Genomic DNA, 115,551 nt, shown 5'->3' with positions numbered 1-115,551 from the left:
GGGATGCTCTGTACAGCGCGTCAGTAAGGGGGATGCTCTGTACAGCGCGTCAGTAAGGGGATGCTCTGTACAGCGCGCCAGTAAGGGGGATGCTCTATACAGCACACGAGTAAGGGGGATGCTCGGCACAGCGTGTCAGTAAGGGGGATGCTCGGCACAGCGTGTCAGTAAGGGGGGATGCTCGGCACAGCGTGTCAGTAAGGGGGATGCTCGGCACAGCGTGTCAGTAAGGGGGATGCTCTGTACAGCGCGTCAGTAAGGGGGATGCTCGGCACAGCGTGTCAGTAAGGGGGATGCTCGGCACAGCGTGTCAGTAAGGGGGATGCTCGGCACAGCGTGTCAGTAAGGGGGATGCTCTGTACAGCGTGTCAGTAAGGGGGGATGCTCGGCACAGCGTGTCAGTAAGGGGGATGCTCGGCACAGCGTGTCAGTAAGGGGGATGCTCTGTACAGCACGTCAGTAAGGGGGATGCTCTGTACAGCGCGTCAGTAAGGAGGATGCTCTGTACAGCGCGTCAGTAAGGGGATGCTCTGTACAGCGCGTCAGTAAGGGGGATGCTCTGTACAGCGCGTCAGTAAGGGGGATGCTCGCTCTGTACAGCGCGTCAGTAAGGGGGATGCTCTGTACAACTAGTCAGTAAGGGGCGGTGCTCTGTACAACTAGTCAGTAAGGGGCGGTGCTCTGTACAGCGAGTCAGTAAGGGCCGTTGCTCTGTACAGCGCGCCAGTAAGGGGGATGCTCTGTACAGCGCGCCAGTAAGGGGGATGCTCTGAACAGTGAGTCAGTAAGGGGGATGCTCTGTACAGAACGCCAGTAAGGGGGATGCTCTGTACAGCGCGTCAGTAAAGTGGGATGCTCGGCACAGCGCTTCAGTAAGGGGGATGCTCGGCACAGCGCTTCAGTAAGGGGGATGCTCGGCACAGCGCTTCAGTAAGGGGGATGCTCTGTACAGCGCTTCAGTAAGGGGGATGCTCTGTACAGCGCGTCAGTAAGGGGGATGCTCTGTACAGTGCGTCAGTAAGGGAGATGCTCTGTATAGCGTGTCAGTAAGGGGGATGCTCTGTACAGCGAGTCAGTAAGGGGGATGCTCGGCACAGCGCGTCAGTAAGGGGGATGCTCGGCACAGCGCGTCAGTAAAGGGGGATGCTCGGCACAGCGCGTCAGTAAAGGGGGATGCTCGGCACAGCGCGTCAGTAAGGGGGATGCTCGGCACAGCGCGTCAGTAAGGGGGATGCTCGGCACAGCGCGTCAGAAAGGGGGAGGCACGGCACAGCGAGTCAGTAAGGGGGAGGCTCGGCACAGCGCGTCAGTAAGGGGGAGGCTCGGCACAGCGCGTCAGTAAGGGGGATGCTCGGCACAGCGCGTCAGTAAGGGGGATGCTCGGCACAGCGCGTCAGTAAGGGGGATGCTCGGCACAGCGCGTCAGTAAGGGGGATGCTCGGCACAGCGCGTCAGTAAGGGATGCTCGGCACCGCGTGTCAGTAAGGGGGATGCTCGGCACAGCGTGTCAGTAAGGGGGATGCTCGGCACAGCGCGTCAGTAAGGGGGATGCTCGGCACAGCTCGTCAGTAAGGGGGATGCTCAGCACAGTGCGTCAGTAAAGGGGGTGCTCAGCACAGTGCGTCAGTAAAGGGGGTGCTCAGCACAGTATCAGTAAGAGTTCACGGTCGTCCAGTGATACAGGTCAAGGTGTCAGTAAGAGGTCTGTTTCTGTCATTGATATAATACATGTCAGTAAGAGGTCACCGGCTGTTTGCGATACGGTATCATGTGTCAGTAAGAGGTCATCGACTGTCAGTGAATACAGTACAATGTGTCAGTAAGTTAGTGAATACAGTACAATGTGTCAGTAAGATGTCACAGATGGCCAGTGATATAGGACCTTGTGTCAGCAAGGGGTCATATGCGGTCTGTGATATGGAACAATGTGTCAGTAAGAGGTTACAGCTGTTTAATGATATAGGAAAATGTGTCAGTAAGGGCTCACCTGCTAGTGATACACAGGACAGTATGTCAGTAAGGGCTCACTTGCAGTCAGTGATATAGTACAATGTCCGTAAGGGCTCACCTGCTGCTAGTGATACACAGTACAATGTGTCAGTAAGAGGTCAGCTGCAGTCAGTGATACGGTACATGTCAGTAAGAATGTGTCAGTAACACGCACTGTAGTTGGACATGAAGCAGGATGAACGCATTACATAGGGGTACGGGAAGGGTTACTTTTCTACTGCCTCGTACAGTGGATTAACACACTTCAGCCCCATCCTCTCATTAGCTCAGGGCCACACTAATTACTCCTGACTGTAATACTGGGGATAAATGTAAAATAATCCCTCTATACATCACCTGGGAGATGGACGGGGGAGTGTTCTGAGTGGGAGCACTATAGACGTCTGTTACTAAAGACTGGACGGTGGGTGAGGTGTAAGGGAGACAGGACGGTGGGTGAGGTATAAGGGAGACAGGACAGTGGGTGAGGTATAAGAGAGACAGGACAGCGGGTGAGGTATAAGAGACATGACAGCGGGTGAGGTATATGGGAGACAGGACAGTGGGTGAGGTATAAGACAGGAACAGTGGGTGAGGTATAAGAGACAGGACAGTGGGTGAGGTATAAGGGAGACAGGACAGTGGGTGAGGTATATGGGAGACAGGACGGTGGGTGAGGTATAAGAGACAGGACAGTGGGTGAGGTATAAGAGAGACAGGACAGTGGGTGAGGTATAAGAGAGACAGGACAGTGGGTGAGGTATAAGAGAGAGGACAGTGGGTGAGGTATAAGGGATACAGGGACAGTGGGTGAGGTATAAGGGAGACAGGGACAGTGGGTGAGGTATAAGAGAGACAGGACGGTGGGTGAGGTGTAAGAGAGACAGGACGGTGGGTGAGGTATAAGAGACAGGACAGTGGGTGAGGTATAAGAGAGACAGGACAGTGGGTGAGGTATAAGAGAGACAGGACAGTTGGTGAGGTATAAGAGAGAGGACAGTGGGTGAGGTATAAGGGATACAGGGACAGTGGGTGAGGTATAAGGGAGACAGGGACAGTGGGTGAGGTATAAGAGAGACAGGACGGTGGGTGAGGTGTAAGAGAGACAGGACGGTGGGTGAGGTATAAGAGACAGGACAGTGAGTGAGGTATAAGAGACAGGACAGTAGGTGAGGTATAAGAGAGACAGGACAGTGGCTGAGGTATAAGAGAGACAGGACGATGGGTGAGGTATAAGAGAGACAGGACGGTGGCTGAGGTATAAGAGAGACAGGACGGTGGGTGAGGTATAAGAGAGACAGGACAGTAGGTGAGGTATAAGACAGACAGGACAGTGGGTGAGGTATATGGGAGACAGGACGGTGGGTGAGGTATAAGATACAGGACGGTGGGTGAGGTATAAGAGACAGGACAGTGGGTGAGGTATAAGGGAGACAGGACGGTGGGTGAGGTATAAGAGACAGGACGGTGGGTGAGGTATAAGAGAGACAGGATGGTGGGTGAGGTATAGGGGAGACAGGACGGTGGGTGAGGTATAAGACGAGATAGGACAGTGGGTCTCATTCAGACCCGCTCGCGAGCGCAGGACGTTCGCAAGCGGGTCGATGACACCCAAATGCGCATGCGCACGACGGTGGGTGAGGTACAAGAGAGAGGACAGTGGGTGAGTTATAAGAGACAGGACAGTGGGTGAGGTATAAGAGACAGGACAGTGGCTGAGGTATAAGAGACATGACAGTGGGTGAGGTATAAGGGAGACAGGACAGTGGGTGAGGTATAAGGGAGACAGGACAGTGGGTGAGGTATAAGAGAGACTGGACAGTGGGGGAGGTATAAGAGAGACAGGACGGTGGGTGAGGTATAAGAGAGACAGGACAGTGGGTGAGGTATAAGGGAGACAGGACGGTGGGTGAGGTATAAGGGAGACAGGACGGTGGGTGAGGTATAAGAGAGACAGGACGGTGGCTGAGGTATAAGAGAGACAGGACGGTGGGTGAGGTACAAGAGAAACGACAGTGGCTGAGGTATAAGACAGACAGGACAGTGGGTGAGGTATATGGGAGACAGGACGGTGGGTGAGGTATAAGATACAGGACAGTGGGTGAGGTATAAGAGACAGGACGGTGGGTGAGGTATAAGGGAGACAGGACGGTGGGTGAGGTATAAGAGACAGGACGGTGGGTGAGGTATAAGAGAGACAAGACAGTGGGTGAGGTATATGGGAGACAGGACGGTGGGTGAGGTATAAGAGAGACAAGACAGTGGGTGAGGTATATGGGAGACATGACAGTGGGTGAGGTATAAGAGAGACAAGACAGTGGGTGAGGTATATGGGAGACAGGACAGTGGGTGAGGTATAAGAGACAGTACAGTGGGTGAGGTATAAGGGAGACCGGACAGTGGGTGAAGTATGAGAGACAGGACAGTAGGTGAGGTATAAGAGACAGGACAGTGGGTGAGGTATAAGGGAGACAGGACAGTGGGTGAGGTATAAGAGAGACAGGACAGTGGGTGAGGTATAAGAGAGACAGGACAGTGGGTGAGGTATAAGAGAGACAGGACGGTGGGTGAGGTATAAGACAGGACAGTGGGTGAGGTATAAGAGACAGTACAGTGGTTGAGGTATAAGAGACAGTACAGTGGGTGAGGTATAAGAGACAGGACAGTGGCTGAGGTATAAGAGACAGGACAGTGGCTGAGGTATAAGGGAGACATGACAGTGGGTGGGGTATAAGGGAGACATGACAGTGGGTGGGGTATAAGAGAGACTGGACAGTGGGTGAGGTATAAGAGAGACTGGACAGTGGGTGAGGTATAAGGGAGACTGGACAGTGGGTGAGGTATAAGAGAGACAGGACAGTGGCTGAGGTATAAGAGAGACAGGACGGTGGGTGAGGTACAAGAGAAACGACAGTGGGTGAGTTATAAGACAGACAGGACAGTTTGTGAGGTATAAGGGAGACAGGACGGTGGGTGAGGTATAAGACAGTACCGTGGGTGAGGTATAAGGGAGACAGGACAGTGGGTGAGGTATAAGGGAGACAGGACAGTGGGTGAGGTATAAGAGAGACAGGACAGTGGGTGAGGTATAAGAGAGACAGGACAGTGGGTGAGGTATAAGGGAGACAGAACAGTGGGTGAGGTATAAGGGAGACAGGACAGTGGGTGAGGTATAAGAGAGACAGGACAGTGGGTGAGGTATAAGAGAGACAGGACAGTGGGTGAGGTATAAGAGAGACAGGACAGTGGTGAGGTACAAGAGAGACAGGACAGTGGGTGAGGTATAAGAGAGACAGGACAGTGGGTGAGGTATAAGAGAGAGGACAGTGGGTGAGGTATAAGAGAGGGGGACAGTGGGTGAGTATGGGGAAGAGGGGGACAGTGGGTAAGTATGGGGGAGAGGGGGACAGTGGGTAAGTAATGCTGGAGAGGGGGACAGTGGGTGAGTATGGGGGAGAGGGGGACAGTGGGTGAGTATGTGGAAGAGGGGGGGACAGTGGTTGAATATGGGGGAGAGGGGGACAGTGGGTGAGTATGGGGGAGAGGGGGACAGTGGTTGAATATGGGGGAGAGGGGGACAGTGGGTGAGTATGGGGGAGAGGGGGACAGTGGGTGAGTATGGGGAAGAGAGGGGGACAGTGGGTGAGTATGGGGAAGAGAGGGGGACAGTGGGTGAGTATGGGGAAGAGAGGGGAACTGGGTGAGTATGGGGGAGAGGGGGACAATGGGTGAGTATGGGGGAGAGGGGGACAGTGGGTGAGTATGGGGGAGAGGGTGACAGTGGGTGAGTATGTGGAAGAGGGGGACAGTGGGTGAGTATGTGGAAGAGGGGGACAGTGGTTGAGTATGGGGAAGAGAGGGGGAAAGTGGGTGAGTATGAGGGAGAGGGGGACAGTGGGTGAGTATGAGGGAGAGGGGGACAGTGGGTGAGTATGAGGGAGAGGGGGACAATGGGTGAGTATGGGGGAGAGGGGGACAGTGGTTGAGTATGGGGGAGAGGGGGGACAGTGGTTGAGTATGTGGAAGAGGGGGACAGTGGGTGAGTATGGGGAGAGGGGGACAGTGGGTGAGTATGGGGGACAGTGGGTGAGTATGTGGAAGAGGGGGACAGTGGGTGAGTATGTAGAAGAGGGGGACAGTGGGTGAGTATGTAGAAGAGGAGGACAGTGGGTGAGTATGTAGAAGAGGGGGACAGTGGGTGAGTATGTGGAAGAGGGGGACAGTGGGTGAGTATGGGGGAGAGGGGGACAGTGGGTGAGTATGGGGGAGAGGGGGACAGTGGGTGAGTATGGGGAGAGGGGGACAGTGGGTGAGTATGGGAGACAGTGGGTGAGTATTTGGAAGAGGGGGACAGTGGGTGAGTATGTAGAAGAGGGGGACAGTGGGTGAGTAAGTGGAAGAGGGGGACAGTGGGTGAGTATGGGGGAGAGGGGGACAGTGGGTGAGTATGTGGAAGAGAGGGGGACAGTGGGTGAGCATGGGGGAGAGGGGGACAGTGGGTGAGGGGCTTACACCTATGTTCCCGGCCATTGTATGCTGGCAGAGAGGGGGCTTACACCTATGTTCCCGGCCATTGTATGCTTGCAGAGAGGGGGCTTACACCTATGTCCCCGGCCATTGTATGCTGTCAGTCAGAGATAAGGTCCTCTACGCTATGTGTGATACCCACAAACATGCTGTATCTTGTAGCGTCATATAATAGACCCAAATACAGGATATCTGCGGTATATAGGTATATTTCCAACATATCCCCCCCCCAACCCATCCGCAGGACCAGGAATTTATCTCCATCCTCTCCAGTGCTGAAGAGGGGGACAGTGGGTGAGTATGAGGGAGAGGGGGACAGTGGGTGAGTATGTGGAAGAGGGGGACAGTGGGTGAGTATGGGGGAAAGGGGCAGTGGGTGAGTATGGGGAAGAGAGGGGGACAGTGGGTGAGTATGTGGAAGAGGACAGTGGGTGAGTATGGGGGAGGGGGGGGACAGTGGGTGAGTATGTGGAAGAGGGGACAGTGGGTGAGTATTTGGAAGAGGGTGAGTATGGGGGAGAGGGGGACAGTGGGTGAGTACGTGGAAGAGGGGGACAGTGGGTGAGTATGGGGAAGAGAGGGAGACAGTGGGTGAGTATGGGGAAGAGGGTGACAGTGGGTGAGTATGGGGGAGGGGGTGGACAGTGGGTGAGTATGGGGGAGAGGGGGACAGTGGGTGAGTATGTGGAAGAGGGGGACAGTGGGTGAGTATGTGGAAGAGGGGGACAGTGGGAGAGTATGGGGGAGAGGGGGACAGTGGGTGAGTATGGGGGAGAGGGGGACAGGGGGTGAGTATGTGGAAGAGGGGGACAGTGGGTGAGTATAAGCGATAGACTGACAATGAGTGAGACAGGACTGTGGGGGTTGACAATGGGTGATGCGGACATCGAGGGCAGCCAGAGAGGGGAAACTGAGGTGGGGGTCTTTATTTTTCACTGCCCTATTACTGTAAACTTTCCTAAAGGTATTGGGAGTTAAGCAGACAGCCCCCATTATTCGGCCCCCACGTCAGCGATGACGTTCACTGAGGAATGTGCTCTGAATGAAATGCAACCGGACAAAAGGGTCCCCATAAATCTCTGCCGCTTCTGCTGACGGCTAAAGAACAGTCTTTATGGTGACAATAGGGGGGAGTCTGGCCTAGTAACCATCCATTGTCCATCGGCTATATTTAACCATGTAAGGTGATGGATGACAGGACATAATGCAGCCCCCTACATCACAGGAAGGGGGATGAAAAGTGCAATTACTGCGGGGTGAGAACACAGGGCACTGGCGGAGAGGGGCTTACACCTATGTACCCGGCCATGGTATGCTGGCAGAGAGGGGCTTACACCTATGTTCCCGGCCATTGTATGCTGGCACAGAGGGGCTTACACCTATGTTCCCGGCCATTGTATGCTGGCAGAGAGGGACTTACACCTATGTTCCCGGCCATTGTATGCTTGCAGAGAGGGACTTACACCTATGTTCCCGGCCATTGTATGCTTGCAGAGAGGGGCTTACACCTATGTTCCCGGCCATTGTATGCTGGCAGAGAGGGGCTTACACCTATGTTCCCGGCCATTGTATGCTGGCAGAGAGGGGCTTACACCTATGTTCCCGGCCATTGTATGCTGGCAGAGAGGGGCTTACACCTATGTCCCCGGCCATTGTATGCTGGCAGAGAGGGGCTTACACCTATGTCCCCGGCCATTGTATGCTGGCAGAGAGGGGCTTACACCTATGTCCCCGGCCATTGTATGCTGGCAGAGAGGGGCTTACACCTATGTCCCCGGCCATTGTATGCTGGCAGAGAGGGGCTTACACCTACGTTCCCGGCCAGTGTATGCTGGCAGAGAGGGGCTTACACCTACGTTCCCGGCCATTGTATGCTGGCAGAGAGGGGCTTACACCTACGTTCCCCGGCCAGTGTATGCTGGCAGAGAGGGGCTTACACCTACGTCCCCGGCCATTGTATGCTGGCAGAGAGGGGCTTACACCTATGTTCCCGGCCATTGTATGCTGGCAGAGAGGGGCTTACACCTACGTTCCCGGCCATTGTATGCTGGCAGAGAGGGGCTTACACCTACGTTCCCGGCCATTGTATGCTGGCAGAGAGGGGCTTACACCTACGTTCCCGGCCATTGTATGCTGGCAGAGAGGGGCTTACACCTATGTTCCCGGCCATTGTATGCTGGCAGAGAGGGGGCTTACACCTATGTTCCCGGCCATTGTATGCTGGCAGAGAGGGGGCTTACACCTATGTCCCCGGCCATTGTATGCTGTCAGTCAGAGATAAGGTCCTCTACGCTATGTGTGATACCCACAAACATGCTGTATCTTGTAGCGCCATATAATAGACCCAAATACAGGATATCTGCGGTATATAGGTATATTTCCAACATATCCCCCCCCAACCCATCCGCAGGACCAGGAATTTATCTCCATCCTCTCCAGTGCTGAGGAAACCTATATATTGTCAGCATTACTGAATTTTGGGAGAATTGCAAATTTGTCTCCTTGGCTGTTGGGAACCCCCACCCCTGCTTCCAATCTCACAACAGCTGAAAGGCTTTCTCAACTAGGCTGAGCTGAGGCCCTCTACCACCCCCGGGTGTGCAGCATATTGTCAGACTAGTATTTGTTTGTGAACCCAGTGTCTGATATTCGTCTGTGTTGGTGTCTGGAGGCGTGTATAGAAAGCTGACAGGCCTAATGAGACCTCCTGGCATGTAGTGAAGAACACTTCCCTGACCGGGAAACGAACCCGGGTCTCGGCGGAGAGATGCCAGAACGTCCCCACTGGAGCAGGTACCAGGAACATCTACCATGTAGTGAGAATGGTATACACAAGCGAATTGTAGGTTCGGATAACTGAAACAGGTAGTTCTCTGTGCAGCTAGTGGGATAGCTGCTTCAGGCATAGACAGAACCGGATACTGACCGGGCACCGGAATGGATAGTGGATGCTGATACCAGGAGCGGCATCAATAGTGCAGGAACACTCACAATGCAATGAGAATGGTATACATAGGTGAGTTGCAGGTTTGGATAGCTGCAACAGGTAGAGATTTTCTGGGCAGCCAGTGGAATAGCTGCACCAGGTGTAGATCACTTGCAGGAGTCCATATAGCAGAAGGAAGCAAAACTGCACAAACTGGATACAAGTAAGCAACAGGCGCTCAGTATAGCTCACTCAGTAGGAACTGAGATTAGACATTGTACTGGCAATTATGTAGAGTCAGGAGCTGGGATATATACCCCTGGGTTACCTGGGATAGGCTGAGCAGAGTCAGGTGGTACGGTGAGGCTCAGGCTATCACTTGATTGGCTGTTGCAAACAGGTGATCGAGACTTGTCACTGCAGTACTCTGTAGCAGGCTTAGATCTTGCTTGAGGCCTAGCAGGCTGAGAAATACTGAAGCCTTTGCGTCTGGGATGTGATAGACTGTTGGCAGAATCGGTAAGTGATCCGGCGGCAGGGAAAACAGGTCCGGGTTGCGATCGTACCCCCTCCTTGAGGAGTGGCCTCTTTGGCTTCCCAGGAAGCTTGGCGTGAAAGCTGGAAACAAGACGAGGAGCATTAACATCTTCAGAACTCACCCAGGATCTCTCCACCTTTCCAATGGACCAGATATTGGAGTTTCCCATAACGACATTGAGCGTCGACAATGTTCTCAATCTCAAATTCAACCCCTTGCTGGGTCTTGACTGGAGGAAGTTGTGGTGGAGAAGATTGGAACCTGTTGAGAATAAGAGGTTTGAGGAGAGACACATGAAAGGAATTGGGGATCTTGAGTGATGGAGGAAGCTGTAAACGGTACGCCAGTGGATTGATGATCTTGATAATAGGGAATGGACCAATAAAACGAGGAGCAAACTTCATAGATGGAACTGGAAGTCTGAGGTTACATGTGGATAGCCAGACACGATCGCCCACTTTAAGATATAGATTGGCCCTTCTATTTCTGTCAGCAAAGATTTTGTAACGAGCTGAAGATTTTTACAAAAAGTGGCATGAACCTCCTTCCAGATGCTTGAGAAATATTGCAGAGATGCTTTGGCGGTACATCAAATGTCAGAAGAGACTGAAACTCAGGGATACGAGGATGTTGCACATAGACTGTTAGGGAGTGGTTCCAGATGAAGTGTGAGTTATTATGGGCGAATTCAGCCCATGGCATTAAACCATTCCAATCATCCTAAGAGGAAGTAATATACATACGGAGGAAGGTCTTGAGATCCTGGTTGACCTCAGTTTGCCCATTGGCCTGCGGGTGATACGCTGTGGAAAACTTTAATTGAATCTGTAAGGAAGAACAGAGAGCTCACCAGAAATGAGCAACGAACTGTGACCCTCTGTCCGAAACTATTTCTTTGGGTAAACCATGGAGACAAAATATTTTGGCACTGAAGAGCTGAGAGAGATGTGGAGCAGATGGTAATTCTGATAGAGGTATGAAGTGTGCCATCTTCGAAAACCTGTCAACTACAACCCATATGGTGGTAAATCCCTTGGAGACCGGAAGGTCGGTAACAAAATCCATGGATATATGGGTCCATCGTTGTAGTGGAATGGGCAGAGGCTGTAATGGTCCAACAGGCAGCTGGCAAGAAATCTTATGCTGGGCACACTGAGAGCATGAGGATACAATCTCTTGTACATCAGATCGCATAGAAGGCTACCAATTGGATCTTTTGATAAGTTTCAGAGTCTTTTTGACGCCTGTATGGCTGGAAAACTTGGAGGCATGAGCCCATAGTAGTAGCTGTTTACGAAGTTGAGGTGACACAAAAGTTTTCCCTAGAGGAGTTGTAACCACATCAGTAGCAGCAAACACAGTAGGGTTTAACATGGGATATTGTTCAGGAGCTTCTGCTTGGTCCTCTGGGTTCATGGACCAAGATAAGGCATCTGTCTTACAGTTGCAAGAGCCAGGACGGAAGGACATTTTTTTTCACAAATTCTTTATTTTCAAAGTTATTTTTGTATGTGTTTCAATAAACATATACGATAGCAGAACAGAGAAAAAGAAAGACTGAACAAACAATGTCATTCAATATAATAAACAAGATCCACAAAAAGACACCAGTGCGACATCCAATATGTATATATCCATAAAACTGAAAAAAAAAATAATAATACAATCAAAAACATATAAACATAATACAAGACAAACAGGGATACACAAGGGAAAAAGGAGGGAGGGACGGGGGGGCATAAAGAATGATCTAGAGCAGAACACATATCTAATATATAATAAGAATAAAAGTATGTGGCCATTCAAGATCTATTTGGCAAATATATAACCAAAGCTACATATTACAGCCCAGGAAAACAGTTACTTATACTTGATCTCGGGGTAACAAATCCTTATAGGAAGAAGAAGATTTGAAGTCCATCAATCCAAACCAGTGCGTCACATAATCAGAATGCTTTTCAGGGGTCGAATCAAAAAATTTCATCCATTGACATCTGATGCCAAGGCCATAATCTTTTTCCAAAACGGGACAATCAATGGGCAGTCCCACCATATATGGAATAACGAATCCCTGTCCTGATGACATCGCCAGCAGCGCGATGACAATCCTGGAGAAAATGTATATAATGTAAACGGGCATCGATACCACCTCGACAGTACTTTATATTGTGTTCCCACAACTTCCAGACTTGAAGAACAGGCACTAGCAGTCTGATACACCTTCTCCCAATTAAACTAGATACCCCTACAATTAATTTCCTGTTCCCAAACATCTTGGAATGCCGGACTATCAGGTAAATGGGATGTCAGAAATACAGTCCGGTCCATAAATATTGGGACATTGACAGAATTTTCAGATTTTGGCCTCTATTCACCACCACAATGGCTTTGAAATGAAATAAACAAGATGTGATTTACCTGCAGACTTTCAGATTTAATTTGAGGGTAATTACATCCAAATCGGGTGAACGGTGTAGGAACGCCCCCGTCAGGGAGGCACGCCCCCGGCACGCCCACCAAAGGGCGTGCTGTCAATCAACATCGACAGCACGCCTCCTTTGATCAGACACAATGAGCGAAGGACTTTCCTTCGCTCGTCGCGTCTGGCGCATGTGCACAACGGAGCTCCCTCCGTCGTGCGCATGCTCAGTGCAGAACATAGACCCACTTGCGAGCGGACAGCCGCTTGCGAGTGGGTCTGAATCAGGGCCATAGTCTCTAAAGGAGTCATGTCTCTATTGAATTTAGCAAGACCTCCCAGAGAAGAAGCAAAATTATGGATCTGTAGGTAGAACCAGTAGTCATGAGTGCATAAATTTGATTCAGCCGACAAATCTCTAAAAGACTTAAATGCACCACCCGAAATCAAGTGTCCCATTCTAGTAATACCTGCCTTTGACCAGGAGTAAAGAGGAGGTTATGTACAATGGGTGTAAGTGGATACACCACCAAGGAAATACCAGGTTTTGAGCGCAGCCTCCTCCACAGTGATAGCGTAGGACCCACTGTTGGGTGGTCCGAGTGAGACACCTTAGTACACCACGATAGAAATTATAAACGGAGATTTGTGGAATAAGACTCCAAGTCCACCCACTGCTTCTCCCCAGGACTCCTGGTCCAATCCAGAATCCTACTTAGCATTGTTGCTTGATGGTAAGCAGAGATCATAGGAAGCCGTCTACCACCCTGCGATTTCCGTCGAAAGAATCTGGTGTTTAAACCTAGGTCGTCTGCCACCCCATACAAACTCACAATATACATTATGTTCATTGGACAGAAAGCGAGGTGGGAGCTCTATAGGAATTGTTGTAAACCGATATAGGAGTCTAGGGAGCACATTAATTTTAATTATGTTCATCCGACCTAACCATGAAAATTTCTGAGGGATCGAATGGGTCAATTCCTTGCGAAACTTGCTAAGCATGGGAACATGATTTAAAACAAATAGCTGATTAAGTCTGTTTGGTATCTGTACACCTAAATACTGTATATGGGATGGGCACCATTTGAAAGGAAAAGAGGAGCTAAGAGCCGAAAGTCTCTGTAGAGGCTGTGACATTAAGAGCCATTGAATAAATCGATTAAATTCTTGCAGAAGATTTTGAAGGGATATAACCAGATTCATTAGAATAGCCAATAAAACATCAGCAAAAAGAGTAAGATGATATTTTCGCCTCCCTACACATAAACCAGAAATATTCGGCTTAGCCCTAATCGCCCTCGCCAAGGCCTCCATGCAGAGCCAAAGACCAATGGCGAGAGGGGGCACCCCCGTCGTGTACCATTTGCAATATGGATTGTGTTAGACAGAATTCCGTTAACCCGAACCTGCGCTGAGGGAGCCTGGTATAGAGAGAGTATCTTCTGGATAAACGCATCACTCAAACCCAACCGCACCAATACCGTCGCCATGAAGCCCCAACCTACCCGATCAAAAGCCTTTTCTGCATCTGTAGAGCGGAGAATCATCGGAGTGTTAGTTGCCTAAAATATCAATAACTTTTGTAGTATTGTCCCTGGCTTCTCTACCAGGGACAAAGCCCACTTGATCGGAGTAGATAACTCTCCCGGGATCAGCGGCTTGAGGCGATTGGCCACAAGCTTCGCGTACAATTTAACATCCAAATTCAAAAGGGAAATTGGCCTATAACTGGCGGGAAAACACGGATCTTTCCCCTCTTTTGGAATCACTGTTATATGTGCATTAAGGGATTGGTCAGAAAATGGAGTTTGCTGCGATACAGCGTTACAAGCTCGGAGGAGAAGGGGAACAAGTTTATCTTTAAAAGCCTTATAGTTAGAGATGGGGAAACCATCTGGTGCCGGGCTTTATCCATTTGGAGATGTCTTTAGGGCATCTAACAATTCCAGTTCTGTAAAGAGTAAATCTAATGCCTGAGTCACCGCCACGGGGAGAGTCGGGAAATCAATGTCTTCTAAATAATCCTTTATCGCCAATTGAGCAGAATGTGAGCGAGCCTGCGTTAAATTATATAAGTCAGAGTAATAGTCTTGAAGTATTTGTGCAATTTCTGTATCAGTGGCATGTATGGCCCCTGTGGGATCCTTAAGTTTTAGAATGTAAGTCAGAGACCGCTGTGCCCTAAGTGCCCTCGCCAGCATCTTACCAGGCTTATTGCCCCACTATCTATATTGGCAGCGCCAGAATGCTCTCTTATCCCCTTCATTAAGCAAAGCATTGAGGGACGTTCTAGCGGTTTGCAATTCTACTAGAGTGTCGGGAGAGGAGGTAGTCTTATGGGCCTGTACTAGCAGTTTTATTTGAGATAGCAATGCCTCCCTACATTCCGTTTTCTGTTTCTTGAGGAATGAACCCAACTGAATACAGAGACCTCGTAGAACACACTCGTGGGCCTCCCACACAGACACTGGTGTAACAGTCAGTCACATTGGAAGAGATATATTCATCTATAAACTCAGAAAGTTGGGCCCTACAATGGGAATCTGAGTAATTGCTTGTTAAACTTCCAATGCCAGTGGCGAGGTGGGAGGTGGCGAATGCACAAGGACAATGAAATAGGGGCATGATCTGATCCTGTAATCCGGCCTATGGTTGCATTTAACAATAGGTCAAGATGAGCATGACTGACACAAAAGTAGTCTATGCGGGAGTATGTGCCATGTGGAGGAGAATAAAAGGTATAGTCCCTCTCAGCTGGATGGAGCAGCCTCCAAGTATCAGCTAGCTGATGATCATGAAGAATTGACCAAAACCGTCGTGCATCCTTAAGGGAAACCGGAGAAGCCCCAGAAGAGGTGTCTAAAGGAGGTTCAAGTCCCCACACATTCCTTCTATATGATGTTCAATAGATTCTAAAGCTTCTCGAAGATACCATATCTGACCCTGATTGGGCAGGTAGAAATTCACAAAAGTATACCTTTGGTTGGCTATGGTAGACTTCACCAGCAAGCCCCTACCAATGGAAGCAAATTTTAAAATTGAATTGGGAGAACAACGCCCACTGGGCTTGTCTGGGCTTGAGGCATTGGGCAGTCTTTAGAAACAGCAGATTTTTGTGGTCGGTGAATACTGATATTGGGAAACGGGCACCTTCCAGCAGGTAATGCCATTCTTCAAAGGCCAATTTGATGGCTAAGAGTTCTTTCTCACCAATGGGGTAGTTTTTTTCGGCAGGCAAGACTTTTTGGGAGAAAAATCCACATGGGTGTAATTTTTTTTCAGATCTTTGTGATAACACTGCCCCTACTCCTTCAGAGGAGGCGTCCACCTCAAGGATAAAAGGTTGAGTGACGTCAGGTTGGCAGAATACCGGAGAAGAAATTAATGACTGCTTTAATAACTGGAAGGCTGACTTTGCTTCTGGAGACCATTGCGTTGGCTTGGCACCCTTACGAGTTAATTCAGAGATAGGAACTGCCAAGGTAGAAAATCCTTTAATGAATTTCCTGTAGTAGTTGGCGGAACCCAGGAATATTTGGATGGCTTTTAAGGAATTGGGTTCAGCCCAGGAAAGTACTGCTTGAACCTTTTTGGGATCCATCTTGAGGCCGGTACCTGAAATTATGTACCCTAGAAAAGGAATGTCCGGTACTTCAGACACACATTTCTCAATTTTACAATAAAGCTGGTTAGAACTTAGGGCCTGATTCAGACCCACTCGCGAGCGGCTGTCCGCTCGCAAGTGGGTCGATGTTATGGACTGAGCATGCGCACGACGGAGGGAGCTCCGTCGTGCGCATGCGCCAGACGCGACGAGCGAAGGAAAGTCCTTCGCTCGTTGTGTCCGATCAAAGGGGGCGTGCTGTCAATGTTGATTGACAGCACGCCCCCTTTGGTGGGCGTGCCTCCCTGACGGGGGCGTTCCCACGGGAACGCCTCCCGTCAGAAGCCGGCCCACTGACATCACTAGTGATGTCAGTGGGAGTGATTTTGGCTCTGATAGAGCCAAAATCACTCCGGAGCTTGCGGTTGAAAACCTCAACCGCAGGCTCCGACTCGCAATTTCGATGGTCGCGATGGTCTCGACCATCGCGGCCATCACAATGCACGCTCGTATAGCCTGTGGGTGGTGACCCACAGCTATACGAGCGTCCAGGAGGACGCTCCATGAAAATGGAGCCCGGCCCTCATTCAGAGCGTGCGCTCTGCTCAGAGCGTACGGCTCTGAAAGAGGGCCTTAGTCTTCAGAGGACTTTTTTCCCTTGGTCACGAGTAACAAGATCACTGGAAAATATAAGGATATCAGCCAGGTATACAACCATTGAGTAGTACAGGAGGTCATGAAAAATTTTGTTTACGATATGTTGAAATACGGCTGGGGCATGCTCAGACCAAAGGGCATGACGAGTATGGGCATGACAAGGTATTCATAGTGCCCATCTCTAGTGTTGAATGCCGTTTTCCATTCGTCACCCAAGCGAATACGGATTAAAAATTGTATGCACCCCTTAGATCCGATTTCGTGAAGACCGTAGACCTGTTCACCTTATCAAAGAGCTCTGTGATCAGTGGTAATGGGTAGTCATTTTTGATGGTAATGTCTTGGAGTCCCCTATAATCAATACAGGGGAGAAGTCTGCCATCTTTTTTCTTAACGAAGAAGAACCCTGCATCGGCAGGAGAAGATGAAGGTCGAATGAAACCTTTCGCAAGATTCTCTTGAATGTACTCGGTCATTGATTTTGTCTCTGGCAGGGATAACGGATTAGTCTAACCCGGGAGACGTTTTTCCAGGTATTAACTCTATTGGACAATCCCATTCCCTGGGGGGAGTCAAAATATCAGCCCCCTGTTTGCTGAAAATTTCCAGATAAGAATGGTATTGGGATGGTAGTTTCTCAGCCAGAGCAGTATCAGAGACCCGAATGGGAACCACTTTCTCCAGACATGCTTTAGCACAGTTCTTACCCCAAGACAGGATATGCATGGTAGACCAATCGACCTGCGGGTTGTGCTTCTGTAGCCAAGGAAGTCCCTGAGTACAATGGCATGGGTAGCCTTAGGAATGACAAGAAATTAAATTTCTTCAGAGTGCAATGCTCCTACCTGGAGTTTAACAGTTGACGTGCAGTCAGTGATGGAGCCATGAGGAATCAAGACTGCCATCCACAGCCGACAGTGATATTGGATGGGACAAAGTCACAGTGGGAATATGAAGCCATAATATGTCTCTAGAAGCTGATGTAGATCTTCCAGGCTTGTTAAATATCTTACGGAAAGTGGCACTAAAGTCAGTATAAACAGACAGTAGTGGGTCGGCTCGTTCCCATAATGGGGATACTCAATCCAGAGATGGACCCAAGAGCAGGGAGACAATGTAAGCAATCTTGGTTTTCTCTGATGGAAAAATGGCAGGTTGCAGGGTAAAGTACACATCACATTGGTTTAAGAACAAGCGACACAACTTGGGGTTCCCGTCAAATGTATTAGGAGTTGGTCGGTGAAGTCTGGGTGCAGGAGGAATAGTCAATGCGGTCCTGCCGTAGAATTTAGGATCATATCCTGACGAGTGGAGATTTCCTGAAGATTTCCAGACGTCACGCAATATTGCTGAGGAGGTCCGGTGTAAGACTAATTCTTTGGACCGGATCCATGTGGCCAGTACAAACTGTCAGACTATTATTTGTTTGGTGTCTGGAGGAGTGTACAGAAAGCTGGCAGGCCTAAGGAGACTTCCTGGCATGTAGTGAAGAACACTTCCCTGACTGGGAATCGAACCCAGGTCTCGGCGGAGAGATGCCGGATCGTACCCACTAGACCACCAGGGACGTCAGTGTTGAAGACAAGTTATGTGCAATCAGAGGAGAGTGTGGCAGTAGTGTGACCAGGCTGATACTGGATTAGTACTGTAGAAATATAATATAACACTGTTATTACTGTAACCGGAATGCTGGAGTGGTAGATCTTGGCAACGCACTCACTAGGCTGGAACTGGGTTGTCGCTGTAGGCCAGGATCCAGGAGAACTCAGATGATAGCAGGACCGGATGCAGACAAAACACCGGAATGGGTAGTAGGTGATGATACCAGGAACGGCATCAAAGGGAGCAGGAACCGGGAACACTCACCATGTAGTGACAATGGTATACACAGGCGAGTTGTAGGTTCGGATAACAGGATCAGGAAAGTATTCTCTGTGCAACTAGTGGGATAGCTGCCTCAGGCATAGAAAGGCATATACAGAATCGGATGCTGACCAGACACTGGAATGGATAGTGGATGATGACACCAGGGACGGCATCAATGGTGCAGGAATCAGGAACACTCACCATGCTATGAGAATGGTATACATAGGCGAGTTGTAGGTTCAGATAACAGGATCAGGTAGGTATTCACTGTGCAACTAGTGAGATAGCTGCCTCGGGCATAGAAAGGCATAGACAGAACCGGATTCAGACTGGACACCGGAATGGATAGTGGATGATATTACCTGGAACAGCATCAACGGTGCAGGAACCAGGAACACTCACCATGCTATGAGAATGGTATACATAGGCGAGTTGTAGGCTCGTATAACAGGAACAGGTAAGTATTCACTGTGCAACTAGTGAGATAGCTGCCTCGGGCATAGACAGAATCGGATGCTGACCGGACACTGGAATGGATAGTGGATGATGACACCAGGGACGGCATCAATGGTGCAGGAACACTCACCATGCTATGAGAATGGTATACATAGGTGAGTTGTAGGTTCGGATAACAGGATCAGGTAGGTATTCACTGTGCAACTAGTGGGATAGCTGCCTCGGGCATAGACAGAACCGGATTCAGACCGGACACCGGAATGGATAGTGGATGATGATACTAGGAACAGCATCAACGGTGCAGGAACCAGGAACACTCACCGTGCTATGAGAATGGTATACATAGGCGAATTGTAGGCTCGTATAAGAGGAATAGGTAGGTATTCACTGTGCAACTAGTGGGATAGCTGCCTCGGGCACAGACAGAACCGGATTCAGACCGGACACCGGAATGGATAGTGGATGATGATACTAGGAACAGCATCAACGGTGCAGGAACCAGGAACACTCATCATGCAAAGAGAATGTCGGATATCAGGAACAGGCTGAGATTCTCTGTGCAGCCAGTGGAATAGCTGCCCCAGGTGTAGATCACTTGCAGGAATCCGTGTAGCAGAAGGAAGCAAAACTGCACAAACACGATACAAGCAAGCAACAGGCGCTCAGTATAGCTCACTCATCTGGGATGTGATCGAGAACGCTGGCAGAATCGGTAAGTGACCCGGTGGCAGGGGAAACAGACCCGGGTTGTGACACAAATGAAACGGCACAAAATGGGCGGCTTGAAATAATCAGCGCACCTGGTCCCTGCAGCTTAAATGGTGACGCTCCACGCCTAATTCGCCAGAGGACCGCGCAAAATCGTTCCCATTCAGTGCTGGAACCTGTATCCTCACAATGGCGTCATACAATTACATACAAAACAAAGAAAAACAACTATAGCACAATAGGAACATTCAAAATAAACTTATGGAGCTGAGACAGTCCACCCTTCTGTGTAATAGATCTTGTGACGGAATGTTGAGTTTATCCGTCTCCAAGCAAAGAGGAAACGTAGATCCGCCACACGCCAACTGGTCTGTGCACCCTTACTTGGTGTAATAGGGACAAAGGTCTCAAGTGGTCTATTGCTGCCACGTGACAGTATAGCTACATGGCGACCGTGTGCCTACATGGCCCTCCCACAAAACACAACAGTTCCGTGTGATCGCATGGTTGCCGACCAGTTCCCGTTCGGAAAATGTTCATTTCACGTAAAGACTTCCGCTCAAGATCCTTCGGAGTCAGCTGGAGATTTCACTTCTGCGCATTCACTGTGTGATAAAAGCCGCCATTAGCGTCCGTGAAAAGGGTTGTGTCCGACTTCCAATATGTTCAAAAGTCTATGTGCCAAATATAACTGCCCGGATTCCGGCAAGTTAGCGGCAAATGTTTAGTAAGACAAAACCCTCCGACTGTGTTACTGCTGACTCACTGAGATCTCAGCCCTTCCACGGACCCTCACCCTGGGCCTGGGCCAGAGATGTGCGCTAATGTACACAGCGGCTGAGTGAAAATACGCAAAAGGACAAAAGCAAAATCCTGTCATGCGCAACGCTAACAAGGTCATGGCCAATGTCACCTTGGGAGGGGTCACCCAGGAGGATTGTGGGAGCCTGGCAGGGGCACCATTTGCTGCATCGCCAGTTCCAGATGAACCAGGCCCTACATCTGCCATGTTTCCAATGCTCCCCCTATCAATCAGCTCTGATCCTGTCTGTCTGCCCTCCTATAGCACTGCTTCCCTGCTGCTATCACAGTGACCAGCATGTTATATTCTACAGTGACCGGCACGTTATACTCAGCCTACAGTGACCAGCACATTATACTCACCTTACAGTGACCGGCACGTTATACTCAGCCTACAGTGACCAGCATGTTATATTCTACAGTGACCGGCACGTTATACTCATCTTACTGTGACCGGCACGTTATACTCAGCCTACAGTGACCAGCATGTTATATTCTACAGTGACCGGAACGTTATACTCACCTTACAGTGACCGGCACGTTATACTCACCTTACAGTGACCGACATGTTATACTCACCTTAGAGTGAGCGGCACTTTATACTCAGCCTACAGTGACCAGCATGTTATATTCTACAGTCACCGGCATGTTATACTCGCCTTACAGTGACCGGCATGTTATACTCACCTTACAGTGACCAGCATGTTATACTCAGCATACAGTGACCGGCACGTTATACTCAGCCTACAGTGACCAGCATGTTATATTCTACAGTGACCGGCACGTTATACTCAGCCTACAGTGACCGGCATGTTATATTCTACAGTGACCGGCATGTTATACTCACCTTACAGTGACCGGCATGTTATACTCAGCCAACAGTGACTGGAATGTTATATTCTACAGTCACCAGCATGTTCTACTCACCTTACAGTGACCGGCACGTTATATTCTACAGTGCCGGCATTTTATACTCGGCCTACAGTGACCTACCGTCACCGGCATGTTATACTCACCTTACAGTCACCGGCATGTTATACTCACCCTACAGTGACTGGCACGTTATACTCATTCTACAGTGAGCGGCACGTTATACTCACTCTACAGTGACCGGCACATTATACTCACCCTACAGTGATAAACTCACCCTACAGTGACCAGCACGTTATACTCACCCTAGAGTGACCGGCATGTTATACTCAGCCAACAGTGACCGGCATGTTATACTCACCTTACAGAGATCAGCACGTTATACTCAGCCTACAGTGACATACTCACCCTACAGTGACCAGCATGTTATATTCTACAGTGACCGGCACGTTATACTCACCCTAGAGTGACCAGCATGTTATATTCTGCAGTGACCGGCACATTATACTCACTCTACAGTGACTGGTACGTTATACTCACTCTACAGTGACTGGCATATTATACTCACTCTACAGTGACCGGCAGATTATACTCACTCTACAGTGACCGGCATGTTATATTCTACAGTCACCGGCATGTTATACTCAGCCAACAGTTACTGGCATGTTATATTCTACAGTCACCGGCATGTTATGCTCAGCCAACAGTGACCGGCATGTTATACTCACCTTACAGTGACCTAGCACGTTATACTCAGCCTACAGTGACCGGCATGTTCTACTCACCCTAGAGTGACCGGCACGTTATACTCACCCTAGAGTGACCGGCACATTATACTCACTCTACAGTGACTGGCACGTTATACTCACTCTACAGTGACCGGCATGTTATACTCACCTTAGAGTGACCAGCATGTTATATTCAACCGACAGTGACCGGCACGTTACATTCACTATACAGTGAGCGTCAAGTAATATTTTACAGTGACTGGCACGTTATACTCACCCTACAGTGACCGGTGTGTTATGCTCACTCTACAGTGACCGGCACGCTTACTCTACAGTGACCGGCATGTTATGCTCACTTTACAGTGACCGCCACTTTATACTCACCCTACAGTGACCGGCATATTATATTCTACAGTGACCGGCACATTATGCTCACTCTACAGTGACCGGCACGTTATGCTCACTTTACAGTGACCGGTGTGTTATACTCACTCTACAGTGACCGGCACGCTTACTCTACAGTGACCGGCACGTTATGCTCACTTTACAGTGACCGGTGTGTTATACTCACTCTACAGTGACCGGCATGTTATGCTTACTCTATAGTGACAGCACGTTATGCTCACTCTACAGTGACCGTCATTTTAAACTCACCGTGCAGTGACCGGCATGTTATTCTACAGTGTTGGCACGTTATACTCACACTACAGTGACCGGCACAATATACTCACTCTAAAGTGACCGGCACATTATACTCACTGTACAGTGACCGGCACGTTATGCTCACTCTACAGTGACCGGCACATTATACTCACCCTACAGTGAGCGGTACGTTATACTCACCCTACTGTGCCCGGCATATTGTACTCACTCTACAGTGACCGGCACATTATGCTCACTCTACAGTGACCGGCACATTATGCTCACTCTACAGTGACAGGCACGTTATGCTCACTCTACAGTGACAGGCACGTTATGCTCACTCTACAGTGACAGGCACGTTATGCTCACTCTACAGTGACCGTTATGTTATAGTTACTCTACAGTGACAGGTACGTTATACCCACTCTACAGTGACCAGTACGTTATACGCACTCTACAGTGACCGGCACGTTATACCCACTCTACAGTGACCGGCACATTTTGCTCACTCTACAGTGACCGGCACGTTATGTTCACTCTACAGTGACCGGCACATTATACTCACCCTACTGTGAGCGGTACGTTATACTCACCCTACAGTGACCAACATGTTATATTGTACAGTGACCGGTACGTTATACTCACCCTAGAGTGACCGGCATATTGTACTCACCCTATAGTGACCGGCATTTTATACTCACTCTACAGTGACCGGCACGTTATATTCTACAGTGACCGGCACGTTATGTTCACTCTGCAGTGACCGCCACGTTATGCTCACTCTGCAGTGACCGCCACGTTATGCTCACTCTACAGTGACCGGCACGTTATGCCCACTCTGCAGTGACCGGTACGTTATCCCCATTCTGCAGTGACCGGTACGTTATACCCATTCTACAGTGACCGGTACGTTATACTCACTCTATAGTGACCGGTACGTTATACTCACTCTATAGTGACCGGCACGTTATACCCACTCTACAGTGACCGGCACGTTATACCCACTCTACAGTGACCGGCATTTTATACTCACTCTGAGAGGGATAAGCAGTGACTTGCTAAGATGCAGTGATGCTCTGCAGGATATGAGTGGATATGAGCGATGATCTGCATTGAAAGGAGGATACCATACTCTGCAGAGCAGATGAACATTAGTGTGATGAGAAGTGATTTATCCCAGGTGGGTGGAGATGCTCTGCAGATCAGACTAGTAGGGAGTGATGTTCTGGAAGTAAGACTGATGGGAAGTAATGCTCTGCAGATCAGACTGGTGGGCAGTGATTCTCTACAAATCCAAGTGGAGAGGAGTGATACTTTGCAGATTTGGGGATCAGGAGTAATGTTCTTCTGGTGGTGAGGAGTGATAGTTGGCAGATTTGGGGATGAGGAGTAATGGTCTTCAGGTGGTGAGGAGTGAAGCGTTGCAGGACAGGAGATGTATTCTGTAAAGTGGTTCTCTGAGACAATGGAAGGTGAATATTAAAATGCTCTGCAGATCAGAGTATGTGGAAAGCAATACTCTGCAGTGTAGGAAGTGAGTGTGATGCGCTGCAGTGTAGGGGTAAGAGTGATGATAAGCTGGCAGAGGGAGAGTGATACTCTGCAGTTAGCTGGAGGTGTGATGCATTGCAGAGTAGAGGGAAGAGTTGCTCTGTAATAAAGGAGAGGAATGATGCTCTGCGTGGGAGGAGTGATGCTTTATAGCAGGGGTGAGGAACCTTTTTTCTGCCGAGGGTCATTTTGAGATGTATATAACATTATTCGCGGGCCCGGTGCAGGTCACGCCCCCTCCACGTGACATCACATGGGGGCAGGGCCACAATCGCCAGTGATTACTGCAATGCCTGGAGCATCCTGAGGATGCTCCGGGGAGCTGTAAGGACACTCCAGGCTGCACTGCTGCATAGATTCTGGCCGCCGGGTGCCATCCTAGGCAGATGAGGTAGCAGGAAAGGCTCAGAGGGCCAGACCAAATGATTCCGGGGGCCTTATACGGCGTCCGGGCCTGAGGTTCCCCATCCCTGCTTTATAGGAAGGTGGGGGTGTGATGATGCTCTGCAAATGGGGAAGTGATGCTCTGCAGTGTAGGGAAAGAGTGTTTTCTCTGCAGCGTAGGGAAAGGAGTGATGCTCTGCAGGCAGGGGGTGGACTAATGCTCTGCAGAGTGTGAGCTCTGCTGCCCTGCTGAGTATTTGGGTAGTATGACAGCTGATGCAGTGATTTGTGTATATCATATACCTGATGCGGCGCTGCGGAGCCCCTGTGGCGCCATTATCACTAAAGGATCATAAGGGTAATAAGGAAAAAGTTGGACTCTTCTCAGTGCCGGGGAAGAGAGATGCTCTGCAGTGTAGGGGAGAGTGATGCTCTGCAGTGCAGGGGAGGAGAGATGCTCTGCAGATTATGGTAGGAGAGATGCTCTGCAGGGTAGGGGAGGAGTGATGCTCTGCAGTGTAGGGGAGAGTGATACTCTGCAGAGTAGGGTAGGAGAGATGCTCTGCAGGGTAGGGGAGGTGATGCTCTGCAGAGTAGGGGAGGAAAGATGCTCTACAGAGTAGGAGAGGAGAGATGCTCTGTAGGGTAGGGGAGTAGTGATACTCTGTGGTGTAAGGGCAGGAGTGATATGCTCTGCAGGGAAGGGAAGGAGTAATGCTCTGCAGTGTAGGGTAGAGAGGCGTGATGCTCTGCAGTGATTTCTGTGGGCGTTCCTCATATTATTCAGACACTTTGGCCGCGTGACGTCGGAGGCGGAGATTGTAGCATAGCTCCGCCCCTGTGTCTTTGCAGCCAATCGCCGCACAAACACGCTGCTATTTTTGTAGCTTGCCCTTATAAGTTTCTGTTTCCATAACAACGGCACTCGCCCAATCAACGAGCAGGAATTCTATATCTCCGCCCATTTGAGCTGTTTCTCCACGCCTGTCAAGTTACTGCGCATGTGTTACGCTGTCCAATAGTCTGTGTCTATTGGATTCCGGCAGCCAATCGACAGCATGGATGTCACATGTGACACAGGGGACTATTGATTGGTGGACTATAACGTGCTAACAAATCGGCATCAGTCAGATCCTACTTGTAGCCAATCACGTGAGAGACTGACCCTACAGTGCACCAATCAGAGAACAGATACGGGTCTGTCCTCTCACATGAACACTAGAGCTGGCAGCAGCATGGACGGGATAGAGGTGGAAGTGCGGGGACCCAGCGGCGCCTTCTACACGGTGAGCCCCGGGTATACCACCCATGTCATCCCTATATACCACCCCCATCACTGTTACCCCCTTTATACCGCCCTCTGTTACTGTTACCCCTATATAACGCCTTCCCGTCACTGCCACCCCCTATATACCACCCCTCATCCCTGTCACCCCTATATACCGCCCCTCATCCCTGTCACCCCTATATACCGCCCCTCATCCCTGTCACCCCCTATATAACGCCCTCCCGTCACTGTCACCCTCTATATACCTACCCCATTACTGTTACCCCCTTTATACCGCCTTCTATTACTGTTACTCCTATATAACGCCCTCCCTTCACTGCCACCCCCTGTATACCACCCATGTCACCCCTATATACCACCCCTCATCCCTGTCACCCCCTATATACCGCCCTCCCGTCACTGTCACCCTCTATATACCACCCCTCATCCCTGTCACCCCCTATATACCGCCCCTCATCCCTGTCACCCCCTATATACCACCCTTCATTCCTGTCACCCCCTATATACCACCCCTCATCCCTGTCACCCCTATATACCGCCCCTCATCCCTGTCACCCCTATATACCACCCCTCATCCCTGTCACCCCTATATACCGCCCCTCATCCCTGTCACCCCCTATATACCGCCCCCTCATCCCTGTCACCCCCTATATACCGCCCCTCATCCCTGTCACCCCTATATACCGCCCCTCATCCCTGTCACCCCCTATATACCGCCCCTCATCCCTGTCACCCCCTATATAACGCCCTCCCCTCACTGTCACCCTCTATATACCACCCATGTCATCCCTATATACCTACCCCATTACTGTTACCCCCTTTATACCGCCTTCTATTACTGTTACTCCTATATAACGCCCTCCCTTCACTGCCACCCCCTGTATACCACCCATGTCACCCCTATATACCACCCCTCATCCCTGTCACCCCCTATATACCGCCCTCCCGTCACTGTCACCCTCTATATACCACCCCTCATCCCTGTCACCCCCTATATACCGCCCCTCATCCCTGTCACCCCCTATATACCACCCTTCATTCCTGTCACCCCCTATATACCACCCCTCATCCCTGTCACCCCTATATACCGCCCCTCATCCCTGTCACCCCTATATACCACCCCTCATCCCTGTCACCCCTATATACCGCCCCTCATCCCTGTCACCCCCTATATACCGCCCCTCATCCCTGTCACCCCCTATATACCGCCCCTCATCCCTGTCACCCCTATATACCGCCCCTCATCCCTGTCACCCCCTATATACCGCCCCTCATCCCTGTCACCCCCTATATACCGCCCTCCCGTCACTGTCACCCTCTATATACCACCCCTCATCCCTGTCACCCCCCTATATACCGCCCCTCATCCCTGTCACCCCCTATATACCACCCTTCATTCCTGTCACCCCCTATATACCACCCTTCATTCCTGTCACCCCCTATATACCACCCCTCATCCCTGTCACCCCCTATATACCACCCCTCATCCCTGTCACCCCCTATATACCGCCCTCCCGTCACTGTCACCCCCTATATACCGCCCCTCATCCCTGTCACCCCCTATATACCGCCCTCCCGTCACTGTCACCCTCTATATACCACCCATGTCATCCCTATATACCTACCCCATTACTGTTACCCCCCTTTATACCGCCTTCTATTACTGTTACTCCTATATAACGCCCTCCCTTCACTGCCACCCCCTGTATACCACCCATGTCACCCCTATATACCACCCCTCATCCCTGTCACCCCCTATATACCGCCCTCCCGTCACTGTCACCCTCTATATACCACCCCTCATCCCTGTCACCCCCTATATACCGCCCCTCATCCCTGTCACCCCCTATATACCACCCTTCATTCCTGTCACCCCCTATATACCACCCTTCATTCCTGTCACCCCCTATATACCACAGTTCATCCCTGTCACCCCCTATATACCACCATTCATTCCTGTCACCCCCTATATACCACCCCTCATCCCTGTCACCCCCTATATACCGCCCTCCCGTCACTGTCACCCTCTATATACCACCCCTCATCCCTGTCACCCCCTATATACCGCCCCTCATCCCTGTCACCCCCTATATACCACCCTTCATTCCTGTCACCCCCTATATACCACCCTTCATTCCTGTCACCCCCTATATACCACAGTTCATCCCTGTCACCCCCTATATACCACCCCTCATCCCTGTCACCCCCTATATACCGCCCTCCCGTCACTGTCACCCCCTATATACCGCCCCTCATCCCTGTCACCCCCTATATACCGCCCTCCCGTCACTGTCACCCTCTATATACCACCCATGTCATCCCTATATACCTACCCCATTACTGTTACCCCCTTTATACCGCCTTCTATTACTGTTACTCCTATATAACGCCCTCCCTTCACTGCCACCCCCTGTATACCACCCATGTCACCCCTATATACCACCCCTCATCCCTGTCACCCCCTATATACCGCCCTCCCGTCACTGTCACCCTCTATATACCACCCCTCATCCCTGTCACCCCCTATATACCGCCCCTCATCCCTGTCACCCCCTATATACCACCCTTCATTCCTGTCACCCCCTATATACCACCCTTCATTCCTGTCACCCCCTATATACCACAGTTCATCCCTGTCACCCCCTATATACCACCCTTCATTCCTGTCACCCCCTATATACCACCCCTCATCCCTGTCACCCCCTATATACCGCCCTCCCGTCAGTGTCACCCTCTATATACCACCCATGTCACCCTCTATATACCACCCATGTCACTCTCTATATACCACCCATGTCACCCATATATACCACCCATGTCATCCCTATAAACCACCCTTCATCCCTGTCACCCCCTATATACCGCCCTCCCGTCACTGTCACCCCCTATATACCACCCCTCATCCCTGTCACCCCCTATATACCGCCCCTCATCCCTGTCACCCCCTATATACCACCCCTCATCCCTGTCACCCCCTATATACCGCCCCTCATCCCTGTCACCCCCTATATACCACCCTTCATCCCTGTCACCCCCCTATATACCACCCTTCATCCCTGTCACCCCCTATATACCACCCTTCATCCCTGTCACCCCCTATATACCACCCCTCATCCCTGTCACCCCCTATATACCACCCCTCATCCCTGTCACCCCCTATATACCGCCCTCCCGTCACTGTCACCCTCTATATACCACCCATGTCACCCTCTATATACCACCCATGTCACCCTCTATATACCACCCATGTCACCCATATATACCACCCATGTCATCCCTATAAACCACCCTTCATCCCTGTCACCCCCTATATACCGCCCTCCCGTCACTGTCACCCTCTATATACCACCCCTCATCCCTGTCACCCCCTATATACCGCCCCTCATCCCTGTCACCCCCTATATACCACCCCTCATCCCTGTCACCCCCTATATACCGCCCCTCATCCCTGACCCCCTATATACCACCCTTCATCCCTGTCACCCCCTATATACCACCCTTCATCCCTGTCACCCCCTATATACCACCCTTCATCCCTGTCACCCCCTATATACCACCCTTCATCCCTGTCACCCCCTATATACCACCCCTCATCCCTGTCACCCCCTATATACCGCCCTCCCGTCACTGTCACCCTCTATATACCACCCATGTCACCCTCTATATACCACCCATGTCACACTCTATATACCACCCATGTCACCCTCTATATACCACCCATGTCATCCCTATAAACCACCCTTCATCCCTGTCACCCCCTATATACCGCCCTCCCGTCACTGTCACCCTCTATATACCACCCCTCATCCCTGTCACCCCCTATATACCGCCCCTCATCCCTGTCACCCCCTATATACCACCCCTCATCCCTGTCACCCCCTATATACCGCCCCTCATCCCTGTCACCCCCTATATACCACCCCTCATCCCTGTCACCCCCTATATACCACCCTTCATCCCTGTCACCCCCTATATACCACCCTTCATCCCTGTCACCCCCTATATACCACCCTTCATCCCTGTCACCCCCTATATACCACCCCTCATCCCTGTCACCCTCTATATACCACCCATGTCACCCTCTATATACCACCCATGTCACCCTCTATATACCACCCATGTCACCCATATATACCACCCATGTCATCCCTATAAACCACCCTTCATCCCTGTCACCCCCTATATACCGCCCCTCATCCCTGTCACCCCCTATATACCGCCCTCCCGTCACTGTCACCCTCTATATACCACCCATGTCACCCTCTATATACCACCCATGTCACCCTCTATATACCACCCATGTCACCCTCTATATACCACCCATGTCACCCTCTATATACCACCCATGTCACCCCTATATACCACCCATGTCACCCCTATATACCACCCATGTTATCCCTATATACCTCCCCCATTACTGTTACCCCCTTTATACCGCCTTCTATTACTGTTACTCCTATATAACGCCCTCCCTTCACTGCCATCCCCTGTATACCGCCCATGTCACCCCTATATACCACCCCTCATCCCTGTCACCCCCTATATACCGCCCTCCCGTCACTGTCACCCTCTATATACCACCCCTCATCACTGTCACCCTCTATATACCGCCCCTCATTCCTGTCACCCTCTATATACCACCCCTCATCCCTGTCACCCCCTGTATACCACCCCTCATCATTGTCACCCCCTATATCCCGCTCCTCATCCCTGTCACCCCCTATATACCGCCCTCCTGTCACTGTCACCCCTATATACCACCCTTCTTCCCTGTCACCCCTATATACCACCCCCATCCCTGTCACCCCCTATATACCACTCCCCATCCCTGTCACCCCTATATACCACTCCCCATCCCTGTCACCCCCTATATACCACCCCTCATCCCTGTCACCCCCTATATACCACCCCTCATCCCTGTCACCCCCTATATACCACCCCTCATCCCTGTCACCCCCTATATACCACCCCTCATCCCTGTCACCCTCTATATACCACCCCTCATCCCTGTCACCCCCTGTATACCGCCCCATCACTGTCACCCCCCCTATATACTGCCCCCATCACTGTCACCCCCCTATATGCCGCCCCTCTTCCCTGTCACCCCCTATATGCCGCCCCTCTTCCCTGTCACCCCCTATATGCCGCCCCTCTTCCCTGTCACCCCCTATATGCCGCCCCTCCTCCCTGTCACCCCCTATATGCCGCCCCTCCTCCCTGTCACCCCCTATATGCCGCCCCTCCTCCCTGTCACCCCCTATATGCCGCCCCTCCTCCCTGTCACCCCCTATATGCCGCCCCTCCTCCCTGTCACCCCCTATATGCCGCCCCTCCTCCCTGTCACCCCCTATATGCCGCCCCTCCTCCCTGTCACCCCCTATATGCCGCCCCTCCTCCCTGTCACCCCCTATATGTCACCCCTCCTCCCTGTTACCCCTGTATGCCACCCCTCCTCCCTGTCACCCCCTGTATACCGCCTCTCCTCCCTGTCACCCCCTGTATACCGCCCCCCATCACTGTCATCCTCTGTATACCACCCCTTATCACTGTCACCCCCTATATACCACTCCCCATCACTGTCACCCCCTATTTCTACCTCAGGGTCCATAGGGGGTCCACAGGGTTGACCTTGGGGTATAGGTTGGGAACCAAATCCGGGCACCACGCAGTTAAAGCTTTTAGCTCCCAGGAAGCACTGGGTCCACTCTTCCTATAACCCCACCCCCAAGCCAGAGGCACTTCAGTTTATGTTGGTGCCCGGCTGGAGTCGGGTAACCTTTAGCACAGGGGGTGGGCTGATTAGCAGCCCCTAAGCTTATTTTTATTTTACTGTTGGACTCCTCAGAGCGGCAGCGTCGCACTGTCCATAGGACGTCCAAGCTGCCGCTCCGTCACCCCGGGTCTGAATGAGGCCCTAAATCTGTTAAGTCTTTTGGTCCTCAGGGTCAGCCTAAAGGCCTGTTTTTTCCTAGGCTGTCGGCCTCCACGGGGCCACCATATCCAGTACCGAGCAGACCTGGACTTCCAAACGACCCTGCTTCTAAACCGGAGGATAAACCTTCAGCCTGACGGGACAGGTCTACATCTGGGGGATTCCAGAGTGAGATACCGACTTTCTCAGTTCACCCAGTGCTGGTGTCAAGTCACCGTGGATGCTTGCGTAGGAGTTGTAATCTCTCACGGGTACGGCTTCTCATTGCTCAGGTGGCCTCCTTACAGGCGTTGTTACACGGGCCCTTCTTCAGACCCGATCAGGGCCTTACAAATCCAGAGAGCTATACAGTCTTTGCGGTAAGCAGAGCTATTTAGGCCAGCCTCACTATGTCAGCGAGGGACTGGTTGTTCTACTTTCCTTCTGGAGCAGTGACCGACTGGTCCTCATTTGCCTATCCTCTGTCTCAAATCCCTATATCAGATTCTAAGGGTTCCTGGACTCAGGAGGAGTCCACCATGCTCCATCATCCGATGTTTGGAACCTGGGGACTTTATGGTATCCCTGAATATTCAGGACTCGTACCTACGGGTACATATAGAGCCCTCTCATCAGCATGGGCTCAGGTTTGCTGTGCCACAGCAACACTTGCAATAGTCAGGCTCTGCCTTTTGGACTGTCCTCAGCCCCACCGGGGTTTACCAACTTTATGGATTTTCTGACCGTTCACCTGTTCAGTGTATCCGACTGCTCCAGTGTCTGGTTGGCCTCCTGCTCTTAGCAGGATCACCGAGGTACTTTACAGCCAGGTCAGGATAACCGTGGCTTCTTCACAGCACAGATGATTAATCAACGTGGAGAAAGTCCTTCCTGCATCCCTCACAGGGTATACTTCATCTGGGAGCCCTGCTGGATTCTCAGAATCTGAGAACTCTTCTGTAGTAAGACAAGATCTCCACTCTTCAACTAGGAGTGCGCGGATGTCTACGCAGTCGACATATGTCATTACTCTCTGTAATGCGCGGTCGAATATCCAGAGTGTCTACCTTTGGAAGGGTGGAATATGCTCAATTCCATTCCAGGCCTTTCCATAATTGGCTCATCTCCAGATGGAACAAGTTTTTTTTTCCATCGGATCACTGTTCAGACGATGATGCGCTCTCCGGGTGGCTATGGCCATCTTGTCCAGGGTTTTCTTTGCTACGGACAGAGTCTGGTCCACATTCGTTTTGGGGCAGTTGGACGTCTGTCGATTCCGCCCTGACAATTAACTTTTTGGAACTTTAGGTGGTCTGGGGCCTTCGCTCTGGCCTAACACATTTCACGGTAAAACCGGGAAAGGTTCAGTCCGACAGTGTCACAACAGTGGCTTCCATCTAGGAGACACTGGTCTATGGGTAGCAATGAAAGGAATGTAACATATTCTGACATAGTCCAAGGGTCTCCTCCTGGCCAACTCTGCAGTGTTCATTCCGGGAGCTCTCCATTGGGAAGCGGGCTTCCTCAGCCGTCACGACGTGCATCCTGGGGACTAGTCTCTTTACCAACAGAGGTTTCAACTCCTAGTGAGCAGAGGGGGCCTCCCTGAGGTGATCTTCATGGCCTTCTGACTCTGTCCCTCACTACTGGTGTTAGAGTCCAGCTCTAGAGGTACTGAAGCAACCTTCAGTGACTCTTTGTCAGTGGAGTGGACCTTCCACTTTGGGTACCTGTGTCCTCTGGTCTCGCTTCTTCCTCGAGGTCTTCGGAGGTTTAATTTGAGACGGAGGGGCTTTCCTTCTGGTGGCTCCAGACGTCACTGGTACTTGGATTTTTGGAGTCTCCCCATCGATGCACTGTTCCTGCTGCTTCACTATCTGGACCTGTGGTCTCAGGGTCCTTGTTTTTCCTTGGACCTGGATAGTTTGTCTTCGATTGCATAAATACTGTGGTCCTAAGGCTTCCCTGGCTCTGGGATCTACCACAGACTGTGGCATACATACTTCTTACGGTATCGTACCTGTCGCTATGATCCTCCGGTGATTAGGATTTTCAGAAGTTCTGGCATTCCTTCCAGCCGGCTTGGGTCTCGCCCTCCATGTGGCCTTCCTGAGAGTGCGGATCTCTGCACTGTCAGTATGGTTCGGATGTGGAATTGCTCCACTCCCGTGTATCCAGACCCTCCTTAAGGGTGTTTTCTGGATTCTACATCCCTTTATCCCCCCTCGGGGCTCCTTGGGATTTGGCAGTGGTTTTTCGTGCCCTCCTGGGGCCTCCATTTGAACCACTAGCTTTGATAGCCATTACATGGTCTATAGCTTAGGCTCTCTCTCTCTTATGGCGTTTGCATCTGCCAGGAGAGTGTCGTAATTGGGAGCGTTCTCAGGTGGCTCCCTCTACTGGATAGTTCACCATGTCAGGGGTGTGAGTTGCACTCGTCCGTGTCTCTTCCTAGAGTGGTTTTTAAGTTCCATAATATTGTTCTGGAACTTATGGTACTGACATTTCAGTCTCCAGTCCTATCGGCTGGTGTGGCCTCTTTGAATGTGTTCCGGCCTCTCCAGATTTATGTGATCCGTTCAGGAAATCGGACTCCTTATTTGTGGTCTTTGGATTTCATAGGAAAGGATGGCCGGCCAATAATTTGACATTGGCTAGATGACTTTGTCTGTCTATCTCAGGGGCCTACACCTAGGATAGGCCTTTCTATTTCTGTTGATGCTTATTCTACTCGAGCTGTGGGTGGCTCGCTGTGGCGCCTCGGCTGTTCTGCCTTGCAAGGTGGCCACGTGCTATTCTGTCCACATCTTTTTTTCTATGCATTGGTTTCCTTTGCCTCTCAGGATGCTTCCTTTGGGCGACGGATTCTCCTCTCAGCCCTTAGCTGAACTGCTTTGGGACATCCCCAAGATCAACCCTGTGGATCCCCTATGGACCCTGAAATAGAAAACAAGAGATATGGTAAGAACTTACCTTTTATCTCTGTTTCTATGAAGTCCATAGGGTCCACCGGGCACCCGCCCTGACGCACCTGGCTTCATATGGGCTGTGTGGCTGGTCACCGGTTTTCCATCTCCTTCTCTATGAGTATGGTTCTTGTGTGTTCCAGTCTTTTCTCTCTTTCCTCCTTTGGCTACTTACAAACTGAGGTGCCTCTGGCTAGGGGGCGGGGCTATAGGGAGAGTGGACCCAGTGCATCCTGGGAGCTAAAAGCTTTAACTGCGTGGTGCCCGGATTTGGTTCCCAACCTATACCCCAAGGTCAACCCTGTGGACCCTATGGACTTCGTAGAAACAGAGATAACAAAGGTAAGTTCTTACCATATCTCTTGTTATACCACCCCCATCACTGTCACCTCCCTATATACCACACCTCATCACTGTCACCTCCCTATATACCACCCCCCATCACTGTCACCTCCCTATATACCACCCCCCATCACTGTCACCTCCCTATATACCACCCCCCATCACTGTCACCTCCCTATATACCACCCCCCATCACTGTCACCCCCTATATACCGCCCCTCATCACTGTTACCCCCTATATACCGCCCCCCATCACTGTCACCTCCCTATATACCGCCCCCCCATCACTGTCACCTCCCTATATACCGCCCCCCATCACTGTCACCTCCCTATATACCACCCCCCATCACTGTCACCTCCCTATATACCACCCCCCATCACTGTCACCTCCCTATATACCACCCCCCATCACTGTCACCTCCCTATATACCACCCCCCATCACTGTCACCTCCCTATATACCACCCCCCATCACTGTCACCTCCCTATATACCACCCCCCATCACTGTCACCTCCCTATATACCACCCCCCATCACTGTCACCCCCTATATACCGCCCCCCATCACTGTCACCTCCCTATATACCGCCCCCCATCACTGTCACCTCCCTATATACCGCCCCCCATCACTGTCACCTCCCTATATACCGCCCCCCATCACTGTCACCTCCCTATATACCGCCCCCCATCACTGTCACCTCCCTATATACCGCCCCCCATCACTGTCACCTCCCTATATACCACCCCCCATCACTGTCACCTCCCTATATACCACCCCCCATCACTGTCACCTCCCTATATACCACCCCCCCATCACTGTCACCTCCCTATATACCACCCCCCCATCACTGTCACCTCCCTATATACCACCCCCCCATCACTGTCACCTCCCTATATACCGCCCCCCCATCCCTGTCACCTCCCTATATACCGCCCCCCATCCCTGTCACCTCCCTATATACCGCCCCCCATCCCTGTCACCTCCCTATATACCGCCCCCCATCACTGTCACCTCCCTATATACCACCCCCCATCACTGTCACCTCCCCATATACCGCCCCTCCTCCCTGTCGCCCCCCCATATACCTCCCCTCCTCCCTGTCGCCCCCCCATATACCGCCCCTCCTCCCTGTCGCCCCCCATATACCGCCCCCCCCAAACCTGACACCCTCCTTCCACACCTGAAATCCCATACTACCCCATCCCTGTCATCCCCTTATGTACCATTCTCCAATCACTGTCACCGCTATATACCACCCCCATATTTGCCACCCCCTATATAACGCCCCCTTCACTGTCACCCCCCCTATATACTACCCCCCCGTCACTCTCACCTTCTGAATTGCATCCTCCCATCAGTCACCCCCATATCACGCCCCATCCCTGTTTCCCCTATATATCGGCCTCTCAACACTGTCAAACCCTATATACCACCCCGTGTAATACCCACTTCACTGTCAACCCCCCCAATATACCATCCCTCCATCACTGTCACCCCCTATATAACTCCCCCCTATATACCTACCCTATTAATGTCCCCCCCCTATATACTGCCCCATCACGGTCCCTCCCCAATGTGCCGCTCCCCCATCACGGTCCCTCCCCAATGTGCCGCTCCCCCATCACGGTCCCTCCCCAATGTGCCGCTCCCCCATCTCGGTCGCTCCCCAATGTGCCACTCCCCCCTATATTACCGCTCCTGCATCACTGTCACTCCCTCATATACCGCCCTTCCATTACCGTCACCTCCAATATACCGCCACTGGTTACAGTCCGTTGTGCTCATCAATGTGTGTCTGCTATTTAGGGCTATGTACAGGATGTTCATGAGGACACCGTCAGTATCGTGTTCCAGAACAAGTGAGTAATAACCTGCACATGCGCAGACTATCTCTTCTCTCTCGCACTGATAATAATCAGGTGTTAGTGGCTGATGGGTCCAGTAACATCACATCCTGTGAACGGGCCCCTAATGCGCTTTGGTGAACGTGTTCCCACCTCTTTCCCCTCGCGCTCTGCGCTTTTTATGTAAAAGATGTGCAATTTTTTTCACCACATTCAGTTCTAATATTTAATCCTGGGACAGCTGCCTGCCGGAGAGACGAGTCCCCTTCTGTGACGTGAGGCTACCACCCCCACCTACCTGTGCAAAGGAGATATCCGAGGGAGACCCAGTGGAGGTACGCATCCAGCTAACACTGTGCTGCAGGAGTATCCGGATACTAGAGAGATACAGGACAGGATGGAGGTGTAGTGACAGCTGTGTGTGTGTAGGGTCAGTACAGGAATAGCAGAGTGATACAGGACAGGATGGAGGTGTAGTGACAGAGCTGTGTGTGTGGTCAGTACAGGAGTAGTAGAGAGATACAGGACAGGATGGACGTGTAGTGACAGAGCTGTGTATGTGTATGAGGGGTCAGTACAGGAATAGTAGAGAGATACAGGACAGGATGGAGGTGTAGTGACAGAGCTGTGTGTGTGGTCAGTACAGGAATAGTAGAGAGATACAGGATGGAGGTGTAGTGAAACCATAAATTGCACTATAGCAGTCTCCTCATTGGTGTTAGAAGTGGGATGTCCTTGCTGTAGTTGCTAATCATGGTGGTAATTACAGGTATATTCCCGTGCTAATGAACAGGAGGCTTCCGGCTGGTGGTCTGCTCATGTTCGAATGATTAAAGGCGATGTGAGTATGAGTGCTCCCTCAGTGTAGGCTATGAGCGTATTATAATCCTGTACGCATTCTCTTACACTCTCTCAGTTTTATGTGATAGAATATTCCGTCTCCGACTCACCGTACAATGAGATTGTCAGCCACAGTCGCCTGCGACCTCTCAACCAGAATGAGATGGCAACAAGCGAAACGTTCTTCAAATACAGCGTGCCGCTGCCCGAGGACCTCTGCAAAATGTAGGTGTCGTGGGTGGCCGTGGTTGCCGGTGGCACGTGCGGGTGTGGGCTTGAGCCGGTGGCTGAATTCTACTTTCCTGTTCGCAGTTCCGCTAACGTGGACGCTCACAGGGAATTTAAGAAAGTGGTTGGAGCCGGCTGCGTCTTCCTGGACAAAACTGGAACGGAGCTGGTTATCCTGGTGAGATTGGCTCATTGGGGTGATGTCCAGGGAGGGAGGGAAGTACCCGGGGGTGGCTGTACCAGAGCGCTACATTTCTCTGCTTTGTCTGTCAGTCCACGGACCAGTCCGTCATCAAACGCTCATCACTCCTGAGCGACCTCCATCTGCGAGCTCTCCGGACCAAACTCAGGCTCATCACTCAGAACGAGAGGGCAGCTAAACAGCTGGAGGTGAGGTGATACGTGGGTAACGCAGATAAACGGGAGCTGTCAGGCTGCCCCCCATGGGGTGACGATGGTAGATGGAGCAATGAGTTGCCCTCTGTATTACAGGTCAGTAAGCAGATCGCTGTTGCGTATAGGGAGGAGTTCCAGGTGCGGGAAGATCTTATCGGACTCGCCATCGGAGCGCACGGGGTGAATATCCAGCAGGCTCGGAAGGTGCCGGGGGTTACAGCTATTGAACTGGATGAAGAGACGTTTACATTCCGGGTGTATGGAGAGGTAAGGTGGGTGCAGGTATCTGGCCGGGTGCTAGCTGGTACCGCTGGTTATTGATGCCACTTGTATCGCTGTCTGGTCCGCAGACTCCGGAAGCTGTGCGGATGGCCCGCGGATACCTGGAGTTTTCAGAGGGATCCATGCAGGTTCCCAGGTCCTTTGTGGGTGAGTGTGAGCTGGGCTAGAGGGGCATTTACCTCCATTGGTGAATGAGTAAGACTCTTACTGGTAATAACCTGGTTAGAATGAATGGGCATCGCCCAGCTCCGCCCTATTCAACATTTGTCTCTTTGCAGGAAAAGTCATTGGAAAGAACGGGAACGTAATCCAGGATATTGTGGATAAATCTGGGATTGTCCGCGTGAGAGTGGAGGCCGACGGAGACAGGACGGATCAGAATGAAGAGGTGACCGGGTCTCTGAGCTGCCTTTTGGGTTCTTATTGGCAGGAAACGAACGGATATGACTGAACTGCCGCTTGTGTCCCCCTTACTAGTCCTGTACCCAGGACACGGCCTCCGCTGCGGCGGGTGTCAGATGGGCCTCCGCTGTGCCATGTATAAGGGGATAGGGTATAGAGAGCTGTAATACGTGCTATGGTAATAATGAGACCCTCCCCCCCCCCCCCCCCCCCAGGCCATCTGTAAATGAGGAGAGGGGAGGGTATAAAGCAGACTGCCAGGATAGTTGTGCGCTCGGGCCGGGTGTCGGGCACGTTATTGTAGTCAGGTGATAGCTATTACCCGTTGGCAGCATCCTTAGCCAGTCGGTGGCCACTCCTGTTGCCGTCGCCAGCCAAGCTGGCAACTCACCATCTGCAAGTGTCAAGTGGGCCGTGTTGTGGTGCCCCAAGGAGGGTATCGCTGCCACTTGGAACCACCTGCGTCTGTGGGTTTTGTGTGTAGCCGCTGGATTCAGCCAGGCGAGGGAGTAGGCGGCTACTTAGGGTTCTTAGTCAAGGTGTCTATAGCTCTCAGGAAGGCAGCGATGGGCACGCCTCTGGAAGGCAGCAATGGGCACGCCTCTGGAAGGCAGCGATGGGCACGCCTCTGGAAGGCAGCAATGGGCACACAGAGACACACTTGAACTCAACCAATCCCAGGGGTGATGTGAGCAGGGTGACTCAATTCTAATCCGCACTAGAACTGAATGAGCCGGTGAACAGGAACAGCCCCTATGTCATGCGTTCTCCGCTAGTCAGATCCCAGCCTTCCCTCTGTGAGCGCAGCGATATAGCCCAGTAATGGCTGGCACTGGGGTGCCGGCCTGAGCACAGGGAACGGCTGGTTATAGATGGGATTTAGTATCGGTCTAGGGAGCGTCCAGCTATTGACACATCTTCTATCTCTTCCAGGGGCTGGTGCCATTCCTGTTTGTGGGGACTCAGGACAGTATCAGTAACGCTCTGGCCCTTCTGGAGTATCAGATCTCACATCTGCAGGTCTGTCTGTCTCTCTCCTCCTACACTGTACAGCGGTCTGTCCCCATAGTCTGTGTGTGAGCCTCATCCCCCAATAACCACCGCGTATGTCTTATGGCTAGTGTCTCCCCAACAGCAGCTGCTTCATTCTTTTGTGTATTGTTAAAGTTTTTTTTAAAGATGATTTATTTGCTGTTTTGTCTTTCTCTGCCCTGTGCCTCTCTGCCCTGTGCCTCTCTGGCTCCCCCCCCCCCATATCTTTCTTCCCACCTATCTCCTGACTGTTACTCCCCACTCCTGCTTCTCTCTCCCTCTTCTTACCCCCTCCCCCATCCCCACTCACCTGCCATACACACCCCTCCCCTGCACCCGTACTTTTCTGGCCCTATCTCCCCAGGACTTGGAGCAGCTGCGGCTGGAGCGCCTTCTCATTGAGGGTCAGCTGAAGAGCGTCGGAGGAGCGTTGCGCACAGTCTCCACCAGGGAAGAAAAGGATAAAGGTGGGGTACAGACCGACAGCGATTCCCCCTCTGCCCCAGTTATCACTAGAGGCCGAAGAGGCCACGGTGAGTGTTAAGGCTGATGAGCGGAGTATAACTCCCATCGTCCTGTATAGCCTCATACTTATCATCTCCCTGTCCTGGGTCCTGTTCCCAACACTGCTTCTGTCCTCCCATTATAATATCACATCCAGCATATAGCGTGGCTGCAGGCAGTGAGTTATAGTGTAGCAGTTATTCCTATATGATGTGGCTGCAGGCAGTGAGTTATAGTGTAACAGTTATTCCCATATGGTGTGGCTGCAGGCAGTGAGTTATAGTGTAACAGTTATTCCCATATGGCGTGGCTGCAGGCAGTGAGTTATAGTGTAGCTATATGACGTGGCTGCAGGCAGTGAGTTATAGTGTAGCTATATGACGTGGCTGCAGGCAGTGAGTTATAGTGTAACAGTTATTCCTATATGGCGTGGCTGCAGGCAGTGAGTTATAGTGTAGCTATATGACGTGGCTGCAGGCAGTGAGTTATAGTGTAACCGTTATTCCTATATGACGTGGCTGCAGGCAGTGAGTTATAGTGTAACCGTTCTTCCCATATGGTGTGGCTGCAGACAGTGAGTTATAGTGTAGCTATATGATGCGGCTGCAGACAGTGAGTTGTAGTGTAACCGTTATTCCCATATGGTGTGGCTGCAGACAGTGAGTTATAGTGTAGCTATATGACGTGGCTGCAGACAGTGAGTTATAGTGTAACCGATATTCCTATATGGCGTGGCTGCAGGCAGTGAGTTATAGTGTAGCTATATGACATGGCTGCAGGCAGTGAGTTATAGTGTAGCTATATGACGTGGCTGCAGGCAGTGAGTTATAGTGTAGCTATATGACATGGCTGCAGGCAGTGAGTTGTAGTGTAGCTATATGATGTGGCTGCAGACAGTGAGTTATAGTGTAAACGTTATTCCTATATGACGTGGCTGCAGGCAGTGAGTTAGTGTAACCGTTATTCCTATATGACGTGGCTGCAGGCAGTGAGTTATAGTGTAACAGTTATTGCTATATGACGGCTGCAGGCAGTGAGTTATAGTGTAACCGTTATTCTTATATGGTGTGGCTGCAGACAGTGAGTTATAGTGTAGCTATATGGTGTGGCTGCAGACATTGAGTTATAGTGTAGCTATATGACGTGGCTGAAGACAGTGAGTTATAGTGTAGCTATATGACGTGGCTGAAGACAGTGAGTTATAGTGTAGCTATATGACGTGGCTGAAGACAGTGAGTTATAGTATAGCTATATGACGTGGCTGCAGACAGTGAGTTATAGTGTAGCTATATGGTGTGGCTGCAGACATTGAGTTATAGTGTAGCTATATGACGTGGCTGCAGGCAGTGAGTTATAGTGTAGCTATGACGTGGCTGCAGACCATGAATAAGGGAATATGTAGGGGGAATGATCCCACAGTAAATGTAATCTGTATGGAGACTAATGTCCATCCCTTTTATAGTAAGTGGAAAATGACTTGGTGCAGCCTGCGAGGGAACCAGGGATGTGCATAGCCCCAGGTACCCTTCCTGTCTCCTACCGGCCTTCCCGGTACCTCCAGTATTTCTCAGTGCACACAATAATACCTGGGGTGTCAGTATAATGCATATACCTCACCTGTCCCTTTTGGCAGGGACTGAGCACAATGGGTACCGGGTACACTCTGTAACAAAGTCCTTGGCTTGCAGCCTATCTATTCTTGCCCTGCGATCAGTCCAACCAGACTGTAACCCTGTGTCAGACCTTTCCAGCAGAGGGCCTGTCTCCTTAATCCCCCTCCCATGCTTCCACCAGGTTCCGCCCACTGCCATCCACAACTCAATTCTAGGCACCCTGCATTGTGTGGCTCCAGCATGTCTGCTAAATCAGGATGCAACTCAATGGGATGCCCGCTGCCTACATACTGACTCAGTAGCCAGCATGTATATCACAGTAGCAAGCAAAAGGAATGTTGTAGTAGTGTTTGTAATGGTGTAGTGTGTATATACATAGAGAGAGAGAGAGTTATATATATGGCATGGTGTAGCAGTGTCTGTACTGAACTGTTAGTACATGCCATCACCAATAATCATGTTGCTTTTGTTTGACCCTAGACGCTCAGGGGCCCAGTGATGTTACACAGAACGGAGGTGGTATGTCACAGCGACAGAGGGTGTCACGCCGGCGGGTGACGGACGATCAGGGCAATGTTCCAGATGTACAAGAAATGGGGCGCAGCAGGAATCCGTGTCAGAACGGACAAGGTGAGAGGGGTCCGGAGACCTGAGTTTGTTGTGGGGATGATCATACACAGACCATATATATGATGACATAGGTTAGTGTTACCCTGAATGTTTATATATTCCGGCGTCTAAGCTGTAAGCTAGGACCCTGATTTATTCCTCCATTGGTGCAGGACACCCACATTAGGGAGTTAACAGGAGTGTTCCACCCTGCGGGCTGAGGAGGGTGTTACCTGTTCTAGTAATGGGGTGTGCGAGAGTAACAGCGCCTCTTACCCCGATAATATCTAACTGTTACCCCAGATAATGACTCTAGGACACAGACCTGGTAGGGCGACGGACACGGGCGGGTGAGAGTACATCCAGTGATATCGGGTCTAATACTCAGTCAGAGGGGATGTGAGACAGTGACAGAGAGGGAACGTCCGGGTGTCTGTGTGACCTGTATTATATATGGGGGATGTGACCTGTATTCTATATGGGGGATGTGAGACAGTGACAGAGAGGGAACGTCCGGGTGTCTGTATGACCTGTATTATATATGGGGGATGTGACCTGTATTATATATGGGGGATGTGAGACAGTGACAGAGAGGGAACGTCCGGGTGTCTGTATGACCTGTATTATATATGGGGGATGTGACCTGTATTATATATGGGGGATGTGACCTGTATTCTATATGGGGGATGTGAGACCGTGACAGAGGGGGAGTGTCCGGGTGTCTGTGTGACCTGTATTATATATGGGGGATGTGACCTGTATTATATATGGGGGATGTGACCTGTATTATATATGGGGGATTTGAGACAGTGACAGAGGGGGAACGTCCGGGTGTCTGTGTGACCTGTATTATATATGGGGGATGTGACCTGTATTATATATGGGGGATGTGAGACAGTGACAGAGGTCTCACATGACCTGTATATATGGGGTGATGTGACCTGTATTATATATGGGGGATGTGAGACAGTGACAGAGGGGGAACGTCCGGGTGTCTGTGTGACCTGTATTATATATGGGGGATGTGACCTGTATTAGATATGGGGGATGTGACCTGTATTATATATGGGGGATGTGAGACAGTGACAGGGGGGGAACGTCCGGGTGTCTGTGTGACCTGTATTATATATGGGGGATGTGACCTGTATTATATATGGGGGATGTGACCTGTATTATATATATTTCTACTTCAGGGTCCATAGGGGGTCCACAGGGTTGACCTTGGGGTTATAGCTGGAACAGGATCCATGGGCACCACACAGTTAAGCTTTTAGCTCCCAGGATGCACTTGGGTCCTCCTCTATACCCCGCCCCCGAGCCACAGGCACCTCAGTGTAAGCTGGTGCCCGGCCGGAGTCGGTCACCGCGCAGGGGGGCTGCAGGAGCAGCCCCCAAAAGCTTTTATTTTAAGTTAAATTTTATTTATTTTTAATCTATTTTTACTACAGACGGCAGTGAAGGGCTGTCTGTACAGACGCCCACGCTGCCGCTCTGATCCCCGACTGGCGCCGCGACGCCAGTACTGATCTGGGGATCGCGGCGGGAGGGCAGAGTCCGTACTAGCCGGACTCTGTCTACCTCCCAGGACTGCTGCCGGAGTCGCCGGGGATTCAGGTAAGCCGCGCGTCGCTGGCTAGCGGCGGCGCGCGGAATGCCTTAAATGCAGTCCTTTAGCCTCCGGTCCGGGGGACAGACCAGAGGCTGCTGGCAGTGGCGGCGGGCCCCCCCATAACCCGTGGGACCACTAGACCACCAGTAATAACCGGCAAGCGGGAAGCCAGCATCCCTGGGGTTAATGGCCAGCCAGGGGAGGAAGCCTTCCCTGTCAGCGGCTCCTCCCCTCAGCTCAGCGCGCCTTTCAGCACGCAGTCTGGCGTCGCTGAGCTGCAGATTCCTCGGCCACTCCTCCTCTGAGGTCTCCAGCGGCCATTTTCTCACAGTGGCAGCGCAGATCTCAGGGAGCACGCGGACCGGTCCCCCTGTGTACCTCTCCCCTGATTAAGGACAGCGTACACAGCACTATAGCCCTCCCAGACACTGAATCTGGGCAGGTTGATTGTAGTGTAAAGGTGCAGTGAGTATATCTTCCTGCATGGTATGTGACTTTTGCTAGTGCTGCCTGTCTGTGCTTATTTTCCGCTTACTGTCAGCTTATACCTATCCCTTTACTTCTCCTACAAGCCCTACAGGTGTGTGGGGGAGGGGCGTTTCTACTGACCTCACTTATATAGATCACGTATTTGTGAGGTCCGTCACTTACAGTTGTGTGCTACTCAGTGCCATATTGTGGGCTGTTGTTCAGCACACCGGTGAGTGCGTTTTACTTCTACCCTGGTGCCAGATATATAATATATTCTGTCATGTCAGACGAGGAGGTTGAGCGCTCAGTGGCTCCGGTGTTGGCCTCCTGCGGACGCTGTTCTGCAGGAGTAGATAGGGAGGATTTGTCACAGGATGGCCTGTGTAGTCGATGCCAGGTGGCTCCTGGCCCATCCAGACCTTCTCTGGCGCAGGAACCACCGTGGGCGATGTTTTCTCAAGTGCTGGTGTCTATTGCGGACCGTCTGTCGGTCCCGACTGCTCTCCCTACTAGGGCGGTGCCCCAGCCGACCATCCCCCATTCCCCGGGTGTCCCGCAGTTATTGCGGAGTCCTCCTGGGTCTCAATCAGTTGGTCCCTATGCGGGGTTGCCTATGTATATACAGGCTTCCCCTGTGCCGCAGCAGCCTGTGGTACCTTTTCAGGCCCCTATGGCGACGCCTCCACCATGGGTGGATGTGCTCTCCAACTCCGTGCAAAATTTGGCGGCCGCTTCCTCGGCTTTTCAGTCAATGTTGCAGACTGACATGCCTTCTAGGATTTCTAAACGCCCACTCATGACACTGGCTGCTCAGGTATCGGACTCAGAGGGTTCCTCAGATGATGGGGAGGTCCCTGATGACACTGACTCGGACGCCTCGGTCCAGGAAATGGATACCAAGTCGTCCATTAATGTGCGAGCACTAGTTAGGGCGGTGCGAGCTATTCTTCTTATAGAGGATGAGGCACCGGTTCCTAGGTCGAAGTTTCCTAGTTTCAAAAAAACTAAGGTGGCTTCTGCGGTGTTTCCCCTGTCGGATCAGTTGACGGATCATATGGCGGTAGCTTGGCAGGCGCCCAGTAAGAGATTCCTTCCTCAGAAGCGGTTGGCTTCTAATTACCCCTTTCCTGAGGCACATTGTAAAAAATGGGAAACTCCACCGGCGGTGGATTCCCATGTCACCCGTTTAACTCGGGGCGCCACCTTACCATTACCGTCGATATCTTCGCTGAAGGATCCCACGGACAGGAAAGTTGAGACTTGCTTAAAGTCTATTTACTCCCTCTCCGGGGCGGTGGCCCGACCGTCCATGGCCATTTCCTGGGTGGCCAAGGCCATTGAGGGGTGGGCCAATGCATTGGAAGATACCTTCCCGGACGACGCTCCGGATGTCCAGCGGGCGTTGTTGGGACAAATGAGGGACGCCGCTTCTTACATTGGAGAAGCTTCTTTAGATGCTAGTCTGCTGACCTCGCGGGTATCGGCTGCAGCGGTGTCTGCCCGCCAATCCTTATGGTTGCGGTCCTGGAGAGCGGACTCTGATTCAAAGAAAGGTCTGGAGGCCTTACCTTTCAATGGGGAATTACTATTTGGTCCGGACTTGGACAAAATAGTGGACACCCTGGCTAAATCCAAGTCGGCCTTCCTCCCTTCGGCGGCACTGCCTGCTAAGGTTCGGAGTTCGGCTTTTCGTTCCTTTCGGGTTCAGGGTAAGGCGAAAGGTCAGTCCTTCCCGAGACAGTCTGCGAGTAAGACGGCCTCTAAACCCAAGAAGCAAGCCTGGAGTGCTCGGCGCCCTTCTTCCAAGCAGGAAGATAAACCTACGGCCTGATGGGACGGGCCTCCCTCTGGGGGACCTCAGAGTGGGAGGCCGACTTCTTCTATTTGCCCAGTGCTGGCACAATACCACCACGGATGCCTGGGTTCGAGAAGTGGTCTCCCAGGGGTACGCCCTGTCTTTTCGGCACAGACCACCCCACCAGTTTTTCTGCACAAGTCCTTCTCAGAACAAGACCAAGGCGTTACAGGTTCAGGAGGCTATAGAGTCCTTGCTGAAAGCAGGGGTCATTGTTCCCGTTCCTCTATCACAACGAGGGACGGGGTATTATTCGTCTCTGTTTCTGGTGCAGAAACCCAATGGTTCTCATCGCCCTATCCTCAACTTGAAGTCTCTGAACAAATTCCTCAGAGTTCCCAAGTTCAGGATGGAAACGTTACGTTCCATCATTCTGGCGATGGAACCGGGGGATTACATGGTGTCCCTGGACATCCAGGACGCCTACCTCCATGTTCCGATAGCATCTTCACACCAGCGGTATCTGAGGTTCGCTATCCTTCAACACCACTATCAGTTCCGGGCGCTACCCTTTGGTCTCTCCACGGCACCGAGGGTGTTCACGAAGATTATGGCGGTCATGGCCGCACATCTTCGGAACCAGAATGTACGGCTGCTGCCGTACCTGGACGACCTCCTGTTGCTGGCGAGCTCCCCGGAGGTACTGCTTCAACATCTCCACCTGACGATCGCTTGCCTGCAAGCACACGGGTGGTTGATAAATTGGAAAAAGTTCTCTCTGATTCCATCACAGCGGATGGTTCATTTGGGAGCCCTGCTGGATTCGCGTCAGCAAAGGATCTTCCTGACTCCGGAGAAGGTCCCCTCACTACAGCTGCGGATACGCAGTTGCCTGAGCCGTTGCCGCCTGTCGGTCCATTCGGCTATGAGAGTTCTCGGGTCCATGGTGTCGACATTCGACATGGTGGAATTTGCCCAGTTCCATTCCCGGCCCCTGCAGGGGCTGATTCTATCAGAATGGAACGGGTTACCTCACCGGATCCGCTCTCAGGTGCTGGTGTTGTCTCCGGACGTTCGGCTATCTTTGGCTTGGTGGCTTCAGACAGCTCATCTGGTCGAGGGACGCCCATTTTGGGTCCCGGACTGGGTCCTGCTCACGACGGATGCCAGTCTCCGGGGTTGGGGGGCAGTGACCGGCTCTTTGTCGCTTCAGGGTCGTTGGTCAGCGGAAGAAGCACTTCTCCCCATCAACATCCTGGAACTGCGGGCAGTATACAAGGCCCTGCAGTCGTCCGGCCCCGCTCTTCACGGAAGGGCGGTACAGGTGCAGTCCGACAACGCCACCACGGTGGCGTATATCAATCACCAAGGCGGAACTCGCAGTCAGGCAGCGATGTCGGAGGTGTCTCGTATCCTGTCTTGGGCGGAGGGTCACATTCCAGCGATCTCGGCGGTCTTCATCCCCGGAGTCCTCAATTGGGAGGCGGACTTCCTCAGCCGTCACGACGTGCATCCCGGGGAATGGTCGCTTCACCCAGAGGTGTTTCAGCTACTCGTGGACAGGTGGGGACTGCCGGAGCTGGACTTGATGGCCTCCCGTCACAATCACAAGTTGCCCGTTTACGGGTCAAGGACAAGAGACGCAGGTGCAAGTCTGGTGGACGCGCTGTCGGTGACATGGACGTTTCACCTGGCGTATCTGTTTCCTCCGATATCCCTGCTTCCTCGGGTTCTGCGGAAATTCAAGCAGGACGGCGGCATGCTCGTGCTGGTAGCTCCGGCGTGGCCCAGACGTCCTTGGTACTCCGATCTGAGGAGCCTCTCCATCGACGCTCCGTACCTTCTTCCTCAACGTCGGGACCTGTTGTCTCAGGGGCCCTGCCTTTACCCGGATCTGGGTCGGCTGTCTTTGACGGCGTGGCTCTTGAGACAGCCGTCTTGAGGTCTCGGGGCTTCTCCAGTTCGGTTATTGGTACGATGCTCAGGGCACGCAAGCCTGCTTCAGCACGGATTTATCACAGAGTGTGGCACACTTACTTTCAGTGGTGTGAGTCCAGACTTTATGATCCTCAGGTGTTCCGAGTTTCTAGGATCTTGGAATTTCTTCAGTCAGGATTGGATCTCGGCTTACGCCTTGCATCTCTGAAGGTTCATGTGTCCGCCTTGTCCGTGTGGTTTCAACGGCGGATTGCAATACTACCAGACGTTCACACCTTTTTCCAAGGTGTTCTCAGGATCCAGCCTCCCTTTGTGCCTCCTGTTGCTCCTTGGGACTTGGCGGTGGTGCTACGGGTCCTGCAGGGTCCTCCGTTTGAGCCTCTTGAGGCGGTGGAGCTCAAGTGGCTGACATTTAAGACGGTTTTTCTCCTGGCAATTGCTTCGGCCAGGAGGGTGTCTGAATTGGGGGCGCTTTCCTGTCGCCCTCCTTTCCTGATTTTTCACCAGGACAGAGCGGTGCTCCGCACTCGTCCTGAGTTTTTGCCCAAAGTGGTCTCGAAGTTCCATATTAATCAGGAACTTGTTGTGCCAGCTTTTCAGTCCCCTGATCTTTCAGCTGGTGAGACTTCCTTAGATGTGGTCCGGGCGCTTAGAATTTATGTAGACCGGACGGCTTCGGTTAGGAAGTCTGATTCCTTGTTTATCCTCTTTGGTTTTCACAAGAGGGGTTGGCCTGCCAACAAACAAACGTTAGCCCGTTGGCTTCGTTCCGTTATTTGTGAGGCTTATGCACAGGAGGGCTTACCTGTGCCAACCTCTGTTAAGGCTCATTCCACTCGTTCTGTGGGTCCCTCTTGGGCTGCTAGACGTGGCGCTTCTGCTGTTCAGCTGTGTAGGGCGGCCACTTGGTCTTCAATTCAAACGTTTTTGAGGTTCTATGCGTTTGACACCTTTGCCTCTCAGGATGCATCCTTTGGGCGCCGGGTACTCCTTTCAGCACAGGAGCGTCCCCGCCCTTAGTTGTACTGCTTTGGGACATCCCCAAGGTCAACCCTGTGGACCCCCTATGGACCCTGAAGTAGAAAACAAGAGATATGGTAAGAACTTACCTTTGTTATCTCTGTTTCTACGAAGTCCATAGGGTCCACAGGGCGCCCGCCCTGACGCACCTGGCTTCAAATGGGCTGTGTGGCTGGTCACCGGTTTTCCGTCTCCTATTGCTGTGAGTATGGTTTCTTGTGTGTTCCAGTCTTCCTTCTCTCTGTTCCATATTCTCCTCCGGCCTAGGCTGCTTACCAACTGAGGTGCCTGTGGCTCGGGGGCGGGGTATAGAGGAGGACCCAAGTGCATCCTGGGAGCTAAAAGCTTAACTGTGTGGTGCCCATGGATCCTGTTCCAGCTATAACCCCCAAGGTCAACCCTGTGGACCCTATGGACTTCGTAGAAACAGAGATAACAAAGGTAAGTTCTTACCATATCTCTTGTTATATGGGGGATGTGACCTGTATTATATATTGGGATGTGACCTGTATTATATATGGGGGATGTGCGACCGTGACAGAGGGGAACGTCCGGGTGTCTGTGTGACCTGTATTATATATGGGGGATGTGACCTGTATTATATATGGGGGATGTGACCTGTATTATATATGGGGGATGTGAGACAGTGACAGAGGGGGAACGTCCGGGTGTCTGTGTGACCTGTATTATATATGGGGGATGTGACCTGTATTATATATGGGGGATGTGACCTGTATTATATATTTCTACTTCAGGGTCCATAGGGGGTCCACAGGGTTGACCTTGGGGTATAGGTTGGGAACCAAATCCGGGCACCACGCAGTTAAAGCTTTTAGCTCCCAGGATGCACTGGGTCCACTCTCCCTATAACCCCACCCCCAAGCCAGAGGCACCTCAGTTTAAGTTGGTGCCCGGCCGGAGTCGGGTCACCGTTAGCGCAGGGGGAGCTGATTAGCAGCCCCTAAGCTTATTTTATTTTTTTAGGGACAAAGTTTTTTCATGGACTTTGGACTCTTCAGAGCGGCAGCGTCGGACTGTCCATAGGACGTCTAAGCTGCCGCTCCGTCACCCCGCTGGCGCTGAGACGCCAGTACAGATCTGGGGATCTCAGCGGGACCCCAGAGTCTGTACTAGCCGGACTCTGCGGGCGCCCAGGACTGCTGCCGGATCCACGGGGAGCAGGTAAGGTCGCGGATCACCGCTTGCGGTGATCCGCGCATTTCAAATGCAGTCCTGTGCCTCCGGTCTCAGGGGACAGACCGGAGGCGCCGGCAGTGGCGGCGGGCCCCCCATACCCCGTGTGTCCACTAGACCACCAGGGACTTAACGATCGGTGCAGGGAGCCGGCGTCCCGGGGGTTAATAGCCGGCCAGGGGAGGCAGCCTTCCCTGTTACAGCGGCTCCTCCCCTCAGCTCAGCGCGCCTTTCAGTATCCATAGTCTGGCGTCGCTGAGCTGCTTCCTCCGCGGGCCACGCTTCCTCTGAGGTCTCCAGCGGCCATTTTATCTCTGTGGTGCAGCAGAAATCTCTCAGGATGGCAGTGAGTCCAGTCCCCCTGCGTACCTCACCATCAGGTCAGTGTACACAGCGCTGTAGCCTTCCCAGACACTGAATCTGGGCAGTTGAATGCAGTGTAATAGTGCAGTATATTATATGACATGTTTATGTATATATGTATATATCTGCATTGTATGTGACTTATGCTAGTGCTGACTGTACTTTATTCTCTCACCTGTCAGTGTATATCTATCCCTTTTCTTTATCTGCCCTAATACAGCTGTACTTAGGGTGGTTCTGAGACCTCACATTTATATACTTGTTAATATTTGTGTGGTTTGTCACATACTGTTGCGTGCTGCACGTTGCCATATTTTAGATGGAACTGTGTGTTGCATACGCTGAAAATGGGTCCCTGCAGCTATTTTTGGCATCAGTCAGGACCAGTATAGTGCTGCTTAATATTTCCGCCAAGATGGGTCAGATATGTCTGACCAGGAGATAGAGCGTTATACTGCACCCATTTTTACTATCCTGCAAGTCATGTGCTGCAGGTGTTAGTGCGGAGGATTTGACTCATAAAGGGTTCTGTATGTGGCGTCATCTGGTGCCGGCCTCTTTCACGACCCCCTTGGGCGGTTTGTTTTCTCGGGATCCTCTCAATTGCGGATCGCCGGGCGGGCCCCATTGTTGTACCTCACTTGGGGTTACTTCACCATACTGCCCTTTTCATCTCAGGGTATCTCGCAGCTTCTTGCACTCTTCCCCTGTGACACAGACTACCGCTCCCTGCAGGGGTTTTTTGCAGTATATGAATTCCCCCTGGTGCCACAATAGTCTGTCATTCCCCTTGCAGGGATTACCACAACAGCCACCCTGGGTGGATGTCGTTTTCTACGAAACGCTAATTGGCGTGGTTGACGCCCTGTGGTTACTTCCCAGTTGGCTCTGCCGTGAACTGGGTACTGTTCGGGGCTCTTTCCCTCTTACACGGGGGGAAGCCTATTTCAGGTATTATTATCCCTGCTTTAGGGCTGGTAGCAGGTCCATTCTGGTTAGAGTGAATGTTGACCTGCACCTGTATCATACACCCTCAGTATTGCGTGCCTTCGGGTTACCTGTTGCTGACTAGCGGGTGGATCGCATAGCGGGACTCTGGCTGTTGCCAGATAGGAGGTGTTACAACAGTGTTTGGCCTCCTGTCCCAAATTCCCTGAGGGTCATCACGAGCCCCTCCTGGGGGGGATGGGCGTGTTACTCGTCTGATTACAGACGTTACTACGCCTCCCATTCCTGCGTGGTCGGATTCTTCGGATCCGTAGGTGGTAACTCTGCCTGAAATCAGTATACTTGCTTTCGGGAGTTGTTACCCATCCTACCATGGCTATAGCATGGTTGGTTAATACTATTGCATATTGGGTTGATGCATTTGTAACGTTTTTTCCCCTCCAACACGTCGGGGGTTCAAATGTATTTGGTCGCTCATGTAATATATGCAGTTGTCATAGGTGGAAATGCCTATATTGGATACCAGTCTCCTAACTTTCAGAGTTCCGGCTGCGACTGTATCCTCCGTAATACCCTATGGCTGCGCTCTGAGAATGCAGAGGTGCAGATACCATCTTTAGGGTTGATATTGTTTGGTCCTGACCTTGACAAGATTGTAGTAACATTGGCAGTATTACTAACGACAAGTTTACCGCTTTCAGCTATGCACACTACAAGGCCTCAGACTAAGTCTGTTAAGTCTTTTTTGTCCTCTCGGTCAGCCTAAAGGTCTGTTTCTTCGTAGACTGTCGGCATCTACAAGGGCCGACATATCCAGTACCGAGCAGGCCTGGACTGCCAGCCGATCCTGCTTCTGAACCTACGGATATCTCTTCAGTCTGACGGGACAGGCCTACAACTGGGAGATACCGATTTTCTCAGTTCGCCCGGTATTAGTGTCAAGTTGCCGCGGCTACGTGGGTAGGAGGGTACGCCCTCTTTACAAGGGCCTTACAGATCCAGAAAGCTATGCAGTTGTTGGGGTAAGCGGAGCTAATTGGGCCATCCCCACTATCTCAGTGAGGGACTGGTTGTTCTGTTTTCTTTCTGGTGCGGTGGCTGAATGGTCCTCTTTGGCCTGTTCTCTGTCTCAATTCCCTGAACCAGTTCCTAAAGCTACCTGGGCTCAGGAGGAAATCCCTATGCTCCATCATACGATGTTTGGAACCTGGGGACTTTAGGGTATCACTGGATATACAGGACGCGTGCCTACGGGTACTTACAGAGACCTTTCCTCAGCATGGGCTGAGGTTTGCTGTATCACAGCAACACTTACAATTTTTCGGGCTCTGCCTGTTGGGACTGTCCTCAGCCCCACAGGGGTTTACCAGCGTTTTGGATTTTCTGACAGTTCTTCTGTTCAGTATATCCCAATGCTCCTGTACCTGGACGGCCTCCTGCTCTTAGCGGGATCACCGGGGTACTTTACGGCCAGGTCAGGATGACTGTGGCTTCTTCAGGGTGCAGACGTTTAATCAACGGGGAAAAAGTCCTCCCTGCATCCCTCTCTGGGTATTCTTCATCTAGGATCCCTGCTGGATTCTCAGAATCTGAGAATTCTTCTGGCGTAAGACGGAATCTCCTCTCTTCCATTAGGAGTACATGGTTGTCTGCGCAGTCGACAGATGTCTTTACACTCTGGGATGCATGGTGGAATGGGCTCAGTTCCATTCCAGGCCTTTCCATAATTGGCTCATCTCCAGATGGAATGAGTTTTTTCTGTCGGATAACTGTTCAAACGATGATGCTCTCTCCGGAGGCAAGTCGGTCCCTGTCCGGGTGGCTATGGCCATCTCGTCCAGGGTTTTCTTTGCTAGGGACAGTGTCTGGACCGAATCCTTTTCAGTGCAGTTGGACGTCTGTCGATTCCACCCTGTCAATTAACTTACTCTGGCATAACTCTTGTTTCCCGGTGAACCTGAAAAGGTTCAGTCCGACAGGGTCAGGACAGTGGCTTCCTTTTTAGCAACACTGTTCGTTGGGTGGCAATGACAGGTATGTCACATATTCGGACATAGTCCGAGGGTCTCCTCCCGACCATCTCGGCAGCGTTCATTTCAGGAGCTCTCCATTGGGAAGCGGGAGTCCTCAGCCGTCACGACGTGCATCCCGGGGACTAGTCTCTTCCCCAAGAGAGGTTTCATCTCCTGGTGAGCAGGGGGGGCCCCCCTGAGGTGACCCTCATGGCCTTCTGACTTTATCACACTAGGGTGTTACAGTTCAGCTCTGGGGATTCTGAAGCAAACTTCAGCGACTTTGTCGGTGAAGTGGTCCTTCCACTTTGTGTACCTGTGTTCTCCGGTCTCCCTTCTTCCTCGAGGTCTTTGGAAGTGTTTTCAATCGAGACGGAGATGCTTTCCTGCTGGTGGCTCCTGATTGCCCCAGATGTCAGGGGTACTTGGATCTTCGGAGTCTCTACATCGATACTCCATCCCTGATGCTTCACTGCCCGGACCTGTTGTCTCAGGGTCCTTGGTTTTGCCTTGGACCTGGGTCGTTTGTCTTTGACTGTGTCCTTACAGTGGTCTTACGGCTTCCCTGGCTTTGCCATCGTTGGAATGATTAGAGCACATGGATCAGCTTTTGCTGGGACCTACCACAAACTGTGGCAGCCATAAATCTTATGGTATTGTACCTGTCGATACAATCCTCCGGTGTCCAGGATTTCCAGATATTCTGGCATTCCTTCCGGCTGGCTTGGGTTTCACACTTGGCCTGGTCTTCCTGACAGTGCGGATCTCTACACTGTCAGTATGGTTAAGATATGGAATTGCTTCACTCTGGTATCCAGTTCATCCTTTGGAGTGTTTTCTTGATTATGCCTCCATTTGTCCTCCCTAGGGACTCCTTGGGAGTAAGTAGTGGTTCTTCGTTACCTCCGGGGACAGTCAATGGAACCGCTGGTTGTGATAGCCATTACATGGTCTATTGCTTAGGCTCTCTCTTTCTCTCAGGGTGTTTATATCAACCAGGAGAGTGTCTGAATTGGGAGCGTTCTCATGTGGCTCCCTCTTCTGGAGGGCATCATGTCAGGGTGGGAGTTGCTCTCGCCCTGTGTTTCTTCTTAGTGGTTTTCAGGTTCCATATTATTCTGGAACTTATGGTACGGCCATTCTGTCCCCAGTCCTCTCGGCTGGTGTGGCCTCATTGACTGTGGTCTGGCCTCTTTGGATTTATGTGATCCGTTCAGGTTCCTTACGGAAATCGGACTCCTTATTGGTGGTCTGAGATTTCTGGTTTTCACAGGAAAGGATGGCCGGCCTATAACCAAATGTTGACTTGGATGGCCTCGTAGGTCTTCCTCAGGGGCCTACCCATGGGTAGGCCTTCCTGTTGTTGATGCTTGTTTTTTCTCGGGCCATGTGACCCTCGTGTGCGGCTCGCTGTGGCGCCTCGGCTGTTTTGCCTTACTAGGTGGCCACGTGGTCTTCTGTCCACACCTTTTTAAGGTTCTAGGCATTGGTTTCCTTTGCCTCTCAGGATGCTTCCTTTTTGGCGACGGATTCTCCTCTCAGCACAGGAGCGTCCCCACCCTTGGTTGAACTGCTTTGGGACATCCCCAAGGTCAACCCTGTGGACCCCCTATGGACCCTGAAGTAGAAAACAAGAGATATGGTAAGAACTTACCTTTGTTATCTCTGTTTCTACGAAGTCCATAGGGTCCACAGGGCGCCCGCCCTGACGCACCTGGCTTCATATGGGCTGTGTGGCTGGTCACCGGTTTTCCGTCTCCCATTTCGGTGAGTATGGTTATTGAGTGTTCCAGTTTTCTCTCTCTTTTTCTCTCCTCCTCCGGCCTTTGGCTACTTACAAACTGAGGTGCCTCTGGCTTGGGGGTGGGGTTATAGGGAGAGTGGACCCAGTGCATCCTGGGAGCTAAAAGCTTTAACTGCGTGGTGCCCGGATTTGGTTCCCAACCTATACCCCAAGGTCAACCCTGTGGACCCTATGGACTTCGTAGAAACAGAGATAACAAAGGTAAGTTCTTACCATATCTCTTGTTATATGGGGGATGTGACCTGTATTATATATTGGGATGTGACCTGTATTATATATGGGGGATGTGAGACCGTGACAGAGGGGAACGTCCGGGTGTCTGTGTGACCTGTATTATATATGGGGGATGTGACCTGTATTATATATGGGGGATGTGACCTGTATTATATATGGGGGATGTGACCTGTATTCTATATGGGGGATGTGAGACAGTGACAGAGGGGAACGTCCGGGTGTCTGTGTGACCTGTATTATAGATGGGGGATGTGACCTGTATTATAGATGGGGGATGTGACCTGTATTATATATGGGGGATGTGAGACAGTGACAGAGGGGGAACGTCCGGGTGTCTGTGTGACCTGTATTATAGATGGGGGATGTGACCTGTATTATAGATGGGGGATGTGACCTGTATTATAGATGGGGGATGTGACCTGTATTATATATGGGGGATGTGACCTGTATTATATATGGGGGATGTGACCTGTATTATATATGGGGGATGTGAGACAGTGACAGAGGGGAACGTCCGGGTGTCTGTGTGACCTGTATTATAGATGGGGGATGTGACCTGTATTATAGATGGGGGATGTGACCTGTATTATATATGGGGGATGTGAGACAGTGACAGAGGGGGAACGTCCGGGTGTCTGTGTGACCTGTATTATATATGGGGGATGTGACCTGTATTATATATGGGGGATGTGAGACAGTGACAGAGAGGGAACGTCCGGGTGTCTGTATGACCTGTATTATATATGGGGGATGTGACCTGTATTATATATGGGGGATGTGACCTGTATTATATATGGGGGATGTGACCTGTATTATATATGGGGGATGTGAGACAGTGACAGAGGGGGAACGTCCGGGTGTCTGTATGACCTGTATTATATATGGGGGATGTGACCTGTATTATATATGGGGGATGTGACCTGTATTATATATGGGGGATGTGACCTGTATTATATATGGGGGATGTGAGACAGTGACAGAGGGGGAACGTCCGGGTGTCTGTGTGACCTGTATTATATATGGGGGATGTGACCTGTATTATATATATGGGGGATGTGACCTATATTATATATGGGGGATGTGACCTGTATTATATATGGGGGATGTGACCTGTATTATATATGGGGGATGTGACCTGTATTATATATGGGGGATGTGAGACAGTGACAGAGGGGAACGTCCGGGTGTCTGTGTGACCTGTATTATAGATGGGGGATGTGACCTGTATTATAGATGGGGGATGTGACCTGTATTATATATGGGGGATGTGACCTGTATTATATATGGGGGATGTGACCTGTATTATATATGGGGGATGTGAGACAGTGACAGAGGGGGAGTGTCCGGGTGTCTGTGTGACCTGTATTATATATGGGGGATGTGACCTGTATTATATATGGGGGATGTGACCTGTATTATATATGGGGGATGTGACCTGTATTATATATGGGGGATGTGACCTGTATTATATATGGGGGATGTGACCTGTATTATATATGGGGGATGTGACCTGTATTATATATGGGGGATGTGACCTGTATTATATATGGGGGATGTGACCTGTATTATATATGGGGGATGTGACCTGTATTATATATGGGGGATGTGAGACCGTGACAGAGGGGAACGTCCGGGTGTCTGTGTGACCTGTATTATATATGGGGGATGTGACCTGTATTATATATGGGGGATGTGACCTGTATTATATATATGGGGGATGTGACCTGTATTATATATGGGGGATGTGACCTGTATTATATATGGGGGATGTGACCTTGTATTATATATGGGGGATGTGAGACAGTGACAGAGAGGGAACGTCCGGGTGTCTGTGTGACCTGTATTATATATATGGGGGATGTGACCTGTATTATATATGGGGGATGTGACCTTGTATTATATATGGGGGATGTGAGACCGTGACAGAGGGGAACGTCCGGGTGTCTGTGTGACCTGTATTATATATGGTGGATGTGACCTGTATTATATATGGGGGATGTGACCTGTATTATATATGGGGGATGTGACCTGTATTATATATGGGGGATGTGAGACAGTGACAGAGGGGGAACGTCCAGGTTCCTGTGTGACCTGTATTATATATGGGGGATGTGACCTGTATTATATATGGGGGATGTGACCTGTATTATATATGGGGGGATGTGACCTGTATTATATATGGGGGATGTGAGACAGTGACAGAGGGGGAACGTCCAGGTTCCTGTGTGACCTGTATTATTTATGGGGGATGTGAGACAGTGACAGAGGGGGAACGTCCGGGTGTCTGTGTGACCTGTATTATATATGGGGGATGTGACCTGTATTATATATGGGGGATGTGACCTGTATTCTATATGGGGGATGTGAGACAGTGACAGAGGGGGAACGTCCAGGTTCCTGTGTGACCTGTATTATTTATGGGGGATGTGAGACAGTGACAGAGGGGAACGTCCGGGTGTCTGTGTGACCTGTATTATAGATGGGGGATGTGACCTGTATTATAGATGGGGGATGTGACCTGTATTATATATGGGGGATGTGACCTGTATTATATATGGGGGATGTGACCTGTATTATGTATGGGGGATGTGACCTGTATTATATATGGGGGATGTGAGACAGTGACAGAGGGGGAACGTCCAGGTTCCTGTGTGACCTGTATTATTTATGGGGGATGTGAGACAGTGACAGAGGGGAACGTCCGGGTGTCTGTGTGACCTGTATTATAGATGGGGGATGTGACCTGTATTATATATGGGGGATGTGACCTGTATTATATATGGGGGATGTGAGACAGTGACAGAGAGGGAACGTCCGGGTGTCTGTATGACCTGTATTATATATGGGGGATGTGACCTGTATTATATATATGGGGGATGTGACCTATATTATATATGGGGGATGTGACCTGTATTATATATGGGGGATGTGACATGTATTATATATGGGGGATGTGACCTGTATTATATATGGGGGATGTGAGACAGTGACAGAGAGGGAACGTCCGGGTGTCTGTGTGACCTGTATTATATATGGGGGATGTGACCTGTATTATATATGGGGGATGTGACCTGTATTATATATGGGGGATGTGACCTGTATTATATATGGGGGATGTGATCTGTATTATATATGGGGGATGTGACCTATATTATATATGAGGGATGTGAGACAGTGACAGAGGGGGAGCGTCCGGGTGTCTGTGTGACCTGTATTATATATGGGGGATGTGACCTGTATTATATATGGGGGATGTGACATGTATTATATATGGGGGATGTGACCTGTATTCTATATGGGGGATGTGACCTGTATTATATATGGGGGATGTGACCTGTATTATATATGGGGGATGTGACCTGTATTATATATGGGGGATGTGACCTTGTATTATATATGGGGGATGTGACCTGTATTATATATGGGGGATGTGACCTGTATTATATATGGGGGATGTGACCTTGTATTATATATGGGGGATGTGAGACCGTGACAGAGGGGAACGTCCGGGTGTCTGTGTGACCTGTATTATATATGGGGGATGTGACCTGTATTATATATGGGGGATGTGACCTTGTATTATATATGGGGGATGTGACCTGTATTATATATGGGGGATGTGACCTGTATTATATATGGGGGATGTGACATGTATTATATATGGGGGATGTGACCTGTATTATATATGGGGGATGTGACCTGTATTATACATGGGGGATGTGACCTTGTATTATATATGGGGGATGTGAGACAGTGACAGAGAGGGAACGTCCGGGTGTCTGTGTGACCTGTATTATATATATGGGGGATGTGACCTGTATTATATATGGGGGATGTGACCTGTATTATATATGGGGGATGTGAGACAGTGACAGAGGGGGAACGTCCGGGTGTCTGTGTGACCTGTATTATATATGGGGGATGTGACCTGTATTATATATGGGGGATGTGACCTGTATTATATATATATGGGGGATGTGACCTGTATTATATATTGGGATGTGACCTGTATTATATATGGGGGATGTGAGACCGTGACAGAGGGGAACGTCCGGGTGTCTGTGTGACCTGTATTATATATGGGGGATGTGACCTGTATTATATATGGGGGATGTGACCTGTATTATATATGGGGGATGTGACCTGTATTCTATATGGGGGATGTGAGACAGTGACAGAGGGGAACGTCCGGGTGTCTGTGTGACCTGTATTATAGATGGGGGATGTGACCTGTATTATAGATGGGGGATGTGACCTGTATTATATATGGGGGATGTGACCTGTATTATATATGGGGGATGTGACCTGTATTATGTATGGGGGATGTGACCTGTATTATATATGGGGGATGTGACCTGTATTATATATGGGGGATGTGACCTGTATTATATATGGGGGATGTGAGACATTGACAGAGGGGAGCGTCCGGGTGTCTGTGTGACCTGTATTATATATGGTGGATGTGACCTGTATTATATATGGGGGATGTGACCTGTATTATATATGGGGGATGTGACCTGTATTATATATGGGGGATGTGACCTGTATTATATATGGGGGATGTGAGACAGTGACAGAGGGGGAACGTCCAGGTTCCTGTGTGACCTGTATTATTTATGGGGGATGTGAGACAGTGACAGAGGGGGAACGTCCGGGTGTCTGTGTGACCTGTATTATATATGGGGGATGTGACCTGTATTATATATGGGGGATGTGACCTGTATTATATATGGGGGATGTGAGACAGTGACAGAGGGGGAACGTCCAGGTTCCTGTGTGACCTGTATTATATGCGAGCGGCCCTCGGTTTAGGCAGTGATGTACCGATAGGCCCCGATTAGGCTCGTGATGTAACGAGAGTCCACGGTTTGGGCCTTGATGTAACGAGCTGGTCTGAGTGATCCTGGTAAAAATTATTATTCGGGAAAGATCTCCCCGGACAATGGTGCCTCAATAGTGACCTAGTGAAGTGCTGGGCGACCTCCTAGAAATGCATTGTTGTCAGAGGTTGGTCTCCTAGGATAGTGACCAAGCACAATCTAATTGGGGAACATCATAACAAGGAAACCTCATATTCTAATGATTCTCAGCGTCTAAATAAAATGTATGTATGTTCCTATTCACGGTGCAGTGAGGGAGGGGTAATATGGCAGTTGGATGTCATGCAGTGCTGAGTGTGATATCAGGGGGGTTCTCATGCAGTGGGGGGGGTATACGGGGGTAATATGGCAGTTGGATGTCATGCAGTGCTGAGTGTGATATCAGGGGGGTTCTCATGCAGTGGGGGGGGTAATATGGCAGTTGGATGTCATGCAGTGCTGAGTGTGATATCAGGGGGGTTCTCATGCAGTGTGGGGGGGTATACGGGGGTAATATGGCAGTTGGATGTCATGCAGTGCTGAGTGTGATATCAGGGGGGTTCTCATGCAGTGTGGGGGGGTATACGGGGGTAATATGGCAGTTGGATGTCATGCAGTGCTGAGTGTGATATCAGGGGGGTTCTCATGCAGTGTGGGGGGGTATACGGGGGTAATATGGCAGTTGGATGTCATGCAGTGCTGAGTGTGATATCAGGGGGGTTTTCATGCAGTGTGGGGGTATACGGGGGCCATGTGGCAGTTGGATGATACTTTTCTCTTCTCTGCATCAGATCCAGTTTCAAGAACAGATTCTCTGGTACCAAAGCCGGATTCCAGAGCGCGACACCCGCGGGGCAGCAGTGTAAAGGTGAGCGGGAAAGGTCACAGGTGGGGAAGATATTATGTGAGCAGCCTAATGCATAATTACCCGTCATTTGTATGCTGCATAGAAAATAGAATATGCCTGTATGCCCCTCCCACCACATTGCTACGCTGCGGAGCATTGTCCATTTATTATATAGTGCCAACGTATCACGCAGCACTTTACCCGATCATCTACCTACGTGTGTGTATGACTACATGTATGTATACTTCATAATATTATACACTTATTACTCCCCCGTCCCCCCCACATCCCAGAGGTGCTGTATTATACTGAGATCTGGGGACTGTGACGGCTGCACATTCATGCTGCGGATCCCCCGTCCCCCCACATCCCAGAGGTGCTGTATTGTACTGAGATCTGGGGACTGTGACGGCTGCACATTCATGCTGCGGATCCCGCGTCCCCCCCACATCCCAGAGGTGCTGTATTATACTGAGATCTGGGGACTGTGATGCTGCACATTCATGCTGCGGATCCCCCGTCCCCCCCCCCCACATCCCAGAGGTGCTGTATTGTACTGAGATCTGGGGACTGTGACGGCTGCACATTCATGCTGCGTATCCCCCGTCCCCCCACATCCCAGAGGTGCTGTATTGTACTGAGATCTGGGGACTGTGACGGCTGCACATTCATGCTGCGTATCCCCCGTCCCCCCACATCCCAGAGGTGCTGTATTGTACTGAGATCTGGGGACTGTGACGGCTGCACATTCATGCTGCGGATCCCCCGTCCCCCCACATCCCAGAGGTGCTGTATTATACTGAGATCTGGGGACTGTGACATCTGCACATTCATGCTGCGTTTCCCCCGTCCCCCCACATCCCAGAGGTGCTGTATTATACTGAGATCTGGGGACTGTGACATCTGCACATTCATGCTGCGTATCCCCCGTCCCCCCCACATCCCAGAGGTGCTGTATTGTACTGAGATCTGGGGACTGTGACGGCTGCACATTCATGCTGCGGATCCCCCGTCCCCCCCACATCCCAGAGGTGCTGTATTATACTGAGATCTGGGGACTGTGACGGCTGCACATTCATGCTGCGTATCCCCCGTCCCCCCCCACATCCCAGAGGTGCTGTATTATACTGAGATCTGGGGACTGTGACGCTGCACATTTATGCTGCGTATCCCCCGTCCCCCCCACATCCCAGAGGTGCTGTATTGTACTGAGATCTGGGGACTGTGACGGTTGCACATTCATGCTGCGTATCCCCCGTCCCCCCACATCCCAGAGGTGCTGTATTATACTGAGATCTGGGGACTGTGACGGCTGCACATTCATGCTGCGTATCCCCCGTCCCCCCACATCCCAGAGGTACTGTATTATACTGAGATCTGGGGACTGTGACGCTCCACATTCATGCTGCGGATCCCCGTCCCCCCACATCCCAGAGGTGCTGTATTATACTGAGATCTGGGGACTGTGACGGCTGCACATTCATGCTGCGGATCCCCCGTCCCCCCCCACATCCCAGAGGTGCTGTATTGTACTGAGATCTGGGGACTGTGACGCTGCACATTCATGCTGCGGATCCCCCGTCCCCCCACATCCCAGAGGTGCTGTATTATACTGAGATCTGGGGACTGTGATGATGCACATTCATGCTACGTATCCCCCGTCCCCCCACATCCCAGAGGTGCTGTATTGTACTGAGATCTGGGGACTGTGACGGCTGCACATTCATGCTGCGTATCCCCCGTCCCCCCACATCCCAGAGGTGCTGTTTTACACTGAGATCTGGGGACTGTGATGCTGCACATTCATGCTGCGGATCCCCCGTCCCCCCCCACATCCCAGAGGTGCTGTATTATACTGAGATCTGGGGACTGTGACGGCTGCACATTCATGCTGCGTATCCCCCGTCCCCCCCACATCCCAGAGGTGCTGTATTGTACTGAGATCTGGGGACTGTGACGGCTGCACATTCATGCTGCGTATCCCCCGTCCCCCCCCACATCCCAGAGGTGCTGTATTGTACTGAGATCTGGGGACTGTGACGGCTGCACATTCATGCTGCGAATCCCCCGTCCCCCCACATCCGAGAGGTGCTGTATTATACTGAGATCTGGGGACTGTGACGGCTGCACATTCATGCTGCGTATCCCCCGTCCCCCCCCACATCCCAGAGGTGCTGTATTGTACTGAGATCTGGGGACTGTGACGGCTGCACATTCATGCTGCGTATCCCCCGTCCCCCCGCACATCCCAGAGGTGCTGTATTGTACTGAGATCTGGGGACTGTGACGGCTGCACATTCATGCTGCGTATCCCCCGTCCCCCCCCACATCCCAGAGGTGCTGTATTATACTGAGATCTGGGGACTGTGACGGCTGCACATTCATGCTGCGTATCCCCCGTCCCCCCACATCCCAGAGGTGCTGTATTATACTGAGATCTGGGGACTGTGACGCTGCACATTCATGCTGCGGATCCCCCGTCCCCCCCACATCCCAGAGGTGCTGTATTATACTGAGATCTGGGGACTGTGACGGCTGCACATTCATGCTGCGGATCCCCCGTCCCCCCCACATCCCAGAGGTGCTGTATTATACTGAGATCTGGGGACTGTGACGGCTGCACATTCATGTTGCGGATCCCCCGTCCCCCGTCCCCCCCCACATCCCAGAGGTGCTGTATTATACTGAGATCTGGGGACTGTGACGGCTGCACATTCATGCTGCGGATCCCTCGTCCCCCCCACATCCCAGAGGTGCTGTATTATACTGAGATCTGGGGACTGTGACGGCTGCACATTCATGTTGCGGATCCCCCGTCCCCCGTCCCCCCCCACATCCCAGAGGTGCTGTATTATACTGAGATCTGGGGACTGTGACGGCTGCACATTCATGCTGCGGATCCCCCGTCTCCCCCACATCCCAGAGGTGCTGTATTGTACTGAGATCTGGGGACTGTGATGGCTTTTGGGAGGGGCTCATTTTCATGCACACGCAGAGCCGGCCCTAGGCATAGACAAATTAGGCAAATGCCTCGGGGCCCTGGTTGCCCTGCCACGATCGGAGCTGTCAGCCGTGGTCCGATTGATCGGCAGCTCATACAGCTGGCAGCAGCCGGTGTGTGGGCAGAAGTGCAGTAACAAAAATGGCCACTGGAGGAAGGTTGCTGCGCATGCCCAACCGCAGCAACTCCTCCTCTGATAGGCTGAGGCTGTTGGACTCCGCAAAGGCCAATCTACAGGGAGACGCACAGTGCTGACACTGACGAGCTGAGTATAGAGTGAGGACCGCAAGCATGGCGGTTTCAATATTTGCAAAGTCCTGGCAGGCTGAGGTTATTGGCCTGGTGAATGCTGTGCAGGGAGATTGGGGTGTAATAATGTGTGGCGTAGTGTGTAAAGGGGCATTACTGTGTGGCGTAGTGTGTAAAGGGGCATTACTGTGTGGCGTAGTGTGTAAAGGGGCATTACTGTGTGGCGTAGTGTGTAAAGGGGCATTACTGTGTGGCGTAGTGTGTAAGGGGCATTACTGAGTGGCTTAGTGTGTCCAGGGCATTACTGTGTGGCATAGTGTGAATACGGGACACTATGCCTGATTCATTACGGATGACTATAGCGATCGCTGCTGCGATTACGCACACAGTTCTGCTGCGAAAATATGTTCATGTCTGCAACAGCTCAGCCAACATAGAGACGCCCACTACCGCTATCTTGCATCCATAAGATCTCGCAGTTCTGCGGTAACATCGGCCCCTCGCGCAGAATTACAGCAGCTCTGACCTCTCCCAGAAATTGCAAGTCTCGCCGTACACAGTGAGTACTCAAGCTGTGAATGGCGTTGCAGTGGCTATTTTATACACGCCCAGGAAACGACGTTCAAACGGACAGTCACGCTTGAGTTTCTCAGACCACTTCGCCATCACCACCTCCAAACCCTGATGTCCTGTCACTCACTCTGCGATGGCTTTGCGTGGTCGCAGTGCAGTCTCAATGCTGACCGGCGCATGGGGAGGTGGGGAAACCAGTGCTCTTGCTGGCACAGGACACCAAAATGTCTAGTTACAGCTCCGTGGATGAGGATTGCAGTTGGACGAGGGGTGATGGGTGTTGCTGGCTGCTGCTGTGATCTGTGCTGCTGGGTGATGGGTGCTGTGCTGGGTCAGAGGCAGAACTGACAATAGTGCTAGGGGGCACCAGCCAAAATCTTGCCTAGGGCATCACATTGGTTAGGGCCGGCTCTGTGCACATGGGACCAGCGTGAGACGACGTGTGCTGTATGATATGATACATTATCCTGCTGGAAGTGGCCATTAGACAGACTGTGACCATAAAGGCATATAGTACACGATACTCGGATTGTGGCATTTAAATGATGTTCAGCTGGTATTAAGGGGCCTCATGAGTGCCAAGAATACATCCCCCGCCATTACACCTCCACCACCCTCTGACACAAGCAATCCATCACATTCTGACCCCAACATCTGCAGGTGGCAGGAGACCCTGACGTCCTGGCATCTGCCCAGTGTGGGTGACCTGTGCCCACTGCAGCCTCAGTGCCCTGGTATTAGCTGACTGGAGTGGCAGCCGGTGTGGCCTTCTGGTGCTAATGCCCACCACTGCAAGGCTTGCTGCATGGTCAGAGACGCCCTTCTGCGTACATCTAGTATAACGTGGCTATCGGAGTCTGGTCATCTTCCTCTGATCTCTCTCATTACAAGGAGTTTTCTCGCACAGAACAGACGCTCTCTGGATACGTTTTGTTTTGAGCACCATTTACTGCACATCCTATTAAAAGTTGTGCAAGAAAATCCCAGGAGATCCGCAGTTTGAGATACTTCTACCACCCGGTGTGACCCCAGAAATCATTCCAGGGTCTCTGAGATCACATTTCCCCATTGTGGTGTTTGATCTGAGCAGCAGCTGAACAACTTTTTTTCATTGAGTTGCTATCACATGATTTGTTGATGAGATTTTTGCATTAACGAGCAAGCTCAATGCAGTGTGTGGCTCCAGCATGTCTGCTAAAGCAGGATGTGGCTCCAGCATGTCTGCTAAAGCAGGATGTGTCTCAGGCATGTTTACACAGTAGTAGCAGTGTATTCAACTACACCGGGCAACATTTCATAATTGTCCTGTGTTTATCATGGATGGAGCATAGGGCAATCAAGCTGTTAAATACAGTTTTGGGAATTACGGGGCCTCCAGCAGACCAAACCCTTACTTCCAAGGTCCTGACACCCACGTTCCATCCATTCCTTGCTGTGCAGAGATCCTTTTGCATGTTCCTCATCAGTCTTAAATGTGCCTCTGTTCTCGGTAGGTAAGTGACCACTTACGGCTTGGTACTGGAATTCCTCAGCCAGATCATGCTGTCACCCAACTTCCTGTTAGTCACAGCCAACTACTACTGAGCTTCCTGGCTAACAGTGAGATCTGCAGAACATGTGCCTCAATATTACTAGTCCTCTCGTCACACAAATCCCAGGTTCTTTTCCTTAGGCCATGGTTACTGCCAGTTCCAGGCCTTGTCACTTGTCTGGGTTTAAGAGCAAAGTAATGTTTCTCCAAGTGTTCATCTCCTCCTTATAGGTATCCTGTGTGTGTGACACTATTATCCCATCATAGATTTCACTGACCCTATAACTTATAGCTATTCTGTGTGTGTGACACTATTATCCCATCAGAGGAGTCACTGACCCTATAACTTATAGGTATCCTGTGTGTGTGACACTATTATCCCACCAGAGGAGTCACTGACCCTATAACTTATAGGTATCCTGTGTATGTGACACTATTATCCCATCAGAGGAGTCACTGACCCTATAACTTATAGGTATCCTGTGTGTGTGACACTATTATCCCATCAGAGGAGTCACTGACCCTATAACTTATAGGTATCCTGTGTGTGTGACACTATTATCCCATCAGAGGGGTCACTGACCCTATAACTTATAGGTATCCTGTGTGTGTGTGACACTATTATCCCATCAGAGGGGTCACTGACCCTATAACTTATAGCTATCGTGTGTGTGTGTGTGTGTGACACTATTATCCCATCAGAGGAGTCACTGACCCTATAAATTATAGGTATCCTGTGTATGTGATACTATTATCCCATCAGAGGGGTCAGTGACCCTATAACTTATAGGTATCCTGTGTGTGTGTGACACTATTATCCCATCAGAGGAGTCACTGACCCTATAACTTATAGGTATCCTGTGTGTGTGACACTATTATCCCATCAGAGGGGTCACTGACCCTATAACTTATAGCTATCGTGTGTGTGTGTGTGTGTGTGTGTGTGTGACACTATTATCCCATCAGAGGAGTCACTGACCCTATAAATTATAGGTATCCTGTGTATGTGATACTATTATCCCATCAGAGGGGTCAGTGACCCTATAACTTATAGGTATCCTGTGTGTGTGTGACACTATTATCCCATCAGAGGAGTCACTGACCCTATAACTTATAGGTATCCTGTGTGTGTGACACTATTATCCCATCAGAGGAGTCACTGACCCTATAACTTACAGGTATCCTGTGTGTGTGACACTATTATCCCATCAGAGGAGTCACTGACCCTATAACTTACAGGTATCCTGTGTGTGTGTGACACTATTATCCCATCAGAGGAGTCACTGACCCTATAACTTATAGGTATCCTGTGTGTGTGACACTATTATCCCATCAGAGGAGTCACTGACCCTATAAATTATAGGTATCCTGTGTGTGTGACACTATTATCCCATCAGAGGGATCACTGACCCTATAACTTATAGGTATCCTGTGTGTGTGACACTATTATCCCATCAGAGGAGTCACTGACCCTATAAATTATAGGTATCCTGTGTGTGTGATACTATTATCCCATCAGAGGAGTCACTGACCCTATAACTTATAGGTATCCTGTGTGTGTGACACTATTATCCCACCAGAGGAGTCACTGACCCTATAACTTATAGGTATCCTGTGTATGTGACACTATTATCCCATCAGAGGAGTCACTGACCCTATAACTTATAGGTATCCTGTGTGTGTGACACTATTATCCCATCAGAGGAGTCACTGACCCTATAACTTATAGGTATCCTGTGTGTGTGACACTATTATCCCATCAGAGGGGTCACTGACCCTATAACTTATAGGTATCCTGTGTGTGTGTGACACTATTATCCCATCAGAGGGGTCACTGACCCTATAACTTATAGCTATCGTGTGTGTGTGTGTGTGTGACACTATTATCCCATCAGAGGAGTCACTGACCCTATAAATTATAGGTATCCTGTGTATGTGATACTATTATCCCATCAGAGGGGTCAGTGACCCTATAACTTATAGGTATCCTGTGTGTGTGTGACACTATTATCCCATCAGAGGAGTCACTGACCCTATAACTTATAGGTATCCTGTGTGTGTGACACTATTATCCCATCAGAGGAGTCACTGACCCTATAACTTATAGGTATCCTGTGTGTGTGACACTATTATCCCATCAGAGGAGTCACTGACCCTATAACTTATAGGTATCCTGTGTGTGTGACACTATTATCCCATCAGAGGGGTCACTGACCCTATAACTTATAGGTATCCTGTGTGTGTGTGACACTATTATCCCATCAGAGGGGTCACTGACCCTATAACTTATAGGTATCCTGTGTGTGTGACACTATTATCCCATCAGAGGAGTCACTGACCCTATAACTTATAGGTATCCTGTGTGTGTGACACTATTATCCCATCAGAGGAGTCACTGACCCTACAACTTATAGGTATCCTGTGTGTGTGACACTATTATCCCATCAGAGGAGTCACTGACCCTATAACTTATAGGTATCCTGTGTGTGTGTGACACTATTATCCCATCAGAGGAGTCACTGACCCTATAACTTATAGGTATCCTGTGTGTGTGTGACATTATTATCCCATCAGAGGAGTCACTGACCCTATAACTTATAGGTATCCTGTGTGTGTGACACTATTATCCCATCAGAGGAGTCACTGACCCTATAACTTATAGGTATCCTGTGTGTGTGACACTATTATCCCATCAGAGGGGTCACTAACCCTATAACTTATAGGTATCCTGTGTGTGTGACACTATTATCCCATCAGAGGGGTCACTAACCCTATAACTTATAGGTATCCTGTGTGTGTGACACTATTATCCCATCAGAGGAGTCACTGACCCTATAACTTATAGGTATCCTGTGTGTGTGTGTGTGACACTATTATCCCATCAGAGGAGTCACTGACCCTATAAATTATAGGTATCCTGTGTATGTGATACTATTATCCCATCAGAGGGGTCAGTGACCCTATAACTTATAGGTATCCTGTGTGTGTGTGACACTATTATCCCATCAGAGGAGTCACTGACCCTATAACTTATAGGTATCCTGTGTGTGTGACACTATTATCCCATCAGAGGAGTCACTGACCCTATAACTTATAGGTATCCTGTGTGTGTGACACTATTATCCCATCAGAGGAGTCACTGACCCTATAACTTATAGGTATCCTGTGTGTGTGACACTATTATCCCATCAGAGGGGTCACTGACCCTATAACTTATAGGTATCCTGTGTGTGTGTGACACTATTATCCCATCAGAGGGGTCACTGACCCTATAACTTATAGGTATCCTGTGTGTGTGACACTATTATCCCATCAGAGGAGTCACTGACCCTATAACTTATAGGTATCCTGTGTGTGTGACACTATTATCCCATCAGAGGAGTCACTGACCCTACAACTTATAGGTATCCTGTGTGTGTGACACTATTATCCCATCAGAGGAGTCACTGACCCTATAACTTATAGGTATCCTGTGTGTGTGTGACACTATTATCCCATCAGAGGAGTCACTGACCCTATAACTTATAGGTATCCTGTGTGTGTGTGACATTATTATCCCATCAGAGGAGTCACTGACCCTATAACTTATAGGTATCCTGTGTGTGTGACACTATTATCCCATCAGAGGAGTCACTGACCCTATAACTTATAGGTATCCTGTGTGTGTGACACTATTATCCCATCAGAGGGGTCACTAACCCTATAACTTATAGGTATCCTGTGTGTGTGACACTATTATCCCATCAGAGGGGTCACTAACCCTGTAACTTATAGGTATCCTGTGTGTGTGACACTATTATCCCATCAGAGGAGTCACTGACCCTATAACTTATAGGTATCCTGTGTGTGACACTATTATCCCATCAGAGGAGTCACTGACCCTATAACTTATAGGTATCCTGTGTGTGTGACACTATTATCCCATCAGAGGAGTCACTGACCCTATAACTTATAGGTATCCTGTGTGTGTGACACTATTATCCCATCAGAGGGGTCACTGACCCTATAACTTATAGGTATCCTGTGTGTGTGACACTATTATCCCATCAGAGGGGTCACTGACCCTATAACTTATAGGTATCCTGTGTGTGTGACACTATTATCCCATCAGAGGAGTCACTGACCCTATAACTTATAGGTATCCTGTGTGTGTGACACTATTATCCCATCAGAGGAGTCACTGACCCTATAACTTATAGGTATCCTGTGTGTGACACTATTATCCCATCAGAGGAGTCACTGACACTATAACTTATAGGTATCCTGTGTGTGTGACACTATTATCCCATCAGAGGGGTCACTGATCCTATAACTTATAGGTATCCTGTGTGTGTGACACTATTATCCCGTCAGAGGAGTCACTGACCCTATAAATTATAGGTATCCTGTGTGTGTGATACTATTATCCCGTCAGAGGAGTCACTGACCCTATAACTTATAGGTATCCTGTGTGTGTGACACTATTATCCCATCAGAGGAGTCACTGACGCTATAACTTATAGGTATCCTGTGTGTGTGACACTATTATCCCATCAGAGGAGTCACTGACCCTATAACTTATAGCTATTCTGTGTGTGTGACACTATTATCCCATCAGAGGAGTCACTGACCCTATAACTTACAGGTATCCTGTGTGTGTGTGACACTATTATCCCATCAGAGGAGTCACTGACCCTATAACTTACAGGTATCCTGTGTGTGTGACACTATTATCCCATCAGAGGAGTCACTGACCCTATAACTTATAGGTATCCTGTGTGTGTGACACTATTATCCCATCAGAGGGGTCACTGACCCTATAACTTATAGGTATCCTGTGTGTGTGACACTATTATCCCATCAGAGGAGTCACTGACCCTATAACTTATAGGTATCCTGTGTGTGTGACACTATTATCCCATCAGAGGAGTCACTGACCCTACAACTTATAGGTATCCTGTGTGTGTGACACTATTATCCCATCAGAGGAGTCACTGACCCTATAACTTATAGGTATCCTGTGTGTGTGTGACACTATTATCCCATCAGAGGAGTCACTGACCCTATAACTTATAGGTATCCTGTGTGTGTGTGACATTATTATCCCATCAGAGGAGTCACTGACCCTATAACTTATAGGTATCCTGTGTGTGTGACACTATTATCCCATCAGAGGAGTCACTGACCCTATAACTTATAGGTATCCTGTGTGTGTGACACTATTATCCCATCAGAGGGGTCACTAACCCTATAACTTATAGGTATCCTGTGTGTGTGACACTATTATCCCATCAGAGGGGTCACTAACCCTATAACTTATAGGTATCCTGTGTGTGTGACACTATTATCCCATCAGAGGAGTCACTGACCCTATAACTTATAGGTATCCTGTGTGTGTGTGTGTGTGACACTATTATCCCATCAGAGGAGTCACTGACCCTATAAATTATAGGTATCCTGTGTATGTGATACTATTATCCCATCAGAGGGGTCAGTGACCCTATAACTTATAGGTATCCTGTGTGTGTGTGACACTATTATCCCATCAGAGGAGTCACTGACCCTATAACTTATAGGTATCCTGTGTGTGTGACACTATTATCCCATCAGAGGAGTCACTGACCCTATAACTTATAGGTATCCTGTGTGTGTGACACTATTATCCCATCAGAGGAGTCACTGACCCTATAACTTATAGGTATCCTGTGTGTGTGACACTATTATCCCATCAGAGGGGTCACTGACCCTATAACTTATAGGTATCCTGTGTGTGTGTGACACTATTATCCCATCAGAGGGGTCACTGACCCTATAACTTATAGGTATCCTGTGTGTGTGACACTATTATCCCATCAGAGGAGTCACTGACCCTATAACTTATAGGTATCCTGTGTGTGTGACACTATTATCCCATCAGAGGAGTCACTGACCCTACAACTTATAGGTATCCTGTGTGTGTGACACTATTATCCCATCAGAGGAGTCACTGACCCTATAACTTATAGGTATCCTGTGTGTGTGTGACACTATTATCCCATCAGAGGAGTCACTGACCCTATAACTTATAGGTATCCTGTGTGTGTGTGACATTATTATCCCATCAGAGGAGTCACTGACCCTATAACTTATAGGTATCCTGTGTGTGTGACACTATTATCCCATCAGAGGAGTCACTGACCCTATAACTTATAGGTATCCTGTGTGTGTGACACTATTATCCCATCAGAGGGGTCACTAACCCTATAACTTATAGGTATCCTGTGTGTGTGACACTATTATCCCATCAGAGGGGTCACTAACCCTATAACTTATAGGTATCCTGTGTGTGTGACACTATTATCCCATCAGAGGAGTCACTGACCCTATAACTTATAGGTATCCTGTGTGTGACACTATTATCCCATCAGAGGAGTCACTGACCCTATAACTTATAGGTATCCTGTGTGTGTGACACTATTATCCCATCAGAGGAGTCACTGACCCTATAACTTATAGGTATCCTGTGTGTGTGACACTATTATCCCATCAGAGGGGTCACTGACCCTATAACTTATAGGTATCCTGTGTGTGTGACACTATTATCCCATCAGAGGGGTCACTGACCCTATAACTTATAGGTATCCTGTGTGTGTGACACTATTATCCCATCAGAGGAGTCACTGACCCTATAACTTATAGGTATCCTGTGTGTGTGACACTATTATCCCGTCAGAGGAGTCACTGACCCTATAACTTATAGGTATCCTGTGTGTGTGACACTATTATCCCATCAGAGGAGTCACTGACGCTATAACTTATAGGTATCCTGTGTGTGTGACACTATTATCCCATCAGAGGAGTCACTGACCCTATAACTTATAGCTATTCTGTGTGTGTGACACTATTATCCCATCAGAGGAGTCACTGACCCTATAACTTACAGGTATCCTGTGTGTGTGTGACACTATTATCCCATCAGAGGGGTCACTGACCCTATAACTTATAGGTATCCTGTGTGTGTGACACTATTATCCCATCAGAGGAGTCACTGACCCTATAAATTATAGGTATCCTGTGTGTGTGACACTATTATCCCATCAGAGGGGTCACTGACCCTATAACTTATAGGTATCCTGTGTGTGTGACACTATTATCCCATCAGAGGGATCACTGACCCTATAACTTATAGGTATCCTGTGTGTGTGACACTATTATCCCATCAGAGGAGTCACTAACCCTATAAATTATAGGTATCCTGTGTGTGTGATACTATTATCCCATCAGAGGAGTCACTGACCCTATAACTTATAGGTATCCTGTGTGTGTGACACTATTATCCCACCAGAGGAGTCACTGACCCTATAACTTATAGGTATCCTGTGTGTGTGACACTATTATCCCATCAGAGGAGTCACTGACCCTATAACTTATAGGTATCCTGTGTGTGTGACACTATTATCCCATCAGAGGGGTCACTGACCCTATAACTTATAGGTATCCTGTGTGTGTGACACTATTATCCCATCAGAGGAGTCACTGACCCTATAACTTATAGGTATCCTGTGTGTGTGACACTATTATCCCATCAGAGGAGTCACTGACCCTATAACTTATAGGTATCCTGTGTGTGTGACACTATTATCCCATCAGAGGGGTCACTGACCCTATAACTTATAGGTATCCTGTGTGTGACACTATTATCCCATCAGAGGAGTCACTGACCCTATAACTTATAGGTATCCTGTGTGTGTGACACTATTATCCCATCAGAGGGGTCACTGATCCTATAACTTATAGGTATCCTGTGTGTGTGACACTATTATCCCGTCAGAGGAGTCACTGACCCTATAAATTATAGGTATCCTGTGTATGTGATACTATTATCCCATCAGAGGAGTCACTGACCCTATAACTTATAGGTATCCTGTGTGTGTGACACTATTATCCCATCAGAGGAGTCACTGACCCTATAACTTATAGGTATCCTGTGTGTGTGACACTATTATCCCATCAGAGGAGTCACTGACCCTATAAATTATAGGTATCCTGTGTGTGTGACACTATTATCCCATCAGAGGGTCACTGACCCTATAACTTATAGGTATCCTGTGTGTGTGACACTATTATCCAATCAGAGGAGTCACTGACCCTATAACTTATAGGTATCCTGTGTGTGTGACACTATTATCCCGTCAGAGGAGTCACTGACCCTATAAATTATAGGTATCCTGTGTATGTCATACTATTATCCCATCAGAGTAGTCACTGACACTATAACTTATAGGTATCCTGTGTGTGTGTGACACTATTATCCCATCAGAGGAGTCACTGACCCTATAACTTATAGGTATCCTGTGTGTGTGACACTATTATCCCATCAGAGGAGTCACTGACCCTATAACTTATAGGTATCCTGTGTGTGTGACACTATTATCCAATCAGAGGAGTCACTGACCCTATAACTTATAGGTATCCTGTGTGTGTGACACTATTATCCCATCAGAGGAGCCACTGACCCTATAACTTATAGGTATCCTGTGTGTGTGACACTATTATCCCATCAGAGGAGCCACTGACCCTATAACTTATAGGTATCCTGTGTGTGTGACACTATTATCCCATCAGAGGGGTCACTGACCCTATAACTTATAGGTATCCTGTGTGTGTGACACTATTATCCCATCAGAGGGGTCACTGACCCTATAACTTATAGCTATTCTGTGTGTGTGACACTATTATCCCATCAGAGGAGTCACTGACCCTATAACTTACAGGTATCCTGTGTGTGTGACACTATTATCCCATCAGAGGAGTCACTGACCCTATAAATTATAGGTATCCTGTGTGTGTGACACTATTATCCCATCAGAGGGATCACTGACCCTATAACTTATAGGTATCCTGTGTGTGTGACACTATTATCCCATCAGAGGAGTCACTAACCCTATAAATTATAGGTATCCTGTGTGTGTGATACTATTATCCCATCAGAGGAGTCACTGACCCTATAACTTATAGGTATCCTGTGTGTGTGACACTATTATCCCACCAGAGGAGTCACTGACCCTATAACTTATAGGTATCCTGTGTGTGTGACACTATTATCCCATCAGAGGAGTCACTGACCCTATAACTTATAGGTATCCTGTGTGTGTGACACTATTATCCCATCAGAGGGGTCACTGACCCTATAACTTATAGGTATCATGTGTGTGTGTGTGACACTATTATCCCATCAGAGGAGTCACTGACCCTATAACTTATAGGTATCCTGTGTGTGTGACACTATTATCCCATCAGAGGAGACACTGACCCTATAAATTATAGGTATCCTGTGTGTGTGACACTATTATCCCATCAGAGGGTCACTGACCCTATAACTTATAGGTATCCTGTGTGTGTGACACTATTATCCCATCAGAGGAGTCACTGACCCTATAACTTATAGGTATCCTGTGTATGTGATACTATTATCCCATCAGAGTAGTCACTGACACTATAACTTATAGGTATCCTGTGTGTGTGTGACACTATTATCCCATCAGAGGAGTCACTGACCCTATAACTTATAGGTATCCTGTGTGTGTGACACTATTATCCCATCAGAGGAGTCACTGACCCTATAACTTATAGGTATCCTGTGTGTGTGACACTATTATCCAATCAGAGGAGTCACTGACCCTATAACTTATAGGTATCCTGTGTGTGTGACACTATTATCCCATCAGAGGAGCCACTGACCCTATAACTTATAGGTATCCTGTGTGTGTGACACTATTATCCCATCAGAGGGGTCACTGACCCTATAACTTATAGGTATCCTGTGTGTGTGACACTATTATCCCATCAGAGGGGTCACTGACCCTATAACTTATAGCTATTCTGTGTGTGTGACACTATTATCCCATCAGAGGAGTCACTGACCCTATAACTTACAGGTATCCTGTGTGTGTGACACTATTATCCCATCAGAGGAGTCACTGACCCTATAACTTATAGGTATCCTGTGTGTGTGACACTATTATCCCATCAGAGGAGTCACTGACCCTATAAATTATAGGTATCCTGTGTGTGTGACACTATTATCCCATCAGAGGGATCACTGACCCTATAACTTATAGGTATCCTGTGTGTGTGACACTATTATCCCATCAGAGGAGTCACTAACCCTATAAATTATAGGTATCCTGTGTGTGTGATACTATTATCCCATCAGAGGAGTCACTGACCCTATAACTTATAGGTATCCTGTGTGTGTGACACTATTATCCCACCAGAGGAGTCACTGACCCTATAACTTACAGGTATCCTGTGTGTGTGACACTATTATCCCATCAGAGGAGTCACTGACCCTATAACTTATAGGTATCCTGTGTGTGTGACACTATTATCCCATCAGAGGGGTCACTGACCCTATAACTTATAGGTATCCTGTGTGTGTGTGACACTATTATCCCATCAGAGGAGTCACTGACCCTATAACTTATAGGTATCCTGTGTGTGTGACACTATTATCCCATCAGAGGGGTCACTGACCCTATAACTTATAGGTATCCTGTGTGTGTGACACTATGATCCCATCAGAGGGATCACTGACCCTATACCTTATAGGTATCCTGTGTGTGACACTATTATCCCATCAGAGGAGTCACTGACACTATAACTTATAGGTATCCTGTGTGTGTGACACTATTATCCCATCAGAGGGGTCACTGATCCTATAACTTATAGGTATCCTGTGTGTGTGACACTATTATCCCGTCAGAGGAGTCACTGACCCTATAACTTATAGGTATCCTGTGTGTGTGACACTATTATCCCATCAGAGGGATCACTGACCCTATAACTTATAGGTATCCTGTGTGTGTGACACTATTATCCCATCAGAGGGGGCACTGACCCTATAACTTATAGGTATCCTGTGTGTGTGTGACACTATTATCCCATCAGAGGAGTCACTGACCCTATAACTTATAGGTATCCTGTGTGTGACACTATTATCCCATCAGAGGGGTCAGTGACCCTATAACTTATAGGTATCCTGTGTGTGTGACACTATTATCCCATCAGAGGAGTCACTGACCCTATAAATTATAGGTATCCTGTGTGTGTGACACTATTATCCCGTCAGAGGAGTCACTGACCCTATAACTTATAGGTATCCTGTGTGTGTGACACTATTATCCCATCAGAGGAGTCACTGACCCTATAACTTATAGGTATCCTGTGTGTGTGACACTATTATCCCATCAGAGGGATCACTGACCCTATAACTTATAGGTATCCTGTGTGTGTGACACTATTATCCCATCAGAGGGGTCACTGATCCTATAACTTATAGGTATCCTGTGTGTGTGACACTATTATCCCGTCAGAGGAGTCACTGACCCTATAAATTATAGGTATCCTGTGTATGTGATACTATTATCCCATCAGAGGAGTCACTGACCCTATAACTTATAGGTATCCTGTGTGTGTGACACTATTATCCCATCAGAGGAGTCACTGACCCTATAACTTATAGGTATCCTGTGTGTGTGACACTATTATCCAATCAGAGGAGTCACTGACCCTATAACTTATAGGTATCCTGTGTGTGTGACACTATTATCCCATCAGAGGAGCCACTGACCCTATAACTTATAGGTATCCTGTGTGTGACACTATTATCCCATCAGAGGGGTCACTGACCCTATAACTTATAGGTATCCTGTGTGTGACACTATTATCCCATCAGAGGGGTCACTGACCCTATAACTTATAGGTATCCTGTGTGTGTGACACTATTATCCCATCAGAGGGGTCACTGACCCTATAACTTATAGGTATCCTGTGTGTGTGACACTATTATCCCATCAGAGGGGTCACTGACCCTATAACTTATAGCTATTCTGTGTGTGTGACACTATTATCCCATCAGAGGAGTCACTGACCCTATAACTTACAGGTATCCTGTGTGTGTGACACTATTATCCCATCAGAGGAGTCACTGACCCTATAACTTATAGGTATCCTGTGTGTGTGACACTATTATCCCATCAGAGGAGTCACTGACCCTATAAATTATAGGTATCCTGTGTGTGTGACACTATTATCCCATCAGAGGGATCACTGACCCTATAACTTATAGGTATCCTGTGTGTGTGACACTATTATCCCATCAGAGGAGTCACTAACCCTATAAATTATAGGTATCCTGTGTGTGTGATACTATTATCCCATCAGAGGAGTCACTGACCCTATAACTTATAGGTATCCTGTGTGTGTGACACTATTATCCCACCAGAGGAGTCACTGACCCTATAACTTACAGGTATCCTGTGTGTGTGACACTATTATCCCATCAGAGGAGTCACTGACCCTATAACTTATAGGTATCCTGTGTGTGTGACACTATTATCCCATCAGAGGGGTCACTGACCCTATAACTTATAGGTATCCTGTGTGTGTGTGACACTATTATCCCATCAGAGGAGTCACTGACCCTATAACTTATAGGTATCCTGTGTGTGTGACACTATTATCCCATCAGAGGAGTCACTGACCCTATAACTTATAGGTATCCTGTGTGTGTGACACTATTATCCCATCAGAGGGGTCACTGACCCTATAACTTATAGGTATCCTGTGTGTGTGACACTATGATCCCATCAGAGGGATCACTGACCCTATACCTTATAGGTATCCCGTGTGTGACACTATTATCCCATCAGAGGAGTCACTGACACTATAACTTATAGGTATCCTGTGTGTGTGACACTATTATCCCATCAGAGGGGTCACTGATCCTATAACTTATAGGTATCCTGTGTGTGTGACACTATTATCCCGTCAGAGGAGTCACTGACCCTATAACTTATAGGTATCCTGTGTGTGTGACACTATTATCCCATCAGAGGAGTCACTGACCCTATAAATTATAGGTATCCTGTGTGTGTGACACTATTATCCCATCAGAGGGATCACTGACCCTATAACTTATAGGTATCCTGTGTGTGTGACACTATTATCCCATCAGAGGAGTCACTGACCCTATAAATTATAGGTATCCTGTGTGTGTGATACTATTATCCCATCAGAGGAGTCACTGACCCTATAACTTATAGGTATCCTGTGTGTGTGACACTATTATCCCATCAGAGGAGTCACTGACCCTATAACTTATAGGTATTCTGTGTGTGTGACACTATTATCCCATCAGAGGAGTCACTGACCCTATAACTTATAGGTATCCTCTATGTGTGACACTATTATCCCATCAGAGGGGTCACTGACCCTCTAACTTATAGGTATCCTGTGTGTGACACTATTATCCCATCAGAGGGGTCAGTGACCCTATAACTTATAGGTATCCTGTGTGTGTGACACTATTATCCCATCAGAGGAGTCACTGACCCTATAAATTATAGGTATCCTGTGTGTGTGACACTATTATCCCGTCAGAGGAGTCACTGACCCTATAACTTATAGGTATCCTGTGTGTGTGACACTATTATCCCATCAGAGGAGTCACTGACCCTATAACTTATAGGTATCCTGTGTGTGTGACACTATTATCCCATCAGAGGGATCACTGACCCTATAACTTATAGGTATCCTGTGTGTGTGACACTATTATCCCATCAGAGGAGTCACTGACCCTATAACTTATAGGTATCCTGTGTGTGTGACACTATTATCCCATCAGAGGAGTCACTGACCCTATAACTTATAGGTATCCTGTGTGTGTGACACTATTATCCCATCAGAGGAGTCACTGACCCTATAACTTATAGGTATCCTGTGTGTGTGACACTATTATCCCATCAGAGGGGTCACTGACCCTATAACTTATAGGTATCCTGTGTGTGACACTATTATCCCATCAGAGGGGTCACTGACCCTATAACTTATAGGTATCCTGTGTGTGTGACACTATTATCCCATCAGAGGAGTCACTGACCCTATAACTTATAGGTATCCTGTGTGTGTGACACTATTATCCCATCAGGGGGGTCACTGACCCTATAACTTATAGGTATCCTGTCTGTGACACTATTATCCCATCAGAGGGGTCACTGACCCTATAACTTATAGGTATCCTGTGTGTGTGACACTATTATCCCATCAGAGGGGTCACTGACCCTATAACTTATAGGTATCCTGTGTGTGTGACACTATTATCCCATCAGAGGAGTCACTGACCCTATAACTTATAGGTATCCTGTGTGTGTGACACTATTATCCCATCAGAGGAGTCACTGACCCTATAACTTATAGGTATCATGAGTATATTTTCCTTTTGAATGTGAGATCTGGAATATAATGTTGTTTTTATCTTCTTTTATGCTTAGGAAACTGTTGGATGACAGAAGATCAGATCTCATGGACACTGGACAATTTGTCAACATCTATCTACTGACCTCAACTATAATTACATAATTAATGTATAATTCTCTATGTATCAACGTACATCCTGTACTGACCCCACACACAGCTCTGTCACTACACCTCCATCCTGTCCTGTATCTCTCTACTATTCCTGTACTGACCTCACACACACAGCTCTGTCACTACACCTCCATCCTGTCCTGTATCTCTCTACTATTCCTGTACTGACCTCACACACACAGCTCTGTCACTACACCTCCATCCTGTCCTGTATCTCTCTACTATTCCTGTACTGACCCCACACACACACAGCTCTGTCACTACACCTCCATCCTGTCCTGTATCTCTCTACTATTCCTGTACTGACCTCACACACACAGCTCTGTCACTACACCTCCATCCTGTCCTGTATCTCTCTACTATTCCTGTACTGACCTCACACACAGCTCTGTCACTACACCTCCATCCTGTCCTGTATCTCTCTACTATTCCTGTACTGACCTCACACACATCCTCTCTTTGCTACACTTGGAGTTTGTTCTTTAGTTGATGATGGGCCCCGGCCTATGGATGGAGGTGGATACAGCAGTGCCTGGCCTGGTACATGAGTTCCTCCGAGCATTCTCCCATTGTATAATGAATTTGGTTATACTTTCCTGCGGGGTGGTAGCCGTTTTGGATCATTATTTAACTTGCTGGGTGATAGAGGTGGAAGCCCAGAACATGGATTGGCCTCACATGCAGATCTTTACTTTCCAGATTACTTTATTTATTTCATTTTATATAAATCAAGGATGGGGAACGGCTGTCTGGCGCTTCCATAGTATAAGTAATCCGGTATGTACTCTGTGCGAGTGCTGTCACCGGGCACGAGGGATGTTCTGCCGCCCAGGAGCATGAAATGGGCCTCCGCCTTATTCTGACGTACCGGTGTGATGGAGGGTTTGTTTGTGTGACCGCGCCATGAGCTCTGCCAAGTGATTGGTCATTGTATCCGCTTACGCTCTGCTGTAAAATAAAGTGACCTAACAGTGCAGCCAACATGGAGTATGATATTTGGGGAAAGTAGCCAGAGGGCGCCGCAGCGGGTGACCCGAAGGAAAGGTCATTCAGCGTAATCCTCAATGGCCGCAGTGTGGTGGGTTTATAGGGATGTCCAGTATTCTGTGTATTGTAACGTCACCATTATTGTTAGAAGTACAGTATGTCCGGCTAATGGGGTAACTGGTGGCATAATCATCTATGCCTTCAACATCTGGTCTATCCTTGTAGAGAGCGCTCTGAAGTTGGTGGGTGGGGATCGCTGCTGCAGGGGGTCATGGAAGGTGGGGGATCGCTGCTGCAGGGGGTCATGGAAGGTGGGGGATCGCTGCTGCAGGGGGTCGTGGAAGGTGGGGGATCGCTGCTGCAGGGGGTCGTGGAAGGTGGGGGATCGCTGCTGAAGGGAGTCGTGAAAGGTGGGGGATCGCTGCTGAAGGGAGTCGTGAAAGGTGGGGGATCGCTGCTGAAGGGGGTCGTGAAAGGTGGGGGATCGCTGCTGAAGGGAGTCGTGAAAGGTGGGGGATCGCTGCTGAAGGGGGTCGTGAAAGGTGGGGGATCGCTGCTGAAGGGAGTCGTGAAAGGTGGGGGATCGCTGCTGAAGGGGGTCGTGAAAGGTGGGGGATCGCTGCTGCAGGGGGTCGTGGAAGGTGGGGGATCGCTGCTGCAGGGGGTCGTGGAAGGTGGGGGATCGCTGCTGCAGGGGGTCGTAAAAGGTGGGGGATCGCTGCTGAAGGGGGTCGTGGAAGGTGGGGGATCGCTGCTGCAGGGGGTCGTGGAAGGTGGGGGATCGCTGCTGCAGGGGGTCATGGAAGGTGGGGGATCGCTGCTGCAGGGGGTCATGGAAGGTGGGGGATCGCTGCTGCAGGGGAACATGTATGGAGAGGGGAAAGCACATGCTGCGTAGTATGGGGCACACTTGTATACTATAACTTTCAAGGTGGAATCACACAAGGAGCAATTAAATACAATTCGGATACGGTCCAAATCGGGTAAGGGTTGAAGGGGCTGAAGGGCAATTGGTTGTAGTGTTCTCATATTTTGGTCCCAGTAGCTGGAGGTTGGAGCAGTGAGCCAGAGGTGAAGACCGCTTACCCAGCTCAGCTACTGTTACCAAGCCCACAGGGCATTGCTATAAGGCACCGCACAGTCTGTGCCGCGCTGTACACGGTCTACATGCAAAATGGCAGGGTATCGAAGCGTAAATACTGACCGTCTCACACAGCCTGGGTATGACAGGTGTAATGTCCCTGGTTAGTGCTAGGTAGAAGAGAGTGTGGAGGGCCCTGCTCGTAAGATCTTGCATATTAAGGGGATTGGATAATTTGGGTGAACTGGGAATTCTTATATGTAGGAGGGGTAGAGCAGAATTGTGCCGAGTTGTCAGGTGGGCTGGTAAGCTTTGCCTGAAGGGTATGGTTTAAGGCTGGGGAGAGTTCCAGATAATGGGGGAACCTCTAGGGAAGTCTTGGAGGTGAGTGTGAGAGGAAGTGATCGGTGTGGGGGAGGCTGAGGAGGTGAAGAGGGAGATAAGGGGGATGAGAGCAGACACTTTGGGAACACCAACAGGTAGAGGATGTGAAGACAGAAGAAGAGCAGTGGGTGAGGTAGGCGCGGGGGGTGATAGAGGCGGAGATAGACAATCCTCTCAAGGTGCGCGGCGGCATAAGAGAGGAGAAAGAGTGCTCTAGTTAGTGATGGTCCAGTGAGGGTTTCTAAAGGATGGGTGAGACTAGGGCAAGTTTGAAGGAAGTGGGGACAGAGGAGAGACAGGTTAGAGAGATGGGTGAGGAAAGGAATAGGGGCAAGTGGCAGGGGGATATAAAGAAATTAGGATATGGACTTTATCCCTCATGGTGTGAGAGAAGGATGAGGAGATTGCGGTGTGTGGTTGGCTGTTGGCAGAGAAGCAGGTGGCAAGTTTAGGGGCAGAGGGAGGAGGGTGTTGGAGGATGGTGAGGAGATAAGACATTTGAGGTAGGATCGTATCACATGAGGCAGCAGAACATGAAGTGAGATGGAGGTGGTCAGCGTAAAGGCATGATTGCCTCCAATGCTGCTCAGCTGTCCAGGAGCATTTCTGAAGGTATTGTGTGAGAGTAGAGCGCCAGGGGTGGGGAACAGACCAGATGGGAGTGATGGAGCAGCAGAGAGGAGGTTTAAGTAATAGAGTGAGACAGCTTGGTCGGGGCAGGAGAAGGCTGAGATGGGAGAGTGGAGGAGAAGTTGGAATTGTCTAGGGCTGCAGTGAGTAGTGTTGTAGAAGGTTGGATGGGGCTGAGATGGTCAGTGTAAGGCTAGTCCGGGATCCATTTGATCACAGCCGTCTTTCCTTCTGCCTCGGCTGTGCACAGACAACTGGAGGACTGAGGCTGAGAAGATGAAGATGCCCTACACATGGGAAAACGCAACAGTGATGGAGTCACCTTGGTCTGTGCAGCTTCCATCCTGACAGTGACACTGGAGATCCCCGAACACGGAGCTTTCAGTGCATCTTCCATGAACCACCAGACCCTGATGTACACTCATTTGGCAGATCAGTGTTGCTCAACTTCAGTCCTCGGGGACTACTAACAGGGCATGTTTTCTACATTTCCTAGTTGGCGCACAGGTGAAGCTAATTATTTTACTTGTGATACTGAAGAGATCTGTAAAACATGCATTGCTAGCTGCGCAGCCTGCACACTACGTTACATCTATAGATTGCCATGTAATCCATTCTCTGACTCCCCATAATGGATTACAGATGGAAAGAGATGATTTGAGACTGACCTGATGATTCACTATTCTGTGGTGACTACTCTGTGGCCTCATTCTGTAGTGACTCACCATTCTGTGGCCTCATTCAGTAGTGACTCACCATTCTGTGGCCTCATTCAGTAGTGACTCACCATTCTGTGGCCTCATTCTGTAGGGCCTCACCATTCTGTGGCCTCATTCAGTAGTGACTCACCATTCTGTGGCCTCATTCTGTAGTGACTCACCATTCTGTGGCCTCATTCAGTAGTGACTCACCATTCTGTGGCCTCATTCAGTAGTGATTAACTACTCTGTGGCCTCATTCTGTAGTGACTCACCATTCTGTGGCCTCATTCTGTAGTGATTATTCGGTGACATCATTCTGCAGTGATTGACTATTATGTGACCGCATTCCCTGGTGACTCACCATTCTGTGGCCTCATTCTGTAGTGACTATGCTGTGGCCTCATTCTGTAGTGCATATCCATTCTGTGACCTCATTCTGTAGTGATTATTCTGTGGCCTCATTCTGTAGTGACTCACCATTCTGTGGCCTCATTCTGTAGTGACTCACCATTCTGTGGCCTCATTCTGTAGTGACTCACCATTCTGTGGCCTCATTCTGTAGTGACTCACCATTCTGTGGCCTTATTTTTTGGTGATTCATGAGTCCGTGGCTGCATTTCCTGCTGATTTACCAGTCCGTGGCTGCATTTCCTGCTGGTTCAACAGTCTGTGGCCGCATTCATCCCTCTGAGGACCTGAGAACCATTGCTTTAAGAGAACAAACCTATCTTGCACCCCCTCCTTAGTGGGGGGGACTGGCCCCTAATGTCTGGGAGAGCACCAGGAAAGCGTGGCTCCCCCTATGATGAGACTTAGTACAACAGGAGATATAGGTGCTGCTCTGGGTGTCTATCCGTGTATTCTCTCTCTTCCCCCCCCACCCCCTCCATATCATTTGAAATCTGTGATTGAGGTAAACAGGTGCCACCACTGGATTTGTTGTGAGGGGATGGGTACAGGATGCTGGCACTCAGGATCCCGATGGTCCGAATCCTGACGGGGTTAGAATACCGACACGTCGGTCAGTATTCTACCCTACCCCCTACTTAGTGCCTAACCCTCTCCCAACCCCACTACTTACCTTCGTCATTCTGGCACCGGTATTCTGAGGGCCGGATCCCCGCGGTTAGGATATTGACCGCATCCCATTGTGAGAATCCTGTTTATAGCTGTACAAAGATTTTCACTTTCCTGGCCGGAAGCCACCTTGTGGCCACACCTGTTATTGCAGGGCATTGATACATTACTCTGTACACATTCATTTATCAAGTTATAAATGTATAAGAACCTTACTAGTATGTTTTTGAATTGTGGGAAGAAACCGAAGCACCCAAAGAAAACCCACACAAGCACGGGGAGAATATACAAACTCCACGTATGCAGGGCTGCAGAGGGAATCTAACCCAGGGATGGTGTGGCGTTAATGCCAACCACTACGCCAATTGTGCTGCCCAATCTGCAGCTGGGAGTCTTTTAAATCATTTCCTGAAGTGCTGCAATAAAGCCCAGAACTACCCCGGAGGTCACTTAATATACCAATGTTGAGATGAGTGCTGATTTCATGTGTTGTGTGACACAGCATCAGCACCAGTCAGTATACTTTATATAACACAAGTCTTTAGTTACTATGAGCTGCCGTTACTGTACCCAGAGTCCCTCTCCAGCCAGGGGCTTGTGCTTGGCATGCCATAGAAGTAGGGCAGCAGCTTTGTGGGTGCTCGATCCACTGCCAGACACATCTCCAAAACCTAAGACAGAAACATTACGCACTAGAAACTTCTCACTAATAATTGTGCGCCAGGCACTCCTCGTGCGCTAAACACAGCACTCCTCATGCGCCAGGCACTCCTCGTGCGCTAGACACACAGCACTCCTCAGGCACCAGGCACTCCTCACTCCTTGTGCGCTAGACACACAGCACTCCTCACTACTCGTGCACTAGACACACAGCACTCCTCGTGCGCCAGGCACTCCTCACTACTCGTGCACTAGACACACAGCACTCCTCAGGCACCAGGCATTCCTCACTCCTTGTGCGCTAGACACAGCACTCGTGTGCCACTCACTCCTCGTGCACTAGACACACAGCACTCCTCGTGCGCCAGGCACTCCTCACTACTTGTGCACTAGACACACAGCACTCCTCAGGCACTCTTCACTCCTCGTACGCTAGACACAGCACTCCTCGGCACCAGGTACTCCTCACTACTCGTGCGCTAGACACACAGCACTCCTCAGGCACCAGGCACTCCTCACTGCTTGTGCACTAGACACACAGCACTCCTCGTGCGCCAGGCACTCCTCACTCCTTGTGCACTAGACACACAGCACTCCTCGTGCGCCAGGCACTCCTCACTCCTTGTGCACTAGACACACGGCACTCCTCGTCAGGCACTCCTCACTCGTGCACTAGACACACAGCACTCCTCATGCGCCAGGCACTCCTCCTTGTGCGCTTGACACACAGCACTTCTCCTCAGGCACTCCTCACTCCTCGTGCACTAGACACACAGCACTCCTCGTGCGCCAGGCACTCCTCGCTCCTTGTGCGCTAGACACAGCACTCCTCAGGCACCAGGCACTCCTCACTACTCGTGCACTAGACACACAGCACTCCTCCTCGTGCGCCAGGCACTCCTCACTCCTTGTGCGCTTGACACACAGCACTCCTCCTCAGGCACTCCTCACTCCCCGTGCGCTAGACACACAGCACTCCTCGTGCGCCAGGCACTCCTCACTACTCGTGCACTAGACACAGCACTCCTCCTCAGGCACTCCTCACTACTCATGCACTAGACACACAGCACTCCTCGTGCGCCAGGCACTCCTCCTTGTGCGCTAGACACAGCACTCCTCCTCAGGCACTCCTCACTCCTTGTGCGCTAGACACACAGCACTCCTCCTCAGGCACTCCTCACTACTCGTGCACTAGACACAGCACTCCTCCTCAGGCACTCCTCACTACTCGTGCACTAGACACACAGCACTCCTCACTCCTTGTGCGCCAGGCACTCCTCACTCCTTGTGCGCTAGACACACAGCACTCCTCGTGCGCCAGGCACTCCTCACTACTCGTGCACTAGACACAGCACTCCTCGTGCGCCAGGCACTCCTCACTACTCGTGCACTAGACACAACACTCCTCGTGCGCCAGGCACTCCTCACTCCTTGTGCGCTAGACACTCTGCACTCATCCTTGTGACGCCTAATCTGGGAGGCACTAAGCTGCTGTCTCGTCTTCACACCTTTGACACCTGAATGTTAGGTACCGTGAGGAGGTCAGGAAATGTGTCACTGTGGTCCCCAATGCGCGTGTCACAGATAGTATTATCCTTCTACATTCTTATTAGTCTGTTATATTTGCCTTCTGTTTATGGGCCTTATAAAAGGATATTTCATTTGTATCTCAATTACATTTTAAGGCAGTAAATGGTTCAGACCAGCCTGATTGGCGCTTGTTCCTTTATGTGGGCACAAGAGCTAGCACTCTCTGGACCTCATTCAGAGTCGGTCGTTGCGGCCGCACGGTCGTAAGGTAAAAGGGGCCGGATATGCAAATTTTGCGCTCAGAAGTTGCGTCGTTAAGATGGGATCGTTAGCTGGACGAGCGAGGGGAGGATGCAGCCGTAAGACTAAAAATACGCCCCCTTCTCGTTCATTACACGTCATCTCCGGGCATATAAGGATTAATCGAGATCATCGGGAACCATCGGAGCTGTTTGTAGAGCTTTAAGGTTGACCATACCCTCTCTTAAGCACTACGATCATGTCAGTGTAAAAACCTCCCATGTCACATGTGCCATGACACTACTTAGTTAATTATGCACTCCCATAATCCGTATGCACTCCCATAAACCGTATGCACTCCCATAAACCGTATGCACTCCCATAAAACGCCCTTTGCATAGTCAGGCACGCCTGCGTTCGGATCTCCACTCCCCCGTTCACAAGCACCTTCCCCTGTTACCACCCACAAACGCCTCATCCCGTCACTCAAACTAACGACCTGGCTGTGTTCAAGGAGAGAGCAATTTCTGATCGTAGCCGCTAGTTTGCGCGCGCTTATTGCAAATTTTACGCATGCGCAGTTTAGCGAACATCGGTGACGTGTGACCGAGCGGCTGCAACGATCGACTCTGAATGAGGTCCTCTGTCCCTTAGATTCTCTGTTGCGGCCAGTACCATTGTACCCGGCTGTGCTAGGACTGGGCCTACTGGGAATTGGCACAGTATAATTCTGGGGTTTGCCTGTGACACTGAGCACCTAGGACCTCATTCAGAGGCGGTCGTTAGTTGCAAGCGGTCGCCCTGAATCAGGGCGGCTGCTTGCATCCTGAACGACCGCCTCCTTGTCGATCGCTAAGCTGTGGGTTAACACCCACAGCTCTAGTGACCGACATGGGTGATGGTCAAGACCATCGGGGCTTATGACCAGACCCTAAGGTTGGGTCTGGGCACTCGTAAGCCCCAGGGAGCTTCCTCCTCTGATCGAGCAAGAAGCCGCCCACTGACATCAGCAATGATGTCAGTGGGGCCGCCCCCAAACGGCAAGCGTTCCGGCGGGAACGCCTCCGTTGGGGCAGGCACGCCCCCTGCCCATCTCCCATCGACAGCTCGCCCCGTCTGCTGCAAGACCCCTAGCGACGAAGCATCCGTCGCTAGCCGGGTTTCGTGCATGCGCACAACGGAGCCGGCACTGCCGTGCGCATGGCCAGAGGGGCAACATCGAGTCGGTTGCGAGCGCTCAGCGTATGCGACTGACTCTGAATGACCCCCTAGTGCCTGATTCACTACGGATGGTTATGGCGATCACAGCTGCGATTACGCCCGGAGGTCTGCTGTGAAAATATGCTAATGACTGCAATCACAAAGCCGTCGCACAGCCAGCATAGACACATCCACTACTGCTATCTCACATCTGTAATACCTCACAGTCCTGTGTATACATCTGTAACATCAGCCACAGCACAGCCAGCATATAGACACCCACTACTGCTATCTCACATCTGTAATACCTCACAGTCCTGTGTATACATCTGTAACATCAGCCACAGCTCAGCCAGCATAGACACCCACTACTGCTACCTCACATCTGTAATACCTCACAGTCCTGTGTATACATCTGTAACATCAGCCACAGCACAGCCAGCACAGAGACACCCACTACTGCTATCTCACATCTGTAATACCTCACAGTCCTGTGTATACATCTGTAACATCAGCCACAGCTCAGCCAGCATAGAGACACCCACTACTGCTATCTCACATCTGTAATACCTCACAGTCCTGTGTATACATCTGTAACATCAGCCACCACTACTGCTATCTCACATCTGTAATACCTCACAGTCCTGTGTATACATCTGTAACATCAGCCACAGCTCAGCCAACATAGAGACACCCACTACTACTATCTCACATCTGTAATACCTCACAGTCCTGTGTATACATCTGTAACATCAGCCACAGCACAGCCAGCATAGAGACACCCACTACTACTATCTCACATCTGTAATACCTCGCAGTCCTGTGTATACATCTGTAACATCAGCCACAGCACAGCCAGCATAGAGACACCCACTACTGCTATCTCACATCTGTAATACCTCACAGTCCTGTGTATACATCTGTAACATCAGCCACAGCTCAGCCAGCATAGAGACCCCACTACTGCTATCTCACATCTGTAACACCTCACAGTCCTGTGTATACATCTGTAACATCAGCCACAGCACAGCCAGCATAGAGACACCACTACTGCTATCTCACATCTGTAATACCTCACAGTCCTGTGTATACATCTGTAACATCAGCCACAGCACAGCCAGCATAGAGACACCCACTACTGCTATCTCACATCTGTAATACCTCACAGTCCTGTGTATACATCTGTAACATCAGCCACAGCACAGACAGCATAGAGACACCCACTACCTCTATCTCACATCTGTAATACCTCACAGTCCTGTGTATACATCTGTAACATCAGCCACCACTACTGCTATCTCACATCTGTAATACCTCACAGTCCTGTGTATACATCTGTAACATCAGCCACAGCACAGCCAGCATAGACGCCCACTACTGCTATCTCACATCTGTAATACCTCACAGTCCTGTGTATACATCTGTAACATCAGCCACAGCACAGCCAGCATAGAGACACCCACTACTGCTATCTCACATCTGTAATACCTCACAGTCCTGTGTATACATCTGTGACATCAGCCACAGCACAACCAGCATAGAGACACCCACTACTGCTATCTCACATCTGTAATACCTCACAGTCCTGTGTATACAACTGTAACATCAGCCACAGCACAGCCAGCATAGAGACACCCACTACTGCTATCTCACATCTGTAATACCTCACAGTCCTGTGTATACATCTGTAACATCAGACACAGCACAGCCAGCATAGAGACACCCACTACTGCTATCTCACATCTGTAATACCTCACAGTCCTGTGTATACATGTGTAACATCAGCCACAGCACAGCCAGCATAGAGACCCCACTACTGCTATCTCACATCTGTAATACCTCACAGTCCTGTATATACATCTGTAACATCAGTCACAGCACAGCCAGCATAGAGACACCCACTACTGCTATCTCACCTCTGTAATATACCTGTGTATACATCTGTAACATCAGCCACAGCTCAGCCAGCATAGAGACCCCACTACTGCTATCTCACATCTATAATACCTCACAGTCCTGTGTATACATCTGTAACATTAGCCACAGCTCAGCCAGCATAGAGACACCCACTACTGCTATCTCACATCTGTAATACCTCACAGTCCTGTGTATACATCAGTAACATCAGCCACAGCTCAGCCAGCATAGAGATGCCCAAAATTGCTATCTCACATATGTAATCCCTCACAGTCCTGTGTATACATCTGTAACATCAGCCACAGCACAGCCAGCATAGAGACACCCACTACTGCTATCTCACATCTGTAATACCTCACAGTCCTGTGTATACATCAGTAACATCAGCCACAGCTCAGCCAGCATAGATACACCCACTACTGCTATCTCACATCCGTAATACCTCACAGTCCTGTGTATACATCTGTAACATCAGCCACAGCTCAGACAGCATAGAGACACCCACTACTGCTATCTCACATCTGTAATACCTCACAGTCCTGTGTATACATCTGTAACATCAGCCACAGCACAGCCAGCATAGAGACACCCACTACGGCTATCTCACATCTGTAATACCTCACAGTCCTGTGTATACATCTGTAACATCAGCCACCACTACTGCTATCTCACATCTGTAATACCTCACAGTCCTGTGTATACAACTGTAACATCAGCCACAGCACAGCCAGCATAGAGACACCCACTACTGCTATCTCACATCTGTAATACCTCACAGTCCTGTGTATACATCAGTAACATCAGCCACAGCTCAGCCAGCATAGAGATGCCCAAAACTGCTATCTCACATCTGTAATACCTCACAGTCCTGTGTATACATCAGTAACATCAGCCACAGCTCAGCCAGCATAGAGATGCCCAAAACTGCTATCTCACATATGTAATCCCTCACAGTCCTGTGTATACATCTGTAACATCAGCCACAGCACAGCCAGCATAGAGACACCCACTACTGCTATCTCACATCTGTAATACCTCACAGTCCTGTGTATACATCAGTAACATCAGCCACAGCTCAGCCAGCATAGATACACCCACTACTGCTATCTCACATCCGTAATACCTCACAGTCCTGTGTATACATCAGTAACATCAGCCACAGCTCAGACAGCATAGAGACACCCACTACTGCTATCTCACATCTGTAATACCTCACAGTCCTGTGTATACATCTGTAACATCAGCCACAGCACAGCCAGCATAGAGACACCCACTACGGCTATCTCACATCTGTAATACCTCACAGTCCTGTGTATACATCTGTAACATCAGCCACCACTACTGCTATCTCACATCTGTAATACCTCACAGTCCTGTGTATACAACTGTAACATCAGCCACAGCACAGCCAGCATAGAGACACCCACTACTGCTATCTCACATCTGTAATACCTCACAGTCCTGTGTATACATCAGTAACATCAGCCACAGCTCAGCCAGCATAGAGATGCCCAAAACTGCTATCTCACATATGTAATCCCTCACAGTCCTGTGTATACATCTGTAACATCAGCCACAGCACAGCCAGCATAGAGACACCCACTACTGCTATCTCACATCTGTAATACCTCACAGTCCTGTGTATACATCAGTAACGTCAGCCACAGCACAGCCAGCATAGAGACCCCACTACTGCTATCTCACATCTGTAATACCTCACATTCCTGTGTATACATCAGTAACATCAGCCACAGCACAGCCAGCATAGAGACACCCACTACTGCTATCTCACATCTGTAATACCTCACAGTCCTGTGTATACATCAGTAACATCAGCCACAGCTCAGCCAGCATAGATACACCCACTACTGCTATCTCACATCCGTAATACCTCACAGTCCTGTGTATACATCTGTAACATCAGCCACAGCTCAGACAGCATAGAGACACCCACTACTGCTATCTCACATCTGTAATACCTCACAGTCCTATGTATACATCTGTAACATCAGCCACAGCACAGCCAGCATAGAGACACTCACTACTGCTATCTCATATCTGTTATACCTCACAGTCCTGTGTATACATCTGTAACATCAGACACAGCACAGCCAGCATAGAGACACCCACTACTGCTATCTCACATCTGTAATACCTCACAGTCCTGTGTATACATCAGTAACATCAGCCACAGCACAGCCAGCATAGAGACACCCACTACTGCTATCTCACATCTGTAATACCTCACAGTCCTGTGTATACATCTGTAACATCAGCCACCACTACTGCTATCTCACATCTGTAATACCTCACAGTCCTGTGTATACATCTGTAACATCAGCCACAGCACAGCCAGCATAGAGACACCCACTACTGCTATCTCACATCTGTAACACCTCACAGTCCTGTGTATACATCTGTAACATCAGCCACAGCACAGCCAGCATAGAGACACCCATTACTGCTATCTCACATCTGTAATACCTCACAGTCCTGTGTATACATCTGTAACATCAGCCACCACTACTGCTATCTCACATCTGTAATACCTCACAGTCCTGTGTATACATCTGTAACATCAGCCACAGCTAAGCCAGCATAGAGACGCCCACTACTGCTATCTCACATCTGTAATACCTCACAGTCCTGTGTATACATCTGTAACATCAGCCACAGCACAGACAGCATAGAGACACCCACTACTGCTATCTCACATCTGTAATACCTCACAGTCCTGTGTATACATCTGTAACATCAGCCACAGCACAGCCAGCATAGAGACACCCACTACTGCTATCTCACATCTGTAATACCTCACAGTCCTGTGTATACATCTGTAACATCAGCCACAGCACAGCCAGCATAGAGACACCCACTACTGCTATCTCACATCTGTAATACCTCACAGTCCTGTGTATACATCAGTAACATCAGCCACAGCACAGCCAGCATAGAGACACCCACTACCTCTATCTCACATCTGTAATACCTCACAGTCCTGTGTATACATCTGTAACATCAGCCACCACTACTGCTATCTCACATCTGTAATACCTCACAGTCCTGTGTATACATCTGTAACATCAGCCACAGCACAGCCAGCATAGACGCCCACTACTGCTATCTCACATCTGTAATACCTCACAGTCCTGTGTATATATCTGTAACATCAGCCACAGCTCAGCCAGCATAGAGACACCCACTACTGCTATCTCACATCTGTAATACCTCACAGTCCTGTGTATACATCTGTAACATCAGCCACAGAACAGCCAGCATAGAGACACCCACTACTGCTATCTCACATCTGTAATACCTCACAGTCCTGTGTATACATCTGTAACATCAGCCACAACACAGCCAGCACAGAGACACCCACTACTGCTATCTCACATCTGTAATACCTCACAGTCCTGTGTATACATCAGTAACATCAGCCACAGCACAGCCAGCATAGAGACACCCACTACCTCTATCTCACATCTGTAATACCTCACAGTCCTGTGTATACATCTGTAACATCAGCCACCACTACTGCTATCTCACATCTGTAATACCTCACAGTCCTGTGTATACATCTGTAACATCAGCCACAGCACAGCCAGCATAGACGCCCACTACTGCTATCTCACATCTGTAATACCTCACAGTCCTGTGTATACATCTGTAACATCAGCCACAGCACAGCCAGCATAGAGACACCCACTACTGCTATCTCACATCTGTAATACCTCACAGTCCTGTGTATACATCTGTAACATCAGCCACAGCACAACCAGCATAGAGACACCCACTACTGCTATCTCACATCTGTAATACCTCACAGTCCTGTGTATACAACTGTAACATCAGCCACAGCACAGCCAGCATAGAGACACCCACTACTGCTATCTCACATCTGTAATACCTCACAGTCCTGTGTATACATCTGTAACATCAGACACAGCACAGCCAGCATAGAGACACCCACTACTGCTATCTCACATCTGTAATACCTCACAGTCCTGTGTATACATGTGTAACATCAGCCACAGCACAGCCAGCATAGAGACCCCACTACTGCTATCTCACATCTGTAATACCTCACAGTCCTGTATATACATCTGTAACATCAGTCACAGCACAGCCAGCATAGAGACACCCACTACTGCTATCTCACCTCTGTAATATCTCACAGTCCTGTGTATACATCTGTAACATCAGCCACAGCTCAGCCAGCATAGAGACCCCACTACTGCTATCTCACATCTATAATACCTCACAGTCCTGTGTATACATCAGTAACATCAGCCACAGCTCAGCCAGCATAGAGATGCCCAAAACTGCTATCTCACATATGTAATCCCTCACAGTCCTGTGTATACATCTGTAACATCAGCCACAGCACAGCCAGCATAGAGACACCCACTACTGCTATCTCACATCTGTAATACCTCACAGTCCTGTGTATACATCAGTAACATCAGCCACAGCTCAGCCAGCATAGATACACCCACTACTGCTATCTCACATCCGTAATACCTCACAGTCCTGTGTATACATCTGTAACATCAGCCACAGCTCAGACAGCATAGAGACACCCACTACTGCTATCTCACATCTGTAATACCTCACAGTCCTGTGTATACATCTGTAACATCAGCCACAGCACAGCCAGCATAGAGACACCCACTACGGCTATCTCACATCTGTAATACCTCACAGTCCTGTGTATACATCTGTAACATCAGCCACCACTACTGCTATCTCACATCTGTAATACCTCACAGTCCTGTGTATACAACTGTAACATCAGCCACAGCACAGCCAGCATAGAGACACCCACTACTGCTATCTCACATCTGTAATACCTCACAGTCCTGTGTATACATCAGTAACATCAGCCACAGCTCAGCCATCATAGAGATGCTCAAAACTGCTATCTCACATCTGTAATACCTCACAGTCCTGTGTATACATCAGTAACATCAGCCACAGCACAGCCAGCATAGAGACACCCACTACCTCTATCTCACATCTGTAATACCTCACAGTCCTGTGTATACATCTGTAACATCAGCCACCACTACTGCTATCTCACATCTGTAATACCTCACAGTCCTGTGTATACATCTGTAACATCAGCCACAGCACAGCCAGCATAGACGCCCACTACTGCTATCTCACATCTGTAATACCTCACAGTCCTGTGTATATATCTGTAACATCAGCCACAGCTCAGCCAGCATAGAGACACCCACTACTGCTATCTCACATCTGTAATACCTCACAGTCCTGTGTATACATCTGTAACATCAGCCACAACACAGCCAGCACAGAGACACCCACTACTGCTATCTCACATCTGTAATACCTCACAGTCCTGTGTATACATCAGTAACATCAGCCACAGCACAGCCAGCATAGAGACACCCACTACCTCTATCTCACATCTGTAATACCTCACAGTCCTGTGTATACATCTGTAACATCAGCCACCACTACTGCTATCTCACATCTGTAATACCTCACAGTCATGTGTATACATCTGTAACATCAGCCACAGCACAGCCAGCATAGACGCCCACTACTGCTATCTCACATCTGTAATACCTCACAGTCCTGTGTATACATCTGTAACATCAGCCACAGCACAGCCAGCATAGAGACACCCACTACTGCTATCTCACATCTGTAATACCTCACAGTCCTGTGTATACATCTGTAACATCAGCCACAGCACAACCAGCATAGAGACACCCACTACTGCTATCTCACATCTGTAATACCTCACAGTCCTGTGTATACAACTGTAACATCAGCCACAGCACAGCCAGCATAGAGACACCCACTACTGCTATCTCACATCTGTAATACCTCACAGTCCTGTGTATACATCTGTAACATCAGACACAGCACAGCCAGCATAGAGACACCCACTACTGCTATCTCACATCTGTAATACCTCACAGTCCGGTGTACACATGTGTAACATCAGCCACAGCACAGCCAGCATAGAGACCCCACTACTGCTATCTCACATCTGTAATACCTCACAGTCCTGTATATACATCTGTAACATCAGTCACAGCACAGCCAGCATAGAGACACCCACTACTGCTATCTCACCTCTGTAATATCTCACAGTCCTGTGTATACATCTGTAACATCAGCCACAGCTCAGCCAGCATAGAGACCCCACTACTGCTATCTCACATCTATAATACCTCACAGTCCTGTGTATACATCTGTAACATTAGCCACAGCTCAGCCAGCATAGAGACACCCACTACTGCTATCTCACATCTGTAATACCTCACAGTCCTGTGTATACATCAGTAACATCAGCCACAGCTCAGCCAGCATAGATGCCCAAAACTGCTATCTCACATATGTAATCCCTCACAGTCCTGTGTATACATCTGTAACATCAGCCACAGCACAGCCAGCATAGAGACACCCACTACTGCGATCTCACATCTGTAATACCTCACAGTCCTGTGTATACATCAGTAACATCAGCCACAGCTCAACCAGCATAGATACACCCACTACTGCTATCTCACATCCGTAATACCTCACAGTCCTGTGTATACATCTGTAACATCAGCCACAGCTCAGACAGCATAGAGACACCCACTACTGCTATCTCACATCTGTAATACCTCACAGTCCTGTGTATACATCTGTAACATCAGCCACAGCACAGCCAGCATAGAGACACCCACTACGGCTATCTCACATCTGTAATACCTCACAGTCCTGTGTATACATCTGTAACATCAGCCACCACTACTGCTATCTCACATCTGTAATACCTCACAGTCCTGTGTATACAACTGTAACATCAGCCACAGCACAGCCAGCATAGAGACACCCACTACTGCTATCTCACATCTGTAATACCTCACAGTCCTGTGTATACATCAGTAACATCAGCCACAGCTCAGCCATCATAGAGATGCTCAAAACTGCTATCTCACATCTGTAATACCTCACAGTCCTGTGTATACATCAGTAACATCAGCCACAGCTCAGCCAGCATAGAGATGCCCAAAACTGCTATCTCACATATGTAATCCCTCACAGTCCTGTGTATACATCTGTAACATCAGCCACAGCACAGCCAGCATAGAGACACCCACTACTGCTATCTCACATCTGTAATACCTCACAGTCCTGTGTATACATCAGTAACATCAGCCACAGCTCAGCCAGCATAGATACACCCACTACTGCTATCTCACATCCGTAATACCTCACAGTCCTGTGTATACATCTGTAACATCAGCCACAGCTCAGACAGCATAGAGACACCCACTACTGCTATCTCACATCTGTAATACCTCACAGTCCTGTGTATACATCTGTAACATCAGCCACAGCACAGCCAGCATAGAGACACCCACTACGGCTATCTCACATCTGTAATACCTCACAGTCCTGTGTATACATCTGTAACATCAGCCACCACTACTGCTATCTCACATCTGTAATACCTCACAGTCCTGTGTATACAACTGTAACATCAGCCACAGCACAGCCAGCATAGAGACACCCACTACTGCTATCTCACATCTGTAATACCTCACAGTCCTGTGTATACATCAGTAACATCAGCCACAGCTCAGCCAGCATAGAGATGCCCAAAACTGCTATCTCACATATGTAATCCCTCACAGTCCTGTGTATACATCTGTAACATCAGCCACAGCACAGCCAGCATAGAGACACCCACTACTGCTATCTCACATCTGTAATACCTCACAGTCCTGTGTATACATCAGTAACGTCAGCCACAGCAAAGCCAGCATAGAGACCCCACTACTGCTATCTCACATCTGTAATACCTCACATTCCTGTGTATACATCAGTAACATCAGCCACAGCACAGCCAGCATAGAGACACCCACTACTGCTATCTCACATCTGTAATACCTCACAGTCCTGTGTATACATCAGTAACATCAGCCACAGCTCAGCCAGCATAGATACACCCACTACTGCTATCTCACATCCGTAATACCTCACAGTCCTGTGTATACATCTGTAACATCAGCCACCACTACTGCTATCTCACATCTGTAATACCTCACAGTCCTGTGTATACAACTGTAACATCAGCCACAGCACAGCCAGCATAGAGACACCCACTACTGCTATCTCACATCTGTAATACCTCACAGTCCTGTGTATACATCAGTAACATCAGCCACAGCTCAGCCAGCATAGATACACCCACTACTGCTATCTCACATCCGTAATACCTCACAGTCCTGTGTATACATCTGTAACATCAGCCACCACTACTGCTATCTCACATCTGTAATACATCACAGTCCTGTGTATACAACTGTAACATCAGCCACAGCACAGCCAGCATAGAGACACCCACTACTGCTATCTCACATCTGTAATACCTCACAGTCCTGTGTATACATCAGTAACATCAGCCACAGCACAGCCAGCATAGAGACACCCACTACCTCTATCTCACATCTGTAATACCTCACAGTCCTGTGTATACATCTGTAACATCAGCCACCACTACTGCTATCTCACATCTGTAATACCTCACAGTCCTGTGTATACATCTGTAACATCAGCCACAGCACAGCCAGCATAGACGCCCACTACTGCTATCTCACATCTGTAATACCTCACAGTCCTGTGTATACATCTGTAACATCAGCCACAGCACAGCCAGCATAGAGACACCCACTACTGCTATCTCACATCTGTAATACCTCACAGTCCTGTGTATACATTTGTAACATCAGCCACAGCACAACCAGCATAGAGACAACCCACTACTGCTATCTCACATCTGTAATACCTCACAGTCCTGTGTATACAACTGTAACATCAGCCACAGCACAGCCAGCATAGAGACACCCACTACTGCTATCTCACATCTGTAATACCTCACAGTCCTGTGTATACATCTGTAACATCAGACACAGCACAGCCAGCATAGAGACACCCACTACTGCTATCTCACATCTCTAATACCTCACAGTCCTGTGTATACATGTGTAACATCAGCCACAGCACAGCCAGCATAGAGACCCCACTACTGCTATCTCACATCTGTAATACCTCACAGTCCTGTATATACATCTGTAACATCAGTCACAGCACAGCCAGCATAGAGACACCCACTACTGCTATCTCACCTCTGTAATATCTCACAGTCCTGTGTATACATCTGTAACATCAGCCACAGCTCAGCCAGCATAGAGACCCCACTACTGCTATCTCACATCTATAATACCTCACAGTCCTGTGTATACATCTGTAACATCAGCCACAGCTCAGACAGCATAGAGACACCCACTACTGCTATCTCACATCTGTAATACCTCACAGTCCTGTGTATACATCTGTAACATCAGCCACAGCACAGCCAGCATAGAGAAACCCACTACGGCTATCTCACATCTGTAATACCTCACAGTCCTGTGTATACATCTGTAACATCAGCCACCACTACTGCTATCTCACATCTGTAATACCTCACAGTCCTGTGTATACAACTGTAACATCAGCCACAGCACAGCCAGCATAGAGACACCCACTACTGCTATCTCACATCTGTAATACCTCACAGTCCTGTGTATACATCAGTAACATCAGCCACAGCTCAGCCATCATAGAGATGCTCAAAACTGCTATCTCACATCTGTAATACCTCACAGTCCTGTGTATACATCAGTAACATCAGCCACAGCTCAGCCAGCATAGAGATGCCCAAAACTGCTATCTCACATATGTAATCCCTCACAGTCCTGTGTATACATCTGTAACATCAGCCACAGCACAGCCAGCATAGAGACACCCACTACTGCTATCTCACATCTGTAATACCTCACAGTCCTGTGTATACATCAGTAACATCAGCCACAGCTCAGCCAGCATAGATACACCCACTACTGCTATCTCACATCCGTAATACCTCACAGTCCTGTGTATACATCTGTAACATCAGCCACAGCTCAGACAGCATAGAGACACCCACTACTGCTATCTCACATCTGTAATACCTCACAGTCCTGTGTATACATCTGTAACATCAGCCACAGCACAGCCAGCATAGAGACACCCACTACGGCTATCTCACATCTGTAATACCTCACAGTCCTGTGTATACATCTGTAACATCAGCCACCACTACTGCTATCTCACATCTGTAATACCTCACAGTCCTGTGTATACAACTGTAACATCAGCCACAGCACAGCCAGCATAGAGACACCCACTACTGCTATCTCACATCTGTAATACCTCACAGTCCTGTGTATACATCAGTAACATCAGCCACAGCTCAGCCAGCATAGAGATGCCCAAAACTGCTATCTCACATATGTAATCCCTCACAGTCCTGTGTATACATCTGTAACATCAGCCACAGCACAGCCAGCATAGAGACACCCACTACTGCTATCTCACATCTGTAATACCTCACAGTCCTGTGTATACATCAGTAACGTCAGCCACAGCACAGCCAGCATAGAGACCCCACTACTGCTATCTCACATCTGTAATACCTCACATTCCTGTGTGTACATCAGTAACATCAGCCACAGCACAGCCAGCATAGAGACACCCACTACTGCTATCTCACATCTGTAATACCTCACAGTCCTGTGTATACATCAGTAACATCAGCCACAGCTCAGCCAGCATAGATACACCCACTACTGCTATCTCACATCCGTAATACCTCACAGTCCTGTGTATACATCTGTAACATCAGCCACCACTACTGCTATCTCACATCTGTAATACCTCACAGTCCTGTGTATACAACTGTAACATCAGCCACAGCACAGCCAGCATAGAGACACCCACTACTGCTATCTCACATCTGTAATACCTCACAGTCCTGTGTATACATCAGTAAAATCAGCCACAGCTCAGCCATCATAGAGATGCTCAAAACTGCTATCTCACATCTGTAATACCTCACAGTCCTGTGTATACATCAGTAACATCAGCCACAGCTCAGCCAGCATAGAGATGCCCAAAACTGCTATCTCACATATGTAATCCCTCACAGTCCTGTGTATACATCTGTAACATCAGCCACAGCACAGCCAGCATAGAGACACCCACTACTGCTATCTCACATCTGTAATACCTCACAGTCCTGTGTATACATCAGTAACATCAGCCACAGCTCAGCCAGCATAGATACACCCACTACTGCTATCTCACATCCGTAATACCTCACAGTCCTGTGTATACATCTGTAACATCAGCCACAGCTCAGACAGCATAGAGACACCCACTACTGCTATCTCACATCTGTAATACCTCACAGTCCTGTGTATACATCTGTAACATCAGCCACAGCACAGCCAGCATAGAGACACCCACTACGGCTATCTCACATCTGTAATACCTCACAGTCCTGTGTATACATCTGTAACATCAGCCACCACTACTGCTATCTCACATCTGTAATACCTCACAGTCCTGTGTATACATCAGTAACATCAGCCACAGCTCAGCCAGCATAGAGATGCCCAAAACTGCTATCTCACATATGTAATCCCTCACAGTCCTGTGTATACATCTGTAACATCAGCCACAGCACAGCCAGCATAGAGACACCCACTACTGCTATCTCACATCTGTAATACCTCACAGTCCTGTGTATACATCAGTAACGTCAGCCACAGCACAGCCAGCATAGAGACCCCACTACTGCTATCTCACATCTGTAATACCTCACATTCCTGTGTATACATCAGTAACATCAGCCACAGCACAGCCAGCATAGAGACACCCACTACTGCTATCTCACATCTGTAATACCTCACAGTCCTGTGTATACATCAGTAACATCAGCCACAGCTCAGCCAGCATAGATACACCCACTACTGCTATCTCACATCCGTAATACCTCACAGTCCTGTGTATACATCTGTAACATCAGCCACAGCTCAGACAGCATAGAGACACCCACTACTGCTATCTCACATCTGTAATACCTCACAGTCCTATGTATACATCTGTAACATCAGCCACAGCACAGCCAGCATAGAGACACCCACTACTGCTATCTCATATCTGTTATACCTCACAGTCCTGTGTATACATCTGTAACATCAGACACAGCACAGCCAGCATAGAGACACTACTGCTATCTCACATCTGTAATACCTCACAGTCCTGTGTATACATCTGTAACATCAGCCACAGCACAGCCAGCATAGAGACCCCACTACTGCTATCTCACATCTGTAATACCTCACATTCCTGTGTATACATCAGTAACATCAGCCACAGCACAGCCAGCATAGAGACACCCACTACTGCTATCTCACATCTGTAATACCTCACAGTCCTGTGTATACATCAGTAACATCAGCCACAGCTCAGCCAGCATAGATACACCCACTACTGCTATCTCACATCCGTAATACCTCACAGTCCTGTGTATACATCTGTAACATCAGCCACAGCTCAGACAGCATAGAGACACCCACTACTGCTATCTCACATCTGTAATACCTCACAGTCCTATGTATACATCTGTAACATCAGCCACAGCACAGCCAGCATAGAGACACCCACTACTGCTATCTCATATCTGTTATACCTCACAGTCCTGTGTATACATCTGTAACATCAGACACAGCACAGCCAGCATAGAGACACTACTGCTATCTCACATCTGTAATACCTCACAGTCCTGTGTATACATCTGTAACATCAGCCACAGCACAGCCAGCATAGAGACACCCACTACTGCTATCTCACATCTGTAATACCTCACAGTCCTGTGTATACATCTGTAACATCAGCCACAGCTCAGCCAGCATAGAGACACCCACTACTGCTATCTCACATCTGTAATACCTCACAGTCCTGTGTATACATCTGTAACATCAGCCACAGCACAGCCAGCATAGAGACACCCACTACGGCTATCTCACATCTGTAATACCTCACAGTCCTGTGTATACATCTGTAACATCAGCCACAGCCCAGCCAGCATAGAGACGCCCACTACTGCTATCTCACATCTGTATTACCTCACAGTCCTCTATATACATCTGTAACATCAGTCACAGCTCAGACAGCATAGAGACACCCACTACTGCTATCTCACATCTGTAATACCTCACAGTCCTGTGTATACATCTGTAACATCAGCCACAGCACAGCCAGCATAGAGACACCCACTACTGCTATCTCACATCTGTAATACATCACAGTCCTGTGTATACATCTGTAACATCAGCCACAGCACAGCCAGCATAGAGACGCCCACTACTGCTATCTCACATCTGTATTACCTCACAGTCCTCTATATACATCTGTAACATCAGTCACAGCTCAGACAGCATAGAGACACCCACTACTGCTATCTCACATCTGTAATACCTCACAGTCCTGTGTATACATCTGTAACATCAGCCACAGCACAGCCAGCATAGAGACACCCACTACTGCTATCTCACATCTGTAATACATCACAGTCCTGTGTATACATCTGTAACATCAGCCACAGCACAGCCAGCATAGAGACACCCACTACCGCTATCTCACATCTGTAATACCTCACAGTCCTGTGTATACATCTGTAACATCAGCCACCACTACCGCTATCTCACATCTGTAATACCTCACAGTCCTGTGTATACATCTGTAACATCAGCCACAGCACAGCCAGCATAGAGACACCCACTACTGCTATCTCACATCTGTAATACCTCAAAGTCCTGGGTATACATCAGTAACATCAGCCACAGCACAGCCAGCATAGAGACACCCACTACCGCTATCTCACATCTGTAATAACTCACAGTCCTGTGTATACATCTGTAACATCAGCCACAGCACAGCCAGCATAGAGACACCCACTACTGCTATCTCACATCTGTAATACCTCACAGTCCTGTGTATACATCTGTAACATCAGCTGCAGCACAGCCAGCATAGAGACACCCACTACTGCTATCTCACATCTGTAATACCTCACAGTCCTGTGTATACATCAGTAACATCAGCCACAGCTCAGCCATCATAGAGATGCTCAAAACTGCTATCTCACATCTGTAATACCTCACAGTCCTGTGTATACATCAGTAACATCAGCCACAGCTCAGCCAGCATAGAGATGCCCAAAACTGCTATCTCACATATGTAATCCCTCACAGTCCTGTGTATACATCTGTAACATCAGCCACAGCACAGCCAGCATAGAGACACCCACTACTGCTATCTCACATCTGTAATACCTCACAGTCCTGTGTATACATCAGTAACATCAGCCACAGCTCAGCCAGCATAGATACACCCACTACTGCTATCTCACATCCGTAATACCTCACAGTCCTGTGTATACATCTGTAACATCAGCCACAGCTCAGACAGCATAGAGACACCCACTACTGCTATCTCACATCTGTAATACCTCACAGTCCTGTGTATACATCTGTAACATCAGCCACAGCACAGCCAGCATAGAGACACCCACTACGGCTATCTCACATCTGTAATACCTCACAGTCCTGTGTATACATCTGTAACATCAGCCACCACTACTGCTATCTCACATCTGTAATACCTCACAGTCCTGTGTATACATCAGTAACATCAGCCACAGCACAGCCAGCATAGAGACACCCACTACTGCTATCTCACATCTGTAATACCTCACAGTCCTGTGTATACATCAGTAACATCAGCCACAGCTCAGCCAGCATAGATACACCCACTACTGCTATCTCACATCCGTAATACCTCACAGTCCTGTGTATACATCTGTAACATCAGCCACAGCTCAGACAGCATAGAGACACCCACTACTGCTATCTCACATCTGTAATACCTCACAGTCCTATGTATACATCTGTAACATCAGCCACAGCACAGCCAGCATAGAGACACCCACTACTGCTATCTCATATCTGTTATACCTCACAGTCCTGTGTATACATCTGTAACATCAGACACAGCACAGCCAGCATAGAGACACTACTGCTATCTCACATCTGTAATACCTCACAGTCCTGTGTATACATCTGTAACATCAGCCACAGCACAGCCAGCATAGAGACACCCACTACTGCTATCTCACATCTGTAATACCTCACAGTCCTGTGTATACATCTGTAACATCAGCCACAGCACAGCCAGCATAGAGACACCCACTACTGCTATCTCACATCTGTAATACCTCACAGTCCTGTGTATACATCAGTAACATCAGCCACAGCACAGCCAGCATAGAGACACCCACTACCGCTATCTCACATCTGTAATAACTCACAGTCCTGTGTATACATCTGTAACATCAGCCACAGCACAGCCAGCATAGAGACACCCACTACTGCTATCTCACATCTGTAATACCTCACAGTCCTGTGTATACATCTGTAACATCAGCTGCAGCACAGCCAGCATAGATACACCCACTACTGCTATCTCACATCCGTAATACCTCACAGTCCTGTGTATACATCTGTAACATCAGCCACAGCTCAGACAGCATAGAGACACCCACTACTGCTATCTCACATCTGTAATACCTCACAGTCCTGTGTATACATCTGTAACATCAGCCACAGCACAGCCAGCATAGAGACACCCACTACTGCTATCTCACATCTGTTATACCTCACAGTCCTGTGTATACATCAGTAACATCAGCCACAGCTCAGCCAGCATAGATACACCCACTACTGCTATCTCACATCCGTAATACCTCACAGTCCTGTGTATACATCTGTAACATCAGCCACCACTACTGCTATCTCACATCTGTAATACCTCACAGTCCTGTGTATACAACTGTAACATCAGCCACAGCACAGCCAGCATAGAGACACCCACTACTGCTATCTCACATCTGTAATACCTCACAGTCCTGTGTATACATCAGTAACATCAGCCACAGCTCAGCCAGCATAGATACACCCACTACTGCTATCTCACATCCGTAATACCTCACAGTCCTGTGTATACATCTGTAACATCAGCCACCACTACTGCTATCTCACATCTGTAATACATCACAGTCCTGTGTATACAACTGTAACATCAGCCACAGCACAGCCAGCATAGAGACACCCACTACTGCTATCTCACATCTGTAATACCTCACAGTCCTGTGTATACATCAGTAACATCAGCCACAGCACAGCCAGCATAGAGACACCCACTACCTCTATCTCACATCTGTAATACCTCACAGTCCTGTGTATACATCTGTAACATCAGCCACCACTACTGCTATCTCACATCTGTAATACCTCACAGTCCTGTGTATACATCTGTAACATCAGCCACAGCACAGCCAGCATAGACGCCCACTACTGCTATCTCACATCTGTAATACCTCACAGTCCTGTGTATACATCTGTAACATCAGCCACAGCACAGCCAGCATAGAGACACCCACTACTGCTATCTCACATCTGTAATACCTCACAGTCCTGTGTATACATCTGTAACATCAGCCACAGCACAACCAGCATAGAGACACCCACTACTGCTATCTCACATCTGTAATACCTCACAGTCCTGTGTATACATCTGTAACATCAGACACAGCACAGCCAGCATAGAGACACCCACTACTGCTATCTCACATCTCTAATACCTCACAGTCCTGTGTATACATGTGTAACATCAGCCACAGCACAGCCAGCATAGAGACCCCACTACTGCTATCTCACATCTGTAATACCTCACAGTCCTGTATATACATCTGTAACATCAGTCACAGCACAGCCAGCATAGAGACACCCACTACTGCTATCTCACATCTGTAATACCTCACAGTCCTGTGTATACATCAGTAACATCAGCCACAGCTCAGCCAGCATAGAGATGCCCAAAACTGCTATCTCACATATGTAATCCCTCACAGTCCTGTGTATACATCTGTAACATCAGCCACAGCACAGCCAGCATAGAGACACCCACTACTGCTATCTCACATCTGTAATACCTCACAGTCCTGTGTATACATCAGTAACATCAGCCACAGCTCAACCAGCATAGATACACCCACTACTGCTATCTCACATCCGTAATACCTCACAGTCCTGTGTATACATCTGTAACATCAGCCACAGCTCAGACAGCATAGAGACACCCACTACTGCTATCTCACATCTGTAATACCTCACAGTCCTGTGTATACATCTGTAACATCAGCCACAGCACAGCCAGCATAGAGAAACCCACTACGGCTATCTCACATCTGTAATACCTCACAGTCCTGTGTATACATCTGTAACATCAGCCACCACTACTGCTATCTCACATCTGTAATACCTCACAGTCCTGTGTATACAACTGTAACATCAGCCACAGCACAGCCAGCATAGAGACACCCACTACTGCTATCTCACATCTGTAATACCTCACAGTCCTGTGTATACATCAGTAACATCAGCCACAGCTCAGCCATCATAGAGATGCTCAAAACTGCTATCTCACATCTGTAATACCTCACAGTCCTGTGTATACATCAGTAACATCAGCCACAGCTCAGCCAGCATAGAGATGCCCAAAACTGCTATCTCACATATGTAATCCCTCACAGTCCTGTGTATACATCTGTAACATCAGCCACAGCACAGCCAGCATAGAGACACCCACTACTGCTATCTCACATCTGTAATACCTCACAGTCCTGTGTATACATCAGTAACATCAGCCACAGCTCAGCCAGCATAGATACACCCACTACTGCTATCTCACATCCGTAATACCTCACAGTCCTGTGTATACATCTGTAACATCAGCCACAGCTCAGACAGCATAGAGACACCCACTACTGCTATCTCACATCTGTAATACCTCACAGTCCTGTGTATACATCTGTAACATCAGCCACAGCACAGCCAGCATAGAGACACCCACTACGGCTATCTCACATCTGTAATACCTCACAGTCCTGTGTATACATCTGTAACATCAGCCACCACTACTGCTATCTCACATCTGTAATACCTCACAGTCCTGTGTATACAACTGTAACATCAGCCACAGCACAGCCAGCATAGAGACACCCACTACTGCTATCTCACATCTGTAATACCTCACAGTCCTGTGTATACATCAGTAACATCAGCCACAGCTCAGCCAGCATAGAGATGCCCAAAACTGCTATCTCACATATGTAATCCCTCACAGTCCTGTGTATACATCTGTAACATCAGCCACAGCACAGCCAGCATAGAGACACCCACTACTGCTATCTCACATCTGTAATACCTCACAGTCCTGTGTATACATCAGTAACGTCAGCCACAGCACAGCCAGCATAGAGACCCCACTACTGCTATCTCACATCTGTAATACCTCACATTCCTGTGTATACATCAGTAACATCAGCCACAGCACAGCCAGCATAGAGACACCCACTACTGCTATCTCACATCTGTAATACCTCACAGTCCTGTGTATACATCAGTAACATCAGCCACAGCTCAGCCAGCATAGATACACCCACTACTGCTATCTCACATCCGTAATACCTCACAGTCCTGTGTATACATCTGTAACATCAGCCACCACTACTGCTATCTCACATCTGTAATACCTCACAGTCCTGTGTATACAACTGTAACATCAGCCACAGCACAGCCAGCATAGAGACACCCACTACTGCTATCTCACATCTGTAATACCTCACAGTCCTGTGTATACATCAGTAAAATCAGCCACAGCTCAGCCATCATGGAGATGCTCAAAACTGCTATCTCACATCTGTAATACCTCACAGTCCTGTGTATACATCAGTAACATCAGCCACAGCTCAGCCAGCATAGAGATGCCCAAAACTGCTATCTCACATATGTAATCCCTCACAGTCCTGTGTATACATCTGTAACATCAGCCACAGCACAGCCAGCATAGAGACACCCACTACTGCTATCTCACATCTGTAATACCTCACAGTCCTGTGTATACATCAGTAACATCAGCCACAGCTCAGCCAGCATAGATACACCCACTACTGCTATCTCACATCCGTAATACCTCACAGTCCTGTGTATACATCTGTAACATCAGCCACAGCTCAGACAGCATAGAGACACCCACTACTGCTATCTCACATCTGTAATACCTCACAGTCCTGTGTATACATCTGTAACATCAGCCACAGCACAGCCAGCATAGAGACACCCACTACGGCTATCTCACATCTGTAATACCTCACAGTCCTGTGTATACATCTGTAACATCAGCCACCACTACTGCTATCTCACATCTGTAATACCTCACAGTCCTGTGTATACATCAGTAACATCAGCCACAGCTCAGCCAGCATAGAGATGCCCAAAACTGCTATCTCACATATGTAATCCCTCACAGTCCTGTGTATACATCTGTAACATCAGCCACAGCACAGCCAGCATAGAGACACCCACTACTGCTATCTCACATCTGTAATACCTCACAGTCCTGTGTATACATCAGTAACGTCAGCCACAGCACAGCCAGCATAGAGACCCCACTACTGCTATCTCACATCTGTAATACCTCACATTCCTGTGTATACATCAGTAACATCAGCCACAGCACAGCCAGCATAGAGACACCCACTACTGCTATCTCACATCTGTAATACCTCACAGTCCTGTGTATACATCATTAACATCAGCCACAGCTCAGCCAGCATAGATACACCCACTACTGCTATCTCACATCCGTAATACCTCACAGTCCTGTGTATACATCTGTAACATCAGCCACAGCTCAGACAGCATAGAGACACCCACTACTGCTATCTCACATCTGTAATACCTCACAGTCCTATGTATACATCTGTAACATCAGCCACAGCACAGCCAGCATAGAGACACCCACTACTGCTATCTCATATCTGTTATACCTCACAGTCCTGTGTATACATCTGTAACATCAGACACAGCACAGCCAGCATAGAGACACTACTGCTATCTCACATCTGTAATACCTCACAGTCCTGTGTATACATCTGTAACATCAGCCACAGCACAGCCAGCATAGAGACCCCACTACTGCTATCTCACATCTGTAATACCTCACATTCCTGTGTATACATCAGTAACATCAGCCACAGCACAGCCAGCATAGAGACACCCACTACTGCTATCTCACATCTGTAATACCTCACAGTCCTGTGTATACATCAGTAACATCAGCCACAGCTCAGCCAGCATAGATACACCCACTACTGCTATCTCACATCCGTAATACCTCACAGTCCTGTGTATACATCTGTAACATCAGCCACAGCTCAGACAGCATAGAGACACCCACTACTGCTATCTCACATCTGTAATACCTCACAGTCCTATGTATACATCTGTAACATCAGCCACAGCACAGCCAGCATAGAGACACCCACTACTGCTATCTCATATCTGTTATACCTCACAGTCCTGTGTATACATCTGTAACATCAGACACAGCACAGCCAGCATAGAGACACTACTGCTATCTCACATCTGTAATACCTCACAGTCCTGTGTATACATCTGTAACATCAGCCACAGCACAGCCAGCATAGAGACACCCACTACTGCTATCTCACATCTGTAATACCTCACAGTCCTGTGTATACATCTGTAACATCAGCCACAGCTCAGCCAGCATAGAGACACCCACTACTGCTATCTCACATCTGTAATACCTCACAGTCCTGTGTATACATCTGTAACATCAGCCACAGCACAGCCAGCATAGAGACACCCACTACGGCTATCTCACATCTGTAATACCTCACAGTCCTGTGTATACATCTGTAACATCAGCCACAGCCCAGCCAGCATAGAGACGCCCACTACTGCTATCTCACATCTGTATTACCTCACAGTCCTCTATATACATCTGTAACATCAGTCACAGCTCAGACAGCATAGAGACACCCACTACTGCTATCTCACATCTGTAATACCTCACAGTCCTGTGTATACATCTGTAACATCAGCCACAGCACAGCCAGCATAGAGACACCCACTACTGCTATCTCACATCTGTAATACATCACAGTCCTGTGTATACATCTGTAACATCAGCCACAGCACAGCCAGCATAGAGACACCCACTACTGCTATCTCACATCTGTAATACCTCACAGTCCTGTGTATACATCAGTAACATCAGCCACAGCACAGCCAGCATAGAGACACCCACTACCGCTATCTCACATCTGTAATACCTCACAGTCCTGTGTATACATCTGTAACATCAGCCACCACTACCGCTATCTCACATCTGTAATACCTCACAGTCCTGTGTATACATCTGTAACATCAGCCACAGCACAGCCAGCATAGAGACACCCACTACTGCTATCTCACATCTGTAATACCTCAAAGTCCTGGGTATACATCAGTAACATCAGCCACAGCACAGCCAGCATAGAGACACCCACTACCGCTATCTCACATCTGTAATAACTCACAGTCCTGTGTATACATCTGTAACATCAGCCACAGCACAGCCAGCATAGAGACACCCACTACTGCTATCTCACATCTGTAATACCTCACAGTCCTGTGTATACATCTGTAACATCAGCTGCAGCACAGCCAGCATAGAGACACCCACTACTGCTATCTCACATCTGTAATACCTCACAGTCCTGTGTATACATCAGTAACATCAGCCACAGCTCAGCCATCATAGAGATGCTCAAAACTGCTATCTCACATCTGTAATACCTCACAGTCCTGTGTATACATCAGTAACATCAGCCACAGCTCAGCCAGCATAGAGATGCCCAAAACTGCTATCTCACATATGTAATCCCTCACAGTCCTGTGTATACATCTGTAACATCAGCCACAGCACAGCCAGCATAGAGACACCCACTACTGCTATCTCACATCTGTAATACCTCACAGTCCTGTGTATACATCAGTAACATCAGCCACAGCTCAGCCAGCATAGATACACCCACTACTGCTATCTCACATCCGTAATACCTCACAGTCCTGTGTATACATCTGTAACATCAGCCACAGCTCAGACAGCATAGAGACACCCACTACTGCTATCTCACATCTGTAATACCTCACAGTCCTGTGTATACATCTGTAACATCAGCCACAGCACAGCCAGCATAGAGACACCCACTACGGCTATCTCACATCTGTAATACCTCACAGTCCTGTGTATACATCTGTAACATCAGCCACCACTACTGCTATCTCACATCTGTAATACCTCACAGTCCTGTGTATACAACTGTAACATCAGCCACAGCACAGCCAGCATAGAGACACCCACTACTGCTATCTCACATCTGTAATACCTCACAGTCCTGTGTATACATCAGTAACATCAGCCACAGCTCAGCCAGCATAGAGATGCCCAAAACTGCTATCTCACATATGTAATCCCTCACAGTCCTGTGTATACATCTGTAACATCAGCCACAGCACAGCCAGCATAGAGACACCCACTACTGCTATCTCACATCTGTAATACCTCACAGTCCTGTGTATACATCTGTAACATCAGCCACAGCTCAGCCAGCATAGAGACACCCACTACTGCTATCTCACATCTGTAATACCTCACAGTCCTGTGTATACATCAGTAACGTCAGCCACAGCACAGCCAGCATAGAGACCCCACTACTGCTATCTCACATCTGTAATACCTCACATTCCTGTGTATACATCAGTAACATCAGCCACAGCTCAGCCAGCATAGATACACCCACTACTGCTATCTCACATCCGTAATACCTCACAGTCCTGTGTATACATCTGTAACATCAGCCACAGCTCAGACAGCATAGAGACACCCACTACTGCTATCTCACATCTGTAATACCTCACAGTCCTATGTATACATCTGTAACATCAGCCACAGCACAGCCAGCATAGAGACACCCACTACTGCTATCTCATATCTGTTATACCTCACAGTCCTGTGTATACATCTGTAACATCAGACACAGCACAGCCAGCATAGAGACACTACTGCTATCTCACATCTGTAATACCTCACAGTCCTGTGTATACATCTGTAACATCAGCCACAGCACAGCCAGCATAGAGACACCCACTACTGCTATCTCACATCTGTAATACCTCACAGTCCTGTGTATACATCAGTAACATCAGCCACAGCTCAGCCAGCATAGAGACACCCACTACTGCTATCTCACATCTGTAATACCTCACAGTCCTGTGTATACATCTGTAACATCAGCCACAGCACAGCCAGCATAGAGACACCCACTACTGCTATCTCACATCTGTAATACCTCACAGTCCTGTGTATACATCTGTAACATCAGCCACAGCCCAGCCAGCATAGAGACGCCCACTACTGCTATCTCACATCTGTAATACCTCACAGTCCTCTATATACATCTGTAACATCAGTCACAGCTCAGACAGCATAGAGACACCCACTACTGCTATCTCAC

General features: G+C 49.1%; 1 protein-coding gene across 1 annotated transcript; it reads left to right on the top strand.

The window, feature by feature from the left end:
• The first annotated feature begins 25,823 nt into the window (after nucleotides 1-25,823).
• Nucleotides 25,824-82,742, top strand: LOC148430775 (RNA-binding protein FXR2-like). Its single transcript, XM_088466473.1, has 15 exons — nucleotides 25,824-25,955; nucleotides 36,982-37,034; nucleotides 37,261-37,354; nucleotides 37,789-37,860; nucleotides 37,936-38,084; nucleotides 38,172-38,265; nucleotides 38,361-38,477; nucleotides 38,580-38,750; nucleotides 38,834-38,912; nucleotides 39,044-39,153; nucleotides 40,101-40,187; nucleotides 40,564-40,732; nucleotides 42,797-42,946; nucleotides 61,964-62,040; nucleotides 81,665-82,742. Exons 1-15 carry the CDS (start codon nucleotides 25,881-25,883, stop codon nucleotides 81,677-81,679), a joined length of 1,512 nt encoding a protein of 503 aa, XP_088322599.1. The 5' UTR covers nucleotides 25,824-25,880; the 3' UTR covers nucleotides 81,680-82,742.
• Nucleotides 82,743-115,551: the final 32,809 nt, after the last annotated feature.

The sequence above is a fragment of the Taudactylus pleione genome, unplaced genomic scaffold (assembly GCF_031769625.1).
Source record: "Taudactylus pleione unplaced genomic scaffold, aTauple2 ptg003193l, whole genome shotgun sequence".
Classification (NCBI taxonomy): Eukaryota; Metazoa; Chordata; class Amphibia; order Anura; family Myobatrachidae; genus Taudactylus; species Taudactylus pleione.
The sequence above is the reverse complement of the archived record's forward strand: the minus strand, read 5'-3'. Positions and strand labels throughout refer to the sequence as shown.

Excerpts from the sequence above, each read along its gene's own strand:
- LOC148430775 (XM_088466473.1), top strand. The coding sequence starts at position 25,881 with ATGAACACTAGAGCTGGCAGCAGCATGGACGGGATAGAGGTGGAAGTG. Across the intron at positions 37,861-37,935 it reads TTCGAATGATTAAAGGCGAT|TTTTATGTGATAGAATATTC; the intron begins GTGAGTATGAGT and ends ACACTCTCTCAG. Across the intron at positions 38,085-38,171 it reads CCCGAGGACCTCTGCAAAAT|TTCCGCTAACGTGGACGCTC; the intron begins GTAGGTGTCGTG and ends TCCTGTTCGCAG.